Raw genomic sequence first — 127,621 nt, 5'->3', positions numbered from 1 at the left:
CTCCTGCCTTCAGCCTTTCCCAGCATCAGGGTCCCTTCCAGTGGATTTAATCAGTTCTTCGCATCATGTGGCCAAAGTATTGGAGCTTCAACTTCAGCATCAGTCAGTCCTTCCAATGAATATTCAGGACTGATTTAGTCACTAGGCTGGAGGTGGGCAAAGCCCAAACAATGGCTGGGTATTTTGTGATGCTCCTGCTTTCGTGGGCGGGGTAGAAACAGTGAGTGACTGAGTTTATGGAATTTACTTAGCAGGCAGAGACGCTCTGTGCCCTCCAAAGGATATAAAAGAGTCCTGGCTAAAAGGCGAAGCGCCTTCCTTACAGTACCTCCTTATTTCTGGAATGAATGAAACTGTTCAAGGCTCGCTAGCTTTCCTCGTAGTCTGTTTTTCAAAGTAGGGGAAGAAGTGTAGGGGAACTGATGTCTGGATAGCTAGTTAATTTGGATAGATTGGAATGATAAGATTCCTTATCGTTCTATTTTTTAGTTACTGTTAAAGATCTAGTAAAAACCAAATATTAAAATTTTGTTTCTTGTTAACAACTGTGCGTTATTGAAATGATCACGGAGAACTTAATCTTGAGCAACCTGTAGCACCTGTTTGCAGGGCAGCAATAGAAACGCAGAGCGGAACACTGGTGGTAGCCACAGCAGGCAAGGGGAGGGTGGGAGGAATTGGGAGATTAAGTTTTACGTAAATACACTATCATGTGAAGTGGGAACCTGGTGTATAGTACAGGGAACTCTGCTCACTGCTCCCTAAAGACTAAGGTGGGTGGGATGGGGTGAGGGGAGGGAGATCCAAGAGGAAGAGGATATATGTATACATATAGCTGATTCATATCATTCTACAGTGGTAAGTTAACACAACCTTGTAAAGCAAGTATACTCCAATAAAAAAGTAGGTTACATATACAAAAAAACACAAAACTTTAATCCTAAAATTAAAAAGGGATTTCCCTGGTGGTCTAGTGGTTAAGCCCCATGGCTTGGCCAAAAAGAAAAACGCATAATTCAAGATAAACATACTAAACCTTAACACCATTTAAGAGATAAAGCTTCTTATTGTTGGCCTCTTCCATATACAAATGTTGAAATTTTGGTAACTGTTTATCTCAAAATTATTCAGGGAAAAAAGATTGGCTTCCTGAAGATGGACCTTAAATTTGAATTAAAAAGTTATACATTTATTAAATGTAACCTAGAGTTTACATGTGAAACCAAGCTATACAAATAATGCATTTCTGAAAACTAACATTCTGCAATGTTTTGGCAAAGTTTTTGGGAAAGTTTGGCAGAGATGGTAGTTCTTAGGTGAAATTCCATTTGTGAGCATCAAAGGTCTATGTGCTTGCTGAGAATTTTTTTCAAGTACTTAGGCATATTAAGTTAAAAGTAAATACGTGCTGAATAATGAATTATGTAGTAGAAAATTTAATACTAAGCTAGTAAGTATGTAACTGGAAATTATTTCTATTTCGAGACTAATTTTATAACATTACAAATTCCCATTCATATTGTCAGCATCCATTTAGATTTACATATTGCAGAATAGCTATCTGTGTGTGTGCTTTTTATCTTGCCCATAAGTCCTTGGTATAGTCATGATTAAATTTTATTCAATTTCTATATGGTTAGAGAATTTCTTTCATTATTTTTAAAAAACAGGATGTATAGGTAAACTGAATCCTTGCATGTTAAAAAAAATGTGGTTGTTGACTTCCAACTTCTACTATTACTAACAAGGAAGAAATATTCACCTGATTTTATTTCTTTTGTAAATAGCTTGTTCTTTCTGTCTGATACTAAAGATTTTTTTCTTAATTTCTAGATGTGCCTTTTAAAAAATAAATCATAATCCTTTCTGGTTATATTCATTATCTATTGCTGAGTAACATATTACTTCAAAACCTAGCACTTTAAGAGAGTAAACATTTTATCTCACAGTTGTTGACTAGGAGTTCAGAAATGGTTTACCTGGGTGTTTCCAGCTTGGTATCTCTGACGAGGTTGCAATGAGATGTCAGCTGGGCCTTCAGTCATCTGAATGCTTGACTGGGGCTGGAGAATCCATTTCCAAGATGGCTCACTCATGGCTGTTGGAAGGAGGCCCCAGTTCCTTGCCACGTGAAGCTCCCGGAAAAACTGATTAGATAGTTTTCCAACATGGTGGTTGGTCTGCCGAGCAGGTGGTCTAAGAGAAAGAGGGAGGAAGAAGTTACAATGGTTTATGACTCAGTCTCAAATGTCACCTGCTGTCACTTTTTTTAAGATCTCCACTAGATACCATTCATCAGAAGCAAGTCAAAGTCCAGCCAACACTCAAGGGAAGGAGAATAAAGCTCCACCTCTTGAAGGGAGACTTCCCTGTGGCTCAGGCAGTAAAGTGTTCTTGAAGGGAAGAATGTCAAAGGATTTGTAAATAGAGTTTAATGTGTCACACTGGGAGTCAGTGAATCATTTCAATCTGAAGATAAAAATCTTCCTCCAATTCAGTGAAGTTTTCTTGTATTATTTAAAAAAATTACATGTAATAATTTATCTATAGATTTTTAAGGGTTTTAAAAATTGAGACATTCTCATGAAGGAAAGGTGCAATTTTGGCTTAATTCAGGTGCAGGTGCCAATAAGGACTTTGATATATTATAAATCATTTGAATTCTAATTTGCTATTGTATTTGTCATCTAACCCCTAAATCCTATAGGTTGCAGAGTTAATATTAACTATAGTTACATATATTAAATAGTTATATATTAACTTATAACTCATATTATTATTGTTAATATAACTAACCTCAACATACCTACTCTGTAATACCTACACCTACTCTGATACTGTATTCAGTACCACTGATACAGATATTGTTACTGTTACTGATGTTTCCTAAAGCCTCAAAGAAACTCCAGGAACACCAAGGGTAAAAAAGAACATAGACTACTGAAATATGCTATAGGCCAATTATTTTCTTAGATATTCAGATGCCATTACAAAATATACTGGTCCATTAGGCCAAGTAAATTGAATAGCAATCGGTACTAGTAAGTTATTATAAACATAAAATTTGTGTCTTGTTAAGGTAAGCCCTCAGAACTATTCTTCTGTGTACAGATGACCTTTGTGTACTTATTGTATCAACTGTGACCTGTGGTGTGGACAAGTCATCCTGCATTTCTAAGTAGTCAAAACAGATCTCTTAGTAACATATTGGTTTTTTAAACTCCAGTAAACTTACCAGGAGGAATCCAGACATAGGTGTCTACACTGACTAGAAGTTTCTAATCTAAAACTTGTGGTAATACTATGACTTAAACGCACAGACAAGCACAAACCAAGAAGTTCAACAACTAATATTAATTTGTTGTCTAAAATAATCCAAAATAATACAATTGCTCTTGACTATTTTCAGGCCAACCAATAGAGCCATACAATAGCTAATACATCTTGAGCCCATCAAAAAGAAAAGATGAAATGATTACTCTTTTTTTTAAAGGCCACTTGGTTGCCTAAAGTTGATCTGATGTTTGATACTTAGTCCCCTGATTAGGTACAGGCTAGCTAAAAAATTAAATATAAAATAATTTCCAAATGTCTCATGATATTTATGATTGTTTTTATTTATTTATTTATTCCATTCTCCACAATCTGCCAGAGGTTTAAACGTTATGGTATGGCTATCCAGATCTGACATTCAAATGATAATACTGAATCAAAGAGTCCAAAGTCATCTTGGTCAATTCCTTTCATTAGAAGCTGAATTCTGACCAAAAGCATGTTGAGGGTGAGGGATGGGACAGGAAATTCTGATATAGGATATGGTGCAATCTTGGTGTAAGTAAGGTGTAATATAATGCCAGATATTTTGTATAGTAAGCCAGCTGGTCGTAATACATATTGTATACTTCATATTAAGTATCTAAACTCTTGAGGCTTTTAGAAGTTCCAACCCTAATCCTAAAAACATTTATTGTCTTCCCTCAACTTGATATGGCAGTTTTGAAACATAGCTTCCAAATTCTTTATCACTTCTCCCTTTGAGAAGTAGAATCTATGTTCCTTTCCTTGAGTCTAGGCTCTATGAACAATAGAATGCAGGTTAAGTGATGCTGGAATCATTTCCAGGCTCAAGTCTTAAGAAACCGATAGTTTTTACTTTCTGTCTCTTGAGATAGTCACTCTTAGAACTGAATTCCATGCACTAAGGGAAGGGCCACCTGGAAGGGAAATGAGGCTCCTGGCTCTGTTTCGGCTGAGCTCCCGCTCAGCAGCATCAACTCGACAGCTCTGTGTAAGAGCCATCTTGAGCGTGGATCTTCCAGCCCCAGGCTGGGCTGTCCTTGCTGCCATCACGTGGGACAGAGGCAAGTCTTCCCCGCTAAAGTGAAAAAAGTGAAAGTGTTAGTTGCTCAGTTGTTTTGACTCTTTGCGACCCCACGGACTGTACCCTGCATCTCCTGCATCGCAGGTGGATTCTTTAATGTCTGAGCCACCAGGGGTGTCCGCAGCCAAGTCATGCCCAAACTTCTGTCTCCTCACCATACGGCCTTGTGGTCGTCTTCCTGCCTGACACATTGAGACATGTTCCTACACATCTAGGGGCACTCCCCCGCCAGGCTCAGCACATGTGGAATGGCTGTCCTATGAAAATAAGGCCGCTGCTGCGGGGCACTTTCAGCCAATACTGTCGAGAGCAGCTGCTCTTTTTACATACTGAGGGCCCCTTACTCACTTCTGTTAAGTGAGTGAAGGGAGTAAAAGAGAGCAAAACTCTCTTTTCTTTGGGAAACTGGCCTTCCTTGATTGGTGTGTTCTGATAAAGCGAGTGAAACTGCCAATGTAAAACCCTCCCGGAGGTAGCCATAATCCTTTATTGCTTTCAGTTGCCCCACTCCATCCTCCATTACTTACACTTGTATAATCTTAAGCGTGAACACAGGGTCTACACTAGGCCTGTCGGAGTCTATTGTGTGGATTTGCTGAAATTTACCAACCAGGCTCATGCTTATAACACTGATGACCATTTAGCTTCTTTCTGGTTTGATGATTTGTTTTCTCAAAACTCCCCCAAATACACATGTAAAATATAAAATACATACCAATATTATCAATGGGTATTAAATATAAAACACACACATATATTTTAGAAGTTAAATTTCTGGGTCAAAATATACATTTAAAATGTAAAATGTAATATTACCAAATGGTCCTCCAAAAAGTTTTATACTAATGTATAATGTTTAGCTGTGACTAATTGCATCTGCTTGCCCCCTCATCAACCTTTGTATTTCAGACTTGTCAGTGTACACCAATATGAGAGCACCAAAATGTGATGCTATTTTAATTGTTTTCTATTAATGATAAAAGCATGTTTATCTTGGGAACTCCCTGGCAGTCTAGTGAATTGAACCCCCCAAAGGTCAGGCTTCAATATGTGGTCAAGGAAGTCAAAGCAAAGAACAACAACAATACATATTTTTATATCGATTTTTAAAAAATTTTATTTCTTTTTTCCTATGAATTAGGGCTGACATTCTCAAAAACAAGATATTAATTACACCAAAAAAGTTACTTATATTATTATATTATTGATATTATTTTTATTATTGATATTATTTATACAATTTAAAAAATTATTTATTTATTTATTTAGTTGTGGCATGTGGGATCTAGTTCCCTGACCAGGGATTGAACCCAGGTCCCCTGCATTGGGAGTGAGGAGTCTTAGCCACTGGACCACCAGGGAAGTTCCCTGTTATTTACTTTTACCAACAAAAAAATGTCACTCACCATCTGGTTCTACAAGAAGGAGGTCCCTAGCCACTGAAGTTGCTGACCTTTGACACACCCTGAAAGGAGTTCAGGGTGAAGATGAAGAATGAGGCACTCTATGCTTGGGAAAACTGGCAGAACAGACCTTCTCATAGTAAGCTATTTTCAGGAGAAGATTTTATGACCCGAAGTTCTTGCATGTTCTCGTATCTAGAAAAGCACTAAAATCATTAAAGGAGACATCAGCTCCTCCTGACCAGCAGCAACCTTCTACTCAGATGTTTACTCGATTGCATATACTTTGCGAAAATCACATATACACTGATCTCTCCCTTCCCTCTTCCTAGTGGTTCATCAGAACTCTCTGAGAGACGGTCTCTTGGGCTACAGTCTTCAATAAGTTCCCAACAGAACTGAACTCACAGCTCTGACATCGTGCTTTCTTTCTTTTTTTAGTTGACACTATCAATTTTTAGTCCTTTGCTGGTATCCTGTTTTTCCATCTGGAAGCTTGTGGAGTTTTCCTTTGTTTTTGGAATTTTCACCATGTATGTTTCTCTATTAATCTTATTCAACATTTATTAGGTCTTTTTGAACAAAGTTTAGAATTTTCCATGAATTTAGGAAAATTTTCTCTTATAATATATTCGATTTTTCCTTTCTTTCCTCTTCGTTAACTCCTCCTGGAAATCCAGTTATTTACTGGATTTATCTCTTTAGCCTTCTTGTTACTGAAAGTAGGGTCTGGGTGCTCGCTGCCCGAAAGCTGGTAAAGAAGACATATTGGTGAAAAGAAAAATTTGCTTTCTTTCAGACAACCAGGGTAGTGGTCGGGGAAGAGACACGTGTCTGTCCAAAGGCCAACTCCGCCTATCCTCAACAGTCAGGGGACAAGAGCTTTTATAGACAGAGGGAGGGAGCTACAGGCAGACACAGCACAGTCTGCCCAGACAATCACCTTAAAATTGGTCATTGGTCTAACCAGAGTCATCTTGATTATTTTAAGTACAATCAGTCTTCAGTTTGTTTCCATTTTTTGCCGTCGATTCTTGGAATTGTGGCAGCTTCTATCATCACTACAGTCTGGTCTCCATGTACTTAACATCTCACTTGGTGGAGGTTTCAGTATCGATAAGATAGCTCATGGGATATGGCTCAGAATATTATCTATAGCCCTTGAGAAAGAACTAAAAGTCCTTGATCTTGCTTATGGACTAAGCTATTATTGTTTTGTCCTATCTGACTGCTTTTCTTTGCCTTTGCATTTTCTCACTTCTCTGATTAAATTTATTCTTTGGCTAAAGCTTTTCCACAGACAAAAGGCAAGCAGAGGACATGCATGGGGGTGGGGGCGGCAAGGAACATAGGGTCCTGCTCCATTTCATTCTCCCACAATGTCCCTTTTTCTTTTTGCTTTATGTTACTAGAAACTTCCACACTAGGTCTATCCAAAACAAACGGGAATTATATAATCAAAATCTGTGCATTTTGCCGGGGATTAGGGAGAGGGAGGAATGAATAAGGGGATCACAGATGATGCTTAGTGGAGTGAAACTACCCTGTATGATACTATAATGATAGTTATATGTCACTGTGTATTTGTCCAAACCCATAGAATGAGTGACACCAACATGAGCTATGGGCTGTGGGTCATAGCGATGTGTCACAAATTACCAGTCTGTGGGCAATGCTGATCATGGGGGAGACTGTGCATGTGTGGGGCAAGGGGCATGTAGGAAATGTATTTGTGTTCTGCTCAATTTAGCTGTGAAAAAATAAGCCTATTTTTAAAAAACCGTGCATTTCAAAATGATGTAAACTTATCTCATTAGGAAAATGACTATGAAAAGCTATTTGGGGATTCGGAAGGATGAAGTTTTGATAAATTAAGAATAATAGATTACCAATAACGACTGATGTTTGGTAATACTGAAATTCATTATACCATTCTGTTTATTTCATACATGTTCAAGATTCTATCTAATGAAAAGTAAGAAAAACAGAACAAACAAAAAACTGGTTAACTAATGTTCTGCTCCAAGATCACTGCGGACAGTGAGGACAAGCCATGCTGTCCAAAGATGTTGCTTGGAAAAAAAGCTGACAGACCCAGACAGTGTATTGAAAACCACTTTGCCAACAAAGGTCTACCTAATCAAAGCTATGGTTTTTCCAGTAGTCATTTACAGATGTGAGAGTTGATCATAAAGAAGGCTGAGCACTGAAGAACTGATGCTTTTGAACTGTGGTGCTGGAGAAGACTCTTAATCCCTTGGACTGCCAGGAGATTCAAACCAGTCAGTCCTAAAGGAAATCAACCCTGAATATTCATTCGGAGGACTGGTGCTGAAGCTCCAATACTTTGGCCACCGGATGCAAAGAGCCAACTCATTGGAAAAGTTTCTAGTGCTGGGAAAGATTGAGGGCAGGAGGAGAAGGGGGCTTACAGAGGATGAAATGGCTGGATGGCATCACCGACTTAATCAACATGAGTTTGAGCAAACTCTGGGAATTAGTGAAGGACAGGGAAGCCTGGCGTGCTGTGGTCCATGGGGTCTCAAAGGGTCGGACACGGCTGAATGACAGCAACAACAAGTGTTCTGCTATTTGGTCTGTTTCAGAAAACAAAAACAAACTGAGAAAGAGCTTTACTGGAAATATTGATGGCCTTGCAGAATCAGTGGAAGACTGGGAGACCGACCTTAGTAAAAACACAGAAACCACTGCAGTTTTGACAGCAGGAGTTATAGCTGTGGATTTTCAGGAAGCTTTTCAAAAAACTGCTCCACTTTGAGGCCTTTGGTCTTTGAGCCTCAAATTTTTCCTGGGTTCTATTAAGAAAATTAATACCGCCATCTAGTGGTCTCTTCCTAAAACTGCGTGTGGTTGCAGATTTCTTAACTTTTCACTCCTATGATAGTGAACTGGAAATCTTGTTACCTTCTTCAGAATTTTTAATTGCTTTTTTTGGCGGGGGCGGGGAGGAGTAAAATTTTAGTGGACAGTTCTATGAGTCTTGACAAATATGAGCCATTTACCACAAATAGTTGTATAACCACAACCACCATCAAGAGGTGGAATGGTTTTATCACTCTGAAAACTTCTCTGGGCTCATTTGAAATCAGCCACCCCACCCAGGCCCCAGACCCTGGAAAACCTTGATGTGTTTGTTTGTCTTTAATAATTTTATTTATTTATTTTTGGGCTTCCCCGTGGCTCAGTGGTAAAGAAATCTGCCTGCCAATGCAGGGGACACGAGTTCCATCCCTGATCCTGGACGATCCCACATGCAGTGGAGCAGCTAAGCCCATGCGCCTGGCCTGTTGGTCATGCGCTGGAGAGCCCATGGGCCACAACTGGTGACGCTTACACGCCTCCAGTCGGTGCTCCACCAGAGAAGTCACCGCAATGAGAAGCCAGCGCACCACGACTAGAGAATATCCCCCACTCTGCACAACTAGAGTAAATCCGAGCAGCAATGAAGAGCCAGCATAGCCATAAATAAATAAATATTTTTAATGTGTATATTTATTTCTGGCTGCACCGGGTCTTCATTGTTGTGCAGGCTTTTTTCTAGTTGTAGCGAGTGGGGGCTACTCTCTAGTTGCGGTGGGCAGGCTTCTCATTGCGGTGGTTTCTCTCGTTGCAGAGCATGGGCTCCAGAGCACTTGGGCTTCAGCAGTTGTGGCTCCTGGTCCCTGGAGCACAGGCTCAATAGTTGTGGTGCTTGGTTGCTCTGAGACATGTGGGATCTTCCTGGTCAGGGATGGAACTCACATCTCCTGAATTGGCAGGAGGATCCTTTACCACGGAGCCACCAGGGACGATCCCGTGATATGTTTTTAATCCCTATAGTTTCACTTTTCCAAAATGTCAATTAAATGGAATCACACATTATGTAGCCTTTAAGTCTGACTTCTTTCGATCCACATAATGCATTGGGATTCATCCATGTTGTTGCCTGTACTGATAGTTCCTTCCTGGGTACCTCCCCCCAGCCCTGCTGTTTTTTTCTTTCCTGAGTAACATCTCATTGTATGAATATACCAGCATGTGTTTATCCATTCACTAGTTCAAGAACATTTGGATTATTTTCAGATTTTGGTGATAAAAGTCACTATAAACCCTTGCATACAGGTTCTTATGTAAATAAACTTTTCATTTCTTGTGGGCAACTACCTAGGATACGATTGCTGAGTTGTATGCTATGTGTATGGGCTTCCCTGGTGGCTCAGATCATAAAGAATACACCTACAATGCGGGAGAATTTGGGTTCAATTCCTGGATTGGGAAGAGCCCCTAGAGGAGGGCATGGCAACCCACTCCAGTATTCTCGCCTGGAGAATCCTCATGGATAGTGGAGCCCGGCAGGCTGCATCCATGGGGTCGCAAAGAGTTGGACCCGACTGAGCGCCTAAGCATAGCACAGCATGCTATGTGTATATTTACCTTTACAAGAAACTGCCGGTGTTTTTAAAGTAGTTGTGTCATTTTGCACTCCTGTCAGAAACATTTTTTCTCTGCTTATTACCTTCTACCTATTTATCCAATATTGCCATACTTTACTTAAAATTTTTTCTTCTCTCATTCTATGGAATTTCAGAAGGCTGGGAAAATGACACTAAAATATTTAAAAGAGCATATCATGATTATCAACTATCTGCACTGCCTATTTTGGGCTTCCCAAGTGGCTCAGTGGTAAAGAATCCATGTGTCAATGCGGGAGATGCTGGTTCGATCCCTGAATCAGGAAGATACCTTGGAGAAGGAAATGGCTACCCCCTCCAGTATTCTTGCCTGGAAAAGCCCATGGACAGAGGAGCCTGGCAGGCTACAGTTCATGGGGTCGCAAAAGAGCTGGACACGAGTTAGCAAGTAAACAACAACTGTCTATTTTGTGAATTTTGTTTGCACCTTTCTCACTCAGGTCTTGGTAATTTTTATTTAAGTGCTGTGTATATTTTAGAAATTAGCATACCTGTTCTTCTGCTGTTAAATTTTCCTACTTGTTGTCACATTCTAATGTACATGGTTTTAAAAATTAGGACAGAAAATATAGTAAAAGTGAAAGTGCTAGCCATTCAGTCGTGTCTGACTCTTTATGACCCCAAGGACTGTAAACAGTCAGGCTCCTCTATCCGTAGAATTATCGAGGCAAGAATACTAGCGTGGGTTGCCATTCCCTTCTCCAGGGGATTTTTCCAACCCAGGATTTGAAGCCAGGTCCCCCACATTGCAGGCAGAGTCTTTATTAGTTGGGTACCCACAATTTGCTAGGCAGTGGAAGTGATGAAATTCCAGCTGAGCTATTTCAAATCCTAAAAGATGATGCTGTGAAAGTGCTGCACTCAGTATGCCAGCAAATTTGGAAACATCAGCAAAGGCCACAGGACTGGAAATGGTCAGCTTTCATTCCAATCCCAAAGAAGGGCAATGCCAAAGAATGTTCAAACTACTGCACAATTACGCTCATTTCACATGCCAGCAAGTAGAAGAATTGATGCTTTTGAACTGTGTTGTTGGAGAAGACTCTTGAGAGTCTCTTGGACTGCAAGGAGATCCAACCAGTCCATCCTAAAGGAGATCAGTCCTGAATATTCATTGGAAGGACTGATGCTGAAGCTGAAACTCCAATACTTTGGTCACCTGATGCAAAGAACTGACTCATTGGAAAAGATTCTAGTGCTGGGAAAGATTGAGGGCAGGAGGAGAAGGGGATGACAGAGGATGAGATGGTTGGATGGCATCACTAACTGGATGGATATGATTTTGAGTAAGCTCCGGGAGTTGATGATAGACAGGGAAGCCTGGCGTGCTACAGTCCATGGGGTTGCAAAGAGTCGGACATGACTGAGTGACTGAACTGAACTAAATGTATCACAATGAGCATATAATGAGGCTCAAGCTGCATTGGAAGTTAAATCTGCTATCTTGAACCTAGTTGGTTTTCACTAGGTTTTGTCATGTCCTATGGCTGTGTCATTCTTCTAAAGGTTGTGCCCTGCCCTTCTCTGTCCTGTTTCAGATTCAAGCTCTGAACATAGAGCTTGTTACTAGGAAAATGTAGGAATTTAAAAACAGCAAACTATTGGTTACAAAGTAAGCCCATAATATATGTGAAACTGAGATCCTTTAAAACCAAGTTCCCCTGTCAAATTTATGATTAACCTCTCTAGCCAAAACTTGATTCCCTTTCTTATCCCACTCCTGATCCCCCTCAAGATTGAGGAGTATTAAAGAAAAAGGGGGATTGAGACTGAGCAGGATCCTGGGGGCCCTCCCAAGTATAGTACCAAGTCCTTTCATGTCCCCAGTTCTTTTTCATAGGGGGAAAAAAAAAAAAAGGCTTTGTCCTCCTAGGTCTTCCCTGAATTCCAAGAGCAGACTCAAGCAGTTACTAATTAAGGAAGTGAAGGAAACAAAGGAAACACAATCAAGAAACAATGTTTAGCGATAAAGCTGGTTTAGTTAACAATCTGACACATTTTCAGTTGTTCTGCAGGAACTAAGACCCCTACCAAGGCAGAGAATTGTGATTACCTTTTGAGCACAAGAACTAGACCCCAAACTGGTGAAATCCGAAAGCTGATGATCCAGATTCCTGAAAACACCTGTTACCACCAACCAATCAGAAGAAAGTCATATAACCTGCCGCTCTCACCCTAAATGTTGCCTTTAATAATCTTTCCCTGAAAGCCATAGGGAATTTCAGTTTCTTTGAGCCTGGTGGTGGTGGTTTAGTCCCTAAGTGGTGTCTGGCTCTTGGTGACCCCATGGACTGTAGCCTGCCAGGCTTCTCTGTCCATGGGATTTTCCAGCAAGAATACTGGAGTGGGTTGCCATTTCCTTCTCTAGGCTTTGCGCATGAGTTTCCTGTTTTCTTTGGATGGCTTCTGCAATAAACGCTGTATTTTCCTTTACCATAACTCAGTGTTTTAAATTGCCCCTACTGTGTGGCAGGTGAGTAGCCCCAAATTCACTTCAGTAACACATGTACTCGTATACGTATTATGATGCCTATTGCCAGAACTCTAAATTCATGGCCATTGTAAAAGGTGATTTTGATATATGAAAACAGCTTAAAGTCCTAAATTTTAAAATTCCATGTAAAGTGTTATCATCAATTATACAAAAAGTATGAAAGCATACTACATTCCAAAACCTGAAGAGCTTCATTTTCTTGCCCCTCACTGTGAGCTATTTTCTGAGTTACCATGCTTCATTCTTATATTTTCAGTTTTTAATATATGAACACTCCAACAGCAGCATTATTCACAATAGCCAAGATGTGGAAGCAACCCGAATGCCCATGGACAGTTAAATGGATAAACAATAATACATAAAAACAATACATTTCATATAAAATGGAATTTTATTCAGTCTTAAAAAGGAAGGAAATTCACATGCTACAACGTGGTTGAAACTTGAGGACATTATGCTAAGTGAAATAAGCTGGTCACAAAAAGACAAATACTGTATGATTTCACTTACATGAGGTATTTAAAGTAGTCACATTCATAGAAACAAAAAATGCAATGGTGGTTATCAGAGGCAGAGAGGAAAACGAAATGGGATGTTGGTTTTTGCAGAATGAAAAAGTTATGGAGGTCTCTCTTCTGCACAACAATGTGAATACACTTAGCACTACTGAACTGTACATTTAAAGATGGTTGAGATGGTAAATTTTATGTTACGTATTTTTTAAAACCACTGTGCTATGCTTAGTCACTCAGTCGTGTCCAACTCTCTGTGACCCCGCAGACTGTAGCCCGCCAGGCTCTTCTGTCCATGAGGATTCTCCAGGCAAGAATACTGGAGTGGGTTGCCATGCCCTCCTCCAGGGGATCTTCCCGATCCAGGGATCTCAGCCAGGTCTCCTGCATGGCAGGCGGATCCTTTACCATCTGAGCCACCAGGGAAGCCCAAGAATACTGGAGTGGGTAGCCTATCCCTTCTCCAAGAGAAATTCCCGACCGAAGAACAGAACATGGGTCTCCTGAATTGCAGGTGGATTCTTTACCAGCTACACGTTCTTTACCAGCCAAGGATCCTTTGCCAGCTGAGCTACCTGGGAAGCCCTTTAAAACTACAAATAAATACATAAACAAAGGCTTCCCAGGTGGCTCAGTGGTGAAGGATCTGCCTGCCAATGCAGGAGACATGGGTTCCATCTCTAGGTGGGGAAGATCCCCTGGAGGAGGAAATGGCAACTTACTCCAGTATTCCTGCCAAGATAATCTCATGGACAAAGGCACCTGGTGGGCTATAGTACACAAGGTCACAGAGAGTTGGACACGACTGAGCAACTGAGGCCACATGCATGCACACAAATATATAAGTACCTAGTGAATTTGTGCCGTGAATTTTGTTAAGGATAACCAATTTTTAAAAAATCCACCAAAATCATGGCACGGCAAACAGCTGAAAGAAACAGTGGTAACAGGGCCATTGCTCTGTTTCAAAAAGTGCCAAGTGATATGTGTGTTTTGGAGATTGTCTGGCAGTGTATATTTTGAATGTTTAATTAACAATAAAAGATTACAGCTAGCTGACGTGGTTTGAATCTCAGTTCTGTGGTTTACTGGCTGTATAACCTTAGTCTGTCTCTGTTTTCTCAGTCATAAAAGGGCAACAAGCTGATGATAATAGTATCCATCTCATAGGACTGTTATGAGGATTAAATGAGTTGATGTCTGTAAGAAATTTAGAACAGTGCTTTGGCATAAAAAGTGCTACGTAAGATTTACTACTACTACTACTATTGTCAACTACAAATTGGCACTTGCCATCTACCTCTGTAATATTTAAGTCACGAACTGCTGGGAAGGGGCGGTGGTGAAAACTGGCAGCACAGGTCTTCAGACAGATATTTTCAGAAGCCACTTTTATGAGTCCAATTCTTTCATCTCATCTTTGTATAAAGGCACTAAAATCCTTCAGGGTGATGACTTTCCCTTATGACTAAAGGCTTCACAACACTAGCAGAAACCATCTGAAAAAATACATGCTTGATGGCATGTATTCCCTGTTCACCAAAATCACATATACACTGACCTTCCCCCCTGTCTCATTGGGACAGTTTCTTAGAGCTATCTGAGGTGCTGTCTCCTGGGGCTGCAGTCCTCATTTTGCTTCAAATAAAACTTAACTCGCAGCTCTCATGTTGTGCATTTTTAAAAAAATTGACACTACTCTTGTTATAGGTTTTCTTCATTAGAAGTTTTAAGAACTTTTCAAAGGCAAAAGTTGTATTTCTCCTTTTCCTAGAGATGAAGAAGAGACAGGATTTGACTGAATCAGTTCTCACCAGGAGACTGTCAGTTCAACTCTAAGAGAAAGGGGTGAAAATTCGAGAGAATAGTTGAGACAGAGAGCATGGCAGGGGTAATCAATAAAAATATAATTATGATAATAGCATTCAATAATCTGCTTTAATAAAATGTGACATTCAAAAATATGCCTGTATCAAATGTGGGTGGTTATTTCATTACACCGTCATCTGTTGCTTCATGAAAGGATTAATTGTATGCTTTTTAAACAATAAATTTTATGGAGTATTTTATTTTTTCATTTATTATTTTAAACTTATAGCAAAGTTGCAGTAACAGTACAAAGAGCTCCCATATGCCATTCACTTGGAGTAGTCAAGGTTTGCCAACTGACCCAGTAATACCCTAAAGCAAAAGATTTCGATCTAGGTGTGTATATTTCACTCAACTGTCATGTCTCTTTATTTCCCTTCAACCTAGAACAGTTCCTCAGACTGACCTTCATTTTCTAAGATCACTAGCTGATTATATTTTCCAAGCATTGTACCACATTTGCAGTTCTCATGTTCTTCCAGAACCTGGAAGAGCCTTTCAACTTATTCCATGAACACAGTGCAGAGAAACAAACGGTAACTTTCAAGGCGAGATAGAAAAGATCACACAGCTTCTACTTGGCTCTCGCCAGCTCTTTCTGTCTCTGTGTGTGTCTCTTCCACACACACTCATGCTCCCTGGGAATCCTGAGCTGACTCATAGGAAATCCAGGTACCATGAACCGTGGTAATGGGGAGACCACACAGAGAGAGAGATGCCAGATGGGCTGTAACTGTCCTGGCTCTCAGCCATTTGAGTCTCTCAGTTTAGGTGTTAGAGATGTTAGATGTTAGGTGTTAGGAAGCCTTCACCTGGTTCTGGCTCCCAGCCTTTGAGCACCTCTAGCTGAGGTCCAGTGGAGCTGTGGACATATTAGGGCAGACAAGAGCTGCTCCTGCTGAAAGTGAAAAGTGAAAGTGTCAGTCCCTCAGTTGTGTCCGACTCTTTGCGACCCCACGGACTGTAGCCCGCCAGGCTCCTCTGTTCATGGGATTCTCCAGGCAAGAATACTGGAGTGGGCTGCCATTCCTTTCTCCAGGGGACCTTCCCAACCCAAGGACCAAACCCATTTCTCCTACATGGCAGGCAGATGCTTTACCATTTGAGCCACTTACCCTGCCCAAACCGTAATAAAGTAAATGTTATTTTAAACCATGCTGCAGTCCATGGGGGTGCAAAGAGTTGGATATGACTGAGCGACTGAATCACAGCAAAAGATAATGTTATTTTAAACCATTAGATTTTAGGGTATTTGTTGCAAAGCAAAGGTAATGGACCAATGACAGACCTGTTAGTTTTTGAAATGTGCCTTCATTTGGTTTTGCCTGATGTTTACTTACCCTTAGATAACACACTTTAGGCAAACACTACTGAAGTAATACTATGGTTGGCTTACTGCATCCATCAGATGATACACATTGGTTTTTCCACTACTGTTGATGCTAACTTCTATCACTTGAGAAAGGAGGTTCCTTAACTTTCTCCACTGTAAAGTTACTATTTTCCTTGTATAATTATTATTTTGAGACAATGTAAATAAAACCTGTTCTTGATCCTGCATTTTCATCCATGAATTTTAGCATCCGATGATGTTTCTTGTCTGAATCTATTATTTCTATGATGTTTGCCAAATGATGATTTTTCTAAATTTAATTTTTATTTTATGTTGGTGGATAGTTGATTTATAATGTTGTGTTAGTTTCAGGTGGATAGCAAAGTGATTCAGTTATACATATACATGTATCCACATTTTTCAGATTCTTTTCCCATATAGGTTATTACAGAATATTGTGTAGAATTCCCTGTACAGTAGGTTCTTGTTGACTATATATAGTAGAGTGTACAAATAATGATTTTCTAACTCAGTTAATCCTTTGAATTTTATTAGTTGACATTATATTTAAGAAAGTGTTTTTTCTCCATTTACTCATCCATTTATCTATGTCATTATAGACTGATGGATTCTTATTCAGAGAATATACTCTGTTTATCATCACTATTTCAGTATACTGTTCCAGACTTGGCCAGTAAAATTCTTTCTAAGTGAATTCTGTGTCCCTCTGAAATGTTCCTATCATTCTCTGAGCACTTCCTAACTTCTTTGCACAGAAAGATATTTCTGGTCACCTTGTCCCTTTCCCCGTCCTGAAATGAACTATTTCTTCAAGAAGTCCTGATTGCTCTTGCTGGAGACTGCTATTTAGAAACCAGAGTCTGGGTGTTAGGTTTGCTTTTTGCTACTGGGTTGATATTGTTTCCAGGGCTTTTCTGTGGACAGAAACAAGTGAAAGGTAAACATTGTAGAGGGTGGTGAGTAATAATGAAGGACAAAGGGTTACCGGAGCAAAACAGAGGAAGAGATATCCAACTCACCACTTCAGAGTTGTGGGGAGGGGAACAGAAATATTCTAGACAAGAGATGTTTATATGCAAAAGGCCCAAGTCAAGACAGAACGTGTCATATTTAAGGAATGAAGGCAGTTTAATATGGCTAGAGGGTAGAGTGACAGGGGCAGTGATCAGAGCAGGCTACAAAGTAAACAGGGACAGGCCAAGTCTCCAAGTCCCAAGCAAGGAATGCTAGAAGTCTGGAGTTTATCCCAAGAGCAATGGGGAGCTATTAAGAAGATTTTGGACAAAGGATTTATGATCAGATTTAGAACAGCTGTTTTCAGATTGTTTTTTTTTTAAACTCACAAACTACCAACATTATTTGGATTATGGAGAAAGCAAGGGAATTCCAGAAAAACATCTGCTTCACTGACTACACTAAAACCTTTGACTGTGCCAATCACAACAAACTGTGGAAAATTTCTTAAAGAGATGGGAATACCAGACTATCTTACCTGCCTCTTGAGAAGCCTGTGTGCAGGTCAAGAAGCAGTGGTTAGAACTGGACATGGAACAACAGACTGGTTCAAAATTGGGAAAACTACCACAAGGCTGTATACTGTCACCCTGCTTATTTGACTTAAATGGAGAGTACATCATGTGAAATGCCGGGCTGGATGAGTCACAAGCTGCAATCAAGATTGCTGGGAGAAATATCAACGATCTCAGATATGGAGATGATACCACCCTAACAGCAGAAAATGAAGAGGAAGTAAAGATCCTCTTGATGAGGGTGAAAGTGGAGAGTGGAGAAGATGGCTTGAAACTCAACATTGGGAAGAATAAGATTATGGCATCCAGTCCCATAACTTCATGGCAGATAGAGGGCGAAAAGTGGAAGTAGTGATAGATTTTATTTTCTTGGGCCCCAGAATTGCTATGGACGGTGACTGCAGCTGTGAAATAAAGGGACACTTGCTCCTTGGAGGGAAAGCTGTGACAGACCTGGACTATGTATTAAAAAGCAGAGATCACTTTGCCAACAAAGGTCCATCTAGTCAAAGCTATAGTTTTTCCAGTAGTCATAGGGATGTGAGAGCTGGATAGAAAGAAGGCTGACTGCCAAAGAATAGATGCTTTCTAACTGTGGAGACAACTCCTGAGAGTCCCTTGGACTGCAAGGAGATCAAACCAGTCTATCTTAAAGGAAATCAACCCTGAATATTCATTGGAAGGACTGATGCTGAAGTTGAAGCTCCAATGCTTTGGCCATCCGGTTCAAAGAGCTGACTCACTGGAAAAGACCTTGATGCTGGGAAAAACTGAAGGCAGAAGGAGAAGGGGGGGAGCAGAGGATGAGATGCTTCAATGGTATTACTAACTCAATGGACATAAATTGGATCAAATTCTGTGCTATAGCTCATGGGGTTGCAAAGAGTTGGACATGATTTAGCGACTCAACAACAACCATCCTAAAAGGGTTTTGAAAACCTACTTCCACATTTTAAGCTTACACCTAATATTCTTCATAAACTTAAAAGTTAATTTTTTTGTTAATAGGAGATTTAAAAATATTAAATATTTGAAAGATGAAGTGGGGTGACCATGAATTATATCTGAAATAAATATTTTATGATACCAGATCTGAAAAGTCACATAAATTTTCTCTCTGTGGATTTTCTGAAATGTTTCTTTTAAAATGTGTTGGTTCCAGCGGGAGGGAGGCTCATGAGGGTGGGATATAGGTATACTTATGGCTGACTCACATTCTTGTACAGCAGGAAACCAATGCAGCATTGTAAAGCAATTAGCCTCCAATTAAAAATAAAATTAAGAAAACTCAAATACAAAAAATGTGTTGGTCTCAGAAACCACACAATTACATTTGTAAGAATCAGCATCACTACTCTATGTTGCCTAAGTTGTTCTGAATTCAGGGCAATCTTCACCCTTAACCTTAATAATCATATAACAGTATGATAGGACCAGTAACAGAAGGAAGACCTTATAGGTTTGAGATACCTCAATTAATCATTAAAAGACTTTCATTTCTCCCAAAAAATGGAGTAAGGAACTGGATGTGCCCTTCTGGGAACAACAAAATGTATGCAACCATGGTTTCAGGATACTGGGTATTGAGCAACAAAGGACAGTGATCTCTGAGAGACAGGGCACAAAAGAGATGAGCCCTTCAAATGCCCCAGCTTACTGCCGTGAAAATCTCCAGATTAAAGAAATAAAGTTAACCATATCAATAAACACATTTAACTGTAAATGATACAAACATTCAAATTAAAGCAAGACCCAATTATATGCTATCTACAAGAAACACTTGTTTAAGCATAAAGATGTGAACAGTATTAACGGTTGCAAAAAATATATCATGCCAAGAACCAATCAAGAAAGCAAAGTTCAATATTTTAATACTGGACAAAGTAAATGTCAGAGTGAAGATTACTGGGGATCTAAAAAATATCTTCATGTAACTATAAAGGGATCAATAACGACCCTAAACATTTATGGGCTTTGGTGGCTCAGATGGCTAAAAATCTCCATGCTATGCAGGAGATTGGGGTTTGATCCCTGGATGGGGAAGATCCCCTGGAGAAGGGAACAGCTACCCACTCTAGTATTCTTGCTTGCAAAATCCAATGGACAGAAGAGCCTGGTAGTCTACAGTCCATGGGGTCACAAAGAGTTGGACATGACTGAAGTAACTTAGCACGCATGCAAACATTTATGACCCTAAAAACAGAACTTCAGAATACATAAAGCAAAAACTGATAGAACTATAAGAATTGATAAAATCACGATTATGTTTGGAAATGTCAGTGTCCTTCTTTCAATACTTGATAGAACAAATGAACAGAAAATTAGCAAGAATAGTCTTGAACAAAGTTGTGTTTTGGACTTGAGTTTAGGACCCACTATGACATTGAACATCTAACTGGGAGTATACACTATAACAAGGACCTGGGGCTCAGAAGAGAGAGCTGTCGTGATAGAGTCTACCAAAGTATTTTTAAGCAAGTCTGTATTTTTAAATAAGTGCCCTAGGGAAAACAGGTGAGCCGTAAGATGAGAGGAGGGCTAGGAATGGAAATATTGTAGAAAACCAATTCTTAAGTTTCCTTCTGTAGGAGAGACAGGAAGAACAACAAGAAAAGGTGATGGACAACAATCATGGAGGTGAAAAGACATCTCTATGGTGCCTTGTAGGGAAATCCATTTTCAAGAAGGAGGAAGGGGTGAACGGAGTGAAAAGTTGCAGAAGACTTAAGCTACAAGGATTGTGGTACATGCTGATGTTCTTAGCCATAAGCACAAGTGACCACTAGAATATATTTAAACTAGGCATTATCTAATACCAGTGAGGTTTAACCAATCCTGAATGCCAGCACATCACATTCCATTCCATTCCAGGTGGATGTTGATGCACTTCTCCTATTGGTTAGGACACTGTTCTCTGGTTTATTCACTCAGACCTATCAACAGAACACAATCTCCATGGCTTTAGACAGTTCAAGTATCCATTTTTCTCCTCAGAAAAAGGTAAGTAAAATACTTTCTTTGAGTCTGAGGTCTAGGAAGGCCTTGGGCTTTTTGTTCATGTAAATGTTTTACTAACAAACCGTCTATTCTTTCCCAGATCAGGAGCCTCTTGATGGAGAAGCACATAATCTCAATGACAATTTTCTTATTAGTAAAAGTGTATAAGAACATCAATCTTACTGCACTACTTCCAGGGGATTAGTTAGAATAAAATGAGATTTTGGAAGTTTGGGCTGTCTTACTCTAGCCCTTTAATACCTGGACTAGAGTTTGGCACAGCATGAGCTCAGCAAATGTTGCCTGTATTATAAATGACGGAATATTTGTTAAAGGGCTTTGTACACTGAAGCTGTTCCAAGTGTTATTATTCACTCTCCAACCCTGATTTAGACCCCTAGGTGGCCAAATTCAAGGAACTGTAATACCTTGCATTGATGGATGCCATGAAGTAGCTGGAAAGACTGCTCCCTCTTCCCCACAAAATATCCAAATAAAAATAAAAACACCGCTGTGCAAACAGAGCTCCTGTCCTCGGGTTCAGTTTTCCATCAGATTGCCGCTCCCAAACCCCTTCCTTTTGAAAATTCTGCACCCGAGGTAGAACTTCTGACGGACCTAAGTGATCAAGTATCACTTTTAAGCCCACGGCTGTGTCACCACGAAACTCTTCAAAGCAGCTTTGGCCTCCCCCCATGGGCCGCAACCTGAGATGAGGCCGCACCACCCGGTAAGCGTTCCCCAGAGACCCAGCTTCTCCGGAGGCCGCCTTCTCAGGGCAAGTCTTTCACAGCCGTCCAAGGCTGCAGGCCGGCCGGCAAACAGCAAGAGGACTGCGGCTTGGGTTTTCATCCAAGGCCGGCTTTAGCGGCCGGGGGTGGGGTAGAGCGCCACAGGCCCTCCAAGCCGCGCCGGCTGCCGGGTGCGGAGGCGGGACAGGGGCAGCTAAGCTAGTTGCCGCCGGCTCCTCCTTCCAAGGGCGGGCCAGAGCGGGGTGGGGCGGGGCCATGACCCGCAGGCCCCGCCTCTCGTGGGCCGGCAGGCCGGGGACCCGTGGGTTTCTTTTCCTGGGGGCGGGCCTCGGCGGTGGAGACTGATCTGGAGGCGGGGCCGGACGCCGACGTCCCCTCCCCCAGAGGCGGGCTTATTCGGTGGCTGCCGCGGCAGCTGCGGGTGTCCGCCGCTCAGCAGCCTAGCCACACGGGCTCTGGCTCCTCCCAGTGGCCGGCCGGGGCGGAAGCAGGAGGCGGGGGCAGCGTGCGCGCTGCTGGTCTGCTCTCCCGCGGCGCTGGGGCCCGCGCTCCGCGGCTGCTTCTCTACTCGGCGCTTCGCAGGCAGCTGGCTGCTCTCCGCGCCTCTTGCCTGCCGGCTCCTCGACCAGGCCTCCTTCTTAGTCGTGGTCCGTGGCGTCGACCCTCGCGGCCCTCTCCCGCCCCGTCTCATCTCTGGCCGCCGCCGCGGCCCCAGACCCGATGGCGCTGTGCAACGGAGACTCCAAGGTCAGTCTCTGGCGTGGGGGGGTCCCTGCCTCACCGCTTCCGGACGGAGGCCAGGTTCCGGGGTCGGGGAGTCACCGCGTGGGGCCCTTCCCTGCTTCCTCCCCCTAGCCCGCCAGCGCAACCCTGCGGCCCGGGCAGCGGCGTGTCGGAGAGCAGGCGGTCGGGGCCTGTGGCTTGTTTTCTCCTCGCGAGCGGCAGGTGCTTTGTTGATTTTTGTCTGCGTGTCGGGGTTCCCGCGCCCGCCGAGCTCTGGGCGTCGGGGAGGGCGTCAGCTTTCCGCGGCCGAGCCGCGCTGGCCCCCGCCTCCCCGGCGTTGCTGTGGGGCGCGGAGCCCGCGGAGGGCGGCCCGAGGGTGGGGGTAGGGAGGCGAGCGGGTGTGTGTGTGTGAGTGAGTGAGCGAGTGTGTGTGTGAGAGAGAGGGGGGCTTCCTCAGCCCTCACCCCGTCTCTTCGGGAGCCGGGGAGCCTTTTGTGGAGCTCCGCGGGCCCACCGAAGGCAGGGTAGGGTCAGGGCCTCGCGTGCGGTATTCGAGCTGGGCCGGCCTCCGTCTTCCCGCCACCCGGTTTCCCGCCTGCCTTCGGTGAGGCTAGCCCAGTTCCCCCACGTCGGCCTTGGGGTCCGGGGCGGCGAGGCCGGCCCTGGGTGAGGCCGAGTGACGGCCCCCTCCCCGTCGGCTCCGGGGGCGGGAGGGTCGCTCACGCCGCCCCCTCCCCCCAGCCTTCTCCGAGGGAAGGAGCGGGTGTCCAGCCCCGCCCACTCCTTGTCTTGCTCGTCGGTGGGCGGTGGGGCCGGCGCCGGACCTCGGGGAGCCCCCTCCGCTACGCCGGCCGCCGCCGCCGCTCCCTGGGGCCGGGAAGTCGCGAGTCCCCGGGGCTGGGGAAGTTCACTCGAGGTGCGGAGTGCCGAGAGCAGTTTGGGCCGCCGCTGCGTTTCTCGTCACCTCCGACTCACTTTTTGTCTTTAGACCCTCTTCTTTTTCGTCTCGCTTCCGAACGGAGCCCCTTCGCTTTCACTTCTGTGTTAAAATTGTCGTTGGCCCGGAGTTCTTTCAGACCCCCGCAGTCCATGTTGTCAGCGGGAAGCTGCGCGGTTTTGAATCGGGATTTATACTTAAGCGAGGTGTGCCTCTTCTATACGCTGTTAGGGCCTGGCTGCGTTTCATTCAGGTGTGTGAAAGTTGAGACGTCAGGTAGTGCCTTTAAAGGCAGCATATTCTCTTAAAACGTGGTGCCTCGTCACATCTTGGCCCTCTCCGTGAGTAATTGCTTAGTCTGTAGTAAATATTCAGAAAAGTTATTTGTTGAACAAGTGAGTAAAGATTAATAAGGTAGCTAATGAACTTCTAAACCGAGGAAACGGATGCTCAGACTAGTTGGAACTCTTCCTGAAGATTTTAAAAGAAGCTTCTGTAGATCTTAACGTACAGCTCTGTCGTGTACACAAGTTAACTTACAAAGCATTTTTCTTCGCTTTAATTTTGAGTCGTAAACTCGTTGAAAAGAGTCATCTTTGTGCTGGTAAGGGAAATGACTGTTAGGAGGATTCAAACCTCATTTGCAGACTTTGAAAAATATGTGCCGATTTGAAAACAGTATTTTCCAAAATTAAGTGACAGCAGAAAGTTAAAGATTCAGTTTCCAAATTACTTTACCTGATTCAGGTGTAAAGAACGTACACTATTTTTTTTCTAGCTAGTATGTTTTTGTTTTTTTCAACTGGAATTTTACAGGGAATCTTACCAGTTAGATATATTTGAGACTCTGGTGAATCACTGATTACCCTTATTTCAAGGTGGTTTTGTAGTATAAGCAAACAATGTGTCTTTTCTGTTTTTTGGCCATGCTGCATGACTGGGATGTTAGTTCCCAGATCAGGGATCCAACCTGGATCTCAGGCATTGAAAGTACATGAAAGCTAACCATGGTTTTTGTTTTTTTTTTTTAAACTTTGCTAACAATTAGATGTCAATCGAATTGAAAGCATTTTCAGGAGGAGCAATCCAGGAAAATAACATTTCATCAAACCTATGATTATTTCATATGCTCCTAAAAAGGGGGGAAAAATCTCTGTAAATGGTGTTGTAAACGGTGATCATAAGGAACATGTCTGGTAAAGAGATGTTTAAATATGGGGGAATATGCATAGTAAAGTGGGTTAAATGTGATATTCTGAGGGTCCACCCAGAAATCTAAGTAGACATCTATTTTCTATAGCTTACCACTGAAGCACCTTTCTTTCTGGCATGAAATACAAGTACTGGACCCAGACTTACTTTGTACATCTGTTGTGCCTCTGATAGCTGTGTGTAAGTCCTAGTTGATAAATGAGAATGGAGAAAGAGCTGAATTTGATTCCTGTTGTACATTTCAGTATTTTTCAGGGTTTTTTCTAAAATAACATTTCTTCATGATAGACATTAGGAGTTCAGTTTAGTTCAGTCGCTCAGTCGTATCCGACTCTTCGCGACCCCATGAATCGCAGCACGCCAGGCTCCCTGTCCATCACCAGCTCCCGGAGTTGACTCAAACTCATGTCCATCGAGTCGGTGATGCCATCCAGCCATCTCATCCTCTGTCTTCCCCTTCTCCTCCTGCCCCCAATCCCTCCCAGCATCAGGGTCTTTTCCAATGAGTCAGCTCTTCTCATGAGGTGGCCAAAATATTGGAGTTTCAGCTTTAGCATCAGTCCTTCCAGTGAACACCCAGGACTGATCTCCTTTAGGATGGACTGGTTGGATCTCCTTGCAGTTCAAGGGACATTAGGGAGAGACCCACCTAAATTCTGTAAAAGTATTTGGGCTGTTTTCATTAGTTTTATCCACAGAATATCATTTTAAAGCTGGAAAGTATCTTTGTTTTCTAGCTTCCTACGCTGAAAAAACAGCTGGAATTAGAATCTAACTTTTCTTTTTCTTCAGGGCTACTTAGGTTAACCATCCAAGGCAGAGAGTATTCTTTTCCTTAAAGATCTGACATAATATTATTTAGTTAAGATCTTACATGAACAAGAGCATACCTTATATGAACAAGGTAGTCAGCTCTTTAAAAACTTTTTACAACCATTCAGTGTTATATATGAATATATGTATATAGAAAATATTAGACAGTAACTTTTCAGTATTATTAAGGCAAGATTGTGAGAGTAATGCTGTTTGGGCTGCTTGTCAGATTTTCCATTGTTGGTCCCATCTAAGCCTTAGACACTTTATTTTGGCTGCTCAGAGTCTTCATTGCTTTTCACTGGCTTTCTCTCCTTGTGAGAGGGATCTGGCTACTCAAACTTGCAGTGCATGGACTTCTCATTGTGGCTTCTGTCGCGGAGCACAATCTTTAGGTGCTTGGGCTTGGTAGTTGTGGCACATGGGCTCAGTACTTGTGGTCATGGGCTTAGTTGTTAGCTGCATGTGGGATCTTCCCGGACGAGGGCTCAACCCCATGGATTGGCAGGTAGATTCTAATCCACTGTGCCACCAGGGAAGTCCTGAGCCTTAAACTCATTTGGTTGGAATAGATGTAGGATCTGCCCTACTACTTTCACTGAGATGTTGACTAAGTTATATTGTACTTGGATTTAAGGGTTTTTAAAAAATAAATACTGTTAATTGCATGTTATATAGGATCTTTAGTTGATATCTAATGCTGAAAATTTGAATTTGCATTTTAAAATGTAAGTTTTGAATTGAATGGAAAGATGACCTGAGATGTTTATGTGGGATACTTTGAGAATTGAACAACTGTCCTTTATAAAGGTAACCCTATTGTGCTGTGCTCTGTCATTCAGTTGTGTCCAACCGACACTTTTTAACCCTGCAGACTGTAGTCCACCAGGCTCTACTGTCCTTGGGATTTTCCTGGTGAGAATACTGGAGTTGCAATTTCTTCTCCAGGGGATCTTTCCCACTCTATAAGTACATTTTTTTCAAAGGTCGAGGTGGATTGGTTTTTTTTTCTTTTCCCTTTCAGATTTCATCTCATCTGTTAAGGTATTCACCTAGACTAGAAGAGCTGTTACAGACAAAAGGAATGGTTTGTTTTTGGGTTTTTTTTTTTTTTTAATTGTTTTTCTGTTCTTAGACTTGAAAGGTTTTGAAATTCCTTCAGAAATCTCAGATGACTTTGTCTTTAATTTAGCATGGGCCAACTTGTCAATTATGGATAATAGTTGTCTTTTAAGAATTTTTTAAAAAACACAGATTTGTCTTATACTTAATGTATTTGATACTCTTTAAGTCTCTTTAATGAATTATATATTAATCAGTGCAGTTTGGAGAAAGGAATGAATAATTATTTGATATCCAAAGTGATGAAATTCTCTTTTGTTATGGGTACTTAAGGGCTTCCCCGGTGGCGCTAGTGGTAAAGAACCCACCTGCCAATGCAGGAGATGTAAGAGATGAAGGTTCTATCCCTGGGTGGGGAAGATCCCCTGAAGTAGGGCTTGGTAATCCACTCCAGTGTTCTTGCCTGGTGAATCCCCAGGGACAGAGGAGCCCGGCAGACTACAGTCCACAGGGTTGCAGAGTCACACACAGCTGAAGCGACTCAGCACAGCACAGTACTTTCATGCCTCCTTCTAACCTAAACTCTGTTTAAATGCTCAAAATGAATGAAGTCCTCAGGGTTAATATGTGATTTAGAAGCACTTTGTGAACCAAAAAAGAAGTAAGAGAACTTAGAATCTTTTGTGATCGCATATATAGTTCTAGGTTGTGTGGACTATTCTTGCTTGTTGGGGAATAGTTTTTTGTTGTTGTTGTTGTTCAAGAATCACATTGGTTAAAAAAATAGTTTTACTAGAGTAATAGTGTGATATTAGTTGGTTTTCTTGTTGGCTGACCCTTGCCTGCCATCCCTTCGGGTTAATGGTTTTGAGGACCTAGGAGATACTTTATGTAGTTAGATTTAGATTTATAGATTCCCTAATATGGTCCACTACAACTTTATAGGGAATAAGGTGTTTGTTTATAGTAGTGTGACCATATACTCTATGTAAACTGGGACACTTGAACATCAAAGGAGGTGCTAAAAATCGTTTAAATTTATAATAATTGTTGTAAAATATTATCAAACAAAATATTTGTTGTGTTGTGTAAATCCAATTAAATCAATGGCAACACTACTGTAGTATAAGTTCAGATTGCTCTCTCTGTACGTTTTGCACAGGAGCTCACAGTCTCTTTCCTGCATGTAGTTCACACACAGCTGTGCATCCCCCCGATTCAGCTGATAGAGGCCTGGAGGTCACGTGCATTTTGCAACCTGAAGAACGGCAGTGGTACTACCGGCAGGTTCACCAAGCGGCTGGCCAGAGCGGCGGCCTCAGACCTTCCTCCGTCAGCACCGTGACTGGCTGGTTAGCTACCAGTCATTGCAGTGTCCAGGTTCCAAGTGTACTTTGTCCTTATTCTATCAGGAAAGTGTCAGGAGCGAGAGATGGGTTCTCAGTGGTTGGCTTTTAGAGTGAACCAGTGAGAATCTGTTCACTGCACCTGCACTTCAACAGAGTACTAGGTAAAGCCATGGCAGAAGGTGGAAGTATAATAAATCCTCACTATCTTACTTTAATGCAGTTATTCATAATAGTATGTTAAAAATGAAAGGCATGCGACATATGTTACATTGGGTCGGCTGTTGGAATAACAGGTGTAAATTAGGACAGTTCTGGGCAAACTGGGCCATATGTTCACTTCAGTTATGGAGTACATCATCCTGAATTTGAATTTTGATTTCTCTAGTGACTATATTTAAAATTTGGCTAAAATTCAAGCCTAATGTGTATACATTAAAAGTTTTTTTCTTTTCTAAATTAGTATACATTCTAAGAGTTATTCTGAACTTAAAAACTGAGTGCCAAAATTAACTTTCTAAACGTTGAGAACCAGCAGTGTTGAAACTGACCAAAAGGTAAAATAATTTGTTCTAGTCTGCCATAACATTTACAGAGGACATTTTCCAAACTTCTAAAACTGCCTGGACATGTGAAATTCCCTATTTCTCTTGTTCGTCAGCTGGAGAACAGAACCTTTTTCATTCTCAAAACTCATGGAGGTTTATGTAAAATTAAGTCAGCCTCACCTTGTCTGTAATTTGGAGAACTAATTCTTATCCCCTGAGTGTTATTGTGAATGTAAGCCAGGGACTACAGAATTCTAAAATCTGCTTTGGACAAATTTTCAGTGAACAATCTCTAATTAATTTGGGAGACTCTTAGATGAATACAATGATTGTAGATAGATGATTGTTTTGATGTATTACTGGTAATAGTGAAACATTTTTATGCTGTGATTTTTTTCCCTCCTTTAACATTTCATGAAAAATTTCAAAACGACAGGCAAGTTGAAAGAAATTTTAGTCGGCATCTGTATCTACCAGGTAGATTCTGTTGTACAACAGCTTGAGTTATGATTCAAATACCATAAAATTCACTCCGTTTAAAGAACACAATTCAGTAGTTATTAGTGTATGCACAGATTTGTGCCACCATCACCACAGTCAATTTTAAAACATTCTCATTATCCACAAAAGAAATTCTGTACCCTTTAGCAATCAGTCCTCATTTTCCACCACCCTGCTTCTCCCAGGGTTTCCCAGGTGGCGCTAGTGGTAAAGAATCCGCTTTGCCAGTGCAGGAGACTTAATATAGGAGATGCAAGTTCGATCCCTGGGTCAGGAAGATCCCCTGGAGGAGGGCATGGCAATCCACTCCAGTATTCTTGCCTAGAGAATCCTGTGGACAGAGGAGCCCGGCAGACTGCAGTCCATAGGGTTGTGAAGAGTCGGGCACAACTGAAGTGACTTAGCAGATGCAGGCCTCTCCCTCCCAACTGTGGACAACCACTAATCTGTTTTCTGTCTCTATAGATTTGCCTACTTTGGACATTTTATGTGACTAGAATCTTAGAATATGTGGTCTCTTGTGAGACCTAGCATAATACTTCCAAAGTTCATCCACGTGTAAATACCTTACTCCTTTTTATTAGCAAATAATATTCCATTGTATGGATACAGCACCTTTTATTTACCCATTCATTGGTGGATGGAAATTGGGTTGTTTGCATTCTCTTGCTGTTATGGATAGTGTTGCTATGAATATTTCTGTATAGATTTTTATATAAAAATAACTTTTCATTTTCATGGGTATATACCTAGAAGCAGAATTGCTGGGTCATGGACAGAGGAGCCTGGAGGGCTATAGTCCGTAGGGTCACAAAGAGTAGGAACATGACTGAGCACTGTGGTAATTTTATGTTTAACCTTTCGGTGAACTATCAAACTGTCTTCCAAAGTGGCTGCAGTATTTTACAATTCTGACATCAGTATATGAGATTCCAGTTTCTTCAAATCCTTGCCAACACATGTCTTTGATTATAACCATCATAGTGAGTATGAAGTGGTATTTTCATTGTGGTTTTGATTTGCGTTTCCCTAATGACATGATCATGAGCATCTTTTTTGTGTGCTTCTTAACCATTTGTATATTTTCTTGGAAGAAATGTCTGTTTAGCTCTTTTGCCCATTTTGAAGGTGGGTTGTTTGTCTTTATTGAGTTGTAAGAATTCTTTATTTTAGTGACAAGCCTTTTCAGAAATATGATTTGCAGATATTTTCTGCAGTTCTTTGGGTTGTTTTTCACTTTCTTAATGGTGTCTTCTGGCGAATAAAAGCTTTTAATTTTAATGAAGTACTACTTATTTTTAAAAAATGTTGTCACTGTGCTTTTGGTGTCATATCTAAAAAATACTTCTTAATTTGAGATCATGAAGATTTGTGAAATTGCCAATGCTTTTTGAAAGTTTTATAATTTTGCTTTACGTAGTTTTATATTTAGGTTTTTGATCCATTTTGAGCTAATCTTTGTGTTTGCTATAAGGTAAAGCAGCAGCTTTATTTATTTATTTATTTTAATTTGTGGCTCTCCACTGTTGGGCTTCCCTGGTGGCTCAGTGGTAAAGATTCTGCCTGCCAGTGCAGGAGCTGCAGGAGATGTGGGTTTGATCCCTGGGTCCGGAAGATCCCCTGGAGAATGGAATGGCAACCCAGTCCAGTATTCTTGCCTGCGAATTCCATGGACTGAAGAGCCCAGAGGGGTATAGTCCATGAAGCTGCAGAGTTAGATGTGACAATCGACTGAGCACGCATGCACTGCTGCAGTACTGGGTTTTGAAAAAACTTGTTACTTTTGAATGATCTTGGCACCTTTGTTGGAAATCAGTTTATCGTTTATTTTTGGACTCTGTTTTGTTCCGTTGATCTATATATCTGTCCTTTTGCCAGTATCACATTATCTTGATTTTGTAACTTTGAAGATGGGACATGTGAGTCTGCCAACTATATTCTCTTTTCTAAGCTTGTTTTGGCTATTCCTGCATCCCTTGACTTTCTGTATGAGTTTTAGGATATGCTTATCAATTTTTGCAAAGGATTTCGATTGGGATCATGTTGAATCTGTGGCTCAGTATGGGGATCAGTACTATCTTGACAGTATTAAGTTTTCTGACCCAAACATCAGATAGCTTTTAAAATATAGGCTTTGTAGTTCTTTAGTAAAGTGGTTTTATTCTGTGTAATTGTTTAATATTAATAAAACAATTAAAATTGTTTTATTCTATGTAAACATTATATAGCTTTTTAAATATAGGTTTTGTAGTTCTTTAGTACAATTGTTTTATTCTTTTTGATGCTATTATAAATGGAATTTTATCTTAATTATGTATTTGGATTGTTCATTACAAGTTTATACAATTGATTTTTGTATATTTATTTTGTATCCTACCGCCTTACCAAACCTTTTTATTCTAAAGTGCATTAATAGAACTGTTAGGACTGTCTGTATATAAAATCCTGTCATCTGTAAATAGAGATAGTTTTGCTTTTTTCTTTCCACTTTGGATACTTTTATTTTCTTGCTTAATTGCCCTGCCTACAAACTGGAATCAAGATTGCTGGGAGAAATTATCAATAACCTCAGATATGCAGAAGACACCACCCTTATGGCAGAAAGTGAAGAAGAACTAAAGAACCTCTTGATGAAGGTGAAAGAGAAGAGTGAAAAAGCTGGCTTAAAATTCAACATTCACAAAACTAAGATTATGGCATCTGGTCCCATCACTTCGTGGCAAATAAATGGGAAAACAATGGAAACAGTGAGAGACTTTATTTTCTTGGGTTCCAAAATCACTGCAGATGCTGACCGCAGCCATGAAATTAAAAGACACTTGCTCCTTGGAAGAAAAGCTATGACTAACCTAGACACCATATTAAAAAGCAGAGACATTACTTTGCCAACAAAGGTCCGTCTAGTCAAAGCTTTGGTTTTTCCAGTGGTCATGTATAGATGTGAGAGTTGAACCATAAAGAAGGCTGAACGCCAAAGAATTGATGCTTTTGAACTGTGGTATTGGAGAAGACTCTTGAGAGTCCCTTCTGCAAGGAAATCAAGCTAGTCAATTTTAAGGGAATTGAATCCTGAAGATTCACTGGAAGGACTGATGTTGAAGCTCCAATACTTTGGCTTCCTGATGCGAAGGGCTAACTCATTAGAAAAGACCCTGATGCTGGGAAAGATTGAAGGCAGGTGGGGAAGGGGACAACAGAGGATGAGATGGTTGGACGGCGTCACTGACTTAATGGATGTGAGTTTGAACAAGCTCCGGGAGATGTTGAAGGGCAGGAAAGCCAGCCGTACTGCAGTCCATGGGGTCGCAAAGAGTCGGACATGACTAAGTGATTCAAGCACAACAGTACCTCATACTTTTGAATACAAGTAGTGAGGGCAGAAATCCTTGATCTTAGTTGGAGAAGAAAGCATTTAATCTTTCACTGTTAAGTGTGATGTTAGCAATGGGTTTTTCATAGATGCTCTTTTACAGACTAAGGGTACTTCCTTCTATTCTTAGTTTGTGGATTGTTTTTATTATGAAAAGATGTAGGATTTTTGACAAATGCTTTTTCTCTGTGTATTCAGATGATCATATGGTTTTTTTTTCCCATTGTGTTGATATATTAATATTAGATTGATTTTTGGATGTTAAACCAAATTTACATTCCTGAGATAAATCTCACTTGGCCATGGTGTATAATCCTTTTTTATAAGTTGCTGAATGGACTTTCCTGTCAGTCCAGTGGTTAAGAATCTGCCTACCAACATAGGGGACATGGGTTCCATCCTTGGTCTCTGAAGATTCCACATGCCGTGGGGCAGCTAAGCCTGTGCGCCACGACTACTGAGCTTTCGCGTCCTATAACCTGTGCTCTGCAACAAGAGAAGTGAAGTGAAGTCGCTCAGTCATGTCCGACTCTTTGGGACCCCATCGACTGCAGCCTACAAGGCTCCTCTGTCCATGGAATTTTCCAGGCAAGAGTACTGCAGTGGGTTGCCATTTCCTTCTGCAGGGGATCTTCTCGATCCAGGGATCGAACCCAGGTCTCCTGCATTGTAGGCAGACGCTTTACCATCTGAGCCACCAGGGACGCCCAGCCACTGCAATGAGAAACCTGAGCGCTGTAACTAGACAGTGGCCCCTGCTCGCTGCAACTAGAGAAGACGTGTGTACAGCAACAGAGACCTAGTGCAGCCAGAAAAGTTTTTAATTAATAAAAATAATAAGTTGCTGGATTTGGTTTGATAATTTTGTTGATTTTTAAACATCTACATTCATAAGAGGTAATGGCTTGGAGTTTTCTTGTGATATCTTTGGTTTTGATATTAGACAATACTGGCCTCATAGAATTGAGTTTTGGTATACTGTTCACGTTTTTTTTTTTTTTTTTTTTGGCCACACCATGCAGCTTGAGGGGTCTTAGTTCCTTGACCAGGGGTCAGAGCTGTCCTCACTTCAGTGGAAGCTCAGAGTCCTAACCACTGGACTATCAGGGAATTCCTTATCACTACCTTTTTACTGAACTTGCTTTTTGTGATCAGTTTTTGGACTGAGACCCTAGATTACATTTTAGTGGACCATTTTCATATTGTTACTTTAATGAGCTGTGAGATACATTCCTCCCAAGTGCAACACCTGATTGAGCAAAATAAGGCACAAGACCTAAGAGCATTGGACTGAAGAAGATATTTCTTTTAGAGGTGATTGGTATACATTGAGTGGATATAACTTGATATAGACTAAAAATTTTAGGGATAAAAGTATGAATTTTTAATGGATGATTAATCAGTCCGCTTAAGTGGATTTAACCTGATAGATTCTGGTTTTGAAACAGGAGTGGCTCCTAGATCTGAGTGTTGGCCTTGTTACTGACAGCGTAGCAGGGCTTGACCATCCATTCTCAGCCCCTGAAGGCTGAGGGTTATGTTGCTTATTGTAGCATGTCTTTCAGTTTGTGGAGAGAAATGGTAGTTTGAAAAAGGTCACTAACAGGTGATTTCTTTTGCTTATTGTTATAGAGATAAAATGCACAGGTAGTGAAATGCTCAGCTCTTTGACGTATACAATTTGCGTTTTGACAAACGTAGGTACCCCTGTAGTCACTGCCCGTTGAAGATCCGGAACGGTTCCATCACTCCCGAAGTTCCCTTGTGGCCATGGCAGTCAGTTCCCCCACTCCTTCAGCACCAACCGCTGTTCTGATTTCTGTAGCTGTACATTAGTTTTTTTCACTTACGAATTTTGTGTCAGTGGAATCATACAGTGATTCTGGTTTCTTTTACACAATATAGTGTTTTTGAGATTTTATCTGTGTTGTGTGTATCGGTGATTTGTTCATTTTTATTGTTATGTAGTATTCCACTATAAGGATATACCAGAATTTTTTAACCCATTCATATATTGATGACTGTTGGGATTGTTTCCAGTTTTGTGGGCATAGGTGTTCATTTCTCTATTATAATTACCTAGGAGTGAAACTGCTGAATCAGAGGATAGCCCCTAATAGGTTTTGGTATTCCCCACTTCTGCAGCTTGGAATACTTAAGCTGTAATAATAGACTGCTTGATGCTTGGAAGAGATGAGACTTGATATAGCAAAACAAATTTTTTAAAAGTTGCAGTATAATGTTTTGTCCTTAAGATATTTTTAAAGTATCTTACTCAGCTGTATTTTAATCAGTATAGCATGTGGTTTGTGGACAAGCAGGCTTCTTTTAGATAGGTTTATAAAGCAGCAGAAATGAACCACTACTTTATTTGATATTACAGTTTGAATTTTAAATAAAAAATAATTTGATAGTAAAGCTGATTAAAATAGAATTTGAAACATTGTGGATTTAACAAGATTGGGTGTTTTAAAAATGCAATCTTGGCACTGGTGTACTATTTTCATATGAAAACTGTTTTCAGGTATTAGAAAAGAAAATTTCTATCAATTTGTCTGTGAGACTTACTGTGTCTAGTCTGGTATCTCTTGAGTTCACCAGGCTTGGCCTTCCAGAGGTTATTTTATAGTGCTTCTAAGTGGTTTCTCTTTCCTGATGTAGTTCCTTCATTCATTACCCCCTTAAAAAAAAAGAAGTATGCAATTATATTTTAACCTCTAAAGGCAAAGATTCAGTGTAATATGTATTTTGGAGTCATGGTCATAGAGAACTAAGCATGATAATAACCATCTTGTGCAATTTCCCATACATTCTTACATATTTCTACTATAAATGGCCAGGGAAAGCAGAATCATAATTTGTTACTGATTCATAACCTGCCATGAATGCTTTCCTGTTAGATGGTTTTTTAAAAAATTTGCTTTAGGTTGATTTAGAAACATTTTCAGAAAAACAAGTGATGCCTACTTCTTGCTCAAGAGTTTGTGGGTGAGCTCAGCTGAGCTCCACTCCTCTCATCTTTTGCTTGGCCCAGTAAGTAGCTCGTAGTGTTTTCATGGTGATGACAGAAGCACAGGAGACAAGTGGGAACATGAAGATGGCTTAAGGCTTGGCAGACTATCACTTCTGCCCTCATTACATTGGCAAAAGCAGGTCTCATGGTTGAGCCCAGTGTCAAGAGTATGGAAATACATTCTGCCTGTACTAGGACAGACTGCAAAGTGACACTACCAGAGACATGAATATAGGGCATAGTGAAGAATTAGGGTCAGTGTAGTCTGTTGCATATGGAAAATTTAAAAACATGCACAAGTAGAGCAGAGAGTATAATATCCCGTCATTCGTCTCAGCGGTTATCAACATGTGGTTAGTTTTCCTACACACATTTCCTTAGTGCCTCATGGTAAGGGTTGCATATATCTGTAAATTCCATCAGTGTTTTCTTAAGTCAGTCTCCCAAAGCAACAGAAATAAAAACAAACTAATGGGATCTAGTCAAACTTAGAAGCTTTTGTGCAGCAAAGGAAACCATACACAAAACAAAAAAACAGCCTACAGAATGGTAGAAAACATTTGCCAACAATGCGACTGATAAGGGCTTAATTTCCAGAATATACAAACAGCTCATACAACTCAGCAAAAAAACCCAAGAAACCCCCCCAAAACAACAACAACAACAAAAAAACACCCAGTTGAAAAATGAGCAGAAGACCTAAATAGACATTTCTCCAAAGAAGACCTAAGTAGACATTTCTGCAAAGAAATGGCCAGTAGGCACACGAAAAGACGTTTGACATTGCTAGTTATTCACTTCAGTTCAGTCGCTCAGTCATGTTCCAGTCTTGGTGACCCATGGACTGCAGCACGCTGGCTTCCGTGTCCATCACCACCTCCCTGAGCTCGCTCAGATCCATGTCCATCGAGCCAGTGATGCCATCCAGCCATCTCATCCTCTGTCGTCCTCTTCTCTTCCTGCCTTCAGTCTTCCCAGCATTAGAGGTTTTTCCAGGGAGTCAGTTCTTCACATCAGGTGGCCAAAATATTAGAGTTTCAGCTTCACCATCAGTCCTTTCAATGAACACCCAGGACTGATTTCATTTAGGATGGACTGGTTGGATCTCCTTGCAGGTCAAGGGACTCTCAAGAGTCATCTCCAACACCTGAGTTCAAAAGCATCAGTTCTTCGGCGCTCAGCTTTCTTTATAGTCCAACTCTCACATCCATACATGAACACTGGGAAAACCATAGCTTTGACTAGACAGACCTTTGTTGGTAAAGTAATGTGTTTGCTTTTTAAAATGCTGTCTAAGTTGGTCATAGCTTTTTTTCCAAGGAGCAAGCGTCTTTTAATTTCATTGCTGCAGTCACCATCTGCAGTGATTTTGGAGCCCAAGAAGATAAAGTCTGCCACTGTTTCCACTGTTTCCCTATCTATTTGCCATGAAGTGATGAGACCAGATTTCATGATCTTAGTTTTTTAAATGTTGAGTTTTAAGCCAACTTTTTCACTCTCCTCTTTCACTTTCATCAAGAGGCTCTTGAGTTCTTCACTTTCTACCATAAGGGTGGTATCATCTGCATATCTGAGGTTATTGATATCTCTCCCGGCAGTCTTGATTCCAGCTTGTGCTTCATCCAGCCTGGCATTTCACATGATGTACTTTGCATATAAGTTAAATAAGCAGGATGACAATATACAGCCTTGACATATTTCTTTCCCAATTTGGAACCAGTCCGTTGTTCCATGTCCAGTTCTAACTGTTGCTTCTTGACCTGCATACAGATTTCTCAGGAGGCAGATAAGGTGGTCAGGTATTCCCATCTCTTTCAGAATTTTTCACAGTTTGTTGTGATCCACACAGTCAAAGGCTTTGGTGTAGTCGATAAAGCAGATGCAGATGTCTTTCTGGAACTCTCTTGTTTTTTTTGATGATCCAACGGATGTTGGCAATTTGATCTCTGGTTCCTCTGCCTTTTCTAAATCCAGCTTGGACATCTGGAAGTTCACAGTTCATGTACTATTGAAGCCTGACTTGGAGAATTTTGAGCAATACTTTGCTAGCGTGTGAGATGAGTGCAATTGTGTGGTAGTTTGAACATTCTTTGGCATTGCCCTTCTTTGCAATTGGAAGGAAAACTGACCTTTTCCAGTCCTATGGCCACTGCTGAGTTTTCCAAATTTGCTGGCATATTGAATGCAGCACTTTCACAGCATCATTCTTTAGGATTTGAAATAACTCAACTGGCAGTCTATCACCTCCACTAACTTTGTTCGTAGTGATACTTCCTAAGGCCCACTTGACTTCGCATTACAGGATGTCTGGCTCAAGGTGAGTGATCACACCATCGTGGTTATCTGGGTCATGAAGATCTTTTTTGTGTAGTTTCTGTGTATTCTTGTTACTTCCTAGTATCTTCTGCTTCTGGTAGGTCCATACCATTTCCGTCCTTTATTGTGCCCATCTTTGTGTGAAATGTTCCCTTGGTATCTCTAATTTTCTTGAAGAGATCTCTAGTCTTTCCCATTCTATTGTTTTGCTCTTACTTCTTTGCGTTGATTGCTGAGAAAGGCTTTCTTATCTCTCCTTGCTGTTCTTTGGAACTGTGCATTCTTACGGGTATATCTTTCCTTTTCTCTTTTGCCTTTAGCTTCTCTTCTTTTTCAGCTATTCATATTGCTAAAAATAGAATTACCGTATGATACAGCAGTCCCACTCCTGGGCTTATATCCAGACGAAGCTCTAATATGAAAAGATACATGGACCCTGTGTTCATAGCAGCGCTGTATACAATAACCGAGACATGGAAGCACCCTGAATCTTCATCAGCAGATGAAAGGATAAAGATGCGGTTACATGTTCACAGTGAGAGACTGCTTAGCCGTAAAAGAATGCAGTAGTGTTGTTTGCAGCAGCATAGATGCAGCCAGAGATTATCGTACTAAGCGAAGTAAGTCAGAAAGAGAAATACCATGTGATTTCACTTATATGTGGAATCTAAAATATCACACGAATGAGCCTATCTATGAAACAGAAACAGACTCACAGTCATAGAGAACAGACTTGTGGTTGCCAAGGAGGAGTGGTTGGGGGAGGGATGATGTGGGAGGTTGGGGTTAGCAGAGGTAAGACGTTCCATCCAGAATGGGTGAACAAAAACGTCCTACTGTACAGCACAAGGAACTATATGTATTCACTAGCCTATGATAAACCATAATGGAAAAGAATGTTAAAAAGGATGTATTAATATATATATATATATACACACATCCTTTTTGATATATGTATAACTGAATCACTTTGCTCTACAGCAGAAATTAACATTGTAAATCAACTACACCTTAATTACAAAAAAAGTCATGTATGTCTGGTCTCTATTTTTGTAGTTAAGATTTATCAGAGTGTTGCCATCTTACTCATCCATGGTCAGTCTTTAGTGATTTTAATAGCCAACACCTAGTTCTGTGCTTCTCATAGATCTGCAATAAAGAGCCAGTTTTTAAAAAAGTTTTCAGTTTTACCATGGCTGCTATCTTTGTAAAACAGAATAAATTTTTAGACAAATGAAATTTAAAACTCTTAAGATGTAGAACATAAAGGCTCCAAATTTTTATTATAGATTCAAGAAAATAAAATTGCTGTCACGTTGTTACATAAGTTTATGAATGCTTATATAAAACTTATGGATGAGCTGGTTTATTTCTTATGAACTGGTGGCAGTTTGCAAACCAGCACTTGTCCTTTTGTGGACTGCAGTAGCTTAGGTCCATTATTTTATAAGAGGTTGCAAAATGGTGATATTCTAGTTCTGTTCTTTCTGAAACTGTTTATAAAGAACTTTCTCTCATCTACTAAATGGTTACTTGTGACTGAGTTGATAGTAGAAAGGCAGAATGCATGCTTGATTCCTTCCCTAACTTTCATCAGTTTTGTTCATAGTTTTCTTCAAGTTCTGTTAACTCAGGATTATTTTCAGCATAGTATAGTTCAGGCGCATGCTACAGTAGAAAGGGCAAGATTAGAAAGGAGGTTGGGTTTATGAAGTATAATAGTCGCATCTTGAAAAATTGTCTGTGTGCTAAATAACTGAAATTAGGACATTCTACTGTTTAAACTTTAAAGTTTTTCTTAGGAAAAAGGTACAGATCTCTTCTAAGCTAAGGTTACTTCTTAAAAGTATGGTAGGGGTAGTGATTAGAGACAAAATTGAGCCTGTTTACAAACTCAGTATATTTAAGAAGAGGTAGCTGTTTGATTATCTTTCATCTTTGCATGGGAAGTGTTATCTGTGGTCATCTTTAGCGTACTGATAGTATAGGGAGGTGAGCTGAAGAGGGGCAGTGATGTTTGGATATATAAATCTATATTCTAGAGCTTTGTTTCTTTGCAAAGAACCTTTGGTTCTTGTTCATATGAACAGGCTACACACACTTGAGTCACCATTCAAAGAAGTATTTTTTTGTTAAAGTAGTAGATCTCAGTCATAAGTCAGAGATTTCAGTACAGAGGCAGTCAGGAAATCTAAAGTGAAAAGTGAAAGTAAAGTTGCTCAGTCGTGTCCGACCCTTTGTGACCCCATGGACTGTAGCCTACCACGCTCCTCTGTTCATGGGATTTTCCAGGCAAGAGTACTGGAGTGGGTTGCCATTTCCTTCTCCAGGGGATGTTCCCGACCCAGGGATAATACCTGGGTCTCCCGCATTGTAGGCAGACGCTTTACCATCTGAGCCACCCAGGAAATCTAAAGGTCAACATAAAAAAAACAAAAACTGAGGAGTGTAACTAAATAGATAATGAGACTGAACATGGCTCAAAACTTTTCCTTCTAATATTTTAATGGTATGACAACAGTTGTTACTGAATGTTGTCTGTGTGTGTTTGTGCAAATTGCTAACTTTTAGAAGTAGGATAATTTGGGCTAATTAATAATGGTTTAGATTTATCTAGAGATACCTTTGTTCCTCAGTTGGCTAATGCTTATCATCAAATGGGAAAAGTAGCTATAGTAAAACTTAAGAATTGAAAGAATCATGAGGTAAACAATAGTGTACTTTGATTTTAGCCAACAGTACCAAGTTTTCTTAATTTGAAAGTGGCTACATAAATGCAGTTTGTCAACCAAATAACATTGCTCTAACTTTGTGCAAAGACTTCTTTTAGGGTCATTGAAATCCAAGGGGAAAATAGATAGTTGATTTAAAAAGATTTAAAAATTGGAATTAGCAATTGTGACATGGGAGTAAATTTTATTTCCTCTGAAGTTAGAAAAGAAAGGTAATAAGCAGTTATGTGTTTACTTTCTTACCCAGTGATCATATGTCTCAGTTAAACCCATTAAACTATATTTGGCATTAGAACTATATTCACCTAAGAAGTTAAATGCCTCAGAAACTTCCATGGATAGAGTTTGTGTTTATGGGGTCTGTTTGCTGTCTTTTAAGTGGGTACTAGTGGTAGTATCTGCCCCATGGACCATACAGTCCATGGAATTGTCCAGGTCAGAATACTGGAATGGGTAGCCTTTCCCTTCTGCAGGGGATCTTCCCAACCCAGGGATCAAACCCAGGTCTCCTGAATTGCAGGCAAATTGTTTAGCAGCTGAGCCGCCAGGGAAGCCGAAGAATACTGGAGTGGGTAGCCTATCCCTTCTCTAGCGGATCTTCCTGACCCAGGAATCTGCATTGCAGGCGGACTCTTTTCCAGCTAAGGTACTAGAGAAGCCCGAGTCCAGACTAAACTGCTTTTTGATTTGTTGATTTATATAGTACATTCAGACTGTGTTCATTATGCTACGGAATGGTGCTCACTTGAACTTGAAAGGAACTATTAGTACATTTATAGATAGGGGTGAAGAGAATTTGAAATTACTTTGTAGAGTCAAGAGACATAGTTTATTCAAAAAAAGATCAAGTTGTAATCAGAATTACTACAAATTGGTCAGTAAAGGAGAATAAATGAGAAGCAATATGGAAATGACAGTAGCATAATCGCAGATAACATGTAGAAACAAAGTAGGAATGTTGAATAACCGCTAGCTTGAAACCTCATTAGGGAAGTGTTTCCTCAGTGTATGAGCTCATTAACAAACCAGGAGCAGTAAAAGGCTAAGATAACACTATATGTCACTAGGGACTTGTATTTCACAAACGTTTTGAACACTGAAAACTTCAAAACGTAGTAATTTATTGAAATATTTGTTGAGGAGGCCTATAGGTTGCCTACTTAGATTAAACAAGATAGAGAAAAATAAATGCAGACAAATTGAGTGATCAAAATGATCAAAAGTTAGGGATCATAATTTAGGCAACATGAGACCGTCAATGCTAAGTGGTATTGCTTGAACAACTAAATGTGTACACAGTGTTGCGTATTAACTGCATCGAGACATGGTTTGTGACTTCTAGGTTTTTCTCAGGTGTATGATGTCATTTCCTAAAGGCATTTCATACATTTATTGTGTCATTGTCACTTGTGTTCAATGATTGCACCTGGCACTTTATATATATATATAGTTTAGAGACTTAGACTTTTATTATGTACTCTATTTTTAATTAAAACATTGTTTATTTATTTGGCTGCATTGGGTCTTAGCTGCAGCAAACAGGATCTTCCTGTGGTGCACAGAATCTCTAGTTTTGACATTTGGGCTGAGTTGCTCTGTGACTTGTGGGATCTTAGTTCCCTGACCAGGGATCGAACCCATGTCCCCTGCGTTGCAAAATGGATTCTTAACTACTGGACTACCAGGGAAATCCTGACTTAGACTTTTAAATGTTATTTATTTTGGCTGTGGCATGTGGGATCTTAGTTTCCCAACCAGGGATTGAACCCATGCCTCCTGCAGGGGAAGTGCTGAGTCTAACTACTGTATGTCCAGTGAAGTCCCGGGACTTGGACTTTTTTAGAAGAATCATACACTACTTAGGTATAGAGAAAGGATATCTACTTATATGAAATAAATTGGTTTTCGTATAAATCAATTTAGTGTGAACTTTCTTCACGTTTAGCCTGACTCCTCAATTACTTTTTGACTTGAGTTGTCCAGGTCTTGTTTTTCTACAGATCTTTTGTTCCATCAAGAATTTTGATGATTCATTATTTCTTGTGAGTGCTCAATTACTTCTGGGGTATTTTTCCAGACCATTGACAACTCATTCTGGGATTTTTTTTTTGCTAGTACTTCCTTGTTCTTACCAGAAGATGTCAATGGAAGTTTTTCAGATAATAACCAGAACTCAGTCCTTCTTCAACTGGTTTTTAAATGTTCTGCTGACTGAAGTGTTAAGGGGTTGCAATTGTTCAGTCATATCACTAGAAATAAAGAATCACTACACTTTCTAGGGATCTTACTCAACTCATAGACTGCATTGAGAAATGATGTACTTGAGCTACATCAAGTTCCAGCATGTCTATTCTAGATGACTTTCAGCCAGACTCGCCTGTATTTCTTTCTTTGAACTCTTGGGACATCTTTCTGCTTTAAGGCAAATTTCCTGAGAGATTCCTGGAATCCCTTTTCCTTAGAGGATTTTATGTCAGCTTCTCTATAACTATCACCATGGCAGTGACAGCTTTGTCATTGGGCTAATGGAACATGTTAAGATATAGCATGATTTCAGAGATGTCTGATTTCTTTTAGTGACATATTTGAGATTGATTCAGAGGACAGTATACTACTATGTGGGGCTGTGGAGAGTTTAAAAGAGCAGTTTAGGCTTAAGTGTAGGCCAAGGCCTCACAGGACTTGGAAAGTGTTTTGGACTTTATTGAACTTTATTCTAAGGGAGAGTCACTATAGGGTTTTAAGCAAGGGGAAGGCTTGAATCAGATTTTTTTTCTTTTAAGCACAAAATCATGTTAATCAAGTGATCAAAGTCAGTATCACCAGTAATGGAACAAAATGACACTGTGTCCTTGCCATTGTATGACATCAGGAGAAGGCACTGTAAAATCATCACCAATGTAAAATTGCTGCAAGGAAAAAAGTTTGTCTAGAATCTAATCATGAGATAGGAAACAGATCCTGGTGTGGGTCATTCTACAAAAAGAATTTAAAAATTTAAAAAATGAAATCACTGAAATTTAAAAAATGACAGTGTCATGAAAGACCATAAAAAGCTGAAAAGGTGAATAATTCTAGGTTAATTGTGGAAAGTGTGTGGTTTTTGATAAGAGTTCTGGAATTAAAAAGTCCATAGAAGTATTTGTGACATTTGGGAGAATTTGTATATAGATAGTATCAGTGTTAAATTTCTTGGATGTGAAAATAGTATTGTAGTTATGTAGGAGAATGTCCCTGTTTCTAAGAGGTACATGGTGAAAAATATCTTGGAGAGTGAAATACCTATAATTTACTTTCCAGGTGTTTAGGGGAAAAATATATAAAGCAAATGTGGTAGAATGTTACTAATGTTATATTTAGGTGGAGGATGCTGTTAACTGTACCATACTTTCAAATTTTGTAGGCTCAAATTTTTTCAAAATAAAAGGAGGGTATAACAAGCACATGGTGAAGTCAAGAGCTAGAGTCTAATTCTTTGATTTAACCCTTTAAGTTGTAGGTTCCAATGTCATTCAGCATTATATGTGAGGTGATGGTCTCTCATAGAAAAGCCTTTAGTGAAATTGATTCATCTAAAGTACCTGAGATGTTGGATAATTTTGTCAAGAAACTGTACTATTTTTTTAGTTACAGGTGTGGTGAGATTAGATAGATAAATGTGGTCAAACTTCCAGTAGCCTTTTGGTAATGAAAGGATTATTCTGAATAGTTGAGATTCTCAGATCCCTAAAATAGGTGTTGGTGAGTGTTTTAAAGATCTTTCTTGACCCTAAAACTTTCTAATTTTAACAATTGAAGACTTCTAATTTGAAAGACCTTTTAAAGATCACTACTTGAATAAACTTAGTACTGATGAAATTCAGTTTCAAAAATCATTTATAAAATAGTACTTTTCTCAGACATGAACAGAACATTATTTTACTCATGTAAGAAAACTTTTTAAAATAATAAAGCTTACCCCTTTTAAGTACCAAAATATTAAAAAATAAAATAACTTTGAAGGTTATTTACCCACTTTCCTTCTGTAGTGCTAATTATTTTGGGGTTGGAAAAGCTTACATTTTAGTCCTATCTCTAGGCCACTAACATTTTCTTCATCTGTAAAACAAATGCATTATGAATAAGAAAATATGTAAGACACCTAAAGTAATAGGTATAGGCTGTTAACTTCCCTTCTTTTGCTTTACTTAAAAAATTTTCATTGTAACATAAGACACATATCAAGAAAACTACATAACAGATGTGTAGTTGATTGAATTAAGTTTTTACCCAAAATAGTCAAGATTTTTTTTTCTATGAAGCCCAATAATATTGTTAAGAATATGTTCTTAGGATTGATCCTTTTGGGTTTTAGTCTGATTTTTATTCATATTCTTTCATCCCTTGCATACCTTTTGTCTCATTTAGAAATAGCACATTCCAGTTTTGATCTGGTGTTTGAGTTTGCCTTTCTGTCTTGCTCTCTTTAGAGATATTATTCTATTCCTTGTTTCCTTTTTTACTTTTAATAACTTTGTATGGTATTTAACTTCTGTGCTTATTGTTTTTCTTCCATTCTAATTTAACGTCTTACAGTTTAATTTTTTAAATTTTAATTTTATATTGGGGTATAAGTGATTAACAATGTTGTGTTAGTATCAGGTGTGTTTCTTGCTTTTTTTTTGACTACCTGCATGCCTTGTGGTAATCTTAGTTCCCCGACCAGGGATTGAACTTGTGCCCCTTGCAGTAGAAGCACAGAATCCTAACCTGTGGACCGCTAGGGAAGTCCCAGCATTTCTTTTGGTGTTTTAGACTACCTTCTAAGTTTTCAGGTACCTTCTACAACCTGATAGAGCTCCTTCTTCTGTTAAAATTATGGCTGTTTGTTTTCTGAGCATTCCTGGCATGGATTCCTCCCCCTGCTTTATCTGGCCTTTCTGTTTTTCTTGGGGCTTCCCTGGTGGGTGGCTCAGATGGTAAAGAATCTGCTTGCAATGCAGGAGACCCAGGTTCGATCCCTGGGTCAGGAAGATCCCCTGGAGAAGGAAATGGCAATCCAAGTATTCTTGCCTGGAGAATTCCATGGACAGAGGAGCCTGGTGAGCTACAGTCCATGGCGTCATAAAAGAGTTGGCCGAGACTGAGCGACTAACACTTCGAGCACTTCTGTTTTCCTTGTCCTGCTTAACTATGATTCTGGTCCCAGCAGCTGCTCCTTGGCAGGCATGAGCTCTGACCCACAGGGAGTCCAGGTCTGTCAGTTTCAGAGCTTCATGGGAATTAAAACCATTCTATCCTGGAGGCCTTATTGTATGATCTCTTGCTGCCTCTGCTCCTTTGGAGTGGCCACCCTCCTCCCCGTGCAGCTGCTGTTCTTAAATTGGCTCCCTGCTTTTTTTTTTAGCTTGTACCTGTCGGCTATTTTGGCTTTTTCTTGTTTTCTTTAATAAGTCCTGGTGCTTCCCTCACACCAGGGATTGTGGCTGTGGTAGTTCATTCTCACCAAATTGTATTTTGGGGATCTTGGGGGAATAAGTTGTTATTTAGTTATGTATGTCATGGGTTTTAGCTTTACTGTCTGGTTGGTCGGTGATATGTGGAGCTTCAGGAAGATCCAAATATGATGCTGTCTCAGAATTTGGACAATTCTTTTGCCTTATTCTAAAATAGGGTACTGAATATGATTTAGTTTTTACTTAATATTGTTTTCTTACTATCTTAAAATATGAATATTTATTATGATGACTTCAGGTCACTTGCGAAAGGGGTAGCCTAAGTATTTACTTTTAAATCAATTTTTTAAATAGTTACAATAGGTTTTTTCTGTCTCCTGATGTTGAATTTTGCTTGTCTCTACTATTGATGTGATTAATGAGCTGTTTTTCTCTTTAGGGTGCTTTTTCTAATCGCTGGAAGGTTTGGGAGCTTAATGATCAAACTGTAACTCCGAGTGAAGTAAGAATAAATAGATTCAGGGTTTTCAGGGAAAGGAACTTTTGCTTTTATCCCTGGTGACCTTTTACTTTTCCCTGAGTTGTTGAAACTTGATGCCAGATAGGCAAGTTGATAGCTGAGGTCGAGAAGTGAGGCAGGGTTCATTGTTTGCTCAATGATCTCTGATGTCATTTGATTGAACAGTTTTAAAACATGCTAAGTAAGCACTGTACATTTTTATTAAAAACCCACTTATTTAAGAAAAACTTGATTGATTTAAGTAAATAGAAGTCCTTACTATGTTGTAGTAAAATGATTGTAAAAATGGACCTACCAAAAAAAAATGGACTTACAAGGTGAAACCATGCAAAGCAATCTTGTAATCAACGGGAAAATTGTGATGGTTTCCTTATGTTTTAAAAATTTTTGTTGGGATATCAACTTACTGTTAGTTATTACTATAAAGAAAAGGGATGTATAATATAAAGAAGTAGTGAAACTAACATTTGGTATAACTTAAAACATTGGAAACATTGAGAATTGTGTTTTATTTTTAAACTACTCTTGATAAGTTTTGTACACAATGCTTCCCTTCACAGCTTTTCTATTCTTTGGTGGCTTTCAACATTTTATCCTTTGCACTTGAATGTCATGAAATATCTCCAAGAGTTTGTTGTATTTTCACATATTTGAAGTGTTTTCTTGGAGTCACTTCCTCTGGGACAATGTCCTTTTCATTACAGCCACCCTCCTCGTTGACCGTTCGGCCTTCACTAAATTCCTCCGCAGCGGTGTCACCCTGGCCACTGCCAGCTGCTGCTTCTGTAACTCTGTTTACGTTGGCCTTGAAGCTCACTTCCAGCATATCACTTGTCATTCCTTTGCTGTACTTTGATTCTTCATTGGTTAGATTGCCCTTTGAATATGTGTAAAATGGCATGTGGACTTGTCACTGGGCAACAAGGAGGCGACACAGTTGCACCCTCAGCTCTTTGTTGTGCAGTGAATGGTCGCCAGTACACTTTGAAAGAGGGGACGTGATTGGCTACTGATTATGATGTTCATCTGCTATTTGCGTGATGATTTGTGGACTGAGGAGCAAAGTTTGTACTTTGTGTAATAGTTAACATGTTAGCGGAAATTGGAGCCATGGTGTTGGGGACTGTTTTTAGTTAACTAAAAGTGTGAAAAAGTGTAAGTGTTAGCTGTTTGGTCGTGTCTGACTCTTTGCAACCCATGAACTGTGTGTAGCCCGCCAGAGTTCTCTGTCCATGGAATTCTTCAGGCAAGAATACTGGAGTGGTTTGCCATGCCCTCCTCTAGGGGATCTTCCCAACCCAGGGGTCAAACCCAGGTCTCCCACATTGTAGGCAGATTCTTGACTTTCTGAGCCACCAGGGAAGCCTTTAGTTAATTAAACCCTGGTGTAAAACATGGAATGAAGTTCTTACACAACAGAATCATGCAAAGTGAGAACTCTCTCTTTAATACGAAATATCAGGTTGTAATTGGACTTGGTGACAATTGTGAAGATGATAATGGAACTAATCTGAGACATTTATACAGTAACATGGTAGTCTTTCAAAAATACTTTATTTAAAAAAAAAGTAAAAATATTTTTTTTTTGATAAATTCCTTAACGGGGATTTGTGTGTATCTCTGTGTATGTATACTAAGGGTAAAGCTTTGAAAGGAGAAAGTTTTAGCATTTGTTGCATTAATATATTCTATAAACTTCTGTTTTCTGTGATCTGATTATTCTACATTGCTCAATGTTATGATTACAACCTTCATCTCGCGATCTGAGGAATTCCTTCTGGCCTGTGGTTGGGTCCCTCTCACAGATCCTCCTCCGTAGATGGCTGTGATTGTTGCTTTTTTTCACTATTGCTGTGAAGAGTTAGTGGAGCTAATGGAGGCTTGCATTTATTTGTTCACACAAATGGAGAGGGAAGAGGGATGAAAGGATTAAAACACATGCCTCCAGAGCTGGGCTTAAGTATTTTTTACTGTGCAGATTTTACATCTGGAGGGGAAGAACCACTACCTGTACATGAACACACTGAAGAGCATGAAGGAAAAATGTAAATCACCCCCTGTTGTTCCATTTCTCAGATATTGCCTCTGTTAGTATTTAGGTGTATGTCTGTTTATACATTTCTTCTTCATATATGTACATATACTCTTGCATTTTTACCCAAAACGTTTTAAATGTTTTTCATATTGTTTATGCTTCCAAGTGGGTTTTCAAGATAAACACACATTTTGAAGCTTTTTCTTATGTAAAAATGTGTGAAAAAAGAATAGAGACTAAAGTGAACTTGTATCACCCAACTTTAGTGATTTCAGTTCCTAGGCAATGTTATTTTGTCCATACCCACCTACTCTTGCATTATTTTGAAGTCACTTCCAAGTAAATATTTTAGTACACTCTAGATAACTATTTCAGCACATAGAGTTAAATTTTTTTTGCCAAATTGTTCTCCAGAAAAGTGTTCTCCGTGTACACTTGTCAGAGATAAGATTGGGTCTGTTAGTTCCTCCGTTGTGTCCGACGCTGCAACCCCACGGATGGTAGCCTGCTAGGCTTCTCTGTCCATGGGGTTCTCCAGGCAAGAATACTGGAGCAGATTGCTGTTTCCTTCACCAGAGGATCTTCCCAATTCAGGGATCGAACCTAGATCTCCTGCACTGCAGGCAGATTATTTGCCGTTTGAGCTACAGGAGAGTCTGAGATAATATTAAAACACATTAAAAATTTAGTATTGTTGGTCAGACACATGTGTGTGTGTAATTTTCCTCAGGTAATATAAAAAATCCTAATAAAGTGAGTTTGGGTATGCTTACATACTCTGGCAGGAAACTTCGGGTTCTCACCAGCATGTCCCTCCTAGGAGTGCTGTGACGGTTAGAGAGGTGACCATGTGACTCACCGCCCAGACTGGGGCGCCTTTGGGACCTGCCTGAGGCGCAGTTGGTGATGATGCCGTGTAGCAGACTCGCCCAGCCCTGGGCGGTGTTCTGGCGCAGCTGGGCCGAATGCTTGCCTCAGTGCTGCATAATATGTGTAAGATGCAGTCAGCGTGAAGTGACGCTATCGTGTAGTCAGTAGGGGGTAGCTTTTATGTCCGTGTGTGAATATGTATAAAAGTCTTTCCTTTAAAAGAAGTGTTTTGAATTAACAATTCAAAATCCTAAGTTAATAGTTTGTGTTTCTGCGTGTTTTTGGAGCTGACAGCGACCATAGTTCTTAAAAGTACCTCTGATTTTCATAACTAGGAAGACGTTTGTGTTCATATTTGCAGCTGGAAAATGCCGGAGGAGACCTTAAGGATGGCCACCACCACAATGAAGGAGCCGTTGTCATCCTGGATGCGGGTGCTCAGTACGGAAAAGTCATAGACCGGAGAGTGAGGGAGCTGTTCGTGCAGTCTGAAATCTTCCCTTTGGAAACACCAGCATTTGCCATAAAAGAGCAAGGATTCCGGTGAGATTAGATTGCAGGATATTTTATTATTAATTTGCTTGGACACTGAATTTTTTAATGAAAACCAAATGGATTGGTTTTAATACAAGAAATATTCCATGGCTCTTGACATCAAAAGAAATTAAAATTAAAGGAAAAGATTACATTAATTTTATTTGCACAGTTTAATAATTTATCATTTGAATACTTTATGTTTTATAGCAGGGGTCCCCAACCTCTGGGCCAAGGTCTGGCACCTGTCAGATCAGTGGTGGCATTAGATTAGAGACAAAGCGCACAACATGTGATGTGTGAGAATCACCCTGACACCGCCCCACACCCCCACCCGTGGAAAACACCTTTCCTGAAGCCGCTCCCTGGTGCCAGAAAGGCTGGGGACTGCTGTTGTGTAGGATTTCTGGATCAGACTTAGGTTTGGCTGTTACAGCCATTCATTCATCCCAGATTACTTGATCAAACGGATATATGTATATAATGGTTAGAGTACCTAAATTAGAGAATGCTGTGTACAATGCGTCTCTTTTGCTTCCTATCCCAAGAGACTAGTTTCTAAATTATGAAGACTTCTAATTTAAGGGCTAATTCTATAACTTGTACTATTAAAACTAGTCAAAATGACATTCAATTTATATGTGACTTCCTCCCTTAACAGCTATTTTTGGTTAATGCTGTATCTTTTCTCTTGGAATTAATGTTCGTTTTTTTTACCGAGTGTTATTCAGAAGCAAGCAACTACAGTTTATATCCTTAATTAGCTCTCAAGATTTGGTGCTGTATTTCTTCCAAAATACAGTATGTTTAATTTTTCTTAAAAGCATAATGTTTTCCCATTAGACAAATGGTTACCTTTCAGAAACTTTATAGATGTGTATACATTATCCTTTGTTTCTTATTTATGAAATGGAGTGAATTGTGAATCAGAAAAGGCACGTTTACATTTAACTCTGTTTTAATTTTAGGATGCAGATAATTTTCTAGTAAGAAGGAACGCTTTGAGTTTGTCTTATTCAACTGTCTTGATTTGCCAGTGAGAACCAATTTTAAGGGAATTAAAACTGTAAGAAATCTGAATGACTCTCTGTCAAATCCAAACTCCATCATTCCCCAAATCCAAAGCAAACAGACAAAAATTCCCAGCAAACTAACTGAAACTAAATGTTGTGGAATTAGAGTAACCAATATTGACAATAGAAGTCTAATTGATTTTCTTGTCATCTGATTACCTGATCATAAACAATTTCTAGGTCCTGCTTACACCAACAGCTTCTTCTTTCTGTAGAACAGGAACTATAGCACTGTTGCTTGCATTACCGTGATCCTTTCTGCTGAGATAGCCATTTGATCACCCTTTCCTAGAATAAATTTTAGGTTTATGACTTGAAAGACAATTTAACCTACCTGTTTTTAGAAGCTTGATCTGCTTGATAGTAAGCTGGTATCTGGAATGCCTTGAGACTTACTGGGCCTTGTAATTGCAAGTTGTTTCAAAATAATAGCAGGGTAGAAATAGAAAACTCAGAAAGAGTGATTAGCTCTTCTCAAGCTTATTGAGATAAGAATTTTCATAATTGGCTTAAGTGCTGCTTGAGTTTTATCCTTGACTAAGTCCATTGCTTTTTCTTTTTAATAGTATTAAGAATCTTATAGCAGATTAATGAGGGATGCTGGGCAGTCCCATGGTGGTTATCATTTATAAAACTAAATATAACATACTGAAATTCTAGAGATCTTGGTTATTAGATATATATTTTACAGAGTTTTAGCTTCTGCATTTTTAAGGAGTTAGGTTACATATCTACCCTTGGGGCTAGCCCTATTCCCCTTTAAAATTGTTATCTTAAAGGGATGTCCCATTTATCTTCTTGAGTAAGTAGATTGTCTTCAGTCTGTTTGCAAGTAATAAGCTAACAAACATATTGTATACCAAGATTCATATTACCAATATAAAGTTCAAAGAGTAGGGCTTTCGTGCTCACTCAGATTATTATATATTTTTTTAAAATACATTGTCTTGTTGAGTAATTTTCTATGATTTATATTATTTTTTGGATGTATTACAAGTGTGTCATTTTAGTTTATGTTTTTAGATGGCAGGCAGCCACTAATTATAAAGTAGATTGTAATCCAGATTTGTTTGTAAGTAGATTTTGGTTACATCTTGGAACGTGTTTTCCTTTAGAAATATGGACTTCCCAAGTGACTCAGTGGTAAAGAATCCACCTGCCAATGCAGGAGACTTGGGTTTGATCCCTGGGTTGGGAACATCCTCTGGAGAAGGAAATGGCAACCCATTCCAGTATTCTTGCCTGGGAAATCCCATGGACAGAGGAACCTGGCTGTCTGCAGTCCATGGGCCAGGCCGCAAAAGAGTCTGACCTGACTTAGTGACTAAGCAACAGCAACATGCCTGTATTGTATAAGTGGGTGTGTGTGACACTGGAAAGCATAAGTAATCTGAAGGTGCAAGTCTTTCTGTGATTCCAGTTATTTGTAGCCATGTTAGAGTGAAAGTCCAATGTTAGCAGATTTTTTTCCTAAAGAAAATATAGAAATCTGAATTTTTATGTAAAAATCATAATATTAAAGTGTTCCAAAATTTTTTGATTGAATGTGGAGGACCAGAGTTCCCTGTATCAGAAGCCAGCCTCATTTTTCAGCTTTCTTTATACAAATAGTGTGTTTCCAAGTTAACCCATAGAATGCTCTATAAACTAGTTTATAGAATACTGACTTGGGTTCTGAGAGCAGGGCATATGAGGCAGATCATGTTAGCTCCTACTTTTGGGTCTCAGGTAAAATTGTTGGGAATATTGGACAGATTTTAAACAGGCAAAATTAGGTAATTCTTCACAGTTTCTGATATTCTTTATTGTAGAGTATTTTGCTCTACATAATCCAGGGCCTTCATAATACTTTCACTTGTCCTACTGTGTAACTGCTTTACTCCTTAACTTCTCAGAAGACATGTATTTTCACCTTCCGCCTTTAGAATTCTCATTTACTTCCTCCACTGATGAGGAAAACAAAACAAATTCAGGCTTACCTTCATAGATTGAGACATTGGTTTTATATATTTGGAACTTTGTGCTTATTAACATGTGACTGTTGAGTTGGTCAGCTTTCCCACATTGCAATAAAATACAGTAAAAAAGAAGCTGTGTAGGGGATTCCCTGTCAGTCCAGTGCTTGAGACTTCCACTGCAGGGGGTATGGAGCATGGATTCGATCTCTTATTGGGGAACTAAAATCCCGCATGTCTCACAGTCCACAAAAAAAAAAAAAAAAAATAAGCTGTGTAGGAGACTATTAATTAGCTGTGATAGAATATGGATCTGCTGTGGCATACTGAAAACAACACAATCTGAGTCTGTATTGAGTTTCCCTTAGTGGTAAAGCAAGAGAGGGCATAGACCTTGTATAAAAATTAACAGAGATTCTTCGTAACTGTCTTCTTTAAATCCACAGTGCTATTATCATCTCTGGAGGGCCTAATTCTGTGTATGCAGAAGATGCTCCCTGGTTTGATCCAGCAATATTCACTATTGGCAAGCCTGTTCTTGGAATTTGCTATGGCATGCAGGTACATACATCTATGAATTTGCCTTAAAAAGTTAATTTGTTCTGCTTGTGACTCCTACTGTTCTAGTGTTTTCTGTCTTTAGCGCATTTAGGATATTTAGTTGTATGAGAGAATTTGTTCATATTACAGCTGTTTATGAATTGCCACGCTAGGATGGCAAAACTGATTTGAGTGGGGATTTTCAAAAGAGCAACTGTATGTGTTACTGCTTACAATGAAACCCTGTCCATTATTAAAAAAAGGTAGGCATTTAAATATACATGAAAGTTGAAGTAGTAGTTGTGAGCGAGCTCCTTTATACATTTACTCAGTTCCCTAATTATAACATTTTTAACCACTTTGAGAGTAATTTGCAAACATGGTGTTCCGTTACTTGTTGTGTCCTAAGTACTGGAATTCTGTCCTCCATAACCACAGTGTGGTTATCAACATCAGGAAGTTAACATTGACTTGGTGTTCACATCTGGTCCACAGACTCTGTTAACATTTCACAGGCTCATTAATGTCTCTTAAAAGTCATGAATTCAGTCTAGACCATGTGTTGTTGTATTTAGTTGTCATGTCTCTTTACATTCCTTTAGTTTGGAATCATTGCTCAGTCTTTCCTTCTCTTTCATGACCTTGCCAATTAAAAAAAAAAGTACATTCCAGTTACCCTGTAGAACAGTCTTCAGTTCGGTTTGTTTGACGTTTCCTCTTTGTTGGATTCAGGTTATGTGTTTTCGGCAGGAATCGCACAGGATTGTGCTCGGCTTCCCTGGTGGCTCAGTGGGAAAGAATCCCCTGCAGTGCAGCAGACATGGGTTCCATCCTTGGGTTGGGGAGATCCCCCGGAGAAGGAAGTGGTAACCCACTTCAGTATTCTGGCCTGGGAAATCCTCAGTCCATGGGGTTGCAAAAGAGTCATATGTGACTTTGCACCTAAACAGCAGCAAATGCTGTGCACTTCTCAGAGTCTCATTAGAAGGCAGATGATGTCAATTAATACTGTGATAGGGGGTGTTCCTTTAGATTATTTGGTTAAGATGGTGTCTGCCAAGTGTCTTCACTGTAATGTAAATTAACTATGTGTAGGGTAGTGGCCAGGATGTGGAATAGGAAAACCCTGAACTCACCTTCTCTCTTGGGCACAAGGATCCTATGCCAGGAAAATGAGCCCCCAGAACATTCGGCTTTGAAGGCCAGTGAGACTTACTTTTGGGAGAGACAAAGGATTGTGGGAAATAGTGATTCCTTTCTTAAAGGGCACCCAGAAAATCTTACATGCTCCAAGACCCAGGGCAGATGCAGTAATTTGAAAGGAGAGTGGGTCAGACTCACCTGCCGATCTTATAGCGAGTCCCCTGCGGAGGCAGAAGGCAACTGGAGCTCAGCCTAGGGACATAGATGCTTGTGGCAGCCACTTGGGGAAGCTCATTCTACCATGAGGACACTGGTGCTGCTGCCATTTTGGGATCCTCCTCGTTTTAGTAAGTGAGCAAAACAGTGAATTGTCTTTTTTTAAACAATCTGGTTGAAACCTGTGTACTGATATGAATAATGCTCAGAGGGAATCTGTTCAAAAGTTAGAAAGTGAACAGACTGATATTTTCTTCTAGCTATCTCTGGAGCTTTCAGTAAAGGAAGGAACTATAAATCAGTGTTCATGTAAGAATGTGAATATTTTTATTTCTGTTTTTAATGCAAGGGCAGAATATTAGAAATTGCTGGCCTGCAAAACAGCTTTAGTTGATTTTGTTTCTTTCTAATTGTTATGATTTTCCATTATATTTTCCATTATAACATAAAGAAGAGTCTCGCAGAATATTTTTTTAGGACCCACTTAGAGTGAAATAGGTGTGAAATATGCTCCTTTAATATAAAATGATAGTGGCTACTTGTCCATTTTGCCAGTACCCCCTTATAATTGTAAGGCCACATTTTCTGTCATTCAGGATGGATCTTATGGTAGCCAGAGCCAGGTCTGTTTATGTTAAATGCATAAAAAAATTGCCTACTGCTTTCATAGGAGGATAATGGAATAGACTGATCTTGTTCCTTTGGGCAGAAATTATCTTTCTATGAAATGCTGATATAAATAATACCTCATAGCTAACATGCTGTTTGTAAAGGACTAACAGTTCCTAGAGACTCTTGGTTGGGTAATGTTAGCACCAAAAGCCTCCCTCTAGTATATACCTTTGCCCCCTCCATGGCAGCCTGAAATTTTATGTACTGTCTTTTCTCATTAACTCTTGAGTCTTACTGCTTGCTTCCTGGTAATTCTTTGCTTTGAAAGAAAAAAGTCTGTCCTGCTCCTTGCAGTGTTTATTTCTATTATGGTTTATCCATCACTAAGCATAAGAAATAGAATATTAGTAGAACTTTTGAAACTCTCTTTGTACTTTTTTCCAATCCACATTGTTCTCTCTTCCAGTAAGAGGTAACACTTTTACTGAATTGTTATTCATTCCCTTTCTTTTCTTTATAGATTTATACACATTGTATTTCTAGATAATATATTTTCTAGTTTTGTCTATGGATCTTCATGTAAATGAAATCATGCTTCATGTAGTTTCATTTTTGGTTTTGAAAGTCACTAATTTTAATTTATTTTCACTACTGAAATTATTGTTTGAATGTAGTGATACATTCAAGTGTATTGCCAATTAGTCATACATTCCACTGTTAGCATTTCTGGTCTTTTCCCAAGTTCTTGCAATTACAGATGCTGCCATGAATATTTTTGGACTTTGGTATTGTACATACACAGAATTTTCTCTAAGCTAACCATTAATTGAAATGCTGAGTCTCAACTTCACTAAGAACTATTTGCCCCCAATATACCTTCCCACAGCAGCAGGTAAAAATGCCTTTGCTCTATATCCCTGCAGGCCTTGACAAGGTTAGATTTTTTTTTTTAAATTTGCCTCGCTGAAGAGGTGTTAATGACATGTTGTAGTCTTAATGGTCATTTTCCTTATTTTAAGATTCATGGATTTATTTGCCATTGGTCATTAGTGTCTGATTTGCTGTAAAAGATGAGTCATGATTTTTGCACATTTTTTGTTGAATTTTTAAAATTGTTTTTATATATGCTAGATGCTAAATTTTTGCCAATTATGTATGCTGCATATACCTTCTAGATTCTGTCTTCTCTCTTCACTATAGTTTCATTTTTTTAAAGAAACATCTTTATTATAAGAATTTGGTTTCTTTATATACTCCCACACAGATTTTGTTAAATTTTTTGTTGGGAGGATTTCCTTTCATTTCCCCCTCCCAAATCTAAGATTTATTTTGAAATCTTGACATCAAGATAGATAAAAGGGGAGCTTACCCAATTGGAGTGGTAGACCTACAGGGCTTTTGCTGTTGTTTGAGGCATTTAGGACCTCAAGGTTATCAGGAATCCAAAGCGAAAGCCATTTCCTTAAGTCAAAATAGAATATTAAATCAAAATTTTAACCAAGAGTGTTCTGCTTTACATAAAGTTATTCCCACCCCCCTCTGCCACACACACACACTTAGCTGACCCTTCAGTTCCTTGTATTTTCACTTTTACCTCGCATACATGCCTACATAAATCAGGAGTCAAGAATAAGCATGAAAGCCTTCTGAAAGGTGAGATAGCTCTAAATTTTGCTGCAAGCCTTTGGCTTTATGTATTTATTTAGACTTTGTGGAGTTTTAGATTGTGTTGTGTTCCGACAGCTTTGGTCAGCTTGATCATTCAGCTGTCTTCTAATTAAGAACTGGAAATTTAGAGGAGGCAGAGATACACAAGGTTTATTTGGTATATAGAGGGAAACATTCGTTTTTTCATTCAGCAAATATGAGTGACTGCTCTGGGCCACATACTTAGCAAAGCCACTGGTACTGTGAACAGACCTGAAGACGTGGTGGGGAGAGAACGTGCTAATTCTACATTGCTAATCACACTGGCTTGAATGGCTTGAGTAGAGACTAATGGGAAATACAAGAAGTGGAGTTAGATAGAGGCAGTGCATTTAAAAGTCTTTGTTCAGTATAAGGGACTTGGACTTTATCCTGTAGACAGGGGTCAGCAAATTACAGCCTGCTGCGAAAGCTGGCCACTGCCTGTTTTTTGTATGACCAGCAAGCTAAGAATGGTTTTTATGGTTTTAAAGTGATTTTTATGGTTGGAGTTGAAAAACATTTTAAAAAAAGAATTGTATGTTGTGACATGTGAAAATGAAATGAAATTCAAATTTCAGTGTCCATAAATAAAGTTTATTGGAACACCATCATGTCCATTCCTTTAAATATCTGTAGTTGCTTCTGTGCTTCAACGACAAGAGTTTTGAATAGTTGCTTCAGAAACAGTAGGGCCTACAAAAACTAACATACTTATTCTCTGGTCCTTTACAGGAAAAATTTGCTAACCCAAGTATAGATGATAGCCATTAAGAATTTAATCATGGACTAATAGTCGTATTTACATTTTAGTGGCTGACATTCATAGACCTCTGGAAGATGTGCACGACTAGAGGCAAGGGGACTGGTTAGACTGCAGCAGTGTTCCCTAAACTATGTGTGTGTTAAGGTGCTGCAGAAAGTGTTTCATGTGTGAGTCTTTAGTTTGGAAAGTACTGGGTTAAACAGAGGTTAGGAGGTGTTTTTATGTTTTTTATTTAATTGCTGGACTTCATGCAAACCTTTATTGCAGGAAGTTTTATAGTGAATGTCTAACAGGAGAATGTAGAGGGCAGCATTTGCTGATGTATATTTGAAGAATATGCCATTGTGTATTACAAGAATGAACACATATTTAGCCCTCTGCCTGTTTTTCTGTTGGGTGCTGGGTACACCTACATCGTGTATCATTGTGGCAGATATCTTATGACACCTGTTGTGGAGCAGACATATGAAGATAGGTTGTATTGATTTTATCAATGCAGATTTAATGTTCCTAAAAATCCTGTGTGTATCTATTTGGTGTTGGAAGGGTTTAGGCATATGTAAATGAAGAAGATTGACACAGAAGGGTTGGACTGAAGAGACTACTTAAAATAAAAGTCTGTAGGTGGATGGGATTTGAACAAATTAATTTAAAGACCAGATTATATTACTTATCCCATCTCCACAGAACAGTCTTCTGTAGACTTTCAGACTGACTGTTCCTTTGGGGCCAAAGATTAAACAGTTTGTAGGAATTTATAGCTGCTAGTTTTAATACCAACTAGGTACTTTATGAGTTCAAAGAGTGTTTTAAAATGCTTTAAAAATTGAACTCAGGTATTAAAGAAATCCTTATCTTTTAAAAAGAAATCCTTATTTTTAACAGGTGAATTAAAGTATGCTAAATGGAAAATTTGCCAGTGTTTAATAAAAATTAACATCAGGTCAAATTCCTAATCTAGTTTTGTTTTGTAACTATTCCTTTTAAGAACTATATAATTATATATAATAATAACAAGTAATTTACAGTTAGCAAACTTCCTTTATTTTGGAGGCACAAACATAACAGCTATCCTAAAAATAAGAAATATAAATTATTAGTGTAAGAAATTGGGTAATTTTCTTTTGAATTATATTAACATCAATTTATTTTCTCCTGGAACAGATGATGAATAAGGTATTTGGAGGTACTGTGCACAAAAAAAGTGTTAGAGAAGATGGAGTCTTCAGTATTAGTGTGGATAACACATGCTCCTTATTCAGGTATGATAGATATTTTTATATCCATAAGAATGTTAGAGGAATGACTTAAAGCTGGGAATGTTATTCTTCAAAATTGGAGATTCTGTAATTCTTAGACAAAATTAAGGCCACGGCAGTGGCCAAAGGTATTGTCATATTTGTTTTCCAGTTGAGTGTCAAGACAGAAGAGGATGGTGGTAATGCTAATTAGGAATAAGAAAGGCACTTGATGACAGAACTGAAGAGCACTTGTGCGGTCTTAAACCCCGATTTGGGATTGCAGAGGGTGATGCTAGCATTTGTAGTTTTCCCTTTTCACTTTCTAGCAGAGCATGATTCTAAATATTAGTATGACACATGTGACAAATGGATAATGTTTTAAACTGTCTGCATTTGTATACATCTTCCTCTACCATGTTCTTTCTCTGGGTGCTTAACTAGCTACCCATTTGCTGACCTCATTACTAAATACGTATTGTACTTTTTGTACTGAGCATAACTGTATTTCGTGTACTGTCTTTTTAATATAGTGAATGTATTAATTGATTTTATTGCTGGGTGATAATAGTTTAGGTATATTAGCTCTAGTGTATATAAAGATTGGTGAATGAGCTGTTCATTAGCTTCCTAGAATCATTTATCTTCTGCTTTACAAAACACCAGGTGAATTTTCATTCAACTTCCTGAAAGACCAGAAAACTTAAATTTTAGTCACTTGCTTTCTTTCCTTAGGTTTTCCCATGTTTTGGGTATAACCCACTTATGTGGACAGTTGACAGTTATTCACTTAGTTTCTTTTGAAATAAACTCCATTTTTCTTTAAGAATCACATTTCTCCCTAACTGCATTAAATCTATAAAATGTAGGCTGGTGTCAGTTAATGTGCATATGTAGTTTTTATTATCATTTCTTGTAACTGTGCTAATTATCTTTATAGATTTGTTTTATTAACATATATTCTTACATCCTCCATAGAGTTGTACCTAAATTAATTCGTAATGGATAGTGTTCTCCAAACTGGACAAATCAGTTTTAAAATCCAAGTTAAGACCTTTTGTCTAAAATGGAGCTATCCCAGTTTTTACATAAAACTGGCTGTGGCTGTCTTTAATATTAGAAAGAGCAAGAAGATCAATATTCAGAGATTCTCATTTTTAAAGTGATGTTAATAAAAAAGCAACAGTTGCTCAAAATAGTTTTATGAACTGAAGCTTCTCATTGCCAAAATACGTTTTTGAAATCCATTTCCTGTTCTGCTTTATAATGGAGAGTTGTTGCTTACATTCATCTGTATCTCAAGTGACTGTTCTTGAGAACTACTTCAGAAATCTTGCTGGTGGAATGTGATACTACAAGAGACTTTAAATGTAAAGATCTGGTTAAGAGTTACAGTTTCTCTGTCTTGACAATTCTAAAATCCTGGTACTCAATTACAGCCTACACTAATCCTAAGTAACAGTGAACAGTGATGACAGTAACAACAACCCCAAAACATCCTTTTGGTTTTAATGTACTTAATCTTCTTGCTTTATTTTTTAATCTTCTTGCTTTATTTTTAATTTTTGTTTCTTAATATTATTTAATACAAAGTCCTTGTTCAGATTTTTTCATAATGTAACAAATATCTTTTTATAAAATTGATTCGTTTGCATTAAGGTCCAAAGAAAGTCCACACAGTTTGTTTGATAAATGTTACTTACATCTGTTTTAAACCATGCCATTAATTACTTCTGTTCTTAAGATTAATTCCAGTAGAGATATAATTTTGAAACCATGATAGCCTCTTGAAACTGTGTATGTGGATATATGAATAGAGTAAATTTAAATTCTAGCAGTGTTGTACTGTTACCTGCTTTCTCTGTTTTCTTGATTTACGCATAGAAGCTAGTAACTTTTAAAGCAAAAAACTACCAGTTATAAGATGAACTAAGTTCTAGGAACTTAGTTAACATGGTTAACAACACTGTATTGTATATTTGAAAGTTGCTAAGAGAGTAGAGCCTAAATGTTCTTACCACACACAGAAAATGGTAATTCTGTGAGGTGGTAGATGTGTTAACTAAATTTTTCACAGTATATAGGTGTATCAAATTATCACATTGTACACCTTAAACTTACACAATGTTACATATCATTATATCTAAATAAAGCAAAAGACTAATAAAGCTATTTGTATATTGTTTTATTTTTAACTTACCTAGGGGTCTTCAGAAGGAAGAAATTGTTTTGCTTACCCATGGAGATAGTGTAGACAAAGTAGCTGATGGATTCAAGGTTGTGGCACGTTCTGGGAACATTGTAGCAGGTAAAACTTCTAAAATTTTGCAGATTTTCTTTTTAAATGTTTATCTGAAAAGTTTATAAACATGTGTTTCTGTATGTGATACTGTTTTTGATGTTTCTTAATTTTTTGAAAGATACTGTAAGTGTCATAGGGTCAATTGTTAATTCATGAAGGATATTTAATATTAGAAGGATTATCTAGAAGTCACTTACTAGTTTGCTCTGAAATACTTTTAAAATTGTTTATTCTACTCTGCTTTTCAAACATAAATATATCTATTATAACTCAGGAAAATTTTGAGAACCATTTACCTCTCTAGCATGCTGTATTCATAATTGCCCTTTTAAAAAATGCCTCTTTTAGGTATAGATAGGCATGTATCTTGGATGTCTATAAAACATCAGACTAAACATTCAGGGCATTGCTCTGTACCAGGGTAACCTGTGGGTCAAATCCAGCCTACAGACTGTTTTTTGTATGTTTAGGAACTAAGAATGCTTTTTATATTATTTAAGGGTTATCATAAATGACAGGGACTGTATGCATATGTCCCACCAAGCTTAGTTTATAACATCTAGCCCTTTGTAGGAAGTTTGCCAGTTCATGCTCTAAACAATTTTTTGTTCTGTTTTTCTTGAAGAGGAGTTGATTTTCTGGCAGTTCATAATTTTTTACTTGGTTACTTGAATAATTGTAAATAATCACCAGTAATCCCGGATATCTGCAAAAGGGAAAAAGTGGACTTATCATAAAGTTGTTGATTGTTGTGTTACACCTAAGAAGTTGGAAAAAAAATTTTGTCATGGATAAACTGAATTGAGTAATTTACCTGCAGTTACTTAACGGATTATTGTATTAGCATAGGAATTTTCAAGAATAGTTTCCTTTTTGACAGGTTTCTATTTCTTATACAAGATCAACAGTGGTAGATGAGATTATATATTTTTATTCATTCAACAAATATTTGAGTACCCACATGTCCCAGGCACAGTTCTAGGTGTCAGTGAACAAAATGAACCATACCTCTGTTTAATGTTCTAGTTAGTGAGGCTGGGGATGGGAGAGGAGTGGGACAGACAGTCACCAGATGATACAGAAAAAGTCAATGCTTGACAGTGTTTAAATGCATTGAAAAAATTAAAAGACGAGAGGAGTGTTATGGAATGTGTGATTTGGACTGTTACTCTTTTAGATAGGCTATTCAGAGATGGTGTTACTATTAGATGGTACTAGACATGGAGGAAGTAGGTGCTGGCCCTTTGGGATATTTGGGGAGAGTACATAGCAGTGCAGAATTCCTGGGATGGGATTTTGTTTAAGGAACAGCAAGGAAACCGCATGGTTAGAGCTGGGTAAGCATGGGGTGTGTGGTAGAAGATAAGGTAGAGGCTGTTGGGAGCCAGAATCCCAGGACCTTTGAGGCCATTGTGAAATGTTGGCTTTACTTACAGTGAGTGAAGATTTGAACAAAGGAGAGACATGATCTAATTTCAGGATTACCCTGGCTACAGAGGAGTAAAGAGGTTGTTAAATGTAGAAGGAGAGACCAGCTAGAAATCTCTTATGGTAATCAGGAAAGGAGACTGTGTAAGGAACAGAGTGGTTAGAGGTATAAGTGCTTAGGAGTGATTGGGTTCTCATATACATCTTGTACATATTTTGTTACATTTATACCAAAATATTTCATTGGGAGTGTTAATATTAATTGCATTTATAATTTAAATTCCACTTGTTCATTGCTGGTATATGGTAAAGCCATGAACTTTTGTGTATTAACCTTCTCTCTGGCAACTTTCTTGTGCTCACTTATTAGTTCTAGGAATTTTTTTGGTTGATTTTTAAAAATTTTATACATGGACACTCCTGTCATCTGTGAACAAAGACCATTTTATTTTCTTTTGCTCCCAATCTGTATACCTTTTATTTCCTTTTCTTGTCCTATTGCATTAACTGGGACTTCTGTTATGATGTTGAAAAGCAGTGGATAGAGGGAACATCCTTGCTTTGTTCCTAATCTTAGTGGAAAAGTTTTGAATTTCTCATGATTAAGTATGATGTTAGTTGTAGGTTTTCAGAAAATACTCTTTGTCAAGTTGAAGTCCCCCTCTATTCCTAGTCTCCTGAGAGTTATTGTCATGATTGAGTGTTTGGATATATTTCATATACTTTTTCTGCATTTATTGATATGATCATATAATTTTTCTTCCTTAGCCTGTTGATATGATGGATTACAGCAATTGGTTCTTATTTCTGACAGAGGAATTTTGAAGTATCTAACTGCAGTAGTGGATTCATGTATTTCTCCTTATATCAGTTTTTGCCTTGCATATTTTGATGCTTTCCTGTTAGGTATATATATAAAGGATTATTATGTCTTTCTTGGGAATGGATTCCTCTATCATTATATGTATGCTCCTCTTTATCCCTGATAACTTCTTTTTTCTCTTTTTTTCTTTTTAAATTATGAAAGTATGATAACACATTTACAGGAGACCTGGAAAAATACAGAATGAAGTTATATATAGTTCTACCATATAACTATTTTTTAAGTAGATAAATTAAAATTTTTAGTTGCAGTATCAAAAGTCTCAAAAATTAAGAGTGAATATACAGAAAAATAGAAGGATATAGTAGACCTGAAAAGCACCGTGAACCAATTCAGCATAATTAAGATTTATACAATTTTCACACAACAGATATAAATTCTATTACAAGTTCCCATAGACTGTAAAGTAGGAAACACTGGAACATATCCAGGGAATAAAACGAGATGCAAAAATTTTGTGGTCTTAAGGTATTGAAATCATACAGAGTCTGTTCTCTTACACTGTGGAATTGTGTTAGAAATCAGTATTTGGACTTTGTGGGAGAAGGCGAGGGTGGGATGTTTTGAGAGAACAGCATCAAAACATGTATATTATCAAGGGTGAAACAGATCACCAGCCCAGGTGGGATGCATGAGACAAGTGCTCGGGGCTGGTGCACTGGAAAGACCCAGAGGGATCGGGTGGAGAGGGAGGTGGGAGGGGGGATCGGGATGGGGAATACATGTAAATCCATGGCTGATTCATGTCAATGTATGGCAAAAACCACTACAATATTGTAAAGTAATTAGCCTCCAACTAATAAAAATAAATGGGAAAAAAAATCAGTATCAAAAGACATCTGAAAATAACTCACATATTTTCAAGTGCAATATGACATTTACGAAGAGAGTTCATTTGACCTAGCCATTAAAAGCCTCAAAAAAGTTGAAGACTGAAAAAACACAGGATGATTGCAAAGAGGAAAGCATTTATATGAGAAGTTAATCCTGGTAACTTATCTTGGCTGAAGTCTGCTCTGACATTGATGTATCTACTCACGCTGTCTTTTTATTTGTTTATTCATGGCTGTGCTGGGTCTTTGTTGTGGTGTATGAGCTTCTCATTGCGGAGAAGCTTTTGTTGGAGAACACGGGCTCTAGGACCCTCGGGCTCAGTAGTTGCAGCTCACAGGTTCTGGAGTGTGGGTTCGTTGCTTGTGGCCCAGGCTTACTTGCCCGTTGGTGTATGGAGTCTTCCCAGATGAGGGATTGAACCAGCGTCCTCTTCATTGGCAGGTGGATTCTTAACCACTGGGCCACCAGCAAGGTCTCTCATGCCGTCTTCTAATTAGTGTTATCGTGATTTATCTTTCTCTGTCCATTTACTTTTGATCTGGGCTTTTAGATTTGCAGTGGGTTTCTTTTTTATTTTATTTATTTATTTATTTATTTTTTTGCAGTGGGTTTTTTGTAGACAATATATATGTTTTGTTTTCTTTCTTGATCCACTGTGACAATCTCTGTCTTTTAATTGGTACATTTAGACTATTGGAGTTTGAAAGGGATTGTTGATAGTGTTGGATCCATCCTATCTGTTGTTTTCTATTTATTGTCCATGTTCTTTGTTCATATTTTTGTCTTTTTCTTCCTTTTGTGGTTTTAATTGATCATTTTATATGGTCTGATTTTCTCTTTCTTTGCATGTCAGTTATATCTCTTTTTTTACTTTTTCTAAGAAAAAGTTGCCCATGGTTTTTCTTTTTTGTTGTTGCTACAGTGCTGATTTCTGTATGTTGATTATGTATCCTGCAGCGTTGCTGAAATAATTTATTAGTTCTAACGGCATTTTAGTAGAGTCTCTAGGGTTTCCTAGATACAATGTTGTGTCATCTGCAAATAGAGACAGTTTACTTATTAATTTTAATTTGGATAATTTTATTTCTTTTTCTGGCCTGACTGGTCTGGCTTGGTCTTCCAGTACTTTGTTGAATTTTTGACTTGTTCCAGTACTTTGTTGAATTCTTGACTTGTTCCTGATCTTAGAGGAAAAGCTTTTCATCTCTGAGTATGTTAATGGTGGGTTTGTTGTATGTGGCCTTTATTATATTGAGGTATGTTCCTTATGTACCCAGTTTATTGAGAGTTTTTATCGTGTGTGATGTTGAATTTTATCTATTGCTTTTTCTGTATCTATTGAGATGACCATATTATCTTTATCCTTCATTTTTTTAATATGGTGTATCACAATGATTGGCAGATGTTAAACTATCCCTGCATCCCTGGAATAAATCCCGCTTGATTATGGTGTATGATCTTTTTAATGTATTGTATTTGATTTGCTAATATTTTGTTGAGGATTTTTACAACATTGTTTATCAGAGAAATTGGCCTATAATTTTCTTTTTTTTGGTAGCTTTTTCTTGTCTGGCTGTGATATCATAGTATTGCTAGTCTCATAGAATGTGTTTGGAAGTGTTCCTTCGGCTTCTATTTCTCATGAGTTGTTATTAATTCTTCTTTTAAGTGCTTGGTAGAACTCACTGGTCGGAAAAGGCAATGGCACCAGTACTCTTGCCTGGAAAATCCCATGGACGGAGGAGCCTGGTAGGCTGCAGTCCATGAGGTCGCTAAGAGTCGGATACGACTGAGCGACTTCACTTTCACTTTTCACTTTCATGCACTGGAGAAGGAAATGGCAACCCACTCCAGTATTCTTGCCTGGAGAATCCCAGGGATGGGGGAGCCTGGTGGGCTGCCGTCTATGGGGTCGCACAGAGTCGGGCACAACTGAAGTGACTTAGCAGCAGCAGAACTCGCTGCTGAAGCCATCTGGTTTTGCAACTTTTGGGGAGGTTTCTGATTATTGATTCAATCTCCTTACTTAAAATGAGTCCATTCAAATTTTCTGTTGCTTCATGATTTAGTCCTGGTAAGTTGCATGTTTTTAGGAATTTGTCCATTTCTTCTAAGTTTTTCAATTTGTTGGTGTATAATTGTTCATAGTATTTGTGTGGTATCTGTTGTAATGTCTCCTTTTTCATTTCCAATTTTGAGTCCTTTCTTTTTCTTGGAAAGTCTGGCTAGAGGTTTGTCTGTTTATCTTTTTAAGAAACTATCTCTTATTTTCATCTTTTTAAAAATCATCATTTGTCTGTTTATTTCTGCTCTGATTTTTGTAATTTCCATTCTTTTATTAACTTTGGGCTTAGTTTCTTTTTTTTTTCTAGTTCTTTGAAGTTATTAGGTTGTTTAAGGCCTGACCCTTTTTTGAATGTGGGCATTTATTTCTGTGAACTTCCCTCTTAGAATTGCTTTTGGCATACACCGTAAGTTTTGCTTGTTTGGTTTTCATTTTTCTTTGTCTCAAGATTTTAAAATTGCTCTCTTGATTCCTTCTTTGACCTATTAATTTCTCAGGGGCATGTAGTTTAATTGTCACATATTTGTGAATTTTCCAGTTTTCTTTTTGTAATTTCTACTTTTACCATTGTGGTCAGAAAAGATACTTGATTATTATTTCAGTCTTCTTGAATTTAGTCTGACTTGTTTTGTGGCCAGACGTGATTTATTCTGGAGAATGTTCCAACTGTGCTCAAGAAGAATGTGTATTTCTCTCCACATGTTACTTACTTCAGTCTGTTATCACTTCCATGGTTTCCAGTCAGTTGGATGTATCAGTAATTCTTATCTTTCCTCCTCTGTAAGTGAGGTTCCCTGCTCCTCCCGGCCCAGCTTCTTTCAAGATGTTTTTCTTTATTTTGCTTTTCTGTAGTTTGTGAATCGCACGCCAAGGTGTAATGTTTTGTGTGTGTGCTGCTCACTGTTTTCTGAGCTTCCTGCGTTAGTTTGGTGTCTTGTATTAATTTCAGGGGAAATTCTCATTCATTATGGTTTTAAATATTCTGTTCCTCTCTCTTTCTTCTAGAATTTCCATTGTTTATGTTATTTGTACTTGTCTCACAGTTCTTGGATTTCTGTTGTTGTTTTTTTTCAGTGTTTTTTTCTTCTTTAGTTTTCAGTGTGAGCCATTTTTATTGAGTTATCGTCTTGCTAAGAGAGTATTTCTTAAGCCATGTCCAGTCTGTTGATAAGCCCATCAAAGACATTCTTCATTTCTGTTATAGTGCTTTTGATCCCTTGAGATCATTTTGGTCCCTTTGAGAATTTCCAGCTCTCTGCTTACATTGCCCGGCTCTTCTTGCATGCTCTACTTTATCCTTTTGAGCCCTTAGCTTCTTAATAATAATACTTGTTTTAAATTCCCAAGCTAATTCCAATATCTCTGCAGTATCTGAGTCTCTTCTAACACTTGATCTATCTCTTCAAACTTATGTTTTCCCTTTTAGTGTATCTTGTACTTTTTTCTTGCTAGCTTGACATGATGTAGTGGGTACAAGGAATTGCTGTAGGTGGCAAGGTGTTGGGAGAGGGAAAGTGTTCTGTGGTCTTACGGTTGTTCTCAGTCTTAGTGAACCTGTGGCTTTGGGCTGTAGATTTCATGAGTGTTTTAAGTTTTTCCCTCTGTTCGATGGGACAGGAGGACTAGAATGGGCTCGGGTTGGCTGTTTTCTTTTCTCCCAAATCAGTTTGGTTCTGATAAAACCCTGTCATATTAGACTAGTTAAATAGTTTCTCCTGAGAGTTGAAGACCTTATTAAGAAAAGAATGGCTTGGTGTATTTCAAAATGTTTTCTTTTTCCCTCCCCTGTTGGAAGCACAAGGGAATTTTCCTCTAATATTCACTGTGAGAACTTGGTCAAGCTGCTGGAGAGTGTGGGGATCCCAGATGACTGGGTCTTCCTGGACATTTTCTCTCTCAGATTTGTCCATGCTGAGCCTCCAGTGATTTCAATTATAGTTCAAGTTTCCCTCCCTCAGCACTGGTTCCTGTAGAGGTTTGCAATCATGGAGTTCTCCAGTAAGTTGTGATTCTCTGTATTTACCTGTCAGTCTCTCTAAGGGTATTTAATCAACTTTTTACTTGCTGTTAGAACATAGTGGTGTCTTCTAGCTTCTTACATATGCTGGACTGGAAACCAGAAGTTAGACTGGGTTCTGGTATGTTTTGAAGGCAGAAACAAAGGATTTGCTGTGGAGTGGGAAGGAGAGAGTAGAGTCCAATTTTAACTTTCAAGTGTTTCATCCTGAGCAACCAGAGGATGGTTTCTGTTTACCTGATGTGAAAGAATGCAGTAATTTGGGTTTGCATATTAAATTTAAGATTTCTTATTAAGTGTTGAAATGAAGGTGTGAATAGGCACTTTTATATATTTTTGAGTCAAGACTGTAGAAGGGAAAACTGGACTGGAGGAATAAATTCAGGGGTATACCATCATATAGGTAAAATTTAAGGTCATGAGAGTTTGGAATCGTTCAGAATGTATAGAGCAGAAATTTAAGGACTGAATACTGGTTGACTTTCAGGTGTAGAGATGTGATAAGATGAAGAACCAACAAAGAAAGTTCAGCAGTAGACAGTGAAATAAGGAATGAAGCAGGAGAGTGATGTCTGAGAAGCCAAGTAAAGAATGTGTCAGCTTTCCTGGTAGAGTGAGTGTAAGTTTGGGAGTTTAGCAAGCCTGATTTATCTACTTAATTAGCTGGGGATACTGGCAAGTTTCTTGATATCTCAGAGCCATAGACAGCGGGTAGTACTTGTACATGTAAAACATCTAGTCTGTCATCTGCTTTGTAGATGATAATTTGTCAGAAGCCCATTAGTCAAGGAAGTGGAGTTGCATTCATGGTTGATAGTATCCAGGAAAGAAACACTTAGGATATTCTGATAGGTTTAATGTATGAGGATTTTCCAAGATAGAGAATTGGTAGCTGCACATTGCCTGTTGAAGGCATATGGAACTGAGATTTAAAACTGAGTTACTCTTGCATTAAATAGACAAAGTGTTTGCAGTAACCTGGGTGCAGAAGTGAGGATACTCTGAAATGATGTCACAGCCATGTCGTTCATTAACTGCTGTATGAGGGAAGACCTTTATAACACCAGATCATGGCAATGTAGTTTGTATTTTTTCCCCCCATAGCTAAAAATCCACTAATTTGAATCAGTTTCCACATTTATGGAGGAAGAAATTGTGAGGAATTACTGTGGGTGCTCACTGAGTATTTTCAATATGAAAAAAAAATTATTTATGATTATTTTCTCTATAAAGGTATAGCAAATGAATCTAAAAAATTATATGGAGCCCAGTTCCACCCTGAAGTTGGCCTTACAGAAAATGGGAAAGTAATACTGAAGAATTTCCTGTATGATATAGCTGGGTGCAGTGGGACCTTCACTGTGCAGAACAGAGAAATTGAGTGCATTCGAGAGATCAAAGAGAGAGTGGGCACATCAAAAGTTTTGGTAAGCAATTTACATCTGAAAGTCTAAAACTTTATGCCAGTAATGTTAGACTCAAGGTTGACTGACTTAGCATAGCCCTTAAATTTTGACTGGGTGGTAGGTGTTTTGAGTTGCCCTGTTTCAGAGTGCTTTTTCAGTTACCATACATATCTTTGATGCAAACCAGGGGTTGAACCCAAGCCCTTAGCAGTGAGAGCACGGAGTCCTAACCCCTGGACCACCAGGGAATCCCCAGTGTTTTTAGGTGGTGATTGAAGCTCTTAGCATGTTTTTGCTTGTTTTACTAGTTTGACTTTTCGTCTCACCCCGTAGGTTTTACTCAGTGGTGGTGTAGACTCAACAGTTTGTACCGCTTTGTTAAATCGCGCTTTGAACCAAGATCAGGTCATCGCTGTGCACATTGATAACGGCTTTATGAGAAAACGAGAAAGTCAGTCTGTTGAAGAGGCCCTCAAAAAGCTTGGAATTCAAGTCAAAGGTATTGATGAACTCCAGAAAAGTTAACTTATGTGTCAGGACTTGTTTAATCAAATCTAGCTTGTGATTAAGTTAACCAAGTAGAGTTTTCCCAGTAAGTTTATGGTTGAAATGTTTTTTATTTTTACATTGTAATTACTTCTGGTTCAAGAGGGGCCACAGTATAAATTTTGAAAATTGATTACTCCTAATGTTATATATAAATGAATAAGTTACCATTTTCCAGCCACCATTGTGTTCTTTCTATCCATCTTCTTAGGCCTTAACTGCTTTTACATTTATGGATATCTTCTGCACTTTTATAAAAAAAAGTTGTAAGCCATGGTTATAGTGAAATTAAATTAGTAGTTTAATGATATAAACTGTGTATTGGCTTAATTGGAATTGATGCCAAAAAGTTGAGTGTAAAATGAAGACTTGTACAGTTAAATATGAAGTAAAAATGAGCCTATTTCTTTCTTCTTTGGAAATATCACTAAAATAACAATACAGGCATAAAACAAGTATAATGCCAGAAGGATGAGGAATAGAGAGGAGGTAATAATAGCAGTCTAATGGTTTCAACAAAATGTTGGAAAGTAGAAAGCAGATGGTTTATGCAGGTTTTCTCTGATAAGCTATTGAAGCTTAAATTTTAGGACTGCTCACCAGCCAAGCCTTTTCCAAAATCTGGGAAAGGATTCTATCAGTATCTTCTCATAGTTACACATTGTATGAAATTTGAAGTAAGGTATTTTAATAATTTATAGTTAATTTGCTTTGTCTTTCTTCTCTTTCTCTCTTTTGGGTGGTTTTATAGTGGCTGCAGGCATTCGGGAATTATGCTAAGAAAACATCGAGTTGGGGATACATTTAGTTTGGATTTGGTGCTAAATTTGTGATTTGCAGTAGTTTCTGTGTATAGTTTATAGTTTGTGTTAGCCATGGGAGTATTAACTTGTGATTTAAGAGATGGGTGATTTGTTATTCCTTTTCTTGAAAGGGCCCTCCGAATTGTTGAGTTTCAGCCCCACAGAAACCTGCATCTGTCTTTGTTAACTGACATAGTAGGATGGAGGACTCCAGAACCTTGGGGAAGGGTTGAGGGAAGGAAGCCCAGCAAAATGCAGGACTTTTGGGAAAGCTCAGGAGTTGGGAATATTGGCTCCCTTACAGGGCCTGGCTCACTGGGTCAGCCTAAAACGTATTAGTTCAAAATCTGAGAAGCAATTACTTTTCCCTTTAAACAGGAACACAACTGCTGCTATCCCTCATCAGAAGACCATGGATTTATTCTCTAGAGATTCTAGGCTTAAACAAGAGAGGCTTTGGACTTGGGCATGTCAGTACCAGGCATAGTTGAAGGTGGAAGGAAGATTGCATGTTAAAAATAGTAACATTAAGGAAAAGCCTTATGTACTGAATGAAATCTCCCCCCCTCCACTGGCCACTTCCTCTATTCAGGCTATCAGAATGCTAAGAAACAGGAAATTGGAGGTGTCTTCTCTGGGTTGACCAGCTTGAGAGAAAGGCCTACAAATTCAGTAAAGAGAAGCAGCCAATTGCCTTGGCATCTTGTAGTGAAGCCTGTTTTTTTTAAACTTTACTCTTTAAAAGGACGGCCAAGGATCGCTAAGAGTATGTTTTTAGACATCAGTTTTTCATGAGACTGGTCACTGTGCAGTTCCGAGGACTTTGATCCCTGTATGTGTATCGCTGCTTTGACTTCCTTGGAGTTACGCTGCTTTTGGGGGATTTTGCTTGTTGCTCTGGTGAAGCACTGAATAGAGGGAAAGCAATTATCATAATTTGTGATAATATGGTCCTAGATAGTAAAATGTCACAGAATTCTCAAAGGAACAAAACTCAGTGAGTGCCTGTATATGAACTCTGTTAGTCATAGTTCATTGGTAGTTCTGGAATATGTAGGCAGTTTAAGGGGAGAATCAGAGGATCCATCTAGGTTTTCTTCTTTGTAGTTGATCTGTTACTTACTATTTTCAATCTTCTGTTATTTTAAAATATGCTTCTCTCCTCTTCCCCAGTGATAAATGCTGCTCATTCTTTCTACAATGGAACAACTACTCTACCAATATCAGATGAAGACAGAACTCCACGAAAGAGAATTAGCAAAACGTTAAATATGACTACAAGTCCTGAGGAGAAAAGAAAAATCATTGGGGATACTTTTGTTAAGGTACTTTTTAAATATTCTCAATGTGTACTATTTTAAATGTGAATTTTAGTATTTTTTCCTTGTCATTATACCAAATAGTCAAATTTTGTGACTGATTTTGATTCTTTTTTTGGCTAAGAGTTTTGCTGTGTTTTGCTATTATACTGATTAATAGAAACTATTTTATGTTTTAAAAAACATAAAATACATTGTCAGGCTGTTGTTTTAACTGCTTAAGAATAGATATTTTTAGTTGATACTAGATTTTAGTTCTTTGGATGTTTCAATGGGTAGATTTCTTTTGGCTTTGATGGGGATGTTCATATACCTTTTTGAATTAAGTTAAATAAGCATTTGTCCTTAAAGGAGTTTAATTTGAGGGTTGGTGAATTTCATCTCCTGGTTAGTACTGCAAAAGGACTCTTAGAAATTTCGCTGAAAGTATTAAATTTTGCTGTCTTTAAAAAAAAGTTTGGGGAGAAGTAGCCATAAGCGGAGGCGAGAGCCATGGGTCAGGCGGCCAAGATTTTACAGCTCTTTAAAACATTGCACAGGACCAGACAACAGGTTTTTAAAAATGATGCTAGAGCTTTAGAAGCAGCCCGAATAAAGAAAAATGAAGAATTCAAATGTAATAAAACTGAAACTTCTGCTAAGAAAATAGAAGAGCTAATAAAAATAGGTTCTGATGTTGAATTGATACTCAGAACATCTGTTATACAAGGTATTCACACGGACCACAATACGCTGAAATTGGTCCCTGGGAAAGACCATATTGTGATGCACCAACTCAGAAGCAATGACTTTCACTAAAAAAATAAAATTATAGGTCTTTGTCATTTTTTAATTTTAAAATATACAACTCTAACCAAACTCCTGGAAATGCAGATACTTTTCTCTAAAATGGCATATTAAAAATTAGTGAATTATAGTTTCATAATTAGCTGTCATGTTGAAAGGACATTGCTAAAAACTGCGGAACATAGTTAAGTATTTCTAAAGAACATTAGGTAAGAAGACATTTCATTCTCATTGAAAATCAAACTGCATAAAGTGAAATAAATGGCTAGGGAGTTATATTCACTTCTCTTTGGCCTTGATGAGTATTTTGGTTTTATCATAGCTGTTTGAGAATGAAGTGTTTTGACAGGTTGGTGGCTTTTTTCCCATGTGAACTGAAACTATTAGATTAAAATTACTAGATTAAAAAAAAAAAAGTTTGTTTCTTAAAAGGTTGTTTTACTCCTGTTGATTATAGATTGCCAATGAAGTAATTGGAGAAATGAACTTGAAACCAGAGGAGGTTTTCCTTGCCCAAGGTACTTTACGGCCTGATCTAATTGAAAGTGCCTCTCTTGTTGCAAGTGGCAAAGCTGAACTCATCAAAACCCATCACAACGACACAGAACTTATCAGAAAGTTGAGAGAGGAGGTAAAAGCTTTTGAAATCTTTACCATAAAGCCTCTTTCCCTCCTTCACCATTTTTAAGTGTACAGTTCAATAGTTTTCAGTATATTTGTATTGTTGTGAAACAGATCTGCATAACTTTTTCATTTTGCAAAACTGAAACTCTGTACCTGTTGAACAACAGCTACCCTTTTCTGCCTCTCTCTAACCTTGGTCATCTACCATTCTACTCTTTGTTTCATTGAATTTGACTACTTTAAATACCTCTCATAAGCACAGTCATAGAGTTTTTGTTTTTTGTGACTGGCTTATTTCACTTAGTATAAGTCCTCAAGGTTCATCCGTGTTGTAGCATGTGATAGGGTTTCCTTCCTTTTTAAGCTGAATAATACTCTATTGTATATATATACACATGTCACCAATGGGCATTTGGATTACTTCTGCTTTTTGGTTGCCGTGAAGTTTGTTGTGCTGCTCTGAACATGGATTTGCAAATGTCTCTTGGAGCCCCTGCTTTCAGCTCCTTTGGATATGTACTAAGAAGTGAGATTTCTGGGTCTTAATGACAGTTTTACTTTTAGTTTTTTGAGGGACTTCCTTAATGTCTCATCAAAAGTTATACTCTATTAAAATCCTACCAGTAGTGCAAAAAGCTTCCTATTTCTCCATACCTTGCCCAACACTTGTTACTTTCTGTTCTTTTTTTTCAAGTAGCCATCCTAATGGATGTGAATTACCCCTCCCTTTTTATTATTTTAGGCATCCTAGTAGATGAGAAGTGGTAGGTATCTCATTGTGGTTTTGATTTGCATTTCCCTAATTGGCTAACGATGTCAGTCGCCTTTTATGTGCTTATTGGCTTTTTATATATCTTTGGAGAAAAATCTGTTCAGTTCTTTTGCCCATTTTTAAATTGCTTATTTATCTTTTTATTATTGAATTGCATGTGTTCTTTATGTAGTCTGTAGTCTGGTTATTGGTTATTAGATACATGATTTGCCTTCTGTGGGTTGTCCTTTCACTTGATGGTATCATTTGGAGAGTTTTAATTTTTAAACACTAGTATGTTTTCTGATTGACTTATATTACAGTGAGAACTAGATCAGAGATGTGTGGGAAGGTTTGCTCTGATTTTTGTCTGTTTAAAAGGTTTGTGTTTAAAATGTATCTCAAAGAGACACATAAAAATCACTAAAATACCCCCATTATTAAAAAAAAAAAAAAAAAAACACTAAAATATCTGATTCCTTAAAAAGACAAAGGTAGAAATACATTAAAAGATGAAGTTCTAAAAAATGATTTTTAAAGGTAAAAGACAACAGGAAAAGTGAGTAATTTGTTGTTCTTTGTTTTTCGTGTCATTTTGGTTACTATTATAATTTGTATTAATTAGCCTTTTTCTTTCATGTAGGGAAAAGTAATAGAACCTTTGAAAGATTTTCATAAGGATGAAGTAAGAATCTTAGGCAGAGAACTTGGACTTCCAGAAGAGTTGGTTTCCAGGCATCCATTTCCAGGTAAGAAACGGAATTCTGTTTGGTTTGCCATTAGGTCTTCATGTTGAATAAGAATCAATTCAGACATGTTTTGAAGTAATTTATCATTTTAGGGAATATGTAACTTGAAAGAAAGGAAAGGATGGGTAGGGAATAAACATTCTTTTTAGTGCCTACTGTATATATTTCACTTTATTAAATATTCATTTTTTATTATACATATTTAAATGTTGCATTATCCTTGTGTAAATAGGTTGACATGTAATGTTGCCATCAGATAAAAAAAACCAAGAAATATTTTAATAACACTGCCATACAATTCTTAGTGTTAGAACTTGGGTTTTTATGTTCTTTCTACTATACCATGGTGTATTCCAGATAGTGATTAACTGGAAATAAAAGGACGGGAAGTATGACGCAAAGTAGTAAACTGAATGCTTCACCAGTGGCAACCCAGAACTGTCCTCTCGGCCTGCATCTTGTAGGGAGGAAGGGAGTTTTTTGCTGTTGTGTTTTAAAAGCTGGCACTGAATTGTGCCATATTTCCCATTGTTGCTGAAACCACCCATAGAAGACACGCTGCCTTCGTGCATTGTCACGTATCTTCACATCGGTCCTTTGCTTTACATGACATAAAATAAGTTCGTTTTGTTTTAGTTTAGTACAGATTTTTTTGTTGTTTCTTAGTTTTGCTTTTACGGGTGGTAAAGAGCCTTGCTACAGTGTGGGAGACTCAGGTTTGATCCCTAGGTCCGGAAGATCCCCTGGAGAAGGAAATGGCAACCCACTCCAGTTTCTTGCCTGGAAAAAACCCCATGGACAGAGGAGCCTGGCATGCTACAGTCCATGGGATCGCAGAGTCAGACATGGCTGAGCGACTTCACTTTACACTTTAAAACTCACTTCTCTGAAACCCTTATCCCCTGACTGACTTGTCTGAATGGATGAACCATTTGTTTTCACAGTGCTGTATGTAACTCATTCGTGAACAAATGAAAATATTCCGTTTTTAAGTTGTCATAAAAATATTAATAATTAGAGGTGATACTTGTTAATTAGGACTGTAAGTAAGTCTTATTGTTTTTGTTTTGAGTTCTTGAGTGTGGCAAGTCTTCTACCTCAGTTCCTGTGTCTCTACGATAGTTATTAGATGATGAGTTGAGAGTCGTCTAATCAAACTAAAAAGAATAGTTAATGTTTCCTGAGTACTAGTGTGAGCTAGGCATTCTGGTAAATATTTTGCATACATTGTGTTATTTGATCCTCACAATAATAACTACTGTTGTCCTGTTGTCCAGTTGAGGGGATTTAGGGACAGAGGCTAGTTTGCCAGAAGTTACACAGACTGAGTTTGGAACCAGGACTCTAGCCCCACTAAGGCCTCCTCAGGACTGGCCACTCTTAACTACCATGTTGCCTCCATAAATAGTGCTACACAGATCACGACCCACATGGGGGTTAGCGCTTGTTTATGCTACTAACTTCAGTTCTGGCATTCAGGATATTCAGTCCCAGTGTGTGTTGGCAAAGAATTGTGTCTGCAAGTAGTTTTAAATAGATTGGCACATATATTGTGTATTAAAAATAATTATTAGAGAATTTTGAGATTCTTAATACATGTACTATGAAAATAAGAGATGGAAATAACTGATATGAAGAGAATTGAAGCATTCTAAAAGTAATGAGTTGTATGGGAAACTAATAGCTGCATTTCATGTTAAACGCTTTAAAAACCCTAAAGTGTATATGTCAATTATATTTCAATAAAAGCAGTTAAAAACAGAATGGCAGATGGGTTTTATATTTTGGGAATAGTGACTTTTTTAAAATTAAGATTTTATATTAAATATAACATTTTTATTAAATATCATTGTATTCCTCTTCAGGTCCAGGCCTGGCAATCAGAGTAATATGTGCTGAAGAACCTTATATTTGTAAGGATTTTCCTGAAACTAACAATATTTTGAAAATAGTAGCTGACTTTTCTGCAAGTGTTAAAAAGGTAATTTGTGTTGAATTTGTATATTATAGGAGCTTTAAAAAGATACAGTTAATCAATACAAGGAATTGAATGGATTCTTGTTGGATTTCAGTATTTACAATGAATTAATTAGGGTTTTGTTACTTGAAAATTCAGAGACATTTAACCTTTGGAAATGACTATGAAGACAGTATTCTACAGAGGCTTTTAAATGCAGACTTCTCTTTTCAGCTAATCTGTATATTTTTCCGCTATTCTACATATTTTAACAGGTTAGATACTTTGAAATCCTGAAAGTACTTGATATCAAGTATTTTAAAACACCCTTTCATATGTCTTGTGAGAAAGTAAGGGAGATCATTTTAGTTCCAAACCGAAGATGATTGAGAAGTCTTCAGTTCTTCTGTATATTTGGTGCTTAAAATTTATAATCTGTATTAAAGTGGGCCTTGGTTGGTAGTGCTTTTGAGTGTCGGAAAAGAAGCAATGTAAATTATCTTTGGAGTCTCTTCAACTGGGCTTCAGAGAATCCCTATAAATAGGACTTTTACAAATATGACCTTATAAGAAAAAACTACAAAATACATCTAAAAAGTAAGGCACAATGAATGATAGCTAGTAGAAGACGACCCTCAATCACTTCAGATACTGGAATTAGCAATAAATCATATATAAAGTACAAAGAGTTAAAAGAAGCAATTGTTAATGAGAATAAAGTATATAAGGTGCCTGGGAGCTTTGAAAAAAAAATTAAGTTCTAGAAATGAAAACTGAAATTAAAATAGAGAGTTAGTGAACTTGAATTTTCCAGAAATTGGAACAAAGCATCAAAGAGAAAATATGATTAGAAGAGGTTGAGACAAAATGAGAACGCCAACTTAAATGTATATCCCGAAGGAGATAGACAAAAGTATTTGAATTCTGCCACACTTTTGAAAGGGCTTTCCTGGTGACTCAGTCACAGAGAATTGGACACGACTGAGTGCCTGAGCACAGCACAGCACGCTGTTGAAAGACACCACGCCTCAGATCTAGGGACTAGAGTCCATCCTGACCAGGGTGAAGGAGAAGGACTTGACATCTGATCGGCATCGCTGTGTGGGCGCCCCTGGCGGCTCAGACGTGAAGAGTCTGCCTGCAGTGCTGTAGCTACAGGAGAAGCGGGCTCAGTCCCTGGGTGGGGAAGGTCCCTGAAGAAGGGCATGGCAGCCCACTCCAGTATTCTTGCCTGTGGAATTTCATGGACAGAGGAGCCTGGTGGGCTACAGTCCATAGGGTCGCAGAGAGTTGGTCACAACTGAAGTGACTTGGCACACGCGCAAGCATAACTATGGAAACTGCAGGCTGCCAAAGGCAAAGCAGCTGCAAAGAAAAGACTGATTTCTGCATAAAGGAAAGACTAACGTGCAGGCTGTGAAAGGAACAGTAAAAGCAGGAAGAATTCAAAATGCCAAGAGAAGATACTTGTGAACAATAGTGAACAGATAAATGGTCTCAAAGCACTTGGGCAAAATAAAGACGTTTTCACAGAAACAGAATTTATTGCCAGCAGTCTATTACATAAGGAGCTAAAGGCAGTGGTTCTCACCCCTGTTTGTGTATTAGATTCAACAGGGAAAGCTTTTGAAGTATACTGTGCTTGGACCCCCTTCTGCCTAGAATTTATTTAATTGATGTGGAATGGGACAGGAGTGTACTAAGTAATTTGAGTGGGTAGCTAGGTTTGAAAACCACTGTTTTAAAGAACTGACTAGAGAAGAAGGAAGGGGATCCTAGTTTAAAGGGTCTGAGATACAGGAAGGACTGATAAGCAAATAAAATGGTAAATGGGTAAAATTAAATAGACAGGCTGTATAAACGGATCTCAATTTTGCTGTTTACTTTTTTAAAAAATACAACATATAGCTAAAACATCTTGTAAGCCATAGGGGGATTGATTGGAATTAAAGCATTCAAAGACCTTTGTATTGTTTGCCAGATGAGCATAGATTGATTCTCTTGTTAAAGATCCCCACTTAAGGGAAGCCGCCAAAGAATGAAAATAGAGGGTTTAACTTCACAATTAGTAAAGGGGAAATAAATGAGTTGGGAAAAATCATCAGTTCAGAGAAATGTAAGGAGAAAGAAACATAAAAAGTGGACACACAAATAGAAACTGCTGAATAAACTGGTAGAATGGAATTGAACCTTAATATTAACTCACAATTAAAAGACTAACATCTTTAGTTAGGACATAATGTCAAACTAGATTGAGGAGTAAAATCTAACTATCATCTGTTTACCTAGGGATAGAAAGAGGGAAGGTAAAAGAATAGAAAAGGATAAAAGAGTAGAAAAACATATATTCAATACCAGGCCAATAAACTGATAAATTCATTTCAGACAAAGTTGACTTTGTGACAAAAAATTCCCCTGGAGATAAGGAGAATTTGATTCGTGAGGTGTCCCTTGCCAGTGACAGAGGAAAAGCCTCCATCTGTATAAATCTTGTGTGTATTTCTTGCCCTAATATTTAACTTTTCATAGCCCTGGCCTTCAGTGATGAAATTCTGACAACACTGCATACATAGCACACACAAGTTAGAAATACCGTATAGAATCTATTGCTTGTAAGCTAGAAGTAGATACATAAGATAGTAACAGGCACCAAAAGAGTGACTACCTTATTTCTTGAAATCCTAAGAAGTATGTCTTTGATTTTCTTAGCCACATACGCTATTGCAAAGAGTTAAAGCCTGCACGACAGAAGAGGATCAGGAAAAGCTGATGCAGATTACAAGTATGCATTCACTGAATGCCTTCCTGCTACCAATTAAAACTGTGGGTGTGCAGGTGAGTTGTGTGAATTCACTGACCTGTGACATAGCTTCTGTTGCTCTTTCTGCTAATATCGAAGTAAGAATGACTTACAAAAATGAAATATGAAAGTGTATACAACAAGTTTAAAAATGTAAAAAGGCAATATTTTATGAATGCTTATGGAGTGAATAAGGTTGTAGGAACTAAATATTCAGGCTGAGATTTTGTAGTTTTGAAACACCCATCATCTATAACCAAAAGTAAAACTTCAAAGAATGAGTTGTCATAGGATTGGCTTGCTTTTGCTCTGAAGGACGGGTACTGAGAGGTCATGTCCTCATTTATCCTTCTTGATATGAAGTGTTCTGTGGCTTTAGAAGTCTCTGACTGAGAAAGGCCCTGGATGGACATGTTTTTACCATTTAGGCCTTGTTCTCAGCTTGTATTTTCCTTAAACCCGTGTCCTCTGCCTCTTCAGCATGTCTTCTCTCTTCCTCTGAGCTGTGATAATGTACAACTAACATTTTCAGTATTTGTTGTGCAGTCTTTCCAATTGTAAAAGCATGTGACTATAATATAGTTCTCATTTTTGAAATGCTATTCATAGATAGATTATATTAAGTTTGCCTTTGTTTACATGATCATCAAGTGAGTTTCTAGGGGAAAAAGCTTGGGAGGATAGGGAAGGAGTAAGGTTTCTTTTCTCTGAGTTAGGATTTGAAGTTAAATGGAAACCAGAAAAGGTGTCAGTAATTCTACTAAAAATTGTGTGAGTGCCACTTGGTGGGTTAATGTGGTTATAATGTTCTCTTACAGTAGAATTAAGCATGAAAAGAAATGTTTTACAGATCTAACTCTTTTCCCTAAATATGTGAATCTGAGTCCGTTCTTTTAAATTCCCCTTTCTCCTGAATCATGTAGCCCTGTTTGTAAATAAACAGTAAAACTTCATTGTTATTTTGTAATTAAACAGAAATATTTTAGTTCATGGAAATGATATGGGACAGTTATTTTCCCCTCTCCCTCTTTCAAGGTCCTTATGTGAAAGCTACTTACATTATTTTTAAATCAAATTGAAATAACCGTTCCTGGAATTGTAGAAATAATTTTCTTTCAATGATACATGGATTATCTCATCATAGATTCATTTTGAAATTCATGATATGCTATTTCAGGCAGATATTACCCTACTTTATAAAAATAGAAGAGCAGATAGGTTGACCCCCCGCCCCACCCAGTTGTAACTAGGTCTGTTGTAAAAACTTTGCTGCCTTGTATGCTGACTTCTCGTTTTTTGATAAGTTCATAGATAATACTATGGATAAATAAATAAGTATAATTTGTAGGATGAATGATTTCTTTTTAAAAAATGATTTAACATATGCACACTACTACATGTGAAATAGGGAAACAACTGTAGTACAGGGAACTATAAATTATAATGGAAAAGAATCTGAAAAAGAGTATATGCTTGTATAACTGAATCACTTTGTATACTTGAAACTAACATAGCACTGTGAATTAACTACACTTCATTAAAAAAAAATGACACTTATTCAGGCTCTATTACTTTTCCTGTCAAAATAGAAGTTTCTTTTGCTGTTAGTTATCTTTTATCTAGTCTCTTAGGTCTTTGCAGCTGAGACTTAGAAATCCAGATAAAACTCATAATTCACGGTTAGTATAGCAATGTGGTTTATTTTCTAAATATCAAAATAAACTGTACTTCTTAAAGGAAAATCAAAGGCGCAGTACATTTAAAAATTAATTCTCCCTGTTTTTGCTCTACAGTTAAATGTCCCTTTCAGAAATATTTAGAATGAAAATGAAAGGAAATTATTTGACACATTGTACATCACCTTTTTCTTTTCAACTGAGCATCATGAACTTCTTTTCCTGTCATTGCAAGTAGATTCTTATTGTTAACTGTTGCCTTTATTCCATGTATGATTATACCATCATTTATTTAATTATTCCCCTCCCAATGGACATTTAAACCATTTTCACTTTGTCATTATTACAGGCAAGTAATCTTATTTCTTCAAGCAGTTATTTCACGTGTTTCAGTAATGCTTCCTGGACTGAAGAGCATGTGCGCTTTAAAGTTTAACAGATACTGTTATATTAGCATTCAAATAGTCTGAGTTCTTACATTCTCAAGTTTACTGCATATTTAATATTTACTGCATATTTAATCTTGAAGTTACTTTTCAGTTGAATTTTTTTAAAGCGAATTACTTGGATTAAACAAGACAGATGAAAAAAGAATCAATATTATCAGTTTTATTCGCTTGTTTTAAAATTTACTTTCTTTACTTATTTTAAAACTAACTCATTTTAAAGGAATAACTTACCTTTATATCGGACTTGAGAATCCTTTATCTGTCTGGTAAACATGAACAGATCTTGTCGCCCAAATTAGGTGTGCTGGCTATCTGTAGTTAAGCAGATATTTGGAATGAAATCCCAGCGGATCTCAAGTGTATGTTCAATAATTGTTGAAATTACTGTAACACTTTCTTTATAATATCTGAGGTGATTTAAGTAGAATTTAATGGGGAATTTTGATTTAGGATTTATTTATGTTGTTAGCAAAATATCCATATATACTTTTATTTTTTTATTTTTTATTTTTTTATATGGATGTACTAGTTTGTTTAGTTATTCATCACCTGAAACATATCTGGTTGTTTCGGTTTATGAACTATTGTAAATAAAAGTTATGAGCATCTGTGTGTAGGTTCTCCTTGTTCAGCATAGGTTTTCATGCACATGTATACTTTTAGTCAAGCATGTTTTTGTTAAAAGTACTTTTCATGGTGTCACCATGCATGAAGTATTTTCCATTCCATCTTTTGATTACTATAAAATCAATAAAAATTATCAACTGTATTTTTATTTTTAGGGTGACTGTCGTTCTTACAGTTACGTATGTGGAATCTCCAGTAAGGATGAGCCTGACTGGGAATCTCTTATTTTCCTGGCTAGACTTATACCTCGTATGTGTCACAACATTAACAGGTATGTTCTGCAGGTGGCAGAGGGGTGAGATGTATAAGGCTGTGATTTTTTTTTTAAGGTCTTCCCATTGTTGAAAGACAGCTTAGGTCACAACCCAGCAGGTATTTAATAATACTTTGTATTTTGTTTGTTCATTGCAGTACAATCATCTGCTTATTAAAAAAATTTTTTTAGGTAAATAGGATGGCTTTTATTGAATAGTTTTAGTATGAAATAAAGACTTTAAAAAATATTTTTCCAATTAGCAACTTAGACTATTTGTTTTATAATGCTTTATTCCAGAAAGATTGAAAAAAATGTACAAGTTATTTACTATCAGGGACTTGGTCAATTTAATAATCATTAGAGAGTAAAGATACAAACATACCAGATGTCATTAAAATAACTGCCTTAAATGTTTTAAAAATGTTGACCTTAGTTCTTCAGATCCAGTTTTCCTTTAATTTGCACATAAATTTCTTATGTTGGATATATCAACAGCTGATTTATAACCTATATGTAGTACTTAGTAGCATTGTCTCCTTTAACAGTTCAAAAATCTTACTCATTTAGTACCAGATTGCTAATTAAATGTTCTTATATCACAGTTTTTTTACTCTGGTCTGTTTTCTTCATGAGTATTAGGCAGTTGACAATCAAAAAGGATTCCTTGAGATTTCAGTTTACTCAAATCAGCTGCAGAAATTACAGACCTGCCTCTTGGTGGTTACTTAGCAGGGTGTGTACATTTCTCTTTTTTCGGCCGTTCCTCATGGCTTGTGGGATCTTAGGTCCCTGCCCAGAGGCTGAACCCATGCCCTCAGCAGTGACAGCGCAGAGTTGTAACCATTGGACCACCAGGGAATTTCCATGGTGTGTATAGTTCTCTACTGATGTGGCTAGTGTTTCTAGGCTGGTGTTGGCCTTTAAGACAAGAAGTCAGAGGGAAGTCACATTTTTACTAATGGGAACATGTTAAAAGGCTTGCATAGATGAACCAAAGGCCTCCAAATATAGATACACCTTTAATACACTGAAAAGAGAGAATTATTAATAAATAATGGTAAGTTGGTAAATTTGTAATTGCCTATTTTGAATGGAGGTAATTGTCTTGGTTAAAATAATGATTTAAAATTCTTAAATGCTAATACCTAAATAAACTTCATTGGTCATACAGAGTTCCTTTCACTAAGTTTGACTCCATTGCTTTACTATATATAATTAGTATATTTTTCATTTCGCAGCATTCTTATAGTTTCATCTGTCTCTGTCCTTCTCTTTTACCAAAGGGCCCTTACCCTTGTTTAAACTTTATCTCTGTCCTTTTGTGTTCTAGTCTTTCTGCCTGTCTTTTCTGTTTTCCCTTGTTTGTCTCTCCCTCCATTCTTAATCCTTCCTCCCTTCCCAAAAGGGAAAAAAGATAATCTAACAACCAACAAACAAAAAACTAGATTCTAAAAATATGAACCTAGCAAGCCCCTCAAAAAAAACATATTTGGTGATTTTTAAATTTGGGGGGGGGGATTGAAATTTAAGTAATTTTTTTAAAAAGCTTTCAATTTTTGCCAACCCCTGCCCCCCCCAGTTTGCGTGGTGGAATCTTTGTGTAGAGAGGGACGGTTCCAGTTTTACTGTCCTACACAGGATGGAAGACTGCCTGTCTCTGTACATATTCCATGGTCACTCTTGTTTGAAAGAAAGGAGACAAAAAGGAGCAAGTTAATGGCATTCTCTTGCCTAGTTGCTCTTCCCTCCAAGGATTATGAGCTCTAGGAAGTATATTGCTTTAAAGTGTGGCTTACTTTCAATGCATGGGAAGAAACCCTTCCTGCCAAAGTATGTTTGGAAGGAGACAATGAAGTAGTTGGTGGTTTTGATCAGATGCTTTTTTCTTCTGTATGTTTGTTTTATTCTAAGTACCCATTAATAAGAAGGGGAAAAGGCATTGTTAAACTTCCCCTTGGTAGTTGCAGAGGAGATTTATTTTCTCTACTAAAGACAGATACGGCTAAGGAAAAGGGACAGTTGCCTGCTGGCTGGAGCTGGATTAGAAAAAGCCAGGTGGCATTTGTCTCTCTCTATCCCCTTCCTCTCTTGTTTTCTAGGTGAAGGTTATAGAACAGATTCCCCAAATCAGCAATAAGATTCCTCTTGAGTTGTTTTACTTATTTGATACTAATTTCTTTAAGCCATCTTCCAAATTCTGCTTTTATTAATTAACACCTACAGTGTATCTTCACAAGTTTCAAACAGACTTTTACTTGAAGCAGTAATGAGTCATTCCTTTTCCAACAAGTCTTACTTGGGTGACATTTACCCCACCCCACCCCACCCCCTTACTGTTTATTTACATGTTTGGCCTTGCTGGGTCTTCGTTGCTGTGCAAGGGCTTTTCTGGTTGTCTCTGGCAGGCTTCTCACTCCAGTGGCTTCTTGTTGCAGAGCACAGGCTCTGGGGGCACGTGGGCTTCAGTAGTCGTGTTGCATAGGCTCAGTTGCCCTGTGGCATGTGGGATCTTCCTGCACCATTCATTGGCAGGCAGATTCTTAACCATAGGACCACCGTTTATTAAGAATGGCTTCCCTGGTGACATTGTTTTATTAATGAAATATGTACATAGTGAAATAAGAATCTTTCTTTGGGATCAGTGTTCTCCAAAGTATAAAAAAAAAGGTTGAGTGGTCAGATAAGTTTGGGAAATTCACTGTAGCTTCATCTTGAAGGTTACCAGTGCATATTAGCACATTATAGCGTCTGAAGTTTTGTTATCGGTCAGTTCAGTTGCTCAGTTGTGTCCAACTCTTTGCGACCCCATGGACTGCAGCACACCAGGCCTCCCTGTCCACCACCAACTCCTGAAGTCTACTCAAACTCATGTCCATTGAGTCGTTGATGCCATCCAACCACCTCATCCTCTGTCGTCCCCTTCTCCTCTCACCTTCAATCTTTCCCAGCATCAGGGTCTTTTTAGATGAGTCCGTTCTTCGCATCAGGTGGTCAGTGTATTGGAGTTTCAGCTTCACCATCAGTTCTTCCAATGAATATTCAAGACTGATTTCCTTTAGGGTGGACTGGTTGGATCTCCTTGCAGTCCAAGGGACTCCCAAGAGTCTTCTCCAGCACCACAGTTCAAAAGCATCAATTCTTCGGCACTTAGCTTTCCTTATAGTCCAACTCTCAAATCCATACATGACTACTGGAAAAACCGTAGTTTTGATTAGACTGACCTTTGTTGACAAAATGATGTGTCTGCTTTTTATTATGCTGTCTAGGTTGGTCGTAACTTTTCTTCCAAGGAACAAGCGTCTTTTAATTTCATGGCTGCAATCACCATCTGCAGTGATTTTGGAGCCCCCAAAAATAAAGTCTTGCCACTGTTTCCCCATGTATTTTCCATGAAGTGATGGGACCAGATGCCATGATCTTAGTTTTCTGAATGTTGAGTTTTAAGCCAACTTTTTCACTCTCCTCTTTCACTTTCATCAAGAGGCTCTTTAGTTGTTCTTTGCTTTCCACCATAAGGGTGGTGTCATCTGCATATCTGAGGTTATTGATATTTCTCCCAGCAGTCTTGACTCCAGCTTGTGCTTCACCCAGCCCAGCATTTCTCATGATGTACTCTGCATATAAGATAAATAAGCAGGGTGACAATATATAGCCTTGATGTACTCTTTTTTCTGTTTGGAACAAGTCTGTTCCATGTCCAGTTCTAACTGTTGCTTCCTGACCTGCATACAGATTTCTCAAGATGCAGGTCAGGTGGTCTGGTATTCCCATCCCTTGAAGAATTTTCTGCAGTTTGTGGTGATCTACACAGTCAAAGGCTTTGGCATAGTCAATAAAGCAGAATTAGATGTTTTTCTGGTACTCTCTTGCTTTTTCGGTGATCCAACGGATGTTGGCAATTTGATCTCTGGTTCCTCTGCCTTTTCTAAAATCAGCTTGAACATCTGGAAGTTCATAATTCACATATTGTTGAAGCCTGACTTGGAGAATTTTGAGCATTACTTTACTAGCATGTGAGATGAGTGCAATTGTGCAATACCTTGAGTATTCTTTAGCATTGCCCTGAAAGCCTATTTGTTTAATTCATTGTTTCCCCAGGCTTTTGTGAATTGATTTCCTAGGGCTACCATAACAAATCACCACAAGCTAGGAGGCTTACCAGAGTAAAAGTCTATCACCTCACGGTTCTGGAGGCCACACCTCTGGTAAGGGTGGTGTCAGCAGGGCATTGCTCTCTCTGAAGGCTCTCGGGGAGAGTCCTCCTTCTCCTCTTCATAGTTTCTGACGTTTGCTGGCAGTCGTTGCCTCGAGGCAGCAGAACTCCAGTCTCATCTCCATCTCTACATGGCCCTCTGTTTTCTGTGTGTCTGTCTTGCCAGATTGCCTTTTGCTTAGAAGGACACCCACCAGTCGTTGGGTTAGCCTCCTGCCCCCCACCCCCCAAAAATTATGACTTTTGTTTGATCACATTTGCAAGGACCCTGTTTTCACCCCTAGATTCCAGATGAACATGAAGTTTTGTGTATCCTTTTCAATCCAGTATGTTACATGGAAAGAGGGATGTGATAATCAAGTTTATCTTCACACTAGTATTTCAGAGAATGTATTTTGAGGAAGGTTCAGACAACACATACCTTCTATAGTCCTGTCCTTCCCATTGGGGATTTGAAGTGGGTAAGAGAGGGGCCTAAGAACAAATGCAAAGAATGTTATTTTATGTGCTTTGTTTCCTCATACTAAAATGTCTTGTCTTTATAATTTTCGCTCCCTTCCTTTTAGAGTTGTTTATATATTTGGCCCACCAGTTAAAGAGCCTCCTACAGATGTTACTCCCACTTTCTTGACCACAGGGGTGCTCAGTACTTTACGCCAAGCTGATTTTGAGGCCCATAACATTCTCAGGGAGTCTGGTAAGTTGCCCATTTTGTTCATCACTACATGCTTCAGCTAGATTTTGAAAGCTTGGCTTTATGATTTTTAATAGGAGGACGCAGCTTTTAATATTACTGTTTAATTCTATGGGCAGTTCTGTGACCTTGCCTTATCTGTGTAGAATTCGCTCATGTTTGTGGCCACTTGCAGACATGCACACAGTGACAGGAAGTCTGAGTTGCTCGACTCAGATGTTCCTAGCTGAGCTTGAAGGTGGCAGTCCTCTGTCTTCTTGTTTCAGCTGTTTCTGCAAACAGGTGTCTTTTTTGTCGTCTATTTAATGCCGTGCTGTTTTGCATTTTCATGCTTTCTTGTTGGTGATTTCACTGTTTAGAAATGTCCTCTGAGCTTAGTGCTGAGGTGCTGCTGACTAGGTTCCTAAGCCCAGGAAGACTGTGGTGTGCCTTACTGAGAAAAGAGGTGTGTTAGATAAGCTTCCTGCAAGCGTGAGTTACAGTGCCCTTGGCTGTGAGCTCACTGTTCATGAATCTACAGTAAAGATTGAGTAAGGTGTCTTTAAACAGAAAACACACAAGAAAGGTTGTATCGATCAGTTGATGAATATGTTATGACTAGAGGCTTGCAGGACCCTAACTCTGTATTCCCCCTAGGGTTAGTGGCTCAGGACTTTGTTATTCAGTGTTTGCAGTATAGAAGATAATTACCTGAATAATGAATTAACTTACATGTATAGCACATCGCTGCAGTCATCAGACTGTAATTTGTATTTGTGATTGCGTTTGTGCTTACAGTGCTATGAGCGTAGCTGAAAACAGTACATGATGACAGCCCTAAGGAGAGGTGTGTCTGTGTGTGTGATTTTAGATCCTGTCTGGAAGGGTTTAATTGAACTGAGAGTGCTTTCCTATGGCATGGTGATTGGTTCTACATGTTCACTTCCTTTCTCTAGGGTATGCTGGGAAAATCAGCCAGATGCCGGTGATTTTGACACCTTTGCATTTTGATCGGGACCCACTTCAGAAGCAGCCTTCTTGCCAGAGATCTGTGGTTATTCGAACCTTTATTACTAGTGATTTCATGACTGGTATACCTGCAACCCCTGGCAATGAGATCCCCATAGAGGTAATATATACATTTTCTTCTGATGTACATGTTTAATACCTTAATATTTTATAATAATGGTGAATGGGGTGGGCTATGGCAATGTTGATATTTCTGAGGTTGGTTTTCTGTTCATAAAATAGGCTCTAATTTTTTTAATCTTCACATAATTCATTATTTAATACATTATAGTAGGAAAAGGCCCTAAGTTTATTAACCTCCTCCAGATGTCTGATTACTATGTGGAGACTCCCAACTCTAATCTATCATTTTATCTAATCTTGCCAACCTCTGCCTTATAAATAGTATCCTCCAAGTAAAGAAGAAAACCCTAGGAGTGAAGAGTCGATTAGACATAAGGATGAGATTTAATAGCATTATGGCCAGGCACCCATGGATTTCTTCATGCTCTGCCAACTAGCAGTTACAGTTTTGATCACCGTCTTCCTTCCTTGTTATCCCTCCACTAGCGTGTGCGTTAACAGAGGAGCTGTTCTAAGACGGCAAGTGAAAGTCAGAGCAAGGCGTTATTGGTTGTACCACTGTTAATACAGGGCTCTGATGATATTACTGGCTACTACAGATATGTGGATTGGAGAATGTGGCTTAGAGTCTGTTTTCCCTGAGGCTTGCGTTTGCCCAGTCTCTGGCCAGTTAGGTGACAAGGCCTTCCTCTTGTATACGTGTAGCAGTGATTATTACTACCTGTGACATGTGCTGCCTTAGTGTCCCAGAGTTGTGAGCCGCAGAGAATCTGTGAAGCGTCGTCTTCCACCCATGAAGTCACATGCTTGGATGCCGCAGCAGTGTCAGGTTGCCATAAATGCTTCTGAACATTTGCTGTGGACCAGTCACACCCCCGACTTGCAGACTGCACTTTGAGTACTACTGAACTTAAGTCACTTAAATCTGTAGAGTCACTGTGTAAATTAATCATAAATGTATCCCATATACCTAGAAAGTGAAAGTTGCTCAGTCGTGTCCGACTCTTTGCGACTCCGTGGACTGTATAGCCCATGGAATTCTCCAGGCCAGAATACTGGAGTGGGTTGCATGCCCTTCTCCAGGGGATCTTCCCAACCCAGGGATAGAACCCAGGTCTCCTACATTGCAGGTGGATTCTTTACCAGCTGAGCCACAAGGGAAGCCCATATACCTAGAGAACAGTGGTAAAAATAGATTGTGTTTTAATTTGAAATTACAAATTTAAATTACAAATGAAATTACAAATTCTAGCTCTGTTGAACATGCAATGGACCCCTAGCTCTTTATTTATAATCTTTGTTTTATAACAGGTGGTGTTAAAGATGGTCACCGAGATTAAGAAGATTCCTGGTATTTCTCGAATTATGTACGACTTAACATCAAAGCCCCCAGGAACTACTGAGTGGGAGTAATAAACTTCTTGTTCTACCAAAGTTCCGTGTGCAGTTTAAATTGTTTAGCAACCATTCCCAGTACTGAATGCAGTGCTGTTAAAGGTGTTACCTGAGCAACCACATCACATCCGAATTCTCTGCAGCAAAAGTCTACGGCTTAAGAGCTGAGCTGGGGGTAACTGAAAGGGACTGAGGAGCCCGTGCGGGTGTAATCAACGCACTGTTGCCTGCACTCAGACAGACTGACGCTGCTTTTGCCTTTACCTCTGTCTCACTTGTTGTTTATGTATAAACTCACTGTTTCTATTGCTGTCTCTGCAATCAAAGATGTATGGACGTGGGTGAGTTTGGGGGCTGGTAGTGGACTTCTGTCCCCGTGCCAGTTTCTAAGAGATGTTAGAAACACCATTATCTACCAATGTGACTTAGTATGTATATCTTTTGGTGAAACCGAATTTCCCTATAAGTAAGTTTATTCCTCTAGGAAGGGGTCAACATATCAGATAAAGATAAGGGTGGGCTGTCCCACCCACTTTTGCAGGACACTGGGACCATAAAATGGTGAGCTACCCTAAAATGGAAAAGCACCAGGAATTTGTTGAAGTCCTTTGAGTTTCATGTCATTACAGTCATGGGAGGAGGGAACTGTGTGTGGTCTCCATTTAAAATGTTTTCAAATCATGCTCCATGTTGTGCTCTGTCAGCCTGTTCATTAGTAAGGAGCTTTATCCTCCCAGTCTTATGTTGCAAGCTCCCATAGCCTTGTAGAGGACCTTTCTGTTCTGTCCCCAGAAGAGACTGTCTTTGGTCTAGTGTAAAATTCAAGCATTTTTATCTTGTTTGGCCAGAGTGAAGCTCTGAGATCACAGAAACCATCATGCATGCCCACAGCTTACAGATGCATGCCTGCGATTTATATAATCTAGTAAAGAGCTGTAAAATGAATTCTTGGTGTAATCTATAGATAACTTTTTTTTAATGCACTGCTCAGAAGATTGTGACTTGTCTTGGCCCATGCCAAGTTTGCCAAACTTTGTACTCCTTTCTACCAGCTACAAGAGAACATTCAAGAACTGGTATAGGACTTTTTGCCATTGCCTCCAGTTCCTAACAGATGCTTTTATAACACTCATATATGCACTGTAAAAATAGACAGTACTAGATTTGAATTTGCAATCATTTCTCTCAATATTTTAGTTGATGTTACTGTTTTAAAAGGTTACCTTGTATTTTCTCATACAAATTCCATCTCAAGTTGCTGCCTTTTATGTAGTCTTTAAGATTTTCTGTATTAATCATCTATACAAATTTGTTTGGGATCCATTGTTAGATAAATAATAAAATTACACACGGCAGAAGTCTTCCTTTCATTCTGGTTGGCCCAGGGTATAAGAAAACTGTGTTCCTGGACCAGCAAGGGAAGAGCTTCTGACTGTTGTAACTTATCTGTATCTGAGAGATAGCAGTATTTGACTTCTACAAAACTTGAAGGGTTCATTCTCTATCCTAATGAGGTACTCATAATGGCCTTTTACTGAGAGGCTATCCTAGTGGCCTGGCCTTAACAGAATTGGAGGTACGTTATTTTAGAGCTGAAATAGACAGTATATAAAAGGCTTGTAAACCTTTGTGTTTATGTGACAAAAGAATTCCTCTTCTAGCAAAAGTGTCTTATAATTTTGTATTCAGACAAGTAATAGGGGTCTAGGAAGACTTTTTCCCTAAAGTATGTTCTGTGGAACACTGTTCACTTGAACGAACGATGGACATTGAACACCTTTCACTCAACATTGCTCCACAGAGATAAAGGGGTAGGTGGTCTGTACAGTTTGGGGACGTGCTGCTCACTTGTCCTTTCATCTTGAAGATTTGTGGAATACATTATTTTCAAAGCTCTTAAGAAATCTTGACGTTAGAAACAGTTGTTGCTTTTTTAAACCTAATTATTCCTGATATTTGTTCACTAAACCCCCTTTTATATAATCCTTAATAATAAAATTGGAAAAATGGTTTCTCCAAAACACTTGTCGACATGATATAGTAAAAATCAATTCTAGAATTCAAAGATTCCTTAATATTTAGCACCCTGTCTTCCTTTGCAAAGCACTTTCTTACTTTGTCTCAAGTACTGCTCTGTACCTTCACAGTGTTTTATCCAGGGGCCTGAGAAGAGTTAAGATTGCAGTTCCATTTTACAGTTAAGGAAACAAGCTCAGCTTCGTAGTAGTTACCTGAAGAACTTCAGAATTAAATGTAGGGTTTCCCAGTTATTCTTTTCTTTAAGTGAATTTTTGAGCCTATATAAAAATTACATAATTTATATAAAATTATATAAACTTACAGGATGGTTATCTTTGGCCAAGGCTTTGGACAGTGGCTCCCTGTCGTCATTGTTTATCCTTGACAGCTCATACCTGCGCGCCTTTCATTCACCACTTAGCTGGGACACCTCTCCATCTGAAAATATATTTTATTAGAAGGAGGAAGGCAGGTTAGTGAAAGCATTTATTTCTAAGATTGTTGTTGTTTAGTCACTAAGTTGTGTCCGACTCTTTGCAACCCCATGGACTCATAGCCCACCAATCTTCTCTGTCCATGGGATTTCCCAGGCAAGAATACTGGAGAGGTTGCCATTTGCTTCTCCAGGGGATCTTCCCGACCCAGGGATCTAACAGCATCACCTGCATTAGCAGGCGGGTTCTTTACCACTGAGCTACAATTTCTAAGATTAGTAGGCATGAAAGAAATTTTGAGAACCAAATATCTTGTGCCAGCTTTGTGGCCCTACCTATGATCAGCAGCTCTGCTGGAAGTAACAGCTTGGTACAGTTGCTGAGAGTAGGTCTTTAAGATGTATCTGGGAGATAAGGTTACCCATGCATTCCCATCTTTTGCCTTATCCATTATCCTAAGATAGGTGCATATGTGCAGCCAAACAAGCATTGTAAAAATTCATTTCCTTACTGTGTTTGGGCTTATCTCTCGCTAGCCTGTTTTTATTGAGTAACTTACATCAGACCTCTAGAGATGAGGGCGTTCACAGTAGCTTCCATGTTCATCTTTAGTGCTTTGTTTTGCCGTTAAACAGCTATTTGAATTTGGTCAAGTCGTTTCTGGTTTTTTACATGTAAGATGAGGCAGTTGAACTATGTTTATATCAAATCCAGCTCTAAATTCTTATTTTATAAATAAGAAAAAACAGGAGATAGGATGGAGAAATGGGATGGTTTTAAGTGCTTTTAACATCAGATTGGACCCAATCAAAGGTAAACATCAAAATGTATTGTAAAATCAGATAATTAATTACCCTTTTTTGAACCTGAGGCGTAGATCAAGGTTTGACCACGTGGGAATCTTCTCTTGTGACCGTGACACTTGGAAGATAACTCACCAACAATGTGATCCTGGTGGGACACTCTTCACTGTGTGTTTTTAGAGAAGTTGACAATGTGCTTTGACCGTGAGACCTGTGAGAAGTCTCCTGTACTGAGTTGCGTAGGATCCAGGTCTTTTGCTCTCTCTACTGAAGAGGTGATGCTCCAGGGCTCTCCAGGGTGAGGCTTAACAGGAAGTTCTCAGTGTATAGCTTACCATCATCTTACAATAAGTGAGTGATTAGTTCCTGGAAATAGTGCTGTGTCTCTGAAATCCTCCTGATACTCATTCCTAGTGTTAAACCCGTTGCTTTCTACCTTTCCACACAGCTTCCTTTGCTACTCCCCACACCTTCCTTCTGTCCCCCCTTCTCTTGAATTCTCTTTGAAATAGGGTGCGAACACAGCTTGGCTATTACCTCAGTAGGTGGTCCTTTCATTGGCCCCAGTTAGAATTTAATAGAGAACTGAATACAGGTTGGCTGTCTCTACCCTCAGAAAGCTATTGAAGGGACACGCAGACACTGTAGGGAACCATGGAATCTTTTTCACCAGTGTGGGACTTTGATAATGATGGTGGCATCTGTGACTATTAAATTTCCAAAAATTTCATCTGGAAATGACAGAAGATTTGAAATCCCTCAAAGATTGCCACCATGAAATTAAAAGATGCTTGCTCCTTGGAAGAAAAGCTATGGCCAACCTAAACAGCTTGTTAAAAAGCAGAGACATTACTTGATGGTCCGGGTCATCAAGGCTATGGTTTTTCTAGTAGTCATGTGTGGATGGGAGAGTTGGACCATAATGCTGAGTGTCAAAAAATTTATGCTTTTGAACTGTGGTGTTGGAGAAGACTCTTGAGAGTAGCTTCAACTGCAAGGAAATCAAACCAGTCAATCCAGAAGGAAATCAGTCCTGAATATTCATTGGAAGGACTGATGATGAAGCTGAAACTCCAATACTTTGGCCACCTGATGGGAAGAACTGACTCACTGGAAAAGACCCTGATGCTGCGAAAGATTGACGCCAGGAGAAGAAGGGGATGACAGAAGATGAGATGGCTGGATGGCATCACCGCCTAGATGGACATGAGTTTGAGCAACCTCCGGGAGTTGGTGATGGAAAGGGAAGCCTGATGTGCTATATATAGTCCATGGGGACACAGACACGATTGAGTGACTGAAATGAACTGAAACACTGCCAAAATGCCAGCATTCAAAACCCCAGTCTTACATATTGATGAGGCTCAGGTATACCACCCAATTTTAACCTTTTTCAGTGGTTCTCAATTCTGGATGCCTGTAACTACTTCAGAAGTTAAGTCTGTATAACGCCAAGACCCTACAATCAAATCAGTTAAACCAGAACCTTGGTGAGGCCCAAGTATTGACAGTTCAAAATCTCCCAGCTAGAGTAAGTTGTTATTGAGAGACAGGCCTGGCATCTCTAGTTATAGCTTAAAATCTTGGTCAGACCTATAGGTGAGGAGACCCTAGATACTGTCTTGATAAACATCTCTGTAGCCAAGTTAGTTTAAAGCTAGGGACCAGACTCTGAAACTGACTACCTATACAGGTTTTCCCACTATGGAAAAGTAGGGCTTTCCGGTGAAACTTTTTCATAAGCCAAAGTGGTGTAAAGCAAAGAAGCAGTCACCTGAGGACACATCCTGCTAGTGATGTTACAAAATAAACCCAGATAAAGCATAGATGCTCACACAGTCAAGAGCCACTGCAGCTGGTTGTTCCCAGGGAAGGCGCTTGGCAGCATCCCTCTTGCTGCTTGGGGTGCGCGCTGCTTCTGCACCAGTTCACTGCAAAACAAACACTGATTGTTGTTTTCACTTTTCATCCTTTTTCATATAGGGAACAGTCCTTTTCCAACTTACTTCAGTTTGGGAAAACAGGATCTACTGCTGGTCTTTTGCAAAAGGGCAGTGCTGTAAAGTGAGATCTATGCAGCAACTACATAGCCATCTTCCTTTCAGTCTCTTTAAAGAGAGATCCAGGTCTCCAGATGGGACTTTAGCCAGATTATGAAACCTAGAGTGAGCTATGCCTGTTAACCGAGTTATTACTCAGCCTTCTGGAGCCATGTCATTTTGATATAATTCTCTAGAGAGCTCGAAGTGACTAGAAATTACCTGTAACTTAAGTTCCCAGAATGAAAATCTTTTGAGCAGTTACATCTTAATTTACCCATTTGTTCACTGGTGAACCCTGTGGCATTCTTTGACATTGTTAAGGACCCCTTGATTGGCAAAATCAGGAGACTCGGGTAGGGGTGGGGGGACTTTGGCTATTGGGTATACTAAGTTCAGTAGCTCCACAATCCTTTTGAGTATTCCAGGAAGCCCGAACCTTGACTAATCCAAGTAGAGTATATGCCTTTGGAGAATACAAATGTTTAAGGTAAGTAATTTTCTGTTTTTGAATCTTCTATGACCATTGTTTTGATATTAAATGAAGTGAATGTAACCTTTTGAACAGATTTTTTTATAAAGAAATATTTTGTTAATCAGAGTAACTAGTGTAGTTGTGAAATACTATGTAATTGTTCATGGTATACTGAAATGTCAATTGTATGTTGTTGGCAACGTTAGCATAATATAGTTTTGTTAAACTAATGTGAAATGATGTCAGTGGTTTTTTGTCTTGGTATACATCATAAAGGAGGAAATAATGGGTAATAATTTGTCATTAAGCTTCAGAGTTCATGACAAAGAAGTAAGAGAAGATAAGTTAGACACTACTGGGATGTGAGAAGGAGGAAATTTCATCTGCTGTCAGGTTTCTGGATGATAAAGTTAATGTTTCTCTTAGTTACATAGGAGGATGTTAGGGTTTTACCTGCAGTGTTAACAGTGGCTGTAAAATATTGGGTAGCTTTCTATTTAAATAATTGGCTAAAGGTGTTTGTGTTTCCAAAATTAAAGTCATATGTTTGTACACCCATGTGCTTATTTGATTTCTTACTTATTTATATTTGATCAAAACTGTTCTCAATTTCTTAAAATATAAATTGTCTTTACTAATTTAATACAGCAGTTGGATCTTTTTCACTGTTTGTAACTGTTACCAGAGTTGATGAAACCCATTAAAGGAGATGTTTGTATTAGTGAATTACCAATATTAAGATTAGAGGAATTACGTGTTCAGGAACTGAACTCAGTAATTATTTTCAAGTAACTACATTGCTCTGGTAACTGGATCCTTTCAGATCAATGACCTAGTCTGGCCTTCTGCTGAAGGGGAAGACTATTTGGTTCAACTGTATTTTGTAAAGTTTTTTCTGTTTTGCCATAGCTCAAAACAAAAATATTACAGAGTTTTTATCTTGCGCTCTCATAGATCTGTCATTTTATGTTTTAAAAAAATTCTACCTTTATCAAAAGCTCTAGTTCACACCACAGCTCAGGTTTTTCTTAGAGTGTTAGTGAATTTCTTTAATGAGATGTATACTTTAGATACTAGTAAAAGAAGCTAGGAATCCCACTTAAACCTCAATGTTAACCAAATACTGTGTTGAATTCTAATAAAATGTTTATGTATATATATTTCAGGATGCTATTCCCTATGCAGCTGTCTGTATATTACTGTTCTTTTAGACAATATGTAACCTGCCAACACATACACTTGAAAAAAATTACATAGAGAAAACTATGTTTTAAAATTCCAACTTAATGTGGCTACCTTAAATGGTGGAGAGAGCCTTTTGTCAAGATGCCTTTACTTAATTACTTTAGGATATTGTTATTTGCTCTAAATAAGAAAAAAAAGGTTCAGTGGAATAAATTTTAGAACTAATATTAGGCAGAGTGCAAGAAAATTCCATCTTCTGATTCTTTTGGAAAGCAGCTTCTATTGCAGTGTGAGTGGTGAGGATGTAATGAATTGAACTCTTATTTACAGTCCTTATTTTGCAGAGTGCCTGAATGAACAGTTTGAGAACCATGGAGTCTCAGTATCTTAATTTTTTTTTTCTTTTCAGTTTAGTTGTCTTTGAAGAGTATGTCTAAATTATGCCTAAATTGTGTCCTTAACATTGAAAGTGTTGTCTTTCTTGGTTTTGACATTTGAGAATTGGAATGTTTTACAAAAATATAGGTATTTTAAATTTCTAATGCATCTTCGTAGGAGTGTAGAAACATATACCATATATTACCTAAAGTATGTGTGTATAGAATGTGCCTCAATTCGAGTTTGATGTATACTTACTTTCACTGTGGAGCTTGTTTTTTAGGTACTTGTTGCTACAGAGGCTTAAGACTTTCCCATTCTTTTTAGACCTGTATGTAGTGGTGAGCATTTTAATTTATTGGCTTTAGACTATGCTAAATGTGCTATCTATTTACTACTATATTAATTTCTCTTTGTAAAACAAGGGAAAAGTTTCATACCACACTCATGTAAGAGATGATCTTTGTTAAGTGGATGGTGATGGCACAGCCATCTTTGAATGTGTTTTCAGATTTCGGAGATGTCACTCTGTGAGGCAGAAAGAGGGAGTCAGCATAGCTCACGTTAGTTTGGAAACAGATTGAACCTCAGCTTACAAATGGAGCATAGCTGTCTTATGTATAGTTTCATTTTTGTGTGATTTCTTTATCCTAAATCTCAGAAGAAAACCATTGTAGTAAATAAAAAATTTCTCTCTGAGACATGGGAATAAGAAGCTATCATAAAATCTTGAGTATTAATGACGTTGAGTAAGGTTCCTGTTGTTAGGTGTAATTTTGGAAATGTATTTTAGAAATAGTATTTGTTCCTAATTCTGCTGATTCAACATCAGCGTGAAATCCAATAAACTTTGATTTATTTCTGATTCTGACTCTAGGTAGCTGTGTTACCTTGGGCAAGACACCAGTCTCCTGGATAAGAGTTAACTCAGATGTAGTGAAGGAATAGTATTACCTGTGTGGGTCAAGTATGAATAAAGAATACATATGAAAAGATTATCTCTAAAATGTTAGTGTGAGCATAATCTATTACTTAAAACACATGAAACAAATGATGTGCATTAATGATTCTGTTGTGCTTAATTAGCTGGGACAAACAGATACATTTACACTATGCCAGACCTTCAGATTTTCAGGGTGGGGTTGGATAACTTCCTTTTAGCTGCACAAGGACTGTGAATTCATTTTTATGAAACTTATACCACATGATAGTAATCCTGACCAAGGAAACAGATCTCACTGCCTTCTGTCTTATAACTTCCAGTCTTGCACTTGAAAAGTGCAAAAAATTATATGTTCGCTTTCCTTTCTCTTCTGATTCTAGTAGTGTGTGTGATAATGAAACATTTTTCTTTTGGCTCTCAGTCTTTTGTTTGGGAAAAGAAATTTGGGACAATAACATATTGATCAGCTAGCATGTGAGTAATCATAAAGTATTCAGATAATAACTTCCATCAAAAAATTGAGAGGTGAAGGAGAATACCTCAAGCTCATGTGATGGTCAAGTGCTTTATGTCACTCTTTGGATTGGAACTGAGTCCTTTAGGTAGCTGGGACAGTTTCTACCTCTCCATGATAGAAATTGTGGAATATTCCTGGTGGGTGGAGGCCAGGAGGAGCCAGAAGTGAATAGACTTTGACTAGCCTGGATTGTTTGGAAGGGTAGAATGGGAGAGTTGGTGCAAAACCGTGGAGGGCTATAATTCAGCCAAGGGTTTGAATTGCGTCCTGTTGGGAGTGTGTTCTGGATGAGCCAAAAGGGCTGGAGAAGCTGGGGGGTAGCCAAGCTACTCTGTCAGAGAGTGACATCAACCCTTTTCCCTTGCTGTGAGTAAGGTCTAGAGTCAGTCACATACACTTTTTCCATGGTACTTTGTGTGGTTCAAGTGACGTGCTATATGTTTGAGAAAAGCCCTTAGTATAACTTTAAGGCCCTCCACAGCCTAACTCTGGCCCATCAGCCAGGCTTAAATTCGCCTTTTGCGGCCAGATCCGCTCGTGGGTTTCTTCATGCCCTTGTGTTTCATGTGTCACCTTTGCCCCTGCTGCTCCCCTTGCTCAGCGTGCCAGCTCTCGGGTTCTTAATGTCTGCAAACATGTAGTCACAACTTTCAATAGAGGATTTGGAAGATCCCCTGGAGAAGGAAATGGCAACCCACTCCAGTCCTCTAGCCTGGAAAATTCCATGGACAGAGAGAGGAGCCTGGTAGGCTGAAGTGCATGGGGTCGCAAAGAGTCGGACATGACTGAGTGACTTCACTTCAATAGAGGGTCTCCTCTGTGAAAACTTAACGTCTTTTCCAAGCTCCCATTATGTGTTGAATTCCATGCCTATTTGTTTATAATTTCTTATTTCTCTTCTACTTGTTTACGGTTCTTTTCTTCAACCAGGCTGTAAACTTTTGAAGGCAAGATCAATGATTTACTCATCTTTGAACTCTCAGACCCTGGTTTATAAAATGTGAAAATGGAATGCTTTTTAGAAACCTGCAAGAAGAGCGTAAAGCTTTCTTTAAAGGAGTTCATGTCTGATAGTAGAATTTCCAAATTAAGACACTTAAGTGAAAAAGCTGAGCTCAGGCAGATAACTTGGCCTGTACCCTTGCTTCCCCCTTGATACCGCCAAATAGGAAACCACTTACACTTTTTTTTATCACCTGTAGCTTTAGCCTTTTGTGTTACAGCCCTTAAGTGTGCTGCTTTGTTTTTTAAAACAATATGTTTTTTAAACTCTAGGCAGTCTGGTCTTTTTTTTTTCCCCCCATAAATTCTGTTTGAATTATAAATTAAAATGTGAATGCCTAGAGAACAGCATTCAATTACTGGTATTTGTTCAATTGGATTGGGTGGTTAAGGGCTTCCCTGTCTGGGAAACAGTAAACCACAGAATTCAAAGTCGAATGGTGGTCCTGACTTAAGGTGTTCTGAATGATTTCCATGGTGCTTATGGTTAGATAGTCCAGTTGACAGTTCAGGTTTTTTTTTTGGAAACTGTCTATACTTCTCCTCCTTCAGTTCTTTAGTTCTGCTCTTTAGTTCTCTGGACATATTATAAATACTCTTTTTCACAAGACAAAAGAATTTTGGAAAAGTTTAGGTAGTTAATCTTGAGTGAGGATTTCAATGTTGTTTTTCAGCTTTTGCTGCTGCAGAGGGACTCTAGTTCGTTACTCACAAAAATAATATGTTTATCATATGAGGTTTATTTTTGAGCACCAATATATTGCTGTGTGGCCTGGCAAAATGTGAGGCAGCCATAGACTGCATGTATATTGTGGCTTAACGGTATAAGAGCAAAGAGATTTATTGTCTGCTATAATAAACATTTTGCATTTATTCAGTAAGGGGAAGGTATATGTAACTTGACATTTATTTTCCTCCAAGAAGTAAACATGGGTTCATTCATGGCAGTAACTACTGGTCGAGCACTTGTTCTGCGCCCGCCTTGCACTGTGCTGGACTCCAGAGAATGAGGCTCCAAGCCTGAGGAGATGGTTTTATGATTGACCGCTGTGGCCCCGTCACCATACCCAGTCCTCCACACACATATCCACTTTGTTTTCAGATGACTGTTGATCTTCCCAAGATGTCTCATCAGTCTGCTGCTTTCCATTCCCAGCTTCAACCATAGTCCAGGGCCTCAGTTGTCTGTGATCTGTCTTATTGCAGTAGCAACCTAGGGGTTATCTCTGCCCCTGGTTTCTTCCCTATCCAAGCTAGTATCTCTATTTCCAAACACAGATCATGGACTCATAAAATGTTCTGGCCACCTTACGTGTTTGCTCAAAACACATGAAAAACTTACTGTGTCTATAGAATTAGGCCCAGACTGCTTTCCATAGCACATGATTATTTTTCATCTTCTGCAGACTATCCTGCAGCCATTGGAACTCCTCAGACTTCAGGCATCTTTCTGCTCCCGTGTGTGTCCAGACTGTGCTCTGCCTGGGCTGGTGTGGTGTGAAACTGGCTTGTGCTTTAAGGCCCAGTTCAAGTCACCTCTCCTAGAAGTCTTCCTCAGCTGCTTCAGGTCAGAGCATGTGCTCTCTCTACATTTTCATAGCACATTATGGGCATCTGTCTTACGGCTTTTGTTGCATTCTTCTCTGCAGTTTGCTTGTCTGTTTCCCACATGTTAACTTGGTGAGAACAGAAAATGGGTCTTGACTTTTGTGTCCCATCAACACCTGTTTGGTTGTTGGTGTTTGGTCTGTAGTGGTTCTCAGCAAATGCTTGATTGATATTACATTCCATGTTTGTTATTCCTTGCCTTGTGGCCCCCAGACTCTTAGTTTTCATAAATTACCAGCATTGATGCTTAAAAGGGAAACTAGACACTTGTCACCCAAACTTAATCTGTGCATGTGTGCATGTTCAGTCATGTCCAGTTGTTTGCGATGCCATGGAGTGTACCCCACCAGGCTCCTCTGTCGATGGGATTTTCCTGGCAAGAATACTGGAGTGGGGCTTCCCTGGTAGTTCGGTGGTTAAGAATCCTCCTCGCAATGCAAGGAACACTGGTTCAATCCCTGTTTCGGGAAGATCCCACATGCCATGGGCAACTGGGCCCATGCTCTGCAACAAGAGAAACCACTGCAATGAGAAGCCCACACTCCAGAACTAGAGAGTAGCCTCCGCTTACTGCAACTAGAGAAAAAGTCCGCGCAGCAATGAAGACCCAGTGCAGCCAATAAATACATCAATCTTAAAAATACTGGAGTGGGTTACCATTTCCTCCTCCGGGGGACCTTACCGACCCAGGGATCAAACGTGCATCTCTTGTGTCCCCTGCATTGGCAGGTATGTTCTTTACCACTGATCCACTTGGGAATCCCACACCCAAACTTAATAGGGGGTTGGGTGATGAAAGGTGACTTGTGTGTAACAGGCAGGTCAGCAGAGTAGAAGAAACACGGATAGGGAGTCCTGAGTGGTTTCTCAAGCTTCATTGGTTATCAGTTGTGTAATCTCAGATAAATTACTTAGTCCTTCTGAAAGTTTTCCCTCACTTGTAATCAGAATAAAATACTACCTACTAACTAGGACTGATGTAAGGACTAAAGATTAGATGTAGTGCCTAGTGCAGCTGCTGGCACATAGCAGTTTTCCTGGACTGGTTCTATTCGTGTGACCCTCCATACCCTTAAACAACTGACTAGAATGGACAGAGGCAGTCTGTTCATAGACTGGCCAGTGAGCTGAGATGATGTCTGACATGAAGGCCTTCTCTCAGGTAGAGGTGGTTATTATTTCCTGGCTCGGGAATTTAAACCAGAGGCTTCTGAAAGACCTGAGTTATGTCAGAATGTGGGAACTTAAGGTAAATTAGAGTTGGATCCTGAGAGGCTGTGTTGGCCCTGTGCAAGGTGATATTATAAGTAAGCAGGGGAAGGTGGTTAAATGAGAACGGAAGAGATGTCCAGGAAGGAGCAGGGATATGGAGGATTGGGGGCGGGGGGGAGGTGTGGAGAGAGAGGGAAAGCAGCAAGAGAGTGAGTGGACTCAGTTCTCAGTAGCTTTTAGTGGTTTTCCAGAAGGGATGAGTGGCACTCTGTGTCTTGCCATAAAAGACAGAAGAGGTAGCATCTTTTGGTATGTGGGCTTTATTGCTTTTACCCCCTATCCTTCGAGGGCTAGTCAGGCAGCTAATTAGGCTAGTTAGTCCAGCTAGTTAGGCAGATTCATGCAATGTCTGTAGAACTGATGGCTGGTGAGCTCATCTAGACGGGGAATTAATGAAGAGTTGTCTGCAATGTGGTCTCTAGGTCCACTTGCCCCAAGGACTCTGGGTCCTTTCAGCACTGGAGAGTCATGACAGAACCAGTCTTTGTTTTCCTGGAGAGCTCCAATGTGATCACTTGGGGCACCAGGGTATAGGGTACTAGGCTGGTAGATCCCAGTATGAGTTGCATGATGGATAGGAACTTGGCAGTAGGACCCCAAAGCACCAGACCAAAGAGTGAGGAGGGGAGTCCACAGATATGCAATTTACAGTGGACATTAAATGATCAAAAGGAGGGGGGCTTCCCTCATAGCTCAATTGTAAAGAATCCACCTGCAATGCAGGAGACCCTTGTTTGATTCCTGGGTTGGGAAGATCTGCTGGAGAAGGGATAGGCTACCCACTCCTGTATTCTTGGACTTCCCTTGTGGCTCAGCTAGTAAAGAATCCGCCTGCAATGCGGGAGACCTGGGTTTGATCCCTGGGTTGGGAAGATCCCCTGGAGAACGGAAAGGCTACCCACACCAGTATTCTGGTCTAGAGAATTGCATGGACTGTGTAAGTCCATGGGGTCTCCAAAGAGTCAGACACGACTGAGCAACTTTCACATTAAATGATCAAAACTGTTGAGATTTAAGAAACAAAGGGAGAAAAAAAATCTTAGTTCATTTTTGCAGTTTAGACAGTGAAACTCTAGCCTAGTAAAATCTACCCTTCCTTGTCTAATAATTCAGAAATGGTGTTGGGGTTTACCTAAGTGTCCTTTTTGCATAACAAGGGTTAAGCACTACCCAGATCTCCAGTTCCCCCTCTGCTTCCTCTCATATCGATTGAGGCACAGAACTCTTTACCAGCCCTAGTTTTTGATTCAGCCTCAAAAAAAGTTCCTAATTGCTTTCTTTTCTTTTTTATCTTTTAGCACCAAAAGTCAGCCTGTCTCAATTTAAAACACTTTTGCAACTAAATGTCTGGGGGGGGGGGGAATGTGAAATCAGTTTTTCTTTGTTTTAAGCAATTGGATCATTTTGGAGCCATCCATCATTTCTGGAGCCTTTTGCCTTCTAGGAAAAACACAAATAGGCTGTGTAAATTGGGTGCAGGCAGTTGGAGTGCCAATATTGTGACTTGGTCCAATTATAATTTGCTTAAAATGCTTTTGGATACCTATCCATGTCTCAGCTACGCGAGCCTAATTGTTTATGCCCTCTGTTCCTTGTCTTCTTACTGCCTGACATTAGCTATAGAACTGCTTTTCCCGTCCTTCCCATACTCTACTCTTAGCTAGCAGCTGGAGTGGGAGGTGGGGAGTAGAAGGTGGGGATGTTTACATAAATTACTTGGAGTTCTGTGTAGGAGATTTGGTTCTTTTCTCCCATTTAGTTATACTAATGTATTTATACTTTAAATAATTGCCCGGGTATTTATTTTATATTTTGGGGCCGTGTTATTTATGACTCAAAGTGTTCGAGTTTTAATTGTTGGGCGATCTTTTAGGTTGGCTCCTGTGTTGTTTCTTTGACATTTCCCCCCACCCCCCTCCTATGCTCCTCTCTCGTGACCTTTTTATTAAAATCTTTTTTTTTCCTGTCACTAGAGAGGTTCCTGGCTTCTCTTGTGTGTTCCCTGACCCAGCTCTAGAATTCGTCTCTCCAAGGATCCTGATTTCCTTCATTGGGTAATGACATTGGGTGTCAGAAGCCAAGATCTCCGTGCTGGCCATGCTTACTGCTGCTGAGATATGTGTCACTGGCTCTCTCACTGGACAGAACTAGGGAATGTGTGTGTATGAGCCCATGCATATACACACATCTATATTCTGGTGCTAGTGCGTGTTTATGTGCTCTCTTGGTCATGTCTGGCTCTGCGACCCCATAGACTGTAGCCTACCAGGCTCCTCTGTCCATGGAGTTTTCCAGGCAAAATTACTGGAGTGGGTTGCCATGCCCTCCTCTAGGGGATCTTCCCAACCTTGGGATTGAACCTACGTCTCTTGGGTCTCCTGCCAATATTGGCAGGTGGATTCTTTATCACTAGCGCCACTTGGGAAGCCCTTTGGTGCCAGAATCTAACACTAAACATGGCTTTGAAGTAAAATCACGTTTAAAGAAATACACTGTGAAATGGGCAGGAAGATGTAGTGTTTCAAACACGGTGTCTTCTTAGTGCAGGGTAGAACCATTTGTTCCGCAAGTAGAAACGATGCCACAGGATCTTCTACCTGACGTGAGTACCCATCCACTTTTAACCGTGAATGCATCCTCACCCTCCCCATCAGACACAACTCCCATCATACTGTGGGGCTTCTGTTCTCAGAGTCTGTGCTGGTGTCCACTCTCCTAGGTGCAAGTCGTCAAGGGTCTGGGAACCCGAGGACAATAGAGTATTGGTTGAATGAATTAAAGCACAGTCATGTGATCATTAAAATTACAGAAAATGATCATCATAAGAGTTGTTTTTGTATAGAAAACCTTATGAGCTAAATGAATCTATTACTGCAAAAACATGCCTATGGGAAAATTGTAAGGATATTCACTAAAATGCTATTGCTGTGTTAACTCAAGATAGTTTAGAAGGGATTCTAAATTTTCCTTAAATTATTCACAATTAGTGCATGGTTTTGCAGTAAGAAAAGAATTCTCACCAAACAAATGTGGATACTCCTCTGAAAAGAAGGCTTAACCATACTTTAATTAGATTATAATTTTAGGTGAAGGAACTATAGCCATTAGTGGAAGAAACCAGGAATAGGACTTTAAGATGAAATTACTGGATCAAAAGGTTTTTCAGAGCCTTGGGGAATATGACAAAGGGCAAGTCTTGATAAAAGTAAACTTTTTTTGATATTTGGTAAGGGAGCATGAATTTCTTGAAAGCCCAAGAAAAAGGGAGGGGAAAAGAAAGCAGTTGCCTAACAGAAAACCTCCAGCCTTATGCTTTGGCCTGATGCCCTTGTTGGAAATTTTGAAACTAAGTATGTCTAGGGAGGGAACCTGGGCGCTTTGTAAGGTGGAATGGACTCTTTGTTATTTAATGTGTTTAAATGTAAATCCATAGCTAGAAGGCATGCACCTAGGGGCCTAGATTAGAGAGAGGACTCCACTTAGGCCCTTCTATGGAAGGTATATAGTGGCTCTTGAAAGGTGCACATAGGAGAAATGAGTGTGTGTGTTTGTGTGTGTGTGTGTTGAGAGGGAGCTTATACATAATGACATACTTTGACATGCTTTGTTTTTTGGTTAGGTTGTTTGTTGAATTTTAATATCGAATCACTGTTATTACTTAGCATGTGGTTAATTGTTGTCCTAACCAGGAAAGGTTATTTAGAAAAACACAAACTGGTTTACAGTTGGTCCAGATCTACCTAAGCCTGAGCCTTTTCTATTCCAAATATCAAATCTTCTCAGGTAAGAGTTAAAGGAAAGGGAAGAATCTTCCATAATGACTCAAAATTATTTAAAAGTTCCTTAGTTTCTTTTTCCTTATGTTTCATTTAGGTTTTGTATTTATCATCAGATTTTTAGATCAAGATTTAAATGAATATTTTAAAATATTTTCCTGTATCATCAATTGCAGTTGAGCACTCATTTAGAAGAAGTGCTTAAAAACTTGCAGATGAGTAAAAAAGCATATTGAGAACTTTTAGGTCAATCTCACCTCCACCATTCTTTGCAGTAAATTGGGAGAATGAGTGAACCAGTAGTCAAGGGAAGCAGAAGGTGAACTAATTGTAAAGGGGATGGAACACTGCACAACACAGGATACATGTATGACCTCGGATCAGTTACTCAGCCTCATATAACCTCATGGCAACTTTGCAAAGTAGGTATTACTATTATTATCCCTAGTTTACAAATAAGGAATAAGCAGAGTACAAAGCCCTGAAGTCAGAGCCTGGGCTTTAGAAAGTTCTACATTAGAGTTGGTTAAGTAAATCCATTATCATGGAGACCGAAAGACCATATTGTGTCTGTGATCTTGTCTGTTTTTGAATCTTTCAGCCTCTTGAGGAATCAAAGTTGATTATTGCGAGTTATTTTCCAGATGAATAATTAAATTCAGATCCTCAATTGACTTTTTTAAAGCTTATTTTAAAAATTGGAGTGTAATTGCTTTACACCGTTGTGTTCGTTTCTGCTATATAGCAATGTGAGTCAGCTCTAAGTACACACATACTCTCTCCTTGAGCCTCCCCACCTCCACCACTGTACCCCTCTAGGTCATCTCCTCAGTTGCTTCTTGATCACTTAATATTGTACATTCTTGGTAAAAACTGTCTTAAAAGAATTCCAAGTAGGCCTGCAGGAGAGGAGAGGAAAAACTATCCCTCATCTGATCTCTACCTTGCTTTAACATGAGCTGGCGCAGGTATGTTGATAAAAATGTACTTTCCAAGGTATTTTGTAACAGTCTTCCGGAATTCAGGGGATTGCAGAAGGAGGGTGTCATTCAAATTCTGGTTCCCCAAAATCTGTAAAGCCATTTTCTCTAGTCCACAGAGGTATATTTTTTCACTGAAAATTGGGAAAATGAAAGATCTGAGCAAGGTTTCTATTTCTGTATTTCAAGTAAGAATTCTTAAACTTGGCAAATTTATCCATATTTTTGAACTTTCAAAAGCTGAGCAGCTTTGCTCTAGAAACTGTGTTGACCAAATGTTTTGTTAATACCTGGCCCACCAAGCTTCAGAAAGAGCAGAGATCTCATCTGTCTCTTCCTTTCTCCCTCACTGCTCTTCCCCTTTTTTCCCCTTCCTGGACTGTGTTCCCTGTGCATAAAGAAATGATGTCTGTTTTTTAAATAACTTGTATATATTTAATGAAAAGTATGTTTCTTGGTCTTAATTCTCTTGCAGCACTTCTTTTTATAAAAGAAAACTATTAAGTTCACTTTAATTATGTATTCACCTAGAGTTCATGTCACACAAATTCATGACACACAAATTTTTGACATTTATTGTGGTAGAAATGTATTTAATAATATAAGATAGGGGAAAACTCATTGTCCATTCAGAGAATGGTTGAACGAAATAGGGTCCATGCCTAATCTAGTATTCTTGTAGCTGCTGAGAAGAATAAAATCTTTATGTGGTGATACGGAAAACTCATATATAGCTTAATCATAGTTAGGTTTGAAATAATGTAATTCTATAAATGCATGAAAAAGTACTTGATACTGTCTAAAGTAGTTAGGTGAGTCGAGGGGGGAAATTGGGACTTCAACATTTTACTTTGTATTCTGTATGCTAGAATGTTTCAAGGGAATAAATTAGTGCATTATTTCCATTTCTGTATTACTATTTTTCACGTGCACACTAAGGATACAGTGTTTCTTTTGTGTAGGTGGATAGAAGATTGCAAAACTCTGAAGAGTTTTTCTTCCTTTTGAATTTTTTTTTAACTTTATATTGGAATATAGCTGATTAACAACACTGTGATAATTTCAGATAGACAGCAAACAGACTCAGCCATATATATACATCTATTCATTCTCTCCCCATCCACACTCCACTCCCGTCTAGATTGCCACGTAACATTGAGCAGAATTTCCTCTGCTATACAGATACCTTGTTGGGTATCTAAAATATAGTAGTGTGTACATGTCTGTCTCCTAACTATCCTCTTTCTCTTTCCCCAGTTCTCCCCCCCCCCCCAACAACCATAAATTTGTTGTCTAAGTCTGTGAGTCTGTTTCTGTTTGTAAAGAAGTTCATTTGTATAATTTCTCTTTAGGTTCTTTAGCAGATGAGGGATGTTTTTCCTATTCCTGCTTTTGAATAGTGAGCTGGTACACATGCCGCTCTTCTCCAGCAGCCAGTAGTTTCTGAAACATCAGCCTTGGTTGTGATGTTAATACTTAAGGTTTATTGCTCCATTTGCTTCCATTAAAATTTATATGTCCCCATCTCTTTCTCCTGGAGATTTTCTTCCTTATTACATGAAAATGGGAAACCAGTACCAATAAAAGCTACCTCAAAAGCCTTTTGGAAGCAGAGAACCAATCAATAATACGTTAAAAAATAACATATATTTGTTGATAGTGCTCAATCTGTTTGACTGAGGAATTTCTCAGTCTATTTGAAAATTCCACATAATGTAAAAGTCTGCTCTAGATTGCTCCAAATTGGGGTTTGGTGATATTCTAGTTGGCCCAGTTCAAACCCTAAACTAATGTGTTCATGGCATCTTCTTTGCCCCTGCACCCTGCAGTGTTGAATGATTCTCTTGAACCTTGTCTATGCCTAAAGGGATTTTTGACAGCAGCCACTTTTCAATGCCACTAACTTTCTCCTAGTACGCATTTTTCCCTTCTCCCTGTATCTACGTTTCTTTCTTATTCTCAGTGTCAGCATTAACTCTGTTTGAAGCTTCTGTGTGTGTGTGTGTATTTTTTGAAAACATTTTTTTAAACTATAAGAAGCAGACTTCATGGGGAGCTGCCTCATTTGACCACCCGCAGGGGAAAAACTCATTGCCCCGATAGACTTAAGACATTAGCTATTTTCCACCTTTGTTTTTTTGAATCCAACTTAGCCATCTAGATTTTATTCTAATCCAGTTTCTCTCTAGGCCCTTATACAAACCTTAAAATTCGTCCAGTTACCATAACAAAGGACCTAACATTTTGGGAGCCCAGATCCTCCCCTAGTGTGGATACTAACTAGCTGGTCCGTATGTATAATAGCCATCTAAGTTTTGCCCTACTATCTGATATCTGACTCTCATGTCTTTAGTTGCCCTAAAGCTCTTCCAATTACCATCAACAGAAGAACTACCATTTCCCAGTACTCTGCTCCTCCTTCAGTGTGAACACAATCAGAATTGTCTATGAATAAAAACTTGCCAAGTTTTGTCTTACCAAATATTTCACCATAGGCTCCTCTGTAGTCACGGTCAAGCACTTCTAGTTACCATCAACAAAGGAACCTATATTTTCCAACGTTTTCCAGCACCAGTTCCTCACCAATGTGACTACTCCCTGACTTGTCCCTGTTAACTAAGTTTGGTCACCCAAGATTTGTCCTATCACAGTTTCACTCTCCCTCCCTCTATAGTCTGTCTTACATTGCTGCAATTAGCATTAGCAGGAGAGCCAACATTTCCTGGGGTCCAGTCCTCGCTAACGTGGGCCCCACCTGGCTCTCTGGATTCAAGCCTCAGGAGCCAGTTCTGTGCGCAGTTAAGGTGCTAGCCCTCTACATGCTATCAACAACCACAGCCGCTGTCCTTCTGTCCCTACCCTTCCCTACTCAGTGTTGGCTCTTCTCAGCCCAGTGCTCCCAGATCTACCTAGGGTTCCAGACTGCTGGATATTCTCCCAGTGGCTGCAGAAGTGATGCTCAAGGGTAAAACTAGGACCCTGTGATGTATCCATTGTCTGAGAGCTTCTCCCTTTCCTTGCTCCTTCCTGTCTTATTGCTTTTTGACTCCCTTCTCCTTCCCTCCCTTTGTGGATTTAGAAGGAACATCAGAGAATTTCTCCCACTGGTGTGAAGCAAGTGCTGCTTTCCCCAAACTCAACAGACAATTCCTATGTTCTGATCTCAGCCTGAGAAAGAAGTGACTGGATCACCAAAAGTCAGTCTTGGGTCCCTTCATGCTTCAAATATTTTTTATGGTTTTGATTTTCACGTGCCTTAAAAAAAAAATATCCCTTCTCCTCTTTCTGCCTTAACCTTCTATTATCGAGCTAAGAAAAAACAGACACTCCCATCTCCCCTTCTGACCCAGCCCACTACCACTGAATATGCAGTTATCCTGTGGCCCTTCCATTCTGCAAAACCCCCTGACACTGGGGAAGGCTCTACCTTCTTAAAGAGAAACCTTAAGATTCTAAAGCATCAATCTTCTGTGCCCCCTGTGCCCTAAGGCTGCAGTACTTTCTCCCTTGTCCTGCTAGGAGAGAGGAGAACCACACAATGTGGCTTTTTCTTTATGTCTCAGTAATCAGCTCAGCCCTCCAGTTTTCTTTCCTGCATAGAGAAGTAGCAGTGAGAAATCTCGGATCTCCAAGGTAAACATCTTTTACAGCAGACAGAGCCAAAGCCGCCAGTTAAGGAACTGACCATTTGTTATGAAGTGAATAGGATATTTTGCAATGAATTAAATATTTTCCATGAATCTCCTTCCTCCTGAAACTTTTTTTTCCCCCTGTGTTGACTCTCGGTTGCTACACGGATTTTTCTCTAGTTGTGTGACTAGTGGCCGCCCTCCGGCTGTGTGAGCGGTGGCCGCCCTCTGGCTGTGTGACTGGTGGCTGCTCTCTGGTTCCGTGAGTGGTGGTCGCCCTCCGGCTGTGTGAGTGGCCGCCGCTCTCTGGTTGTCTCACTGGTGGCCGCTCTGCGGCTCTGTGACCGTCGGACGCTCTCCGGCTGTGTGAGCGGCGGCCGCCCTCTGGCTGTGTGACTGGTGGCCGCTCTCCAGTTCTGCGACTTGTGGCCACCCTCGGGCTGTGTGACCGGCGGACGCTCTCCAGCTGTGTGACCGGCGGACGCTCTCTGGCTGTGTGACTGGTGGTGACTGGTGGCCGCTCTCCGGCTGTGTGACCGGAGGATGCTCTCCGGCTGTGTGACCGGTGGCTGCCCTCCGGCTGTGTCACTGGTGGCCGCTCTCCGGCTGTGTGACCGGCGGCCGCCCTCCGGCTGTGTGAGCCGCAGCCGCTCTCTGGTTGTGATGTGTGGGCTCCTCACCGCGATGGCGTCTCAGCACAGGCCCTAGGTGCTCAGGCTTCAGTCGTTGCAGCCCTTGGGCCCAGTGGTTGCGGCTTCCGGGCTTTAGAGCTCAGGCTAGTAGTTGTGGTGTAGGGCTCAGTTGCTCTGTGGCGCGTGGGGTCTTCCCTCCTAGAGTTCTAACTTATTCCCCCTGCACTGACAGGTGGATTCGTATCCACTGCGCCGCCAGGGAAGTCCCCGAAACAGTCTTTATTGCACTCTGTGGATCTGGGTCAGCTGTACTGTATCTAGTTCCAACTCAAACCCCATAATGTTTCTTAGTTGGTTACGCTGCCTTTCTCCTCCCCACCAATATCTGTTTTTTTAAAAACAAACCAATAATCTCTACTCCCTGGTTTTCCTGATGGGAAAATAACTAGGAAGTTTAGCAGAGATCAAGAGCTGCTGCTCTATTGCAGTCCCAAAGCTGGTCGTGTTCCTCCTGTCCACGACTCCCTAGCTTCTGAGCAGTCTAAGAGCTCCTGCCAGGGTCCCTGCAGAACTTCCTGGCAGGGGCTCTAAGACTTCCTGTCAGGGCTTCCCAGGCTTCCAGGGAGGCGTTCTAAGACTTTTGTCAGAGTTTCCAGGGATTTCAGCAGGTGGTGTTGGGGAGAGCAGCTCCCTCAAGGGGAAAGCTTTTTTGGTGCTGCCTCTCGGTTAGTAAATAGCTGTTTTCTTCAGCCAGTTTCATTCATTTAAGGGGACTCTGCTAAGCACAGTTGTGAAAGATTATGACACATGGTATCAGCTCCCAAACTCCTCACTGTCCCCTCAGGGAGGTCTTTCTCCTGAAGAAGTTGGTTTCTAAAACAGGCCTGTCTTCAGTTTCCAGGGTGTGGCACTTCTCTGACTGCTGGGTTCCGGGAGCCCTCACCTCTCTGTATTCCATTTCTACCCGCACATGGTCGGGACAACTCCCAGTGAATTCCCTCCCTGTGGACCTTGCCTAAGCTCCTCCAGAGATTTTATCAGTCTCTTCCGGATTGGTATTAAGGGAGCAACCATATTTTAAGTCTCCCTTTCATCTTTCCTTTTGCTGTACTCTGAGCCAGGAGAAAAGATCACGTTATCCTTGCTTCTAGGGAACTCTCATATCTGCAAAGAGGTGCTCCAAGGTTCATAGGATAGAGCTCAAGAACTTAATTATGGAATCCTGGAATCTCCAAAGTTTGAGGGTTCAGGGGTCATTAAGTCATTCAGTCATTCAGCTACTATGCTTAGCCCCACCCACTAAACCTACTTACCTATTGTCCACCTCAACTTTTTCATCCTGGGTGTGGAATTCCACTGACAACTAGTGTGAATGGATGCATTGAAAGGACACACTTTGTTATTCAAAACTGTTCTTAATTATGCTATATAATTTTGTAGTTGGAAAACTAAGGTTCTCGTATAGCATTGAGTGAAAAAAAACAACATTCGAATTTATATTTACCCTGTCCTCATGCCTGGATAAAAACGTGGATGCCTGTAGACCAGATCTGGAAAAGAGTACAGAACTGAACCATGTGGTGTGTTAAGAGAGGTAGGTTCGTGAGTGATTGTAGTGTACAAATTTGTTTTCTTTCATGATCACAATTTTTTATTAATTTATGCAAAACATATATAATCAGAAAATAAAATAAGCTGGAGAAGGAGCTGGAACAGAAGACAAGGGAAATTAGGAGAACTGCCAAGTCAGGTCTAGTAACTGCTGTGACTCTACAGCCCCGAGAGGCCTGGTGAGCGAGCGTGAAGTAGGAGGGAGCATAGGGCTTGCCATCGCAAGATAGGGACTTGAGCCCTGCTGTGTGAGAAAGGAAAAGCAGCCCCTGACAGCTGCAAGCTGGAGCTGGCCTGGTATTCACTGATAGGCTGTGGTATTCTGTAGAATGTTAGCAGTTCTACAAAATCAGCATCAGACAGGGTGTCTGCGATGGAGGGAGACAAAAAGACCACTGTAATCATGTCTGAGCACAGACAAAAAGAACATGGTGCAAAATGCAAGAATACCAAACATCCCCTCACTTGGCTTACACCAGTGACCACTGCTTATCTACCAATTACAGCGTTCTCCCCACTGTTCCTCTGATACAAATGATCAAGATACCATAAGTCCCCTACACGCAGAACTTCAAGTTGCCAGCTTTCAAAGATGAGAACGTGCGTTCACATGTCCAGACACGTAAGTTAGTTAGTGACTTAGTTAGTAAGTAACTAACTTAGTTAGTAAGTTAGTTAGAACTAACGTAAGTTAGTTCCTGGGTCTGGTGTGCCTTGTCGTGTTCGTGCAGTCCTCTACCAGTGGTCATGCTTTTGTACAGAGCCTCTGTCTCCAGTTGCTGAGGATCCTTCAGCTCCACCGTCTTCCATCTCCTCTCCCTCCTCCAGTCATAACTCTTGTTGCTCGTTCATGCGACCCGAGCTCCTGTATGCCTGCTGTTGTATTGTACTACTGTACTTACCAAGATATTGTACTATAAGATTAAAAAATGTTTTATTTTTTGTCTTTGTTTTTTATGTATTATTTGTGTGAAAAGTATTATAAACCTATTACAATAGAGTACTATATAGCCAGTTGTGTTAATGGGTAGTTCCTAGGCTAACTTTGTTGGACTTAAGAACAATTTGGACTTAATGATTGCACTTTTGGAACAGAGTTCATTTGTATATAGGGAACTTACTGTATACAGTTGCCCCACTACCTGGGAGCACTCAATCCAGAACAAAATAATGCTTTATCTAGTCTTTTCCTAAACATGTAGCGTAAGTCCAGATCGTAATATGCACTTCCTAAGAAACTCTCACTGAGAGGATCCATGGCTTTCCTTGCTTGCAAATTGTTCCATCAGACCCAGCTTTTTTGGTTTATAGATGTGTTCCTGCATTTAACTTCCTCTGGGGTTTCGGGCAAAGAATTCAAACGTGCCATAACTCACTTTTATTTATTTAATGGAGAAGATAATCTCTGGGAGAAAAAAATGAGAAATCACTTGTGAAAGTACATTGTAAACCCTACAATGTTATATAAACCCTTTACTTCCTCTGAAAACACATTCTCTCACTTCCATGGCTTTACATATGCTTCTCCCTCAGCTTCTAAAAACCTTCCCCCAGCTACCTTCAGACTCTTATTCACAGTTTGGCTCCAGGTGTTGAGGATAGTGGTGTATTCCTTTTCCATTGTTGCTGTAACAAATTACAAATTCAGTGGCTTAAAACAACATAGATGAATTTTTTTTATAGTTCTGGAGGTCAGAAGCCCAAAAAGGGTTTCATTGGGCAAAAATGAAATTATTGAAGGGCTGTGTTCTTTCTGAGGCCCTGGGGGAGAACCCATTCTCTTGCATATTCCAGTTCCTAGTGGCCTGGCTTCCTTGGCTTATGGCCCCTTCCTCTGTGTTCTACACCAGCAATAGCCAGTTGAATCTTTCCTACGTCCCAGAACTCTGACCTCTGTTTCTGTTATCACATCTCCTCTCCCATTTTTCTGCCTACCTCTTTCACTTACAAGTAAGTTTGTGACTACACTAGATTACATTAATCCAGAATAATCTCCCCATTGCATGGTGTTTAACTTAATCACATGTGCAGTCTCTTTTGCCATGTTATATATGATACTGTATTTACCGTTTCCAGGGGTTCAAATGTATGCCATTTGTGGGGTTGGGGGCGCATTTTTTTCCCCTACTTGAATTAGCAGTAAGGAAAACAAAGGCCCTATTTTAGTAGTGAGGCCCTGAATGAAGTGAGGCTGGTTGTGACAAAGAATCTTAGTACGTGAATAAGGTGTGAGAGCCAAACTCAGCAGTGGAATCTTCCCTATGACAGTTGCAAATTTCTCAGGTATTGCTGCTAAGACAGGTAGCTTGGTGGAGGCACACTGTATCATCCCGGTCCCTGAATCCCTATCGTCTTTCATTCACTTGCTTTATGGCTCAACTCGTTGATGTGTTGGAGCTGGCTCTTATCAATTTTATTTTTAGTGTTGATAGCTTGAAATTGGCCATAGTGGGAGTGTTTACACCATGGAAATGGGCAAATACTATAAATCAGCCCCCTGCCCCTACCCCTCAAGAACTGGTTGTCAAACATTTGCCAGCCAACCACTGGAGGTACTAGAGATGTAGGGGTTGTAGAAATGCAATATAGAATATAGACCCATAGCCAGGCTGCTTCTGTTTCGATCTTGGTTTTGCTACTATTAGCTTTGATAGATCAGGCAAGTTACTTAACCCTTCTGTGCCTCAATTTCTTCATCAGTTTAATAGGGGTAACAATAATATCTGCCTCAAGGGGGAATTTTGGTGAGAAAATAAGCAAATTTGGAACAGGGTGTATGTAACACATAAAAAGCATACATACTGTTTTAGGTGCTGTGGGAGCTAGGGATTTGTTGATTGTCATTTCATATTTTCACCTTAGAGAAAATACTGAGGATCTCAGCCCCTAGAAGCCTAGTGCCCGGAAGAGCTAGAGAGTGAGGGTTCTGCTTGAGTACGTATCTTTCTTCCTCTGGTCCCTCCTTGACCTACTTCTCTGCGCAGCCCTGAGGGCAGTGCATGTCATAAGCGTTTTCGAGCCCTGCCACTGGTCTGCGCATCCTGTAATTGCCTTGCCACCCTGAGGCACAGTGCCGTGGCCTTCAGAGCTCTCAGAGCAGAAAGGGACAGCTAGCTGCCAACGTCTGCATGAAGATTTGTCAAACATTTTCTTCCTACTTTTCACACAACAGGCAAAGTATACTTAGAATTAGCTGTTCTTGTAAAAGGAGAGAGTCTAAACCCTGTTTAAAAGGGCAAGTTTAGTGTCCAGGTTGGCCCTATCTGATTGTGGAACCCAATCATTTTATTATAAAGTTACAGGGAGTGAATGATACATAGGAAAAAGCACTGTACTGAAAGTCAAGAGTTTGATACTTAAATCCTGGTGTTCTTGGCTAGAATTTAAATATTTGGTAGTTGAATTAACCTAGGTTATCTTAAAAGGCTCTTTCTCCCAAGATTTATTTTGAAGAAAATTATGAAAGTGGATAGTCTAGTTTCCTCAACCAGACCTCATTTGAATTCAAAGTACAGGGCAAAAAAAAGTACAGGGCAATTTATAACAAAACTAAATAGGAATCGGGATTGGGAATACATGTAAATCCATGGCTGATTCATATCAATGTATGACAAAACCCACTGGAAAAAAAAAATAATAATAAAAAAAAAAAAAAAGAAAAAAAAAAAACAAAGAAAAAAAAAAACAAAACTAAATAGGAGATGTTTCCTGTAAGAAAACCTTAGGTGGCAGTCATTATGTGTGCAGCCAGTGAGTTGTGAAGATTTGAAATTATTGTGCAGCGATAAAGGCTGGCTGGGCCTCTGAATCTGTAGGAAAAGGACACGTTTGCTGGGAGCATTGGGTGCAGTTGTTTTGGGCAAAGCCTGGTGACAGTGGTCAGAAGGTGGTTTGGTAAAGGAAATAAGCCAATGGCTTCCTCCCATAAAGAAATTCTGAGTGGAAAGAGAAGCAAAAACTTAATCTGTAAATATCTTATTCATCTAGTAAATGGATCCCAATCGGAAGTGAGTTTTTATACAGACATTGAGGAGGTGAGAAGCCCCTGGAAGCCTAAAAGAGGAAGTGGGTGGGATTCTGTGTGATTTTTTTTTTCTCTTGTTAATGCAAACTGCTCTCTTCTCTGCTTCTCCTCTTTCACCTTGGAAGTCCCAGTCGTTGTTTCTGTGTTCCTTCCTCTTCCCCTTTCCTTCTTCCCTCTCTCTCTGTCCCTCTGCTCTCTCTGCCTGAAGTGACTCATTTATGTTCGTATTGTATAGTGTCTTTGAGTTATTTGGTGACCTGGGGTCAATAAATTGTTCAGTCACCAAGTCATGTCTGACTCTTCATGACCCCATGGACTGCAGCATGCCAGGCTTCCCTGTCCTTCATTATCTCCTGGAGTTTGCCCAAGTTCGTGTCCATTGAATCAGTGGTGCCATCCAACCATCTCATCCTCTGTTGTCCCCTTCTCCTCCTGCCTTCAATCTTCCCCAGCATCAGAGTCTTTTCCAGTGAGTCAGCTGTTTGTATCAGGTGGCCAAAGTATTGGAGCTTTAGCTTCAGTATCAGTCCTTCCAGTGAATATTCAGGATTGATTTCCTTTAGGATTGACTTGCTTGACCTCCTTGCTGCCCAATGGGCTCTCAAGAGTCTTCCAGCACGGCAGTTTGAAAGCATCAACTATTTGGCACTCAGTCTTCTTCATGGTCCCACTCTCACATCCATACGTGACTACTAAAAAGACCATAGCTTTGACTGTACAGACCTTTGTCGGCAAAGTGATGTTGGGCTTTATACAATTATCACCTTTATTCATTTGCTAGGGCTGCTGTAACTAAGTGCTACAATTGGAGTGGTGTAAATGGCAGAAAGGTGTTGTCTCTCAGTTCTGGAGGCTGGAAGTCCAAGATCAAGGTGTCGGCGTGGTGGTGGGCTCCTGAGGATTGTGACGGAGCACCTGTCTCGTGCCTTTCCCCCGCCGCTGGTGTTTTGTTGGCAGTCTTGAGCGTGCCTTAGCTTGGAGATACATCATCCTGATCTCTGCCTTCATGTTCACATGGCGTTCTCCCCATGTATGTATCTGTATCTCTCTCTGTGTTTCTTCTTTTTATAAAATCACCAATCATGTTGGATTAGGGCCTACCCCTAAAATGACTTCATTTAATTTGATCACCTCTGTAAAATACCCTCTTTCCAAAATCGGGTCACATTCTGAGAGTTAGGACTTTAATATCTTTTGTGGTGGTTGGGGATGGGAAACAGAATTCACCACATAACAGCATCTAAGGCTATACATGGAGCAATCAGGTGTCTAAATGGTTCAGGAAAGTAATTACAAATGTTATAAAGCATTTCCTATGGGCTGGTCACTTTATACGTGACTTAAAAGAATAAGAAACATGCTATATTGATCCCCATTTTACAGATAAAGAAAGCAAGGCTTAGAATAAGTGACCCACCCACAGTCACATGGATAGTACACAGCTCAGGATTAACCTGAATGTCTAAAATTGCAAATGCAATGCATTCTACCTCCAGGATAGACCACTGGACCTAGAATAAAAGTTTTTTCATAGAGAGAAAAAGCTCTGTGCTCTTTATTTCATTTTTACTAAGTAAAATCTATTCATCTCTTATTCCATTTCTGACAGTAAAATTGAGCTCTATACGCCAGTTGGGCTTCTGTGGTAGCTCAGCTGGTAAAGAATCCACCTGCAATGCAGGAGACCCCTGTTCAATCCCTGGGTTGGGAAGATCCCCTGGAGGAGGCATGGCAGCCCACTCCAGTATTACTGCCTGGAGAATCCCATGGACAGAGGAGCCTGGTGGGCTGCAGTCCAGGGCTGGTGCACTGGGATGACCCAGAGGGATGGGATGGGGAGGGAGATGGGAGGGGGGTTCAGGATGGGGAACACATGTAAATCCATGGCTGATTCATGTCAATGTATGGCAAAAACCACTACAATATTGTAAAGTAATTAGCCTCCAACTAATAAAAATAAATGGGAAAAAAATAAAAAAATAAAAATTCATCTATTTTGCAGTTTGCATTAACCTTTGACCCCTTTATAACATCATGCATTGGTCATTCGGTAATATTGGCTGGCTGTCATACAGGTCTTCTGAGTGTGGCACATTTCCGTATACAATAAGAGAAATTCACATTTGTTAATATCACCACTGATCTCATCAGAAAAGCCTTTAAGGGTTGGGAAGCTGTCAAGTTCATGGTGGCTGTTAGAAGTTTCCAAAAATTTTAATGTCATCTTTAAAATTTGAATTTTATTATTAGCAACAAACACTGTAAGTTGTTTTCCTTGAAGTGACAGTCTCACTTTATTCATTTTTGAGAAAATGTCTACCAAACCCAAATCTGAATAATCTAGTTTATCTGTCAGCTATTCTTTCAAGTAAAAATGGTGTTTCATGTGAAAAACAGTTCAACTTGCAAATTGAACAGTTGCACAAGTGCTTTCTCTTGAGACAACAATCAGACCTGGGTCTGAGGCAGAAGGGCTCCGAGTACACTCCCCATTTCATGCTACAGGGTATGTAAGAGACATATGTTCAAGTAAGAAACAATCTAATTGTTTTCACTGCTTCATCAAGGACATTCATAAGTGACCTGGCTCCTCCCCCAGGCCCCAGCGCCTGCGAGTGCATGGAGGTGAAGGATGCAATAGCTATTAGCATAGTTTGGTACCACTGTTCTGATTCACCCTAAAAAGATGTGTTACCCACTGTTGCTTTTGTATGATCACTGCAAATGTCAACACCCTTTAAAAATGAAAAAATGTTTTAGTGTTACTTGGAAAGTAGTTTTCACCTAATGAAATTCTTGAAGAGGCCTTGGTTCTCCCAAGGATCTGTAAACCTTAAGAACTATCTTTCTAGTAGAGAAAGCAAAACCCAGCAACACATAAATGATGGGCTATAGTGCTGCACCAAGTAGATATATTGAAATCTTTTGAACACCAAAATCTCTTGAATCTTATAAAAGTCACCTGATATCCATGAAAATGTGATCAACTGAAGTAGAATTTTAAAAGAAAAACCCAGAACTTCTTGTCTTAGCAGTAGATTGTAACACCATCAATCAAAATTCAGATTACAGATGGCACATGGCCTCTCTTATATAGGACATGTTTTAGAGTTAAGACTTTGAGACATGTTAGGAATCTTAAAGAGCTGTGTAGTAAAAGACTAAGGAGGTGCTCTGCTTCATGAGGATATTTCAGAGCTCAACTTCAGCCTGAATTTTCCTGGGCATAGGCTACTGCCAACCAGAAATCAGTTTAGTATTAAAATTTTTAAAAAATTATTTAATATTTATATATAAGTGTATACAACACAGATGTAAGTTATAAGGCGCAATAATGAAATGAACATTGATGAATTCACAACCTGGTCTAAGAGTTAGAGCTTTGCCAATGCTGTTTAACCTGTCAGTTCTCTATTCTATCCCTCTGCTTTTCCATGCTGATGTTAACAGGCTGATGTTATCTTACATTTCAGACTTATTATTCTTTTGCTTTTTTAGAAAAAGTTTTATCACAAATATCATTAAATCATATATTTGTGCTTTGTAAATTATTTTTATACTGCATGTTTAGTCTTTTAAAACATGTTTTCTTTTTTTCAGTCAACTTTATTTTTCTAAGATTCATTCATGTTGCATGTAACTGTGATCCCTTAGTTTTCATCTCTGTATAATATTCCATTGTATGAATACACCATACTTTACATATCTCTTCTCTCATCCATGGTCCTTTGGGTTTTCCAAGTGCTTTTCCATCTTGAACAGTGCTTGTGTAAAAATAGTTGTACATGTCTCCCAGTACATATGTGTAAGAGTTTCTCATGGGCATATAGCAAGGGGTGAGATTGCTGAGTTGTAGGATACACACATTACTTATCTTTATGTGATAATGTCAAATTATCTTATAAAGTTTCTGGCGAAATTTACAGTTCTGTATATGGTATAGAGGTATGTGTATGTGTGAAAAAAATGTATATATCTCCATTGATTTATTCCTTCTCAATACTTCATATTGTCAGACAATGTAGTGAGTGTACAGTTCAGTTCAGTCACTCAGTTATGTCCGACTCTTTGCGACCCCATGAACCGCAGCACGCCAGGCCTCCCTGACCATCACCAACTCCCGAAGTCTACTCAAACTCATGTCCATTGAGTTGGTGATGCCATCCAACAATCTCATTCTCTGTCATCCCCTTCTCCTCCCACCTACAATCTTTCCCAGCATCAGGGTCTTTTCAAATGAGTCAGTTCTTTGCATCAGGTGGCCAAAGTATTGGAGTTTCAGCTTCAACATCAGTCCTTCCAATGAATATTCAGGACTGATCTCCTTTAGGATGGACTGGTTGGATCTCCTTGCAGTCCAAGGGACTCTCAAGAGTCTTCTCCAATACCACAGTTCAAAAGCATCAATTCTTTGGTGCTTTCTTTATAGTCCAACTCTCACATCCATACATGACTACTGGAAAAACCATAGCTTTGGCTAAATGGACTTTTGTTGGCAAAGAAATGTCTCTGCTTTTTAATATGCTGTCTAGGTTGGTCATAACTTTTCTTCCAAGGAGTAAGCGTCTTTTAATTTCATGGCTGCAATCACCATCTGCAGTGATTTTGGAGCCCCCCAAAATAAAATCTGCCACTGTTTCCATTGTTTCCCATCAATTTGCCATGAAGTGATGGGACCAGATGCCATGATCTTAGTTTTCTGAATGTTGAGTTTTTGGCTAAACTTTTTCACTCTCCTCTTTCACTTCAAGAAGCTCTTTAGTTCCTCTTCACTTTCTGCCATAAGTGTGGTGTTATCTGCATATCTGAAGTTATTGATATTTTTCCTGGCAATCTTGATTCCAGCTTGTGCTTCATCCAGCCCAGCGTTTCTCATGATGTACTCTGCATGTAAGTTCAATAAAGCAGGGTGACAATACACAGCCTTGATGTACTCCTTTCCCAATTTGGAACCCGTCTATTGTTCCATGTCCAGTTCTAACACTGTTGCTTCCTGACCTGAGTACAGATTTCTCAAGAGGCAGGTCAGATGGTCTGGTATTCCCACCTCTTGAAGAATTTTCCACAGATTATTGTGATCCACACAGTCAAAGGCTTTGGCATAGTCAATTAAGCAGAAATAGATGTTTTTCTGGAACTCTCTTGCTTTTTCGATCATCCAGCAGATGTCGGCAATTTGATCTCTGGTTCCTCTGCCTTTTCTAAAACCAGCTTGAACATCTGGAGGTTCACAGTTCACATATTGCGGAAACCTGGCTTGGAGAATTTTAAGCATCACTTTACCAGCATGTGAGATGAGTGCAACAAACACATATTTCGTTGGTATCTCTGATTTTCTTGAAGAGATCTCTAGTCTTTCCTGTTCTATTGTTTTCCTCTATTTCTTTGCACTGATCATTGAGGAAGGCTTTCTTATCTCTCCTTGCTATTCTTTGGAACTGTTATTTACCTGGGGCCAAACTATGGTGGAGGTAATGAAGGTAATGGCGACCTCCTTCAAAAGGTCCCATGCGTCATTGTGACATTCAGTGTCCCCAGCCCTGCAGCGGGCCACTGCCAACCCACGCCTCCACCAGAGACTCCTGGACTCTCACGGGCAAGTCTGGGTCAGTCCCTTGTGGGGTCACTGCTCCTTTCTCCTGGGTCCTGGTGCACAAGGTTCTGTTTGTGTCGCCAAGAGTCTGCTTCCCCAGTCCTGTGTAAGTTCTGGAAGCTCTATGGTGGGTTAATGGCGACCCCCTCCAAGAGGGCTTATGCCATACCCAAGTTTGCACCCAGAGCCCCTGACCCTGTGGCAGTCCACTGCTGACCCATACCTCCACAGAGGATGCTCAGACACAAGTTCTTTCTCAGTCTCTCTGGGGTCTCTGGGTCCTGGTGCACACAAGGTTTGTTTGAGCCCTCTGAGTATCTCTGGTGTGTATGGGGTTTGATTGTAAAGGTGATTTCACCCCTCCTACCATCTTGCTGGGGCTTCTCTGCCTTTGGATGTGGGGCATCTCCTCACAGTCACTGCTCCAGTGCCTTTATTGACTAGCAGCTAAATGCATTTATGTGTGTCTTAAAACTGTATTGTACCCAGGAAACAGGGAAAGACTGAGTCCAAAGATAAATTGCACACACTAGTGAGTGTATGGTGGTGTCTAAGTTATATTTCTTTGAGATCATCTTTCTATATTCACCATTCTTTTTTCCTTGAAACATCTGCTGATGTCTTTTGCACATTTTTCTATTATATCCTTTCTTACTGATTTGTTCAGTTCAGTTCAGTAGCTCAGTCTTGTCCGAGTCTTTGCGACCCCATGAATCACAGCACGCCAGGCCTCCTGTCCATCACCAATTCCCGGAGTTTACTCAAACTCATGTCCATCGAGTCGGTGATGCCATCCAGCCATCTTATCCTCTGTCTTCCCCTTCTCCTCCTGCCCCCAATCCCTCCCAGCATCAGGGTCTTTTCCAATGAGTCAACTCTTCCCATCAGGTGGCCAAAGTATTGGAGTTTCAGCTTCAGCATCAGTCCTTCCAATGAACGCCCAGGACTGATCTCCATTTGTAGGAGTTCTTTGTTCTTGGTGTTGATTCTTTGTTAGATGTATGTGTTGCTAATATCATCTCCCAGGTTGTGGCTTGGCTTTTCAAAGTCATTGATGTTTTGTTTTCTGGATAGCACTGTTTTGTATTGCTCACATCCATATCTTGAAGTCACAGGGTGTTCTGCTAATCCATCTGGCTGAGGCCTGCAATTCAGAGCCAAACTGAAACAACTGTTGAGAGTGTCCTAGTCTGCTGGGGCTGCCATAACTAAACACCGCAGACTGAGTGGCTTAAACAACAGGCATTTCTGTCTTGCCGGTGTGGAGGCTGGAAGTCTCAGGTAGAGGAGCCGGCAAGCTTGTCTTCTGGTGAGGCCTCCTTCCCGGCTTTCAGGCCACCTTCTGGCTGTGTCCTTACCTGATCTCTGCTCTGTGCATAGCAAGGAACAGTGAGTGCTGCTGTCTCCTCCTCTTTTATGAAAACATTAGGTCTGTCAGATGAGGGCCCTAGGTAGCTCAGCTGGTAAAGAATCCACCTGCAATGCAGGAGACCCCAGTTCGATTCTTGGGTCAGGAAGATCCAAGAAGATCCCCTGGGGGAGGGATAGTCTACCCACCGCAGTATTCTTGGGCTTCCCTTGTGGCTCAGCTGATAAAGAATCCGCCTGCAATGTGGGAGATCTGGGTTCGATCTCTGGGTTGGGAAGATCCCCTGGAGAAGGAAAGGCTACCCATTTCAGTATTCTGGCCTGGAGAATTCCATGGACTGTATAGTCCATGGGGTCACAAAGAGTCAGACATGACTGAGTGACTTTCACTTTCACTTTTTCACTTATAATATCACTTAACTTCTATTACATCTTTACAGGCCTTATCGCTAATGCAGTAACATTGGGAGTTAGGACTTCAGCATACAAATTTTGAGGGGATGCAGTTCATAACAGAGGGTATATTTATATTTTTCTTGATTTTCAGGGAATACTTTTATCATTAAGAATTATGTTTGCTCATGATCTTTAGTCTTTATAAGTATTTTTTTCAAGGTAAGCAAGTTTCCTTTTTTTTTTTTTAACAAGTTTTTTGTTTTTGTTTTCTGGCCATGCTACACAGCTTGTGGGATGTTCCTTTACCAGTGATTGAACCCAGGCCAAGGCAGTGAAAGTCTGGAATCCTAATCACTAGGTCATCATGGAACTCAGCAAAGTTTCTTTGATTCCTAGTTTGGTAAGAGAGTTTTGTTGTTGTCAAATCATGATTGTATATTAAATTTTATCAAATGCTTACTATGCATCTGTTGAAGTTATTATATGTAAGGTTTTTCTTTTTCAGTCTGTTAACATGATAAATACATTTATGGATTTCATTGACTTTAACTATCCTTGCGTTTCTGGTATTAATCCAACTTGGTCAAAATGTACAGTTGACTCTTAAACAACATGGGTTTAAACTGCACAGATCCACTTCTATGCAGATTTTTTTGAAAGTAAATACATTACAGTACTACATGATCCAAAGTTCTTTGAATTTGTGGATGTGTAATGATATATACATAGGGCTGACTATAAATTTAAATGCAGATTTTTTATTTCTGGGGGAGAGGGAGATGCTCCAACCCCCAAGTTGTTCAAAGGTCAACTATATTATCATTTTTCTGGGTTTGTTATATTAATGTTTTGTTTGAGATTTTTGCAATTATGTTCATGAGTGGCTTTATGTTCATTGGTTGATAATATTCCTTTCATATATGCCACTTGTTTGATTTGATCTTGAGTTTATATTTACTTCATAGAATGGATTGGAGAAGTATATCCTCTTCTTCTGTTCTCCAAAAGAGACACTGTAGTATAGTGCAAAGGACAAGGATTCCCAAGGTGCCAGCCTATGTGTTCATGAGTTATGTAGCTGTTAGTCCCAGGTACTGTGAGAGTAACTTGGTGATGAGGCCAGTGGGCCTGTAAAACCCAAACTCAAATTCCTTTTCAGAAATCCCCAAATGATAAGGTCCATTAAGTTAAAAGCCTGGAAAAATAATATGTTTATAAGCCTTTTTTAAAAAAGCAGATGCTACTTACTGTTGAGGGCTTCGCAGGTGGTTCAGTGGTAGAGCATCTGTCTGCCAGTTGCAGGAGATGCCAGAGACAGAGGTTTGATCCCTGGGTTGGGAAGATCCCCTGAAATAGGAAATGGCAATCCACCCCAGTATTCTTGACAGGGAAACTCCATGGACAGAGGACCCTGGCAGGCCATCATACATGGACTTGCAGAGTTGGACATGGCTGAACACACACACACACAGGCACACACACACTGTTGAATATCACTGGTTATCATCCTGAAGTCCTAAATTTTCTCAGTGTTTCCACTTTAATCATTAGTTTAGAATATTATAAACTTCATAAATGTCAGTGTCAAACTTTAGACATGATTCAGTATTCTTATAAAATGACTATGGAATGTTTAAGTACTTAGTGTGACAACTGGATGCCCACAGGGGACTCTTTCCAGGAAGCCAGATAGGATGTAAAGAAGAATTTTCAGCAATACAAATGAAAGAAAAAAACCTATAGATATTTATATAGATTTCACCTGTGTGTATTTCTCTAGCTAAGAGAAACCAAATCTTTATTTGTTGGCAAAACTGTCTTTAGAGCTTCAGGGCAAGTGGATGTTGGGGAGAATATTGTAAGATAATTTACTAGTGTTCTAGTGCTTTATTTTTACCACGCTGCTGGTCCTCTATTTTTACACAGAAGGTGACAAATGTAACAGCAAGGGGAAACCTCACTTTTTGGCTGGCAGGAACAGATGTTGAAGTGTTCAGAGGTGCAATTGGCTGGGTTTTTTTCAAATTCTCACATCTCATAATTTTAAATGATGCTCAAACAGAAGTGGCCCAATGAAGATGACATTCTGAAACTTGAGGATTGCAAATGGCAAGGTTTCTATGTTTTTAAAATTCCCATTATTTATATTAAAAGCCCCTAGTAATGGAACTCTTGCTATATCTTCAAGCACAGAGATTTTTTCCTCAGCTGTGCTCAGTCTACTGATAAGCCCACTGGAGGCATTCTTTATTCTGTTACAGTGTTTTTGACTTCTAGCATTTCTTTTTGGTTCTCTCTTAGAATTTCCATCTCTATGCTTGCTTTAC

At 39.3% G+C, this 127,621-nt stretch overlaps 1 protein-coding gene and 1 pseudogene across 2 annotated transcripts; both read left to right on the top strand.

The window, feature by feature from the left end:
* Window positions 1–22,158: 22,158 nt before the first annotated feature.
* Window positions 22,159–90,649, top strand: GMPS (guanine monophosphate synthase). Of its 2 annotated transcripts, none has more exons than XM_043473931.1 (16): window positions 22,159–22,510; window positions 49,558–49,739; window positions 53,205–53,319; window positions 58,886–58,983; window positions 61,164–61,267; window positions 69,722–69,915; window positions 70,228–70,393; window positions 72,417–72,568; window positions 73,806–73,979; window positions 75,367–75,472; window positions 77,338–77,453; window positions 80,139–80,264; window positions 83,137–83,252; window positions 88,017–88,147; window positions 89,080–89,252; window positions 90,527–90,649. In XM_043473931.1, the coding sequence occupies exons 1-16, from the start codon at window positions 22,484–22,486 to the stop codon at window positions 90,626–90,628; spliced, it is 2,082 nt and encodes a 693-aa protein (XP_043329866.1). In that variant the 5' UTR covers window positions 22,159–22,483; the 3' UTR covers window positions 90,629–90,649. The 2 variants fall into 2 exon arrangements, with proteins under 2 accessions (XP_043329866.1, XP_043329867.1); XM_043473932.1 differs by lacking the exon at window positions 22,159–22,510 and adding an exon at window positions 22,591–22,708.
* On the top strand, window positions 72,867–73,420 carry LOC122445009 (annotated as a pseudogene).
* Window positions 90,650–127,621: the final 36,972 nt, after the last annotated feature.

The sequence above is a fragment of the Cervus canadensis genome, chromosome 7, assembly GCF_019320065.1.
Source record: "Cervus canadensis isolate Bull #8, Minnesota chromosome 7, ASM1932006v1, whole genome shotgun sequence".
In the NCBI taxonomy this organism is placed as follows: domain Eukaryota; kingdom Metazoa; phylum Chordata; class Mammalia; order Artiodactyla; family Cervidae; genus Cervus; species Cervus canadensis.
Note: the sequence above shows the minus strand (reverse complement) of the source record. Positions and strands in the feature narration are given on the sequence as shown.

Bases quoted from the DNA above. Each gene is read 5' to 3' on its own strand.
- GMPS (XM_043473931.1), top strand. From the start codon at position 22,484: ATGGCGCTGTGCAACGGAGACTCCAAG. The intron at 58,984-61,163 runs GTATGATAGATA...TAACTTACCTAG, and splicing joins AACACATGCTCCTTATTCAG to GGGTCTTCAGAAGGAAGAAA. The intron at 88,148-89,079 runs GTAAGTTGCCCA...TCCTTTCTCTAG, and splicing joins TAACATTCTCAGGGAGTCTG to GGTATGCTGGGAAAATCAGC.